General features: G+C 35.7%; 2 protein-coding genes and 1 pseudogene across 4 annotated transcripts; 2 read left to right on the top strand and 1 right to left on the bottom strand.

Moving 5' to 3' along the window:
- The first annotated feature begins 39,461 nt into the window (after positions 1 to 39,461).
- Positions 39,462 to 98,093, top strand: LOC131148018 (uncharacterized). 3 transcript variants are annotated; one of them, XM_058097757.1, is made up of 13 exons: positions 39,462 to 39,675; positions 42,077 to 42,227; positions 42,317 to 42,394; positions 43,120 to 43,235; positions 45,011 to 45,064; positions 48,420 to 48,507; positions 48,635 to 48,727; positions 69,379 to 69,419; positions 70,008 to 70,061; positions 70,201 to 70,364; positions 89,663 to 89,732; positions 92,034 to 92,202; positions 97,828 to 98,093. In XM_058097757.1, exons 1-12 carry the CDS (start codon positions 39,580 to 39,582, stop codon positions 92,196 to 92,198), a joined length of 1,170 nt encoding a protein of 389 aa, XP_057953740.1. In that variant the 5' UTR covers positions 39,462 to 39,579; the 3' UTR covers positions 92,199 to 92,202; positions 97,828 to 98,093. The 3 variants fall into 3 exon arrangements, with proteins under 3 accessions (XP_057953740.1, XP_057953739.1, XP_057953738.1); XM_058097756.1 differs by lacking the exon at positions 97,828 to 98,093 and adding an exon at positions 92,291 to 92,524; XM_058097755.1 differs by lacking the exon at positions 97,828 to 98,093 and having other exon boundaries at positions 92,034 to 92,524.
- On the bottom strand, positions 93,382 to 97,699 carry LOC131148019 ((+)-neomenthol dehydrogenase-like). The gene is made up of 5 exons (XM_058097758.1): positions 97,370 to 97,699; positions 96,937 to 97,183; positions 94,668 to 94,745; positions 94,288 to 94,473; positions 93,382 to 94,002 (listed from the first exon to the last, which is right to left on the bottom strand). Exons 1-5 carry the CDS (start codon positions 97,444 to 97,446, stop codon positions 93,625 to 93,627), a joined length of 966 nt encoding a protein of 321 aa, XP_057953741.1. The 5' UTR covers positions 97,447 to 97,699; the 3' UTR covers positions 93,382 to 93,624.
- A 24,806-nt stretch (positions 98,094 to 122,899) lies between the features above and the next one.
- Positions 122,900 to 144,179, top strand: part of LOC131148355 (subtilisin-like protease SBT3.9) — a 23,135-nt pseudogene continuing 1,855 nt past the window's right edge.

Genomic DNA, 144,179 nt, shown 5'->3' with positions numbered 1-144,179 from the left:
AGCTCGACAAGTCATTCGAGCCCCATCATTTGCTCTGATCAGTCGACCTCCCTTGGATCGGCTCGAAAAAGCCATACCACACCCCCCCCAGCTCCCTAAGCCGTTTGAGCCTCACCATCGACTCGAATCAGCTGAACCAGGTTGAGGTCAGCCAGCCGAGTAGCAGATATTCCTTAAAAATAATAATAATAATAGTAATAAATAATAAGGGGAGGAGAACATATATATATATATATGAGAAGAAGACACAACAACTTTCAAAATTCCTTCTAGAAATTTGAAAGTAAGGGGGGGACAACTGATATGCCCCAAATATACTAGCCCTAAAACAATTCATCTACCATAATAAAGTATTAAGGAGCAGCCATGATCAAGGCCATTATTGCCCAAAGGCAGCTGTTCTTGAGGAGTCAACTCCATGCACACTAGAGTGATCCATGCCTGTGCCATTAACAGCTATCATCAGCTCCTTAAAGGCCAGAGCGATTCACGCCCATGCCATAATTAGCTAATAAATGGCCATACCTCCTCAGGTCAACTTTAACTACTATAAGAAGGGACACGGGGAAGAGGCCAAGGTAAGTCATTCAACACTCATTCTTACTGTTGCATTTAACTTCTCTGAAGCATTTCCCTTACTTAGGCATCAGAGTGATCCCCCAGAGTAGACCCCGGGTCCTCCAAGCCTTTTTCCTTTTTCCCTTTTCAGGTCAACAGAAGTCGGAGAGCGGTCCCACTGGTCACCACCGATTTTATCCTGAAACAAATTCCATTTTTCACCTTATCGATTTAGTCATTGATTTCATAAAGTTTAATCTTCTTGTCATTGTTATGAATTTTATTATTATCATGATTATTAACTTTTTTGAATTAAAATACCAAAAAAATTAAAAATTTAATAAGATAACAAACAAAAAACTATTTTGCTTTAGTTTTCAATATTAGTGTTGAATCATCATTGTTAGCATTATTATATTATTGTTATTGTTACGATTTTATCATCGTTGTCGTATATTTAATCCTTTAAAAATAAAAAAATGAAAATAAAAATTTTTGTTTTATTTTAGGTTGTTATTATTGGTATTTTTTTTATTTAATTTTAATAGCCATTCATGATTTAAAAAAAATTAGAAGATTCGAAAAAACATTTAAAATACAGGAAGTCTCCTATAGTTGATTTCCAAGTTCTAGAGTCACTCTCTATTATTATTTCTTATTTTGTTTAAAAATAAAAGAAAACAAGAAAATCACAAAAATCAAAAAGAGAAAGAGCTCCTATGTACATAAAGTTGTGGTTTTTGTTTTGCACTTTTATTTTATTTTTTATTTTTAAAGAATTTGAAATTTCGAATTGGCGACTTTCTTTTTTAGCATTTGAGTTTGTTTATTTTATGTAAGTATTGCATTATCGTTCTTGGCCATGATTTCTTTAGATTATATATATATATATATATATATATATATTATGGATTAGGTTATTCCCCTATAATTGTGCTCACATCTTGTTTGGTCCTGAGATTGATTTATTGGACTTATATTTGAGCATGTGTTAAAAAGTAAACCCTGAAAGTAATGGTGTAATCGCAGGAGGGGGTGAATAAGGTATTTAAAAATTATAACGCGTTGAAGTTTGATTAATTTTAAAACTTATTTACCAAGTACTCTAAATATTTCAATCATCACGAAAATCTAATTAGCGAACAACTATACCAATGAACAATCTTAAATATAAAATCAAACCACAAGGCTTATTATATTCCCAATAGATTAATATAGATAACAAGATATTTAGCCATACGAATATTTATCTTGTATAGGAATAATTATATATATAAAAAAGATTTAACAATATTAATAAAGCAAGTATCCTTCTTATGCTTGAACAATCTATCAACTAAAATAATATAATCTTAGCCAATTAAATTTAATTCATAATTTTAGCAATCGTCTGATTTTCAACCGGAAAATTAAATCATCCAAAGCATTCACAAATCTATTTAATCATTCAAAGTAATCCCAATCCAATCTCAACATTCAACAGATTATTCCAATTAATTTAAATAATACACAACAGTTATTAAGCAAGTTATAAGCGCATAAAATTAAAGAGATTTAGGGAAAGAAGAAGAACACACGAATTTTTTACAAGGTTCGGCATCCAACCTACATCCTTGCCCCAAGCAATTTGCTGTGTGGATTTTCCTTGCTATCTCTATTCAATAGGTGGAGTTCCTTCTCTCCGTTGGTAGGTGGAGACCCCTCTCTAGCAAGAACAACTCTCTCACTAGGAAATGATTCTATGCTTGAGTCATTAGTTCACAAATAGCAATACAAACTTTGCGTACAAGGAGAATACTCTCACAGTAGGGTGAATTTGGACAACAATAAAATTCCTATGAACTCTTAACATCAAACTTGTAACAAAGCTCAATAATTAATCAAGGGTTTTCTGATTTGAAGAATGAGAAAATCAAAAGTATGAATCAGAAATCAGTTTAGGGTGAAGGATTGCGCACAAAAGCTTTTCAAAGAATGAATCAAAGTATAATCAATGAATTTCAATGCCCTAATGCACATATAATAAACCTTATATAGCTTAAGAAAAAAATCTTACCATTTTCCTCAAGTTTGGAAACCATTTCTTGTAAAATAGGAAAGAAATGGCATAGTTCGCAAGTTTAAAATATGAGCTTCAGTCGCTTGAACCATGAGTTCAGTCACCTTAACCAATTAAAATATGCACTTCAGAACTAGCAGTAGCGATTCTGTCGCCTGAACTTATATGTTCAGTCTCTTGACCCTGTTCCGGTGACTGGAATTTCATTTAGTCGCCTGTACTACCACCGTTCTAATTTCTTTACACTGGAAGTAGCAATTTAGTTAACTGAGCATTTTCCCCACGCACCTAAACACTCTGTAATTCAGTGTTTTCTATATTTTTTATTCCAAAACTTATTTGTGTTACTTTGAAAAGAATTTGGGACTTTGTAAATATATTTTCCAAGTTTTTAAACAAGTCTCTAAGTCCAATATTTATTCCTAAAAGTTTCATAAACAAATTTAAAGTTGAAGAACACTTACATGAGACTCTTAATACATTTAAACATAAATAGATCCTGTTGCGGAATAAAAATATCAAGGACCTCCGATAAGCCTTCTGATCTCTGATCAACTAAAAAGGATGAAAACAAAGGTGGCTTGGAGGACCCGAGGTGTACTCCAAGGGATCTCTCCAATGCCTAAGTAAGGGAATGCTATAGAGAGGTTGTATGCAATAGTGAAATGGGGTTAGAATGAGATACCTTTGTCTCTCCACTTGATTCCCTATTTATAGCAAAGGAGTTTGAACCTAAGAGGTAATCTTATTTATTGACAAGTTATGGCACAGGAATGGAACACTCTGGCCTTTATGAGGTTGACACCAGTTGTTTATGGCGCGGGCATGAGTTACTTTGGCCTTTATGGCATTTGACCCATTCTAAGTAGCTGCCTTCGAGTGTTGGTGACCTTGATTATTGCTGCATCCTAATTGTCCCCTATGGCTGATTGACCATTTGATCTTGGTATATTTAGGGTGTATAAGTTGCCCCCCCCCCCCCTCAGTTTTGAATTAGTGGAGCTTGCTTCTAAAATTCAAATTTTTTTTACTTTGCTCTTCGTGGGCAATTCTTTGCCGAGCTACTCCTGCTGAGCCATTTTTACTGAAGTGTTATTGCCGAGTTGTTCTCGCTGAGCTGTTCTTGTTGAGGTGTTTTTACTGAGTAGCTTTTCATGGGCGTTTTCTTCCGAGCTGCTCTTTAAGACAATTCATGCCTAGCTGTTTTATCCAGCTGCTCTTCGTGGGCATTTTCTTCCAAGTTGCTCGTCAAGGTAACTTTTGCCAAGCTGCTCTTGCCAAGTTGTTCTTGTCGTGCTGCTCTTGTCGAGCTGCTCTTGTCTTGCTGCTCTTGCTAAGCTATTCTCGTCGAACTGTTTTCACCTAGCTGTATTTGCCAAGTAGCTCTTCGTAGGCTTTTTCTGCCAAGCTACTCTTCAAGATAATTCTTACCGAGCTGTTTTGCCGAGCAGCTCTTCGTGGGCATTTTTTGTCGAACTGCTCGTCAAGGTAACTTCTGCTAAGCTATTTTTGCTGAGCTACTCTTGCCGAATAGCTCTTCGTGGGAGTTTTCTACCAAGCTGCTCTTCAAGACAATTCTTGTTTAGATGTTTTGCCGAGCAGCTCTTTGTGGGCATTTTCTGCTGAGCTGCACGTCAAGGTAATTTATGCCGAATTTTTTTTTCCGAGCTACTCTTCATGGACATTTTTTGCCGAGCTGCCCGTCAAGGCAATTCTTGCCAAGCGGTTTTGCCAAGCTACTCTTCATGGGCATTTTCTGCCTCGCTGCTATTCATGGCAATTCTTGTCGAACTGTTTTTCCCGAGTTGTAAAGACATGAAAAATTAAAATGATTAAAATAATTAGAAAAAAAATAAATAAAATAACAGATAAATAAAGAAAAGGAATGACGTGGGAAAAAGAAAAGAAAAAATTAAAATTAAAGAAATTAAATTAAATTAAGATGAATTAAATAATTAGTTATTAAATTAAACATTTTTACATTGGATTTAAAAAAAAACTAATTAGATTGATATATATAAGTAAGTTATTATAATATATAAATAAATATATATATATATATATATATATATATATATATAAAGTAAAACAAGAAAGAAGAAAGAAGAAGTCAGAGGAAGCACGCAACCCCCCCCTCTGAAGTTTTATTTTTCCTGCGTCCAGCCACCTCCGTCTCCGTCTCTGTCTCTCTCCTTCTCTCAATTTCTCGACAGGTTTGCGTCGGATCGGGAAACGGAAGGTGCCGTTGGATTCCTGATTCCACTGCCGACATTTCTATTGGAGCAGATTTTTCATGGGAACGGCATAGGCACTGCTCATAGGGAAAGGTAATTTTTTCCCATTTTCTCAATTTCGTTTTAAATATGCGGTTAAATCGACGATCAGGTACTACCACGTGGTCTTAATCACGGTTGTCGTTATTTTGGTGTAGGTAAACTTCCAATTGGGGTTTTCTAGGCCCTACTCCAAAGCAAGAGTGGGATTTGTGAAATTTGGCTAAATTTAAGGGGATAATTATTTATTGGGTATTTAAGGGCCTAAGAAGTATTAAATAAATATTTTATTTAAGATTAATTTAATGGAATTATGATTTCGGATTCAGGGTCCGGGTGAGCGCCGCAAGTATTTTTCGGAGTTCCTGTTGGCGTAGTTCAAGAAACCAGGTAAGGGAAAAAATATATATTAAATCAGAATTTTTATGAATTTAATGGAAAAATAAATTGTGTTATATGTACATGTATATGTTTCAATATGGGTAAAATGTCAACTGTTTAAATTATATTTTTTCGAGCTTAGGGCTGTTTATTAGATATGTATATGTGAAAATGAACTGATGAAAGTGAAAAAATATTTTAAGAGTATTTATGTAAGAAATGAAAGGTATTTTTAGTATATAAATATTAAATATTGGTTGACTTATTTTATAGGTAGTGTATGAATTTTATTGCTAAATTGTGTGGCATGAGTAAATGTAAATTTTGTGCAAATATATGTTAAATGTATGAGATGTAGGTTAAGTAAATAATGCATTGTGAATAAAACATGACATGGACTATGTTGCTTGCGTGTGTTAATGCAACCATGTAAACAGCTGAAATATGTTGGGTAAAGAGTTGAAATATGCTGGGTAGAACAGCTAAAAGTAGCTGGGTGAATGCATAACAGCTGAAAGTGACTGGGTAAATGTGTAACAACTGAAATATGCTGGGTAAAACAGCTGAAAGTGGCTGGGTAAATGTATGACAGCTGTAAAATGTTGGGTAAAATAGTTGAAAGATGCTGGGTATGAAATGAAATGAAATGAAAAGGGAAATGAATGAAACGGAAATGAAATGTGAAATGTGAACAGTGTAAAATGGGAAAGAGTCACTTAAAGTGAAATGCAATGCAATGTTAAGTCATGAATATGAACAAATGTGTATTATTGAATAATGATAGAAAGAATGACGTATTATGATATTAGAAGTATGTATGTACGTAGAACATGTTACGATTGGGCGAGGCGTACCTTTCGCCTAAGGGCTTGCTGAGTAAGGCGAGTGCACTAGTAGCTACAGATGTGGCAGTAGCCGCATAACATACTAGGGCATAGGGAACCTACTTGAATGAGCGGGTAGATTTCCCTATCCTTAGGGTCTGCGGCGATAAACTTTTGTATGAACTATGTGAGTACAAGATCAATTTATCACTTGAGGACTTACTGAGTAAGGTGAGTGTCCTGGTATGCTTTAGCTGTGACCTTTGGGTTGCCTAAATATTAGAGCAGAGGGGTGCTACTTGTATGGGCGGGTAATCACCTCTATCCTCGGGTAATCTCGTGGGTTAAACATTTGCATGTGTTTGAATAGGATCGGAGAATGATTTGAAAAATTGTGTTAACGAATTTTAAATGTTAAATATTATGTTGATTATAAACCCATGTTGGACACACACTGTTTTAATATATTGTTTCTTCCCTTACTGAGATGTGTATCACCCGAATATGAATTTATCTTTTTTCAGGATTTCCTTGAAATCGAGCTTTGAGAGCTCGAGGTTTTTATAGCGTTATTAGGAAATAGAAAAAGAAAATGGTATATTTCTATATTAATTTTGGGGAATGTAAATATTTATGTTTTGTGCCTTTATGTTTTAAGGCTATTAAGTAAGGAATGATTGTGAAAATACTGAATTGTTTTGGGAGTTATGTAAATTTATGGAAATGCAGGTGATAGATGATTTAATATGAATTATAGTTAAAATTAGTAAAATCTGGTATTATGTTATATGGAGATTATGTTTATGTTTTCCGCTGCATATATATTGGTTTATGGATTATTAGAGATTTTGTCAGATATAACGCACCGGACTCGGGATTAAGGGTTCAGGGCGTTACAGATGGTATCAGAGCAATGTCCAGCTGGAAGTGTGATTAATTTCACATCGCTTGGATATGGAAATGTTAGAGTATTAGGTTAGAGATGATTTATACTAAAGTATAGGAAACAGTTAGGATAAGGATGCTAAATGGATGTGTTAGGTTAGGTATTGAGAAGTAGGTATGGTGTAGGGAAGTATAGGATTTTGTCTTATAGCTTGGAGGCGAAAATCCCTTGGCGGACATCTGTGATTTTCTGATTCATTCGAAAGTTTCTGAAAACCACGGTAAATCCATCGACGGTGATGTTTCTTAGCCGAAAGTTTCTAATTGCTTGGTTTTTTGTTTCTTGAAGTATTATTAGCCCATTTAGTTATATATCCCATTTGAATAAAAAGTAGTAGTTAATTTTAGAAATTATAAGTCGTCATTTGCTCCATCATGCAAAAGTTGAGAAGGTATTTTGTCATCATAATCAGTATTTAGTAAGTTGGTCAAGTTTGGAGGCTGAAAAGGGCACTTTGGTAATTTGGTTAGAATAAAAATTGAAAAGGATATTTTGATCTTTTCCTTAAAAACCAAAACAATGTTTTTGCCTTGGTAAAGATGAAAAAAATCGAAAGTGTATTTTTGTTTATTTAGTTAAAATTAACCATTAACAATGACATAAATAATTTATATTGAGTATTATCAAACTATCAATGTATTTGATAATAATTTTAAAAAAAAATCTTAATAAGCTATAAAATATTGAAGTTAAACAAAATAAAAAAGTTTCTATTTTATTTATTTATACTTTATATTAAAAGAGATCATCGTGAACTCAGAAGCCTCTAAACTCTCATTCATAAATTTTTAAAATTTTTAATTTTAAAATTTTAAATTATTTTGTCATTGGTTGACAAATTTTTATCTTGAATGCTATTAGTTTGGTTTACTATTATTTACATTTTTTTCCCCAAATAGCATATTATTTTGACAAATTTTCAAATAGTCTACAAGCTCTCTTAATTACCATTAAGTCTCTCTCTCTCTCTCTCTCTCTCTCTCTCTCTCTCTCTCTCTCTCTCTCTCTCTCACACACACACACACACACACACACACAAACAATTTAAAATCGACTTGGCCAATCTCCTCTAGCTCACTACAACTCCTTGTAGATGTGGATCTCCTACTCTCATAGGCGCCACACTAGTAAACTCAATCAAGTTTGTTGACACCTCTTAGAGGGACCTTGACATGGAGGAATGACAATCTCAAAAAATGAAAAATAACTATATCAATCAATGTATGGATGCATAATGTGAGGGGACGATAATGACTATGAGAAATGAAGTCAATAAAGTCCAAGGAATTGTCACTAACCAATTATAATTTATGTACCCATGTGTAGTTAGATCAACTAATTGTTGTTTATTAATTGGTCCTAAAGCAAAGGAAACTAGTAGTCAAGGTCTACATCACGAGAGTTGAATTCTAAATTCATTTATGCAAGGAGAATGCACTACTACCCCCTCCACACCTGTTCAAAGAACAATACCTAATTAGCCAAAGATTTCCTTCACACTCAATTGCTAAAGATTTAGATTCTTCAACTTTATTCAATTAGCAAGTACTTAAATATTGGATAGCCTTTCAAAATATGTAAACTATCTTCACTTTAGGATCCTAAAGGCGTGGACACAACCCCCAACGATCCTTTAAAAGGATTATTGCTTATTGTGTTTTTTTTTTTTCATTTTAAATGTCTTATTTACCTAATCATTAAATATTGGAAGGCCTTGTTAGGAAATTTTAATTTTCTATTGTGGGCTCACATATTTAAGAACAATTATTTTACTAAGCTATTTTAACATCAATTGGGTATGGCTTTTGTAATGCGTAGAAGCCCAATACTAAGTTACTTTAGGACTGATAGGCTTCTAAAGTTAACCTAGTATATAAAGAAAAGATAATAGGATTATGGTCCCCAAGTCAAATTAGAACTAGTTTTCATGTTCTTTCTTTTCCCCATTTAAAGAGAAGAACACAAGTGAGGCACTTAGGGATTTGACTGAGGAAGATCAAAACTCTTCGCTAAAGGCTGTTGGACAATCAAATCAGACACATCTATGGATCTAGGTATTTATTCTGCGTTTAGTATGGATCCAGGTATTTAATCCGTGTTTAGTTTTCTTGATTGAATAATAAGATGATCTTGGGTTATCAGATTTATGGATTAAAGATATTTCCAACACGTGGTATCAGAGCCTAGCCATAGTGTTAATTAAGAAACTTTGCATGATCTTATCTATGAATGATAAAATTTAAAGAAAATCTAGATTTGATGTATTGTTGCATGATTTTAGGAATCAACATGTTTTTGGGTTAAATAAATTTTATTCACCATGCTTAAATTTTTTTTTTCCAGCCCTAATTTGGGATTTTTTAAGGTTTGGGATCGATTTGGGGTAATTCCAATCGAAATAAAAAAAAAATCTCTTTCTACGGTAATTTGTGTATGCGTACTATTTCAGTATAAGTATATTGAAATAATAAGTTGTCAAAGTATCGTCTATTATGTAGATGCATTTATATCGAAACATTAGGGACGTATGTATGTCATTTATGCAAGTAAGGATCAGCCCAAAGGAAGGTCATTACTAGGCCAAATAACTTGCATACTTCTGGTGATAGATATATTACAATTATTAGGTTATCCATGTGAATAATAAGTCGGTCCAAAGAAAGGTTTGTTGTTTGATAGGACTTATTGTAAGTATTTGGTCACTGCATGAAGGATACTGCTAATAAGTTAATATTTCTGTCCAAAGATAGAATATTAATGTTGTACTAAGTATCTTCAGATGGGGCCCACTTTTATTTATTAATATGCTTGTCATGTATATATGAAACTGATTTAAGAATTTAATATGATTTGTATATTATGACTGAGCATGTTGTTTGATTTTTTGTTCTACATTCAGTTACTACATCTGCTAGTACAATTTCTGCCAACATAAACTTCATTCTGGTGCTTTACGACTCAAACTTTAAGAATTGGAAGGAGAACATCATGATTGTTTTAGGTTGTATGGATCTGGATCTTGTGCTATGGACAAAACGATCTCCCGCCTTTACGGATACAAGTACCTCTGAAATGAAGAGGGACTTGGAGAGGTGGGAGCGTTTTAATCGCATGAACCAAATGATCATGAAACGCTCTGTTCCAGAAGCATTCAGGGGTGCAATGTCTGATGAAGATAATGCTAAGGTATTGCTTGAGGAATTATAGAAATGTTTTACAAAAAATGAAAAGGCTAAAACAAGCAACCTTTTGGCTAGTCTTATTTCAATGAGGTATAAAGGAAAATGTAATTTTAGGGAATACATTATGGAAATGTCTAGCATCGCTTCAAAGTTAAAGACGCTTAAGTTAGAGCTGTCTAATGACTTGCTCGTGCACTTAGTTTTGATTTCCCTTCTTACACAATATAGTCAGTTCATTGTGAGTTACAAAACTTAAAAGGATAAGTGGACTTTGAAGGAGCTCATTACTCATTGTGTGCAAAAAGAGGAAAGGATTAAGCGAGAGAAGATAGAAAGTGCTCACTTAACAACTTCCTCTAAGGAGAACAAAAGGAAGAAGGATAAGGATGCTGCAGTTGGGACATCCCAAGGAAAAATGGAAAAGAAATTAGACCAAGAATTTGGTTACTTCTTCTGCAGGAAGGGAGGACACCTCAAGAGGGACTGTCCCAATTACACCACTTGATGGGAAAAGAAAGGTACACTTATAACTTTAGTTTGTTCTAAAGTTAATTTGTCTATAGTTCATACATGGTGGGTAGACTAGGTAGACTCAGGTGCAACTACTCACATAAGTGTGTCAATGCGGAGCTGCCTAAGAAGCTGAAAGCCGATTGATGCTGAAATATTCATCTACGTAGGCGACGAAAATAAAGTTGAGGTTGAGGCAATTGGAACATTAAGATTGTTATTTAAATTCGGTTATATTTTGAATTTGGAAGAGACATATGTGCTATCATATTTTATACGAAATTTGGTTTCAATTTCTAGATTAGAAAATTTTGGTTATTCTTGTTCTTTTGGAAATAATAAATTTTGTCTTTTTCAATATTCAAATATGGTTGCAACAAGATCTTTGGTTGACAATTTATATATGTTGGATACTATTGCCTCTAATAATGAGTCCTCGCATGTTAGTTCATAAGGTACTAAATGACAATTAACTGATGAGGATTCCGCCGCCCCTTATGGCACAAGTGATTAGGACATATCTCTAAACAAAGAATGGAAATGCTTGGGTCAGACGAAATCTTGGGACCCCTTAACTTAACGAACTTTAAAGTTTATGTGGAATGTATTAAGAAGAAACTAACAATCAAAAGAAATTTAGGTGCTAATAGAGCCTCAAGTGTCTTAGAACTAATACATACTGATATATGTGGTCCATTCCCTATGGCTTCTTGGAATTGACAACAGTATTTTATCACGTTCATAGACGATTACTCGCATTATGGGTACCTTTATTTGATACATGAGAAGTCACAATCTTTGGATGTGTTCAAGGCTTTCAAAGCCGAAGTTGAGAATCAACTAGGCAAGAAAATTAAGGCCGTCAAATCTAACCGTGGTGGTGAATACTATGGTAGATACGATGGATCAGGAGAACAACGTCCACAGCTGAGGTAGAGTACGTAGCGGTAGGAAGTTGTTGTGTTTAAACACTACACATGAAGCAACAACTGAGAGATTTTGGATTAAGCTATGACACAATTCCTATAAGATGCGACAATACGAGTGCAACAAACATCTCAAAAAATCTCATATTACAATCACGAACTAAACATATAGAAATAAGACATCACTTTCTTCATGATCATGTGCAAAAAAGGAGATGTGATACTTGAGTTTGTATGCACGGATGAACAATGGGCAGACATATTCACGAAACCACATGCGGAGGATAGAGTTATCCAAATTAGGCGAGAATTAGGTCTGATGCATAGTCGAGAGGTTGCCTAGAATTATATTAAATGACACAATTGGTTAAAATTTTCATATTTGGCTCATTTGTTCCCATTTGGTATCACATGTGTTCACGTTTGGTACTAAACTCATATCATGATAAGAGCATAATATCTTACATATGTTAATCCTCACATAATCATTGAACTTTAGTAACTGTGTTTGCTTATTCATGTCTATGAAATTTGACACACTATGTATGTTCACATTGCAATTTAGATTCAATAACACAGCCTTCTACATTAGCAAGAGGGAGAAGTAAATTGAATTAACACAAAGAGACACATTTCACAGTACAATTTTTAACATCTGATTGTTAAATGCGTTTACAACTTTAAGACTGGAAGGGGGAGAAGAATATAAGGTTCTATTCACTCATGTATTATTATACACCTTTTTGTTGATGTCAAAAGGGGGAGAAGAATCAGGTCATAGCAAAAATGGGCAAAATGGTTGGCAAAACTAATTGGGTATGAGCATGAGCATATTTCATTTGGCATGAGCATATTTCACTTGCTGAATATTTGATGCATTACTTAAGGGGGAGCCTTGTTAGGTGCAACCCATTTTATATTTTTGCTCGTGTATTTGTCATCATCAAAAAGGGGGAGATTGTTGACTCTATGAGTCCAATCCGATTTTAATAATGACAAATCACTTGGTATTTGATCTGTGCATTGAGATTGTGAACAGGAACAATATTTAGCATGCACGGAAGGCTAGCAAGTCATGGAAGCCATCCAGATTAAAGAATATACATCTTGGCACAATCCATGGAACTAAAAGAGTTGAAGAATGAAGATGCAAGCGGCAAGTTCAAGATTGTCATGGGAATAGGTATTTAGAACTGAATGTATTTACATATTTCATATGATTTAATTTGAAACTCAAAACATATCCTAGACTGACCTTAGGACTCATGCATCTTATGAACATCTTTAGGGGATATTTATGGACTTAGAGATTGTTTTTGAAACCCTGAAAAATATTTTATAAAAAAGCAAAGAAAGAGAGCAAAACATATTTTAGAAACTAAAAAGAAAAATTCAGAAAATACACTGTTCAGAAGACCGAACTCCTTGTTCAGTCATCTGAAGTGTCAACTTCAGAAGACCAAAGTTAAGCTTAGAAGTCTGAAGAATTTCTTCAGAAGACTGAAGATTAAGTTCAATTGTTTGAAGAATTACTGAAGAAACACAAAAACAGGCAGAAGCACATCAGAAGACTGAACCCTGACTTCAGTCGTCTCAACCCGCAACTTCAGAAGTCTGAACCCCAACTTTAGTCATCTGACCCCGTGTCCAAGTTAATTTGTTCAAAGCTCTAAGGAACTTCAATCGTTTGAGCTCTAACCCTTAGTCGTCTGAACTTATGGGAAGATTAAAATTTTGATTTTTTAATGAGAGAACATGCGAGTTATTTCTTCATCAAGCTGATCCAATGGTTACAAATCATTATGAGGGCAAGGTTACCTATATAATCAACATCTAAACCCTTGTGCCCCTGAGAAGTAAAAAGAGAACCAACCTTTGGCATACGATTGAGCATATTGTATGTTTAGCACAACTTGGGAGAATTTTGAACACATTGGTGAAGTTTTTGCTTGGGATTTCAAAGTTTATATGTCAAATCTGAGCTAAGGCTAGCTTGATCTTCAAAAGGCAATCTAGTAATCGTTATGTTTTCATTTTGGTATTGAAGTTTGGTAAATCGATTTGCTTGTTATAATTTATTCTCATAGAGCTTTTCATCTCAAGCGAGTTGGTTGTTAATATTTATTCTCACTGAGTTTTTCATCTCAAAATCCATTATTGAATATTAGTTGAGAGATTGATCTTGAGTGTGCTTATATTAAATTGTTTTGACATGATCACTATTTGAGAAAAGTTTTCGGCATTGGTTAAAAGGTTTTGATTCAAGTGTGTATTTAGTTAAAGACTCGACATTTTTTATATTATAAAACCACTTGATTAAATATCCTTAGTGTTCATAACTATATATATTATTGAGAGATATTTTCTGAAAAATATTATATTAGGTTTTTGATCTTTGTAAATCATATCATATATATATATTTGCATATTACAAAGATCATATTGTGGTTGAATATTTGGAAGAAAACTTATCGATTTTGATCGTTATAATATTCAAGACAAATTTTTTGATAAGATCATATTTGATATTCGTGCATCAAATAAGTTGAACTAGAATCCTAATTTCTCCAAAGCACTTACTTATATCATTATTTTGGGAGATTTGATAAAAAGGAAATTGTGTGAAGCATATCATTCATATAAGGATCATATCGTTATATACATACTGAGCTTCAAGTTTTATCATATGGATATGTGTTAGGATTTTAATTGTACTCGCTAGCTTTGTTAGAAGCAAATCTTAAGTTGTTTTGCAGATTTAAAATTCTATATTGTAATCACGATTTGGCTTGTGAACCGGGTGAGGAGGAAGTTGTGCCTCTTGTAAGCAGTGGATGTAAGAGAAGCTTCGTCCTAGTTAAAGGAGCAGGGATTTAGTGGAATCCTTGAGTGGGTTGCTCAAGGCGAGGACATAGACCGGGTTGGCTAAAGCTCATAAAAATTATGTTTCCCTTCTCTCTTCCTTTACTCCTTTTATTTTCCGCAATTCATTTCAATATCTATCTTGCATGTGTATGTTGAATGACCCCACACGCACTTAACAATTAATTGGGAGAAAAAGAATACATTGATATAATAATTTAAATTAGTTTTAAATCCCTGCAATTGATTTGTTAAATATAGAAATTGGGATTAAGTAGTAAGTAATATTAAAGGTTTTTAAAAATACACAATCCACCCCCCTCTTGGGATTACACCTGAATTAACAAACAAGATTGAGTTAAGGAGATGTTATAAGGATAATAGCGATGTTGTGCATACTCAAGGTTTGGGTGATATGATTGTTTTCTATATTTATGTGTCGCCCAAGTGGGAGATTGTTAGGAAATTTTAATTTCCTATTGTGGGCTCACATGTTTAAGAACAATTATTTTACTGTGCTATTTTAACATCTATTAGATATATGCTTTGCAATGCGTAGAAGCTCAATACTAAGTTAATTTATGACTAATGGGCTTCTAAAGTTAACTTAGTATATAAAGAAAAGATAATAGGGTTATGATCCCCAAGTCAAATAAGAAATAGTTTTCACGTTCTTTCTTTTCCCCATTTAAAGAGAATAACACAAGTGAAGCACTTAGGGATTTGATTGTGGAAGATCAAAATTCTCCGCTAAAGGTTGTTGGACAATCAAATCAGACACATCTATGGATTCAAGTATTTATTCCGCGTTAAGTATGAATCCAGATATTTAATTTGCGTTTAGTTTTATTGATTGAATAACATGATGATCTTGGGTTATTAGATTTATGGATTAAAGATATTCCCAATAGGTCTTGCATAAGACAAAACCCCCTTGCCTCTAGTTTTTTAAATGCATGTGAAGACATAACCCCAGTACTAGAGGAGAGTTCATTACAGATGGTTTATTCATATTAAAATAATAACTAACACATGCAAAGACAAAAGAGACATGTAAGCAAATGTGTTAAACTAATATAGATACGAACATAACTAAAGTAAACATGCAACACACACACATAAAAACATGCATACCATTACATATGTGCAAGGCACATACAGATGGTGCACATATAAATTAGAGAGTCTAATAGAATCATATTCGAGCAAACTTTAAGTGATTCTGTTAGACCCTCCGCCCCCTAGGAGATAATTGAGAACTACATAACTCCATTTCGTTATGTTCCTCCTCATAGGGATATGCACATACACACACAAGCACAAAAACATGCAATCATGTATTTAGACATCGAGAAACACACTAAAACATGCAAGAAAAAACCATCAAAGGTCAAAATACACCAAAAAAAAAAAAAAAAAGGTATCAAAAACATGTAAGGTCATAGAAATTTTCTTGAATTTTCCTATTATATTTTTAGTATTTTTCTATAATTTTGAATGATTTAAAAAGGATTTTTTCACATTTTTCAAAAAAAAATTATGATTTTTAATTTTAAGTTTTTTTTCTTTATTTCAAAAATTGCAATTATTTTTATTATTTTTTGCAATTTTAGTTAATTTTTATGATTTGTTTTGAAACTTTCAATTCCTATCTATTTTTACAAAAGTTTTGTAATTATTTTTAAATTTTTTTATTTATTTTAATTTTTTTAAATCTTAAAAATCCCTAAAATTTTTCTCTAGATTTTTTTATTACTTTTTAAATGACTTTATAATTAATTTTATACCTTTTTCCTAATTAATTTTTTTTTATAAAAAAAACATAGGTCGAATCGATTCAAGTCTGATCATAGACCAGAGGTGAGTCAAATCAAGTCAAGCAAAGTTAGTAAGATTGAATTCGAACGAGAAAGTAAAAAATGGGGAACAAATTGAATAGAAACATGTTTTCCTCCTCTTCTTCTCACGCATGCACAAAGTGGGGGTGCCTAAGCCACCCTAAGTGACCATCGCCCTGCGACAGAGCTTGCGTCACCACCACCCACCTCCACAACTGTCACCAACAGGCTCGCCAACCACTGTCTAACTTGCCGAAGCTCTTCACTAACCACTATGTTCCCTTCTATATCCTCTCTCACTCATTGCAACTTTCTTTCTCTCTTCACTTTCTTTCCTCTCCTCTACCCACTCTATCATGTCGTGAGTGTGTGTGTGTGTGTGTGTGTGTGTCTCTCTCTCTCTCTCTCCCCTCCCCTATGGCCATTCTATCACTTTATTATGCTCTCTGTTTACCTTATTGGTCATATCACGTTTTTATTATGACAATACATTAGTATTTAATGTTTGCCAAGATTGTGTGCAGGATCAATTAGCAAAATCATATAATGGCACATGATGACTCAAAGGAAAAATGAAGACCCAAAATATTTTAATTGTTATGATTTATATTCAATTCATTGGGTCTGTAATAATTATTTCAAGGTCTGTAATAATTGATGCATATCATGTATGTAGGGACTATAAGTTCAAGACCATAGATGGACCTTAGGGATCGACCGACACCGGATTTTTAGGGTTAGCTAAAAAAGTCCTTAGAAAAACCTTAGGACCTTGCACAAGCACTTAGGATAATCCCCACTATCACATATGTAATCAGGGGTAAACATAAGACTTAGGTCCTTAATTTATAAAGGATTCGGGTGACCAAACCTTGGCATTAAAAATGCCTCGGTCGACTGAACCGTTGAAAAGTCAAAATATTGACCTAACTTTGGGAGACCGAACCCAAATGAACTAAGTGTTCGTGGTTGACCAAACTTGTACCATGACTTTTTCCAACAACTTGGGTGCCCAACGTTTATGTTTAAAATACCCTCGGGCGACTGCACATGCAAGTTCGACAGACCAAACTTACAAACGGGCGACCAAACCGCGGACAGTTTGGAAAATCACCTTGTTCAACCACCAGAACCATTTTTTAGGCACCCAAAACTCTCAGGTTGGCCCAATTTTTACAGCGATTAATTGAGTTTAATAGGGTTAATTTTTTGAAACTCAATTAAAATTATTTTAATAATTCCTTTATTGTCCCCAATTGTCATAATTTTTGGTATGCCTATAAATATGGGTTGATTTGCACAATTAAGATGAGGTTAGTGATTGGATTAGCCAAAAATCTTCTGAATATTTGAGAGCTTATTTTTCCAATACACATCCTATACACTCACACATTGTCATTCCCTTGCTATTTAAAACTTGGTGAGAGTGTCCTTGAGTGATTCCACATTGTTCTTACTTGCACAAACTCTCATTATTTTAATTGCTTGTTGATTTTTGATTGAGAGATTTTAGCCCAAGTTTTCCTCCCCTGTTTAACTAATATACTCATTGAGTGGGGTAAACTTTTAGCTAGTAGGTCTTTACACTATTGTTGCAAGACTCATTAAACTTGTGTTGTATTTTGTTCTTACAAAAACTTTTAACAAGCTTATACTACAAATATCTCTTGTGCTAGATTGTTGAGAAAATTATTTTATGAGATATTTTTTATTACACTTGTTGGGGACCTTTGAAACCATGCTTGTGACTGATATACTTTGGTTTATTTTTTCAAAGATTATTTGAAAATACACTCTTGCACTCGATTGTCTATTGACGTTAGATTGAGTGTGATTACACTTCATTGGCATTGAACTTATAGTTCATATATGTGTGTTGTGCATTGATTGATATCGATACATATCTGCTTATTGGAGAAGCATTTAAATTGTACACAAATTTGAATTTCATTGTTGTATTCTAGGTGTGGCCTGAGGGGGGTTTGATCTAGCCTATAAGGATCAGTTGTTAGGGCCTTCTCAACCCCGTAAGGAAAGTGTGTAAAGGTTGAGGTCAGCTTAGGGAATTTGACTTGTTTGTAAATGGTGCCGCTCCACCTGTTAAGTGAGCAATAGTGGTAATCCTCGAGCTTGTGAGCTGAGGTGGGGACGTAGGCAGTATTGGACGAACCCCGATAATATATTTGGTGTTAGTTTTATTTTCTTCAATTTACTTTCTACACCTTTATGTTAATATTTATCGCTTTGAATGTTTTATATACGACGATTGCTTTTATTGATTACATATTTGCTCAGTAGTTTATCTATTTTACTATTGTGAATGATTGAGAAATACTTAGACAAACCCTAGGTTGTGTATTACTGCTGCTAGTTAAATTAACCTAGGAGATAAATTTTAAAATACCCAATTCACCCCTATTGGGAATACACCAATTCCAACACACACACACACACACACACACACTCTCTCTCTCTCTCTCTCTCTCTCTCTCTCTCTATAGTGACCCAAAAAATAATAAGAATAAGGAAACAAAGAAAATGAGGGAAATGGTTTGGTGAGGGTCAAACCATCAATAGTTTTGGGAGAGCCCAAGAAAACCGTCGATGGTTATATTTTTATCGCAACCAGGTTAAGGGTAAACAGTGAAAATTGGTTTGGTTAAAGACCAAATCGTCGACGGTTTTCTGTGAACCTAAGAAATTCGCCGACAGTTTTTCTCTGGGACAGAACAATATATAAGGTCTCCATGTAAATTTTCTTTGTAAATTTCTAAAGCTCTCTCTCTCCTCTCCCAGCTATGAATTCTCTCTCTCTCTCTCTCTCTGTAATGCCCCAGAAAATGATATACTTGGGAGTGTAAATATATATATATTTTAATTAATTAAATAAACAAATAAAATGAATAGAATTATTATATTAATAAAAAAACTTATCGGAGTATATATATAATGTTATTATAATATAAGTTATAAATATATATAATCTTCCAAAACAAGGAAGATTCAATTGGTAAATTGAATCTGAGATGAGAACACACCTCAATGGCGACTTTCTCTCTCTCCTCTCTCTCCTCCGTCTTTTTTCTCTCTCTCCTTGATTTCGTTGGTCAAACGGACGGCGATCGAAAAACAGAAGATACCACTGGGTTCCATTCTCCATCACCGACATTCCTACCGGAGTGGTTTTGTCGTAGGAGTGACGTAGGCACCACTCTTGGGGTAAGGTTAACCCTTTTCCTTTCCTCAATTTTCCTCAAAATCTTTAGCCAAATCGACGATCAGACACTACCACGGGGTCCGAGCCTCGATCGTCATCATTTTAATCGAAGTGGATTTTCAATTTGGGTTTCCTAGGCACCACTCCAAAGTTAGGGTAAGGTTTAGGGAATTTAGAAAATTTTCTATTTTTGGTAATTTAATTATTTATTTGGATTTTATAGGCTTAGGAAATGTTAAATAATTATTGGGAATTTTGTAAGCCTAGGAATATTAAGGAAATTATAATTTTGGGGTTGAGTTGATTTTATTGGGGATAATGTGATTTCAGGGTTTGGAGTTTTGAACGCTCCGAGTGTGGGTTGGAATTTTTACCAGACTTTTTAGGATTCAAGTAAGAGGATTAAGTTAAGTCAGAATTTTTATTAAATTTGAAATGATTAAACTGGTATATATATTTATTTATTTATGAGTTCAATGGCTATTTTGAAAACCAACCATTCAACAGGGATTTTACAAACCTAGGATATATGGTATAGTATTTTTGAATATTACGAACGGTGGAAAATCTGAGTTATTTTACAAACTAAAAATACTGTGTATCTTTGGTTGTCTCCTAAACTGTTTCAAATATTGAAATTGTGTGGCAGGTGAATGATTTTATGGTTTATCGTGAAACCAAATTTGAGAATGGTTGTGAAACATACTGGAACTGTTTATGAATAATGCAGGGATGTGATATGATGGCCGGGGGTCGGGTTTTATATGATGGCTGGGGGCTAGGTTTTATGGCAATTGAAATGAAATGATTTATACTACTATTTTATTTACTTAAATTGCATGATATGCTTTATGAACCCTAGGGACCAGTGTATTGTGGGCACGATACCATTGCTAGTGATTGATTACTAGACCATGTGCACCCACACTGTTCTGGATAGAAGTGTAAAGGGGCCTCAACAAACTACCTGCATGAGGTTGATGTAAGGGCATCAGACCTGTAACTTGGTTGTGGATGCCTGCAGACGTACATGCAAAGGATGATATTTTGACTTTGTTTTGGGCTGATCACCCAGGTTTAGTCCAGCCTTCGGGATGCACAACCCGTGCCATGGGGGAAGTAAATGACGTTAGTCACGGGGAGTTATCTTTTATGCATATTTGTGGATTTATGTAAACGATGTTAATTTTTCACTGAACTAGTTTATAGTGTGGGAAGGAAAAAGGGCATTTTCAACTATGTAGAATGAACATCTATTAAAATGTTATTTTTCTTTAAATGAAGAATTGGTTATTTTCTGTATACACTAAAATTCATGATTGCTACACACTGATTTTAACTTAGTCTTCCTTACTAAGAAGTGTCTCACCACAATATACAAATTATCTTTTTAGGAAACACTAGGGATTGTGTTTAGCAGACTAAAGGGGTCGAGCTAGCCGTTTAGTTTATGTATGTAGTGGGTATAGACTGAGTTTTCTTTTTGTACAATGTTATAGGTTGTAATATGGATTTTCTTGGAGACCCTTGTGTATAAAAGTAGTTTAGCACTCTGATAATGTATGTTGGAGAATTTTTCATTATTTCCGCTGCATTTATGTATTGACTATGGTATCAGGTACACAAACATCATTAAAGTAGCATCCGGGCCCACATGGCAGGTCGGGGCGTTACAGTTGGTATCAGAGCCTAGGTTGCTAGGTTCTGTAGACTTTAGTAAACAACGGAATACAATACCAGAGTGTAGGAATGAATTTTAATGAGAGTAGAAGATAGGTAGACTGAAATTGAGTTAGTTATTGTGGAGGATAAGATTGAAATTTAGGGTTTTGTCTTGTGGCTTGGAGGTAAGAGTTATATGGTTGTTTCTGTGATTTTAGTGGGGTGACGACTTCAGGATAACCATTGCAAACTATCGCCGATTCTTGTTTCTAAGTGGTAGGACTGAATCTTAAATTGGGAATAAGGATGTTAAGTCGATTGGTCGTAAAAGGATATTTTACAATTCTTAGTTGGATAAATGTACTAGTTATGTTATGAAGTTAGGTCTTTAGACTATTTTGTTCTTTTTCCAGGGAAATTTCGAAAAACCCCTTGATAGTTTTTGTTTCTAAGGAGAGGTACTGGAACTTGAGATATTAGTTGGTTGGGTAGGTCATAATTTCTATGGATTTAGGGTTTGGTACTTAAAATGGCTTAGGGCATATAAGAAGGAGCATAGATAAGGTTTTGAGACTAAGTGGTGCGTTAAGGCATACCTTGGAAATGTGTATGTTTAACCGTTTTCTTAGTAAGAAAATTGTATTAGTTACGTTAAGGTATCGAAATTTTAGGATTGTTTTGATTCTATTTTCAGGATGGACCACGGGTATAACAACACAAATACTGGAAGTAGTTGTAATGTAGGGGCTTCCAACATAGGTGGCAATGACTTTGAATAGGTGCTGCGTAGTGCAGGCCAACAGGTCATGGCAGGGATTGTGTGGAACTATGGGGGACAGAACTGCCCACCAGCTGACCCGGCTTGCACTGTCAAGCAATTTATCTACATGAATCCCCCGACTTTTACTGGGGGAGCTGATCAAATCATTGCGAAGGAATGGATCCAAGAGATGGGAGATATATTGGAAAGTCTCCGCTATGCAGACGAGCAGAAAGTTCTTTATGCTATTTTGAAAATGACTAGGGAGACTAAACGTTGGTGGATGTCGGTAAAGCTACTCGAAGAACAAAAGCTAGAACCAACAACCCTGACATGGAACTGTTTTAAGGAAATTTTCTATGATCAATACATTCACTCCTCTACCAAAGATGCCCAGGTGGAGGAGTTTATGAACCTGAACCAGAGGAAGAGATCTATGCCTCCTGAATTTCAGGCAGGTACCAATTAGGGGCCTTGGAGAAGATAGGGTGGCAGTGTAGGCCAGAGACAGGAAATGGGAGATCAGAATAAACAGGGTAATCTATCATGCCCTCCTTTTCCTAGGTGTTACAAGAGACATTTAGGGGAATGCCAGTTGAGGAGGGTGACTTGTTATCAGTGTGGTAGATTTGGACACGTGACACATAACTATCGTGCTCCACCAGTAATGTGTATGCATCTAGTCAATTTCAGGGAAACAACCAATCACCCTAAGGTTGCTAGTAGAGGAACACCGCCCAGGCGCAGGTGTATACACTTACACTAGAAGAGGCAGAGACTATAGGTGACATGGTGACAAGTATTATAGTTATAATTTTAGTTAAAGTTATTCTTTTGTGTGATTTGGAAGCAATATGTTCGTTTGTTTCTTGGAAATATATCAAACTGTGTAAGATGGAAACTTAATTGTTAGATACCAAATTAATTGTAGCCACACCAATAGGAACAATGGTAAAATGTAGAAAGGTGATTAAGGATTGTCTAGTGGATATTCAGGGAAGGATATTGCTGCTGATCTTGTAGTGCTTCATAGGCACTGGTTTGTTATGATCTTGGCAATGGACTGGCTAGCTGTCAATTATGCCAATATTGACTGTTATCAAGAAGAGTTAGTATTCAGATCTCCAGGAGAGCAGGAATACAGATTGGTGGGGACATGTGTGTGCACCCCACCACATATATTATCAGTCATTCAGGCAAGGAGGTTGCTATTGGAGGGATGCTAGGGATACTTGACCTGTGTAAAGAAAGTTCTAGAAAGGGAATTAAAGTTCGAGGATATTCCGATAATAAGGGATTTTCTTATGTATTCCCTGAGGATTTTCTAGGACTACCTTTTGATCGTGAGGTAGAATTTGTTATTGATCTAGTTTCGGGGATAGCACCAATTTCGAAAGCGCCGTATAGAATGACACCGACAGAACTAAAGGAGTTGAAGGAACAGTTGCAAGAACTGTTGGATAAGGGGTTTATTCGGCCTAGCTTGTCGCCCTAAGGAGCACCGATATGGTTTGTGAGAAAGGAAGATGGGTCGATGAGAATGTGCATCGACTACAAAGAAAAAAATAAAGTGACTATCAAGAATAAATATCTGTTTCCCTGCATTGATGATTTGCTTGATCAATTACAGGGGACACAGACTTTCTCGAAAATAGATTTATAGTTTGGGTACCATCAAGTGAAGGTTAGGACAGAAGATTTTTCGAAGATAGCATTCAGTACCACGTATGGGCACAATGGGTTTCTAGTTATGCAATTTGGTTTGACGAACGCTCCTACTGTGTTTATGGACCTAATGAACATGATCTTTCATCAGTACCTAGATCGGTTTGTAGTAGTTTTTATGGATGGCATCTTAGTATATTCAAAGAGCCCTGAGGAGCATGAGAAACATATGAGGATAGTGCTTCAGGTGCCGAGAGAAAGAAAATTTGTATGCGAAATTTAAGAAGTGCGAGTTCTGGCTAAAGCAGGTCACCTTCCTTGGACACGTGGTATCCAGGGATGGTATTTCGGTAAATTCGAGCAAGATTGAGGTGGTGACAGACTGGGTACAACCGAAGAATGTGCAGGAAATCATAAACTTCTTGTGAATGTGCAAGAAATCAGAAACTTCCTAGGATTGGTTGGGTACTACCGCAGATTTGTTGAAGGCTTCTCCAAATTGTTGGGTCCTTTAACTAGATTAATCAGGAAATGTGTGAAGTTTGAGTGGTCTGATGACTGTGAATGGAGTTTTCAAGAGTTAAAGCAGCGGCTCATCATTGCACTAGTGCTGACGATTCCTTCAAGAGAAGAAGGTTTCGTGATTTACGGTGATGCGTCACATAAAGGGCTCGTATGTGTTTTGATGTAGCAAGGGAGAGTTATAGTATATGTCTCACGAAAATTGAAAGAATATGAGAAGAATTACCCTACCCATGTTCTAGAGTTAGCAACGATGGTCTACGCGCTGAAAATTTGGAGACACTATCTTTATGGGGGTAGGTGTGAGATTTTCACTGACCATAAGAGTTTGAAATATTTCTTCACACAGAAAGAATTAAATATGAGGCAAAGGAAGTGACTAGATCTGATTAAAGATTACGACTGCACCATCAGTTACCACCCAGGAAAGGCTAATGTGGTAGCTGATGCTTTGCGCTGAAAATTAGTGGGAGTGGTACTGTCAGTAGGGATGATTCAGCATTCGATCCAAATGGATTTAGAAAGGCTCAGTGTTAAATTAGTGGAAGGTGATCACCAAGCATTTATTACCAATCTGGTACTACAACCGAACTTATAGGAAAGAATTAAAATTGCTCAGAGGAATGATGCAGAGTTAGTGGAGCTTATAGATCAAGTACAAAATGGTCAAGAGGCAGAATTTAGTATCTCGGATGACGGGGCTTTGAGATTTTGTACCAGGCTGTGTGTACCTGCCGACCCTGAGATAAAGAAGATTATTTTGGAGGAAACGCACCAGTCCCTTTATATAGTGCACCTAGGAAGCACTAAAATGTATAGGGATCTTCGGGAGTCATTTTGGTGGAGCAACATGAAGAAAGAGATAGTTGAGTATATAGAGCAGTGTCTGACATGCCAGCAAGTGAAAGCTGAGCATCAGAGATTGGCGGGATCATTGTAGTCACTCCACATCCCCGAGTGGAAGTGGGAGCATATATCAATGGATTTTGTCACAGGATTACCGCCGGCATTGCATGTATAAGATGTCGTCTGAGTAGTCATAGACCGTTTGACAAAAACTGCCTATTTTCTTCCAATCAGGGCTAACTACTCCATGAGTCTCCATGAGTAAATTGACAGAAATATATATCCAAAAGATGGTTATACTTTATGGGGTACCAGTGTCCATCATTTTAGACCAAGACCCACGATTCACATCTCAGTTCTAGAAGAGCTTACAGAGAGCTTTGGGGTCCTAGTTAACTTTTAGCACGACTTTTCACCCCCCAAACCGATGGACAAACAAAGAGGACTATCCAAATATTAGAAGATATGCTTCGGGCTTGTGTGTTAGATTTTGGAGGCAGCTGGCTTTAGTACTTGCCACTAGTGAAGTTTATTTATAATAATAGCTACCAGACCAGTATTAGGATGACATTGGATGAAGCATTTTATGTTGGAGGTACCCATAGTCATTTAACGAGGGCCAATGCTAGTCAGGTAACTGTGGCGGTTTAGTCGGTTGCTTGGTTAGTGTGTGTGTAGACTTGCTTAGTGTTGGTTAGTAAATTTCGAGGATGAAATTTTTATAGGGAGGGGAGAACGTAACGCCCCAGAAAATGATATGCTTGGGAGTGTAAAAAAAATATTTATTATTAATTAATTAATTAATTAAATAAACAAATAAAATGATTAGAATTATTATATTAATAAAAAAACTTATTTGTTTATATATATATATATATATATATATATATATATAATCTTATTATAATATAAGTTATAGATATATATAATCTTCCACAACAAGGAAGATTCAATTGGTAAATTGAATATAAGATGAGAACACACCCCAGTCTCTCTCCTCCATCTTCTCTCTCTCCTCGAATTCGTCTGTCAAACGGACGCCGATTGAAAAATGGAAAATACCATTGGGTTCCATTCTCCATCACCAACATTCCTACCAGAGTGGATTTGTCATAGGAGCGACGTAGGCACCACTCCTAAGGTACGGTAAACCCTTTTCCTTTCCTCAGTTTTTCCTTAAATCTTTAGGCAAATCGACGATCGGACACTACAACGGGGTCCTACCCTCGATCATCGTCATTTTAATCGGAGTGGATTTTCAATTTGGGTTTCCTCGGCACCACTCCAAAGCTAGGGTAAGGTTTAGGGAATTTAGAAAATTTGCTATTTTTAGGAATTTAATTATTTATTTGGAGTTTATAGACTTAGGAAGTGTTAAATAGTCATTAGGAATTTTGTGAGCCTAGGAATATTAAGGAAATTATAATTTTGGGGTTGAGTTGATTTTATTGGGGATAATGTGATTTCAGGGTTTGAAGTTTTGAACGCTTCGGGCGTGGGTTGAAATTTTTACCAAACTTTTTAGGATTCAGGTAAGGGGATTAAGTTAAGTCAGGATTTTTATTAAATTTGAACCGATTAAACTGGTATGTATATATTTAGTTATATATGAGTTCAAAGGCTATTTTGAAAACCAACCGTTCAATGAGGATTTTACAAATCTAGGATATATGGTATAACATTTTTGAATATTACGAATGGTGGAGAATATGAGTTATTTTTCGAAGTAAAAATACTATGTTTCTTTGGTTGTCTCCTGGACATTTTCAAATATTGAAATTGTGTGGCAAGTGAATGATTTTATGGTTTATCGTGAAACCAAATTTAAGAATGGTTGTGAAACATACTGGAACTGTTTGTGAAATATACTGGAACTGCTTATGAATAATGCAGGGATGTGATATGACGGCTAGGGGCCAGGTTTTATTTTACGGCTGTGAGTTGGGTGTAACTGACGACCGGGTGTTTATTAAATAACAGTTGAATTGAAATGATTTATACTATTGCTTTATTTACTTAAATTGCACGATATGCTTTAGGAACCCTGGGGACCAGTGTATTGTGAGCACGGTACCATTGCTAGTGATTGATTATTAGACCATGTGCACCCACACTATTCTGGATAGAAGTGTAAGGAGTCTTAGTCGACTGCTTGCGTGAGGTTAAAGTAAGGGCATCTGTAATGACCCAAAGAATAATGACATTTAAATAATAAAAAGAGAGGAAAATGGAAACAGAAACAGAAGGAGGCAGCAGACTTCGTCGACGAACACTTCGCATTCGTCGACAACGTTACACTTTGGATGTAATAACCCGAAAAATTTACATAGGATCTCATCGACGAATACAGGGAGTTCGTCGACAAGCACATAAGGAGGCTTCGTCGATGAAGTCTCGTCTTGTCAACGAGAAGATACCGAGAAGGGTTTTAAGCAGTCTGAAATTCGTCGACGAGGAAGGAGGGTTCGTCGACAAAATTCCTTAAGGACTCGTCAACGAGATAACGTGTCTCGTCGACGAATCCAAGCCTATAAATACTTCTAAAAACTAGATTTTTACAGAATTTACAGCACAGGAATCTTCTTTTTTTCTCTCTACGCCCCTCTCCCGTTCTCTTTTCAATTTCGGCCCCGTTTCTCGAAGGATCGAAAATCGGAGGCCACCACGACGCTCTTGGTGAAGTTCTCTGCAAGACTACTGGAGCTGATCGTTGGTGGAATTGGTTTGGAATTCATCCCAAATTCAAGGTAAGGTGTTTTATTCAGAATCTGCTTTCCCTACAATTATAAGAAATGTTGTATGTAGTAAAATATTGATGTTTTGTTCTGGGGGATTTCGTTTTCAGGGTGTTGAGTGGAGAACCCTATGGGTGTAGGGCCAGAGTTCAGTGAGGACTTTTCAAAAACTAGGTAAAGGAAATATGCTATGCTAGGCAATTTTAGTAAGTTTTCAGCATAAATTATACGCTTTTATCAGATTATTATTTACAGCAAAAATTATATATATATATATATATATATATGCATGTATACCAGTTATTATACAGAATATGAGTTTCTAAAGTATGTGTGGCCTGAGTAGATATTATCTGATATGGAGTTTTTATACAGTTTTTTAGTATATCAGGTTATGTAGATATAGTTAGATATTTACAGATTTTATGCAGACAAAATATGTATACATATACAGTTTTATTCAAATGATTACGCAGACAGATATATATATAGAAGCATACAAATATTTATTTAGATAAGTATATACAAAGTATATAGAAAGCTATGTTTTCTTAAATGTCATAACACTTAGAGTATATAGACAGATTATGCAGATAGAAAGTACAGACAAATTATACAGTTATAGCATCAAGATGCTACAGATATTACAGTACTTACAGTATAGATTAATAGTGTTATGGTTATTTTGAAAACATAATGAAAATAGTAAAAGAGTATAGTATATATATATATATATATATATATATGTATGTATGTATATCGTATCAGATCCCTGTGGAAAGATTACAAACAGATACAGTTTAAAGAGCACGGTACCGTTACTATATACAGATTAGAGTGCAACCCCATATTTCAGATAATGTATGGTTATCGTCAAACTGTGCTTGGAGAGGATGCAGCTCCCCAGTTCACTAGGTTGAGGGGGTCAGTTTGACGAGGTAGCAGCCAATCCCAAGCTTAGGAGTGGATGCAGTTTGGTCGGGCTGAGGTAGTGTAGAGTATGATGACTTACCTGGAGGGCCGATTAGAGTTAAGTCCCACCTACGGGCCACACAATCCTGTCATAAGGGGTCAAATCATGACATACAGAGTACCAGGGAAAGAGCACAATTATTTATATATATATATATATATATGTATGTATACAGTTTTATAACTTTTGTCGTATATAGTATGATATAGCAGTATGAATGATAGAAAGTTCAAATGATACAAATGTTTTAAGCTACTATACATGTGTTTTACAGATTTGCCAGATCATGCAGTTTTAAATATTATTATTATAATTTTATGACTTAGTCGCCACACACTAGTAATAGCATATTTTCACTTACTGAGCGTCGTTTCACCCCATTACTTTACCACTTTTTAAGTAAGCCAGTTAGGCGAGCAGATCAGGCTCGTGGATAGAGAGTTGACCTCGTTACCCTGGTTGTAGGATAAGTTTGTGACAGGGTTTTTATATTTTTTGGGGTAGATGATATTGGAGGGAGTTATTGTATATAGTTATAGTCTAAATGTACTAAATTCTGATATTGTTTGGTATATATGGTTTAATGACTTATGTATTCGCTGCGTAGGAATGGTTATATATATATATAAATGTTAAAAAAAATGGAGAAATTTTAAGAATGCTACAACGTCGAACCTGCAGCTTGGCTGTGGATGCCTGCAAACGTACTTGCAGAGGATGATATTTTGACTTTGTTTTGGGTTGATCACCCAGGCTTAGTCTAGCCTTTGGACCGCACAACTCGTGCCATAGGGGAAGTAAATGACGTTAGTCACAAGGAGTTGTATTATGCATATCTGTGGATTTATGTAAATGGTGTTAATTTTTCACTGAACAAATTTATAGTGTGGGAAGGAAAAAGGGCATTTTCAACTGTGTAGAATGAACATCTATTAAAATGTTATTTTTCGTTAAATGAAGAACTGGTTATTTTCTGTATATACTAAAATTCATGCTGACCACGCACTGATTTTAACTTAGTCCTCCTTACTAAGAAGTGTCTCACTCCAATGTACAAATTATCTTTTTAGGAAACACCAGGGATCGTGTTTAGCATACTAGAGGGGCTAAGTTAGCCGTTTAGTTTATGTATATAGTGAGTATAGACTGAGTTTTTTTTTTTTGTACAGTGTTATGGGTTGTAATATGGATTTTCTTGGAGATCCTAGTGTATAAAAGTAGTTTAGCACTCTAGTAATGTATGTTGGAGAATTTTTCATTATTTCCACTGCATTTATGTATTAACAATGGTATTATGTATATAGACGTCATTAAGTAGCATCCGGGCCCCATGTGGCAGGTCGTGGCTTTGCACTCTCTCCTCATTTTCTCACTCTAAACTCGCCCCATCGACGATCAAACTCCGTATCTAAGGCCTAGCGTTGATCCTCGTTAATTTGACCGGAGCAGAATTGTGTTTTGAGGATCCCGTGCACCACCCCAAAACTGAGGTAAGGAAGTGATTAAGGTGTTGATTAGTGGTTGAATTGATTTAATGAGTGTATAGGTTTAGGAATGTGAATATGAACATTATTTGGGGTTGAACTGATAAAATTAGAAACTATGGAATACAAGGTTTTGTGCGAGTGTCGCAGGCACTAGGTTAGGATCCCTGTGGGCTTATTTTCAAGAATTAGGTAAAGGAAATATGTTATGCCAGTTATTTTAGAAATTTTTACAAGTAAAATATTATATATATATATATATATATATATATATATATATAGATAGTTATGTGCTTTTAGAATATGATTTTTGGGATAATTTAGAAGTATGACATTGTGGATATGAAATTATGTATTTTTAGAAAAATTCAGAAATCTGGATTTCAGGAAAAATTCTACAGATTATATATATTTCTTATATAGCGAAAAAATACAGATTACAGTATAAGAGTTTATTTAATTGTGTGGCATGAGAATTATCAGTTTAGTACAGAGTTTTACACAACTTTTACAGTACCATGATTATACAGTTTTTACAGATTCATGACTATACAATTTTACAAAACCATGATTATTTAGATATTATAGAACCATGAAATACATATATTATAGAATCATGGTATTACAGATATTATTGAATCATGGTTATTTCAATCATACATAATCATGGTAAAATAGTAATATACAGACATAATATTATATAGTATCAAATCCCTGATGGACCATAACAGATTATAGAGCACGGTACCGTAACTAATACAATATAGATAGGGCAACCACACATTTCAGATAGAGTGACAGTCGATTGTGCCCAGAAGAGAGACGAAGAGCTCTTAGGCAGTCGGGATTAGGTTGAGGGGGTCAATCGTACTATAGAGGTTTATAGTTTGACTTAGCCTAGCAGACTAGTTAGAGTTAAGTCCAGCCCACAGGCCACACAACCCGAGCATGCAGGGTCAATTCATGCATACAGTTATCCATTTAAGGAAGTTTTCATAGTTATATATGTATGTAGATTTACAGAAATCAAGATTTATCTATTATATCTAAAAGTATGATTAAATAGAAAATTCAAAAACACTTGTATTTTAAGTGACATAGGTGTGAGTTATGATATGTCTTACCCTAAAATGTTATCTCAGTTACAGCTCGATTACTAAATGTATTATTCATGTAAACTCATTTGCCACACACTGGTAATAACATATTTCGTCTTACTGAAAGGTGTCTCACCCCAGAAATTCAACCATTTCAGAAAATCCAAACCGACGTGTCGAGCGAGCTTCGAGATAAAGGGGACTTTAGTATTGCCCTAACTGCAGGGTAAGTTTTTTAGTTAGGAGTTGTATTTTTGGTTATGCCCCTAGGACATTGTGTTTCTTTTGGGGATGTATATGTGTAACGATCTGCATATCTTAATATAAAATGAAACATGTTAAATAAAATAGTCAACCCGAACCCGTGGGTAGTGGGGACACCTGTCATACGCAGCGGAACCTAGGCAGCAATAAATGTAAATTACATTCATCAGCCATAAATTACATAATACCAGAGTATATTATATTCCCAAAGATACTGTGTTTATACATACAATTTCCAAAATATCAAAATAAACCTAGGATCTTACAACAAAAATCTCCTAATCCTAGATCAGAACTTACTCTTCTAGTAAGGAAGCTCAACTCACTCAGCGGCGGCCCTAACTCGCCGATCTCTCCGGGTTTCCTGAAATAATTTAAACTTGGGGTGAGACACCTCTCAGTAAGGGTAGAATAATTAAAATTAGCTGAGTGGCAACATGAATATTTATGTTGTAATACATATACCGTACATTTCACATAACATAAAACATAAAACATAAAACATAAATCATAATATGGTTAGATAAACATATAATTTCATATTTCCAAGAAATCATACTAATCATGTATTATCTGATATAATCTATAATATTGAAAACTACCCAGGATAAATAGCTAACTGATGTCATGTATTACCCCCCATGACGGGTTGTGTAGCCCGAAGGCGGGACTTAACAATGGCTGGCCGACCACGGCAGAGTCAAAAATGTCTATAAGTACGATGGGCCCGCCACACCTTGGTCCGGACTGCGAGGTGGACGTCTACAACTCTACATTGAAAGCCACATCAACTATCCATCTCCCACCCCCCCGTGGTGTGGTTAGCACCAATTTGATCGTAGATATCATATCTATAAGCTATGGTACCGTGCTCCTAAAACTGTACCAAACTAACATCCGGGTTCTCATATCATATAGTACATAATCATATATTGTTTATCATAAATCCAATAATAGCATTTTCTGAATCTTACTTTAACATAATAATTACGGCCTCGTGCCAAAAATATGAATAAACACGGCCTTGCGCCGATCATCAATTACAGCCTTGCGCCGAACATATGATATAGTCTGAAATCATAATTTACTGTGTTTATCGTGTTATTCCTGAAAATATTTGTCAACATGCTTATTTTATAAATTTAACTTAACATGGTATTATATATATATATATATAAAATAATATTCACGCCACATGAATTGAATGAAACCATATATTCCGTTCTGAAATCACATTTCCTGTACAATTGCAGTATTTTCCCAAACTTACCTTTTCTCAATTATACTCATATATAATCACATGCTTTCTGAAAATTATTCTACTATTAAATAATAGTAATTTCAATGGAAAATAACTGTTTTGATTTATCCCCTTACCTGGCAACTGAAAAGTCCCTCTATAATATTGGTCTTACACCTGTAGGAAACCCTGAGCAATACCCTCAAAATGATAATTCTCAAAACTAAACTTCAGTATTGATTCGAGTACATCATTTCCTTCAACTGTGGAAAGACCAAATTTGGCATAAAAAGTTTTACCTTAACTCAGGGATGAATTTCAACGGAGTTTCACCGACGATCCACTTCGGCAGGTATGCAGAGAACTTCTCCAGGAGCGTCGTGGTGACTTCAGATCCTCGAACCGGCGGAAATCCGGCCTGAAATCGAAGAGAGAAGGGAGAGAAACCGAAGGGGGGGGGGGAGAGAGTTTTGCGCCAAAAATTAAGCTTAAAAATGAAGTTTGAGCTATTTATACACTGGCCTTTGTCGACGAGCCACGTCACCTCGTCGACGAGGTCAAGAAGGCTCCTCGTCAATGAACTCTCCCCTTCGTTGACGAAATTCAGAGTTGCCCAAAAACCTTTCTCGGTATCTTCTCGTCGACGAATCACGTCACCTCATCGACAAGGTTAATAGAAAATTCATCGACGAACTTCCCCTTTGTCGATGAAGTTTGGAGTTGCCCAAGTTGCCACGTCGTCGACGAACGCAAAGCATTCATCGACGAAGGCTGCTATCTCCTTTTGTTCGAATTCCATTTTACTCTTTTCTTTATTATTTAAATACCATTATTCCTCAGGTCATTACAATATGTGTATTTATGTACATAGTAGAACTCTGGTATTGTAAATAAGGTTTAAGTATTTTATGTTGTCCACTGCATAGATTGTATGATTTATGAATAGGTATCTTCGGTACCACTTTGGGTCTGGGACGTTATAGTGAAAATCATTATGGGTATCAGAGTAATAAATGTTGTTGCAAAAAGAATATAAAAAAATGATATTAATTTGGGGGTCGTTACTCTCTCTCTCTCTCTCTCTCTCTCTCTCTCTATCTCTCTCTCTCTCTCTCTCTCTCTCAATTTCTTCTATGCTCTCTTTGTTTCTTTTGCAAGTCTCACTCTCTCACAAGATCCTACTTAATAATTTTTTCACTCTATTTTCAGTTTTTTGTTTAATTTTTGCTTCTCTTTCGCTTATCTATTCTGATTTCTCTCTCTCTCTCTCTCTCTCTCTCTCTCTCTCTCTCTCTCTCTCTCTCTTTTTCTTTCTCAATGGGTTCTACTCTCTAAAATTCAATTTTGTTTGTATTTTTTTTATTCTAACCTTTATTCTTGTTGTATTTTCTCTCTCTAAGTTCACCTCTCAAATTTCACAAAATTTTCTTTAATACATGATAAGTAATATGATGGGGATCAACATGCACCTCGAGTATCTTTCGCGGATATTGTGACACATGGACAACCACTGGAAGTCCACCATTGGATGTGAACTTTATTTGCAGGTACTTTGAAATTCAACCCCAAATGATCACTTAATGGACTTTTACATTGGATGGGCTTGAAGAATGAAACTAAGGATTTAAGCTTTGGAGCATAAAATTGAAGACCACTTGAAGATCCATGAAATAACAGACCAAAATCATCCCCCTTGAATGCGGCCACTACATGGGGAGACTCACAATTAAAGCTTCTCTTGGAAGCTAGTTTGGAAAGAGGATGACAACTTGCAAGTCAAAGAGTTTTGGTCTTTCAAAAAGAATTTATTTCATTTTAAGTTCTTTAACTCCACTATCATAATTATTCTAGTTCCTAAACACTTATTTCATATGACAAACTATTTCCTAGGAACTTCATTATCTATGTTTTAAATGTTTTATTCTATTTTTGTGTTTTCTTTAATCTCTTAAGAAGTCATGTGTATACTTATGTAAGACTATAAATATGCCATCACTTGTATTGTAAAAAAAGTATTTGCATTATTAATCAAAAGAAGCCTTTGCTTGAGCTTGTGAAACTTGTTCCTCTCCTCGTGATTAAGTAGTGCGAGGCTATGTTTCGTCTCCCCAGAGATTGGGTGGCGAGAGACCACAACAACATCATGTCATCATCAACACTCCATGCCCCACTCCTCTTTCATAGCTCATGACCACAACCTTCCTCAAGCTTCATTCTTGTCTCAAGATTCCTAAGGATCAACAAGCTTGTTCGTGGTGTGATCGAGTACACGTGCGCCTTGATGTTTATCATTCTGAACCTCTTGGTAAGCTCGTTTCAATTCCTTGTTTGTGACCATCTAAAACAACCCCTAAAAGTCCCGTAAGCCTTGAAACCCTACTTCAATCCTAGATTGAAAACCTTGTTCATTCTCTTTGAATCTTCCCAGATTTTCAACATGAACATGCTTGCTAGTACCATGCTTAGGGATATTTGATTTGTATGCTAGAACTTGTGATCTAAGACTTCTAATATAACATCTTTTAAAGTGAACTTGATTACTTGAATGAAAAGATCGACTAAGGGCTTTTAAACCAAATCATATGCATTTTCAAAATCTCAACAACTTGTGATCACTAGAATATGTTTGTGATGTTAATGCTTGGTTAATTCAATTCTCCCCTTTGGTTGTGATATTGTGTGCGTGCTACAAAGAGGGTCAATCGTGGGACTAGAGCTACTTAGAACTGTCTTATAGCATAATACATGCACATTCAAATTGATTTATAAGCAACACAATCTCTCATAGACTTAGCTTCCTTCTCTGCGAATTATTGCATTCAAAAACACAATGATGAATAAATTCATACATGAGCTATACTCTATTTTTTTTAATAAAAAAAGAAAATTTCAACTTGCTAATTTTTGGAAATCAAATATTCAATATAATCAACATGTTATGTGTTAGCATTGGTGGCTACACCATCATTGTTTAAAGTGTTTTGATGATATTAACCTATATATTGTTCCTAGTATTTTCCTATCTTTGCAGATCACGTTTAGTACAGGTACTCGTACATAAAGTACTGGATTGAAGGCAAAGATCGGACCGAGTAGACGTCAAGAATGAAAGATCAAATGGACACTTACTCAGAAGGATCCAAGCATGACCAAAGGAAGCTTAATATAGTCTTATATGTATTTAGGGAGTATTTGAGGTAGTCTATGTTGTAACTTTTGCGGGCGTATTTCTTGCATGATTTCTGAGTAAGAGTTGAGCATTGCATATGCATACTAGGACACTTGAGTTTATAGGATTGCATTAAAGTCACAAACTCACATTCATGGTTTTCAAAGTTAAATTCAAAGAGTTTGTCAAAAACAATCTTAAACTCAAAATATGTTTTCAAAGGGACAAGTTTTTAACATCTTAGTTTTAAGAACATTCTTATACCTGGTCTCAGTTTTGTCAAAGCATGGTTAATGTTCTAAAGCTTCAAAGAAGTCAAATATTTTTTTATAAAGGACATTCTAAGCATATACGATATCAAATGATCTTTTAAAAATGTTTTCATAAATCAAGATATCTTATATTTAAGTGAAAACCCACTTGGACAAGTTTTAATCTTCATTAGACTACATATATTTTATATACTTTTGTCTAAGAATGTTTTAAGTAATTAAAAGGTTTTTTGGTTGGGTTTAAAATCTCAGTTACGCACTTATCAAATTTCTTGAATACCTTTTGGTATTTGGGGCATAACTTTTTCTAAAAAAGTCTAAAAAAGACAATCTTGGTGTCCCTAGAAAGCTAAAAAAAAATCCCATAACTTTTATGTTGATGACTTTTTCTAATTCAGGGTAGTCATTGACGAGAATAAGAGATTTGTCGATGAGTGACTAGTTGACACTAGTCGACGAGTGCAGGGGACTAGTCGACGAGTCCAACGGGCAGAATGACGCTAAAGTGCAAAAACAACTAGTTTTGTTTGAGAATTGCTCCCAACGGTCCAATAATGGCTAGTTGGGTATTTTGACTATAAATACAAGCTATTAGGCTTGTTTAGACATGATTTTGATCATTAGTACAAGCATTTTAGTGAAAAACATCTTTGAATCCAAAACCTAGCATTTTGCACTTGCATTTTAGTTACACATTCACAAAGTGCTCAATCTCTCATACTCATTCATCTTGTTTGAATCATTTCTTGAGAGAGTAGTGTGAGATTGTATTGTAATTATTATCAGCTCATTGTGAGGGGCATTTCTTTGTAATCATCTAGTTGTTGTAAGGTTCTTTGTGAACCATTCGGTGAAGGTTCTTTGTGTACGAACTAGTAAGACATCTTGGTGATCCTTGTGGTTCTTGTTGAGTGCGATAGGGATTTGTTCTCGAGTTGTAAGGTTTCTCCGCCTATGAAGGAGTTTTATAGTGGAATGTGAAATCCTTGGCATGGGGCTAAGGCATGGATGTAGGCTTGGTGCCGAACCACGTTAAAACTCCAGTGTTAAGCTTTCTCTCCCTATACTCTTTAATTTATGTCTTGTGCTTGATTTATATTGTATATATTATGATATAATTGCTTGCCATCTTGCCAAGCTTTTGTTTTGTAGATAGAAAATCTTGAATATGCGAAAAGAGCCATTCAGCCCCCTCTAACTCTATATTGTATATCCGCTGCGGGGCACACGTATATACTCCCGAGCTACGACGTCTAACATTATGGTTTCAAGCACACTATGCACCATTGACCACATTTTGATTTGAGGCCACACATCTAAATAGCATCCCAAACTACATCACTTTTATAAAACACAATTTATAAAGAGGCTATACTCAAATTTCGTGCATCTATTACAAACTTATATCTGAAAAAAAAATATAATTTATTGAACCAAGTAAAATTAAGAATCCACAAAAGAATTTAACTTTCCAAGGAAAATGGAGAACCTCATCCTCTTATGCTTTGTTACTTTAATTATGCCTTCTCTATGGAACCTCCAATGACTCTTCTTTTTCATTAATGACTTTTAAGCTTCTTTTTAATGGAGATAGAGGATTTGGAAGCGAGAGAGGGAGGTGAAGGGTATCAATTGTTGGCATTGTAGGTGGAGGGCTTTTCATAGTGCATGTGCATGTGGATGTGCATTTGTAATGTGATCCAGTTTATTTGTAAGTTGAGTGATGTAAGCATGAATAAGTAAAAGTATGTGACAATTGTCCAATTATGTGAAATTTGGATGATGAGTGAATGTGTGATGGAATAAGTGATGTGTGAGCAAGATGTGCACGTGAGTGAGTGAGTGAGTGAAATGGGATAATGTTTATGAAATTATGCGGGTGAATGAAATTAATGAAATTAAGGGCCAATGGTGAAATAAGATGAGGTTTTAGTGTGATATGATTTGCATGTGTCAAAATGTGTGAAATTCAGTGAAATTAAGTTAGAGTTGGCTACAAAATGGGTGGGGCTTGAAGGGAATTTAGTGACATTGGATGAGATTGAGTGGAATGTGCCTGATTTGGGTTTCATTTTTTTTTTTCATTTGTGAGAGGTTTAGTTCCAAAATTGTATGTGAAGTTTAAATTTGTGCTAATTTTTATGGTTTTTGTGAAAGTAAGTCGAATTAGTGGCGCCATTAGTTTGATGGATTTTGGCTTTCGAAGGAATTAAGGCTCAATTGAGCTCTATTTAAGGTATTGACATTCAATCGGGTCTTAATTTCGAAGTTGAAGTCTTTGACCTTAATTTTGAAATAAAAGGTCATATAGACTTAAATTTTGAAAATTGAGGTTCATTTAGATTTCAATTCGAAGGAGCTCAATTGGGCTTTAATTAAGGAAGTTCAATTGCTTGTAGATTTGTTTATGTGCTCAAGTTTGAACGTCTAATTGTTTTTGAGGTTGAATATTTGTGTGAATTCATTGTGTTTTTGTATTTTGTGTGAGCTTTTGTGGTTGAAATTGGATTATTTTGTGCATGTTTTGCAGATGAAAGTGCCACCAAGATGGAGCTAGTTGATTTTGTATGTTTAGAGTATGGATGTTTTGAGTTGTGAAAATTGCTTTTGAGAAGGACTTCATATAACACATGCACATAGTGAAGGGCAAGACCTTTGTAGTTTTTGATTTTTGGCGAAATGAGAAGATGGTCGAAGAGAGTAAGACTTCGAGCGAGATTGAATATGCAAATGCCCTAAATAAGCTGAGAAACCATTAAAACAGAGGAAAAAAAGGGAAGCTAGGGGGGAAGAAGAAATTTTTCTGGTATTTTGGTGTACTATGAAATAATTTTTGTTTTTTATTTTTCTAATCTTTTAAGAATCAAATGAAAACAAATAAGGTAATTTTGAAAGTTTTTATTCAATAAAAATTTGCCCAAATAAAAATTAATAATATATATTTATATATATTATCAACATTATAATTCATAATAATTAAAGAAATCTTATTCTACTGTTTTGGGAGTAGTTTTAAAATAACTAAAAATTTGAAAACATCATGTTTAAATTTTAAAATAATTTAGATTTAAAAATAAATCTATTTTTTTCAAAAACATATCAAAAATTTTAATTCATTTTGAAATAGAAGCTTTCATCAGGTAATTAGCTTACAGGTCAGACTGACAAAAAAAAAAAAAAAAAAAAAAAAAAATAAATCACACGTGAGGGACGGCGGCAGTAGAAAACGCACCTCGCCCTTCACTGAGCTGCAAATCAGTACTACTAGAGAAGAAAATTCACAGAAAACTCAAAACCCAAAACCCCCACAAACAATGAAGAGCATTCCCTTGCTTCTGATGGGCTGCGGAGGCGTAGGCCGTCAGCTCCTTCAACACATTGTTTCCTGCAGATCTCTTCACGCCAAACAGGTCATAATCTATCGTTTTCTCCCATTTTTCGAATCTCGATGAACAGGCAGAAAATGTTTATAGATATGCAAAATGAAAAAAATTCTGTGCTTTTTTGCCAATAATTTGAACTTTTTGGATGATGAACGTATCTATAAACGAGATGATCTGTTGAGGGAAATCAAGTTGGTCTATTCACATTAGTTGGACTTCCAAGCGCTTGGGTTGCACTTGGTTCACGGAATGTGATCATTGCACAATGATTTAATAGCTCATTAAAAAGTAGGCATCTTCTATGCAAAAAATTGTGTTATTTCGTGTAGGAATAAATCTTTATGTGGTAGAATTTGAGAATAATCATTTTTGTTTATTCTATGCATAGCCTTAAATATAAAAAAATTACCTGCGATTTTGGATTTCAAGAGGGTTTAGAAGGAAATCAAGATTCAAATTCTTTTTTGCAAAATTTTTTTTGGCGAAGAAGAAAAATATTATTAATAAAGAAAGTACAGGGCTCAGAGCTGGACAATAAGAAATCCTCCTCTATAGAACAAAATAGCAAAAATAGAAGAAAAAATAATTAATAAGAGACCCAAACACACAGAACATTAGTAGAAAACTGCAACCCAATCACACTGAACATCCTCAAAAGACAAGCCCTTGAAACTACCAGCAGCAACAGCCCATACTGAAGCCAGATATTAAATCTTATGTACTAAAGACCATGAAGCTTCCTTTCACTTGAATATAGAGTATTCCAAACCAAACACCCCATAACACAGCATGTACCCCAGGCCCAAATCTCTCAAGTGCTGAACTAACTTTGCTCAATGCTCATTCCTAACCCTGAAAAAGAAATACCCAACATATCCTCTACCGACACAGACAAACCTAACTTTCCCAACAGAACCAAAGAGTCATTCCAAATACTCACAATTGAAAAATAATTGAGATGCAGATTCAGAAATTTAAAAACAAGGAACACACACATTTGGGGAAAGAGCCGAAGGCCTTCCTAATCAGTGACAAAGTGTCAGTGCTAACTGATAATTTTATTAAGACCAACCAATCAAATGAAAGCCTTAATATTAGAGGAAACTCTGGCCTTCCAAATACCATCATAAATTGATAAAAAAAAAAAAGACAAGTTCTCTTGGGTTAACAAATCAAAGAAAGATTTGCAAGAGAAATCCCTTCAAGACTCTTGCAACCACTTCCTTACATCCTCCCTGTTGCAAGGATAAAAACCCTCCAACAACCTCAATGAAGACGCAAGTTCCACTACCTCTCTATCATTCCAAGCTCTACGGCAATAAAAGTCTCAAGAAAAATTCTCCCCATGAGAAATTAAAAAGTAAGAAACAGCCCCGTTATGTAATGAAGAAAGTCAAACAAACGATGAAATGACACAAAGAACTGAATCTCCCACCTGTGGGTCTTCATAGAAATGTGTGTGAACCACATCACTTGCCCCATATTTAGTGTTAGTTAGAAAAAAATAAATTGTGGATAAAGCCGAGATATGCATCTCCAAGGGCTCTCTAGAAGATTTAAGGCCCATATTTAGGAAACCACCCGTTTTCTTTGAAGACAAATTTACTTTTAATTACTTTATGCTGAAGAAAGTTCTCCTCTAAATGAAACTACCATAATCATTTACTCATCAAGGCAATGTTTTTAGACTCCAAATTCCCAATACCCAATCCCCTTTCCTTTATCGACCTACAGGTCCTACACACCGCCGCCCACCTAACCAAATGATCTTTCTTCTCCCCGACCTCATTCTAGGGAAAGCATCGCATGATTTTCAAAATTTTGGCCAAAATCTCAGAAATTTCAGTAAATTTTTAGGTTTTCAAAGCTTGTTTCCAAATTGTCCGCCATCATCTATTCTAATATTTCCCAAAGTTTCATTCATAATTTCCACAACTTATTTTTAGTTCTCTGTGTTTCTTTAAATGAATATAAAAATTTCTATCAAAATTGAATGTTGAAATTTTCATAAATTGAGACCCTTGAAATTTCCATTGAAATCGAAATTTTAGTAATTAATATCATGTTATAGATCAATGAATTTTTTACATTATTATTTGGTTTATGATGACACCATGACCAATTTTTTCTAAGCTATCAAATCTTTATACCATGACCATTCTATTTCTAGGAATTGATATTCCATGAATCAAATGTAACCATAGTGTTTATGCTTGGCCCTCTTTCTAATAACTAAATTATATATGAATCTTTGAATTGAATGTGTTAAGCAACATCCAGGAGGGAAACCAATACTGGATTTGTTTTCTGATGTTTGAAAAGTTAAAAGCACGTGTGGCACATGTGTGCGCTCACACATGTGTACTTGATGAATGTGTTTTGTGGGCAATAATGATGCTTGGGATTGCTGTGCTTAAATGGGCTGCAGGGAGTCCGCTTGCGAGTTGTGGGAGTATGCGACAGTAAATCGCTATTTGTTGTATCAGATTTGTTCACCATGGAGTTAGATGATGTCGTTTTAAATGAACTCTGCCGGGTCAAGTTGGAGGGTTCTTCCTTCTTAGCACTCACTGACTATGGTAATCGACTAATCAAAGTTGCTCAACAATATTATGCTTGTTTTTTCCTTTCATTCATTTGTTTGTTGTTTGTTCATTCTTTCCTCCAGGTACATGCCAAGTATATGGACATTCAGAACTGGCAAAAAAGGTTATAGATGTTGCTGCTCGTCTGGGTAGATCAACAGGTGTGGAGCATCTGGACTCTAATATTAGCCTAAAATTCTAGGTATATTTAGCATTTATCTGCCATGGTATTGCTGTGTATTTCTTGAATTTTCATGCTTCATGCCCACCAACACTAGCCTTTCCAAGGGGTGGAGCCCATCGAGGGGAAGGGCCCATTACATCACTCATTAAGTTTTTACCTGCTGTGCAAAGGTTTTCAGGGCTGTTGGGGTGGAGGCCTTGTGGCACAGACCCAAGCTGGCAATCTGTCTTGTATTAGCTGGTCATATATATATTGTTCATAACTTTTAGGCGATTTTCTTTTGCGAGCTTGCTTGTATACTGGGTTAGGGTTTGAATTTTTGAGCATTATGTGATTCTAATCTTCACTGTACCTTTATTTGATTCATAGTGAAAAATTCTCTCCTCTCTTGCCTGTATATGTAGGCTTCAAGCTGAACTATGTTAATTTTGATGTTTGTTTAATGTTGTTTTTCATTTGGCTTGTTTATCTCATTTACAGTTGTGCTTTTTTGGAGTTCGATTGTATTGCACATAAACAATGTGTTATATTCTTCAGGTTTAAAGATATTAGTGGATGTGTTGGCCAGTGAATAATACTTTTTATTTCCCTGTTGTATGTAATTGTATCAATTCCATGTGGCTCAAGCTATTGAGCTAAAGTTTGGTATATAATCATGTTTTTATTGTCAGGTCATAAATTCATGATCCTGTTTGTTAGCAGGTTTGGCATTTGTGGATTGCTCAGCAAGTTCGGAAACTATTGGAGTACTAACCCAGGTCGTTGATTTAGGTTGCTGCATTGTTTTGGCCAATAAAAGGCCCCTTACTTCTACTATGGTAATCAAATCCCCCAGATTTTCTTTATTTATCGCATGAATAGTTGGAAACAAATAATGTTTGTGTACATATATATATATATATATTATATTATATGATAACATGATAGTGTGTTGCACTGCACTCTTTCCAGTAGGGGTGTTCATGGGTTGGTTTGGATTGTTTATGTGCATTTTTTTCAACTGACCCTACCACTATCAGTTAATTGATTTTGATCCTACCTGCCAACCAGGACAAAAAACAAAAAAGAAGCTAAGGAATCAAACAGATTCAAGTTCCAAAGTATCATTCACACCAGAAAAAAAAAAGATTCAAACTGTCAACTGGTTGAAGAGTAGAATAGTAAAACTATAAACAGAAAAGGGGAGCAAAATAGCTAAACAAAGAGCAAAATAGCAAGAGAAAGCAGAAAACGATGTGAGTTTGAGACTTTAATGGCAACTCATCTATGATGGCTCCACAGAAATTGGGACTTCAATCTGAAAATTTTCTCTTTGGTTGTTGGGCAGTCCATCTACATTTATCAAGCTATCATCATTGTTGTTAAACTCCTTTCTCCAATTTTTTTCCTTGGAGCCACATCATTTGGAAGGTTAAGGAACCTTTTAGCATTTGCATCTGGACTGTGACTCTCAATAGGATTAAGATCTGTTACAGCTTAGAAGACCCCATGACTCTCTCAGTCCTGATACCTGCCTTATGTGCCTTTAGTTCAATGAAATGAATGCTCACCTTTTCGTTCACTGTTGGAGGACAAACCATATTTGGAGTGCTCTTTTCTCTTGTTTTGGTGTAGCTCGGGTGGCACCTTGCGTAATGGGGGATTTCTTGCTAGTGAGGTTTTGGTATTTATGAAACATCAGGAAAGGAACAGCTTTGTGGCATAGCCTGATTTTTTCTGTTCTATGGACCCTTTGGATCGAAAGGAATGCGAGAGCTTTCAAGGATTGTTCAACATCTCTTAGCTTGTTATGCGATAGAATAATGTTCTTGGCTTCTTTATGGGCCCTCCTTTTTTTTTTTTTTTGTGGGGATTGTCACTGTCAGACCTCCAAAGGGATTGGAGGGCAGCTTTAGTGTAGTTTTAATGTATCTTTTCTATTGCTTTAGGAGGACATACTGTTCTCCTCTGTGTAAATTGTTTTGTTTTATTGTTAATATATATTTTTCCCTATCCAAGAAAATCATTGTTCTCAATAACCATTTCTACACATACTGTCATCTTCATCATCATAATTGTAGAGCATTAGATGAGAGAGTTATAGAGATTAAATTAGAGGGAAAAAAGAAAAAGTTACAAAGAGACAGATCCAGTGGAAGAAGGTGGGAGCTGGATTGCTGTAGGTGCAACTGGTCGGGGTCTGGCACTTTTTTTTTTTGGGGTTGGGGGGGATATTGTGTTTGGTGGTCAGTCGGTTCAGTTATTTGCTGGTTGGGAAATTCTGAGTTCACCGACCTTGCTGAAATGTTCACTATTCTTAAAACACAATCAATTCTACTCCAAATCTGACAGTTAACTGGTTGGGTTGACTTAGGATGGGATTGGTTAGGTGGATTGGGTGGGTCGGACTGGGTAATGAACTAGCCTACTTTCCATCATCAGTAGTCATGAAAAATGTTTTAGTAACTAAAATTCTGTGTTTGAAAGTTACTTTGTTGCAATTCCCTAGGCATCTTCATTCATTATTTGCATGTAATGAATTTCTCCCTAAAATTTAGAAGCTTTTATAATATGTGAAATGCCTAAAAAGAACCTTTTGATCTCTGACCTGCAGGAGGTTTACAACAAACTGGTCTCACATCCACGTCGCATTCGGCACGAATCAACTGTAAGTGAGTTTGTTTCTTGATGTAGCTAGGAGTGATTTTTACTTTAATTGATGGAATATGATGTTTAATGGTGAAAAAATATTTTGCTGTGACCAGTGGAAAAATTGCTTTTTTGTCATTGATTGTTGTTGAAATTCGTGTTTATCTCATCTTTGTAAGCTAGTTTACATTTCTTTAGAAGTTAATGTTATTGCTTTTGAAATGTGATTTTGCATTTCCTAAAGAGGAGCTTGCAGGACTCATTATTTTCTTGTCTTATCACAACAGTTCTCTTGTGATTGATCCTCTAAGATTACCATAAATCTAAGTAGACTCAAGAAATCTAAATTAATTTATCATTTAAATAGTAAAGAAAAACACCATAAAGTGTTTGCTAAATAATGCATTAACTAATTTATCCCAAATTTTTAAAAATCTAGGATATAGTTATACTCTAGTTATTCTTCGTTCAAAAATCACTATTTCTTTATGTTGACTATTTACAATTCTAGATGTTCCTTATAGAGTTTCCATTAATAAATTTTATTTAGAATAGACTTGGCTTGAAACAGGTTTTATTTTTTTCAAACTACTTGGGTTGGTTCAAACAGGGAAATTTTCATTGTTTTTTTTTTTCCTTCTTACAAGTGTAAGATGCTTAACAGAAGTCAAGCCAATGTATTGGTTTTGGCTTAATTTTGTGATGCATTATAATCCATACCAAAACTGAAACTCCTCAGTGTGCTTTCTTTCACCTGCACCTGAAACCGCTTCTGTGCCTATTCATGCATTGTGCTTCTAAGGTTTGTAATCCAAAATGAAATGTTCAATTTCTGATCACTCAACAAAATTGCACTAATTTCTACAAATCTATCCTGCACTGTTTGGTTTGTGGGATAAAAGATGTTCCCCCAGAAGGTCATTCTCAGGCAGTGTGGGGGTATTTTTGAATGGGATGCCCGTCTCATGGAGGTATTTTTTGTTTGGTTTGTGTTTTGAAATCTTTCTTTCTTACTATATGTTCTTTTCTTATAAAAAAATTCCTAGGAATGTACAACAAGATGCCCATGTCATTGTTTGGCTCTATGTGGGAATCTTGACCAGACATTTCAAAAAGTTTGTCTTATACCCTTGGCCTGTCTATAGAGCAATATATGAAGAATAATCATAATTTCAGTCCTAAAAATTTCAACCATGATAAATGACATAAAAATCCAACACAAAATAATAATATTACTTTCATTTTTTATCGCTTTCTATTTTTAATTTTTTAATAATTTCTTTTGAAGAAGGTAAGATAAATATATTAGCTCGTGAGGAAATGCAAGAAGAATGCAAGAAAGCCTTAGTAAACAGGGTTCCAAGTGAAGAAACCTGTCAAGTCTCCTATTGCCTATAAATTTTCCTTTTACATCAACCAAGATGTTCTTGACCACTTATTCTGCAACAAAGGGGAGTTCTGAAAAATATAGCAATTCCTAGCTTTCCAAATTTGATATATACTTGCTCCCATGTCAGCTGCTCACTCTTTTTTGAAGTCTCACTATCCCTCTTAACCCATTGTTTGTTTGCTTTACAATTCTTTGAATTGTGGCACAAAGATGAAGAACTTAGCTTCGATGTGAATTAAATTTCAATCAATAAAATTCATCATCAGGATTCAAAACTTCATACTATCCTCAACACAGATTCTGGCACAACTCAGATATTTCATCTAGTTTGTATATGAATCTAAATGCATAGGAGTTCCCACTGAGTTAGCTGTATAGCTGAGTGCTGAAGCAGTCCAGTATATTGAGGGTATGTTGTAAAATTTAACCCAAATGGGCAGTCTCTCCAATCCAACTGCTTGTCTTTCAATCATAGAATTCCATTTTAAGAGAAATAGGGGCGAAATACTAATGAACCATGGACCATTTTAAAGGATCCAGTTTGTCTGCAAGATTCTCAAACTTGAAAATGAGAGAAAACATATCATCCAAGGGCCATTATTTTTTTTCCAGAATTTATGAATAATATTCCTCACACATAAATATGAAGGATGTCTATTAAAAAATTGTGCAGTCAATGGGCCTTTTCACTTCTCAGATTCCAGTTTGAGGATTTCAAATGGATGAAAGACCTGTATGCTACCATCATTCTTTATTGGCTAGAGAAATTTCTATTCTGCACTACAGTCGGTCTGGAAAGAGACCTCCAGTTTTCATCTTATTCCTTTGATGTGCATTTGTAGGAAATTTTGCAGGACCAGAGGGTTCAACAGGGAAATGCAAATCACTTAGGCTGCAGCTAATCAATTTTTGTGTTCATGAGAGAATTCTTGAATATAGCCTCATTTAAGACCAGGAATAACAATAATTGAAGAACTCCTTGAAGGAAGATCATAAAGCCGAAATAAAAAACATCAGACTGTTGATTGAGAGTCCTAATCCTTGCTGAGAGAAAATAACTGTTTTTCCCTCCAAAATTCAGGATGTACCTTAGATACTTGAATTTGGTGTAATTATATATAATTTATTAATATAATAATAGTGTATAATAGTACTATATTATTCTATCTAAAAAAAATGTTATTCATTATTGTCCAACCAGCCAAAATAGTGGGGACAATTTAGTTGCAAAAGTGGGATACCCTTGGGGATGGGAATGGGACTCCCATGAAAGATACTCATGGGGGTGCATGGAATAGGATGGGAATCCTTCATTCCTGGGAATCTGAGATAACTGCCATGTCACTTCTGCCCCAGAACACTGAGAACAGGATGCCATGGGCATTGGGAATGTTGAAAGATTGGAACCAAATGGCCCCTCAGAGTTAACTTTAACTTGAACATGTCATTATGAGCTCTTTATTTTTGAAATTTGGAATTTCTAATGACGAGCTAAGGTACATCTTCTTTTTATGTGTTTTTTCCTAGACAGTGACTTGAAGATGGGCTAACTAGCATATTCTTGCAAATAAAGATGGAAAATTTTAAACAAGGCTGATGAAAAATTTCATGGAATTCATTTGCTGTTATAGTGTTCATAAATGCTCTTTGCCAATGCTTTTGATGGCATTTGAATAAAAAAAAACAACCGTGATTCTACCATTCTAGTTATTTTTGTCCTTACCTTTTTAAATTCCTTTTTCTCTGAAGATCTATAGGTTGTCTAAAAGCATCTTTTGTTCCTTGCCTTAACCGTTTGCTGACTAGATAATGGAACTGGATGCTGGAAATATAATTAATTTTGTTGTTTATGCTTGATTTTCTTCTTATGTGCTTCACATTCATAATTGTGTGATATATAAACTTAGACAGCATAGTCTAATGTTTAAATTGGTAAGTGAATATATATGGCGCTGCTCCACTCACGTTATCTTATTTATGGTAGGTTGGTGCTGGCCTTCCTGTCATAGCATCCTTAAATCGCATTTTGTCATCTGGGGACCCGATTCATCGTATTATTGGGAGTTTGAGTGGTATTTTTGGCACTACTTCTTAAGCTGTACCAGCAGATTATGTGTTCCTAACTTCTTCTTGCCTTGGATAGACTTCACTTATGTGCACAGATATTTTTTTGATATCCAATTTATGTATTTGAACTAGGTACGCTGGGGTATGTAATGAGTGAGGTTGAAGATGGAAAGTCATTCAGCCAAGTTGTTAGAACTGCTAAAACCCTTGGTTATACTGAACCAGGTTTGTTAGTTTGTAGCTTTGAAATATTTGACATTCTTTACCAGCTAAGCAGCTGTCCAAGTCTACATGTTTGTAATATATTAATTTGCAGACATTGTTTCACTCTTAATACAAGATTGTAGACAACTAATTATGGGTTCAACTGTCATTTATTTTATTTTGGTCACTCTAAGAGTCTAAGGTGGATGAGTGGTATAACAATAAAGGATAAATTAAGGAACAAATTTATTCGGAATAAGTTACGCATGGCACTTGTAGAAGATAAGATAAGAGAGGGGCGGCTTAGATGGTTTGGGCATTTGAAACGCTGCCAAGTTGTGTGCTAGTTAGGAGGGGTGAGTTAGTTATTGTTAATGGTAGTAGAAGGGGTAGAGGTAGACCTAAAATAACTTGGAATGAGATTGTGAGAAAGGATTTAATAGCTCTTAACTCAGGAAAATGCCCTTGATTGTGTGAATTGGCGGAAAAAGATTCATATAGCCGACTCCACCTGGTGGGACTTAAGGCTCATTGTTGTTGTTGTACTCATGCATGGGTTTATATACAATTTTTTTTCTTTTACCATTTTCATTGCTTTGTTTCTTTTCTATTGTCTTGTTACACTTACCATTTTATTTGTTTTTTTTCTATGCATCTCATTGTCCCTACCGTTCTATCTTTCAAAAAGGGGAGAAAAAGGAGAAATGAAAAAATAAATGGCTACATGATTCGAAATTTGTATAATAATTTGATGTTGCAATTTGTTTGGCGAAATTGATGGTTTACATTTGTTTGTATCTTACAAAGTTTTAATAAATTTCTTGTCTTAATTATGATCGTGCATTAAACTTTCTTATATCAGTAAATTACTTTTTTTAATTACAACAAAGCAACAACGACAACAACCCTTTAGTCCCACTAGATCGGGTCAGCTACATAAATCCTTTTCTGCCAATTCACTCGATCAAAAGCATTTTCCTCCTCTAACTTAAGGACTATTAAATCCTTCCCTAGTACCTCATGCCAGGTTATTTTAGGTCTACTCCTCCCCCATTTAATACCAGAAACAATAACTAACTCACTCCTCGTAGGTGCGCTACTAAGCCTGCTTTTCAATTGCCTAAACCATCTAAACTGCTCTTCCCTGATCTTGTCTTTGACCGGTTCTATGTCTAGTTTGTTGCGTATGTGTTTGTTCCTTAATTTATTTTTTAATGTTATACCATTCATCCAACTTAACATTCGCATTTCGACAACTTTTACTTTTTGTATATGTTGTTTCTTAGTTGCGCAATATTCTGATCCATTAAGCATGACTGACTTTATAGCTGTCTTATAGAACTTTCCTTTTATTTCTAAGGATATTTTACGATCACACAATACGCCTGACACACCCCTCCATTTTACCCGACTTGCTTTAACTCTATGTATTACTTCCTCTTCAATTTCCCCTTGCACTTGCATAGTAGATCCAATCATCCAAGATATCGAAATCTACTAGTGCTATTAATTTCTTGATTATCACGTTTAATCTTCTCGCTAATACTCTCGCTTATGTTACTGAATATACGTTTCATTTATTTTGTCTTATTCCTACTTTTTCGTAAATATGATTCTAAATTACATTAGCTTTTATGAATAGATATCTTTTCTTTTCCTTTGTAGATTTGAATTTGTATCATGAGTTGCATGGATACTCCAAAAGGAGATTCATGTCTATGTTAGAGCTGTCCTTCTTGGGCATGCCTTGGAATGTGTCAGAGTTGCCTTGTTGTATCCAAAATTTCGAAACAATGATTTTGATGTTCTAGAAAATCCCTAATCATGAGAAGATGATATAGAAACAAAGTAGACAAGCGAAAAAGTGAATAGTTAAAAGAGACGAGAGATAGTTTCACTTTTCACTGTCCCATTTGCTCTCCTCTTGTTGGAGACATAAGAATATGGGAAAAAAAGGACTCTTTAATTGAGAGACAAGTCAGGGCAGATGGGAAGATATTAAGTTTTTGTAAAGACGTAGTGATGGAAGTTTTTATATTGATGAGCTTTTGAATGGGCCGAAAATAGATTTATAGATGAAGATTAGTGAGGAAAATCCTACCGAGAAGAAGGGGTGAAGAGGAGGCTGAACTGGGTAGTGATTTTGATTAATGACGGAGGGGACTGCTTATAGGTTATAATGGGGAAGCTCCTTGGAAGTGTAGCAAGTATGCATTTTTATGGGGCCTTTGGTTGGAACGTAATGTGTGGATTTTTTCTGGGAGAAGTTGAATCTGTATTTGGTGTGGGAAAAGATTCAGTTCTTGACCCCACTGTGGTGTGTCGGCTATGGATTTTTTTAAAGAGGCAGGCTTCTAGGAGCAAAGAGATTGGAGGAACACACTGACTTGATAATCTCTCTTTTCTTGGGTATTTTATTTGTTTAGTTTTGGAGTGTCTCAGTTTGGCTCAGGAGATATCTCATTCTCCCTCTTGTAAATTCTTTACCTATTAATGATATCTTCTTTTGTTATAAAAAAAAAAAAAAAAAAAGAAGATTCAGTTCTTGACTTCTTTATGGTGTATTGGGTTTGGAAATTTCAGAGAAGCTGGCTTTCAGGATTTAAATAGGGATTGGAAGAATTGGTTGGATTGATTTCTGTTTTTTTGATGTTTTAGTTTCTGGTTTGTTCAAGATTTTTTGGGAGGTGCCTTTTCTCCCGCTTGTAAATCTTCTTCCTATTAATGAATTTATTTTTCTGTCAAAAAAAAAAAAAAAGAAAGAAAAGAAGATGTGATTCATTAACAGCTTGGGTTTGGATCAGATTCCTTTAATTTGTTGTGTGGTTTGTGCTTTCAATCTCCACCTCCAATGGATGATTTAGAGGGAGTTTCAGGTTCGGAGAGTGTTGGACTAGGTGAGGAAAGAAACAAGGTTGATCAGAATGCCCTGTATTTCACTCTCAACATCTGCTGGATAAAAAGGGTTTGCCATTAGCTGATCAAGATGGAAAGGAAGTCTGCTTGGTTGGTGGTAAAATAAGGCTAAGAGGAAAAACAGGTTGCCTATTTTGCAGTGCTCTATTAACTATGACCGAAAGGGATTGAGAAAGGTTTTGCTTAGATAGAGTTCTATTAGGCTTTTGGCTTGGTTGGTAGTTTTGTTCTAGGCTGCTTCTTAGTCTCTGTTTTTGTTTTCTTTATTGAGCATTTCTTGCCCTCCCTAGTTTGTAGCCTCTTTCTCTCTTTATATATATTTTTCTGTTTCATTTAAGAAAGGCATCTAATATGTCACCCATATGACGACATGCTAGTCATTGGGACATGTTTACTTAGCTTTTTATTTTAATTCATTGCTATAATTTTAAAGGAAAGACATGCGAGAGGGGATGATAAATAGAAGTACAAAGAAGAGGTGGAGTATATTTTTAATTGGATATATAAGTGAACCTTGTCTTATTTAGGAGTTCCTTTTGGGGGTAATCCTAGGTCTGTTGGGTTTTGGGATCTAGTAGTGGGGAAGGTGTCTAAGTGTTTGGATGGGTGGAAAGATGCTTTATTTTCTCTAAGTGATTGTATTGCCCTTGTCTAGGCTTGTCTCTCTGGTATCCCTCTTTCTTGTTTGCCCATTTTTGGACTCCAGTTGGGGTAGCTAGGAAAATTGAGAAAGTAATCAGAGATTTCCTTTGGTCAGGGGTAAGGGAGAACCCGGAGAAGACATTTGGTTAGTTTGGGGATTGTGTGTGGATCGAAGTTGGAGGGTGGGTTGAGTCTTGGAAATTTGGCAGAAACACTTCCTTTTTTGGGTAAATGGCTGTGACGTTTTCCATTTGAGGAATCCCACCTACAGAAAGTCAAAAAGTAAATCTGGTTTACATTCCAATAGGTGGGAAACTGATTGGGATTTGAGATGTTCTATGGAGAGTCCAATATTGCTCATATTCCATCCTTTGATTACTCCTTGCATAAAATATGTTGTAGGCAAGGAGTCTTGGATCCTTTTCTGAAAGATGCTTGGGTGGGGAATTATGTGCTTTTTGTTCATTTACTCCTTTATACCATCTCTCTTTAGTGCATGATAATGTCATTACTTAATTTTAATGGGCCTATTTGGGATTTCTACTTTTGTGGGCCTGTAAATGATAGGAGACTTGAGGAACTCTTTGTTGGTTTTGTTGGAGGGCTGTCATCTCTCATGTGAGAGGGATGGTCAGAAATGGGTTTTGGATTCCTCATTTATCTATTCGTCAAAATTTTTCTTTAAGAATTTGACCAGATCCTTTAATTCCTTCCCCTTTCATCATTTTATATGGAAAGCTAAAGTCCCCTCCAAGATAAGGCGTTTACTTGGTTGGTTGTTCTTAAAAGAGTTAACACCAACAATGTATTGCAGAGTAGGAGGCCTTTGGAGGTGTTATCTTCGGATGCTTGTTTCTTGTGTTTTGATAGTTCAGAATCTGCTTCACATATAATTTTGCATTGCTTTTTCTTTTGAGGGACATGGAAAAAGTTATTTGCTGTTTTGGGGAGAATTGGGGTTACGTCGGATTAGGGCTGCAAACGAACCAAGCCACTGATGAGTGGTTTGGAAGCTCGTTCAGGCTTGTTTATTATTTAAATGAGCTGAATTTGAACATTAATGGACTCAGCTTGTTTCGGCTTATGAGTGGCTCTATTATAGCCCTAATAGGCTTGGATTAGGCTCATCTATCGGCTTGTTCAATAAGGTCGAATTTGGCTCAATAGACTGAAGAGGCTCACAACTAGGGACTGTCTAGGAGTGGGCTTGTTCAAATCAAACTTTATAGCCTAAATTTATTAACCTGAGGCCAATAGGCTGGCTTGGTGGAGGCAAAAAATGCTTAGGCAATATTGGGGCATTTGTTTGCACTTAATAGCCTCTAAATAGAGGTTAGGTGCTGAATGGTCTAATAGTCAGTGAACCAGTATTGTTTGTTTATGTGCTGCATGGGCACTAATGAGCCACCATCTTCCCCCTCACTGATTTAGTCAGCAGGAAATTCCGTAAATATTTTGATGCATTTGCCCCTTAAAAAACCCCCAAATTACACACAAAAATCCCCAAATCCTCACCCAGCTGCACAGCCTCCCTGCTTTTCTGTCTTCTTCTTCTTCTTTGTAGTTGGATTGCATAGCCTCAATGCACAGCTGCTGCTGCTTCTTTTTCTCCTGTTTTCTCCCCATTTTATTCTGCCCAAGCTCCATGCACAGCCTTGTAGTAATTAAATTAATAGAAGATTTCACAAAATTCCATATTTTGGTGCCGTCCGCAGGAATATCCTCTCCCCATCTTCACCACATCCCCTTCTTCATGAGCAACCAGTTTCACAAAACCACTTGCTTTCTGAAATCCCTTTGTGCAAATCAAAACCCACCTCCTTCTCTCCCGCCCCCCTCTCTCTCTCTTCTATATATATATAAAGAGTGGGGAGCCTTGTGGCCTGGGGATGCTCTATATATATATATATATATACATATATAAAGTCCATCTTGGGTTCTCAATAGTATTATAAGTTCAGTTAGATTTTTGAGCAATTATGGTTGGTGATGGCTGCAAAGATGTGTTTGATGGTGGAGAGGTGGATGGGGGAGGTGGCGAAGCTGAGGAACTAGGTCTGGTTCCCGCCTCGGAAGCCAAACCCATATTTTGGATATGAGCTATGGCATAACCATGCATTTGATGGTGGCTCTTGTTTTTCTATGTCTATTTATTTATTATTAACAAATATATTTTTTTAATAACATATGTACTGAGAGAAAATATTTTTTACTGATATTTTTATGTTGTATATTGAAGAGACATTATTTTTGCTGTAATTAAAAAAAATGTTTTGATTTCTAAAAATGCCTTTTATTTTTAACAAACAGTTTACAATTTTGAAGGTTAAAACAGGAAAAAAACATATATTCAGAGTTAGTTACCAAACAATTCAAATAGTTCAGCATTTGGATCCAAATATTGTTCTAATTATATTCAGTTCTCAGTTCACAAATTCATAACTTTTGGCATTTAGCGCTAAATGCTTAATTTTCTCAAATATCCCCTAGCAAAAGCTCCTTTTCACCTTTTATCTAGCAAAACCTTAAGAACCTCACTTCTCTTCTAGTGTGTGGTTCCAAAAGAGTCAAACTGTTGGTGAGCATGTCAATGGTTAGGCTTGGCAAGGGCTCATCAGCTTGTTCATTTGCATTATGAACAAGCTTGAGCATGTATATTCAAGCTCGGCTCGAGCTCAAGATAGGTTGAAAATTTAATAAATAAATTGAGCATGGTAAATCTTGGCTCGGCTTGGCTCGTTTGCTGGATTAGGTGGAGAAATTATTTCATATCTCTTTTATGGGTTTTGGGAAGAGGGGTGATTTAGTCTTGTGAGTTATTGCATCTTCTGCAGCTTTATGGGGAATTGGATGGAAAGGAATGATCGTATCTTTTTGGGGAAGAGGAATTTTAGCACTTTGCTTTGAGATAGGATTCAGCACATGGCTTCTATCTAGTCTTTTCCACCCGACTGTTTTAAAGGGGCAGTTTTCTTGGATCTTTAGAGAGATTGGAAGGCAATTATGTTTTGAGTGTATCTAGAATTATTTAGGTTTTTTATAAGAGGATCTTATTCTCCTCTTTGTACATTGATTCCTCTACAATGAAAATATTTTATTTTTCTATTAGAAAAAGATTTTTGCCCCAGTCTAGCAAGCAAAATTTTGACAGGACTTTTTTGGATGCATCATGCATTTGAGTCTTCAGCGTTTTTGCTTCAAGTGGTTGGCCTTGAGAATGAAACATGCACATTTGTGCTTGAGAATACCATTGCACTAGACACAAACACCCTAATAATATCACATATTATTTAAATTTGTCTATTGGGCTGCTCTCATTGTATTTAGCTTCTTCTTAGTTTTTCTTTGTAGTTATTGCAACATAAAGGTGTTAGTCCATGAACTGATACCTTGAGGCTGCCAATGGTGTCATCATAATCGAGATCTATGTATGATCTACTAAATTGCCGCACCCCCCACCTCCTAGTTTTTGCTTCAAATGGTTGCCCTTGAGAATGAAACGTGCACATTTGCGCTTGAGAATGCCATTGCACTAGACACAAACACCCTAATAATATCACATATTATATAAATTTGTCTATTGGGCTGCCCTCATTGTGTTTGGCTTCTTCGTAGTTTTTTCCTTTTAAGTTATTGCAACGTAAAGGTGTTAGTCCATGAACTGGTACCTTGAGGCTGCCGATGGTGTCATCATATTCAAGATCTATGTATGACTAGTGCTGCACGACCCTCCACAAGGCATGAAGTATTCAGTTCGTGACACTTGGTATCAAAGCTTGGTTAATTGTGTTGTAATTCAATTGCCTTTGGATTATGGGATTGTGTGAAGCATTGGTAAGGGAACCATGCTATGCACTAATAATGAGAGAATTGATGTGCTCAAGGTGCAGGTTGAGATAACCAATAATGTGGCCATGGAGATGGTCTGACTTGTGGAACATATTGATGTATTGGAATGATCCTATAAATAGCATAGTTCCATTGAGGAATTGTCGTAAGAATTCCGTACTATAGTAAAATCGCTACAAAACCAGAATGGTGATCATATTGCCAAGATGAACTTGTTGGTGCTATTAGGAATTCCAATTCTATAAAAGTAGAATGTGGGAAAGCAAAGGTGCTAGAAGCTAGAGCATATGGGGGTGCCTATGATGTTAAGGAGTTGGGGAACTTCATGGAGCAGTACTTTTGTGTGGTTATGATTAATTTAGAGGAGGTGAAAGTATCCATGATGATAATGTGCTAAAGTGGAGATGTTAAGTTGTAGTGGCGTACCAAGTACGATGAGATTTAGAATAGTTAGCTAGACTTAAAAAGAGAGCTTAAGGTCTCTTTCTGGACAATGTTAAGAACACTACTCAACACAAACTGCGTGATCTTAAGCACACCGGTACATAAACGGAGTATGTGAAACAATTCTCTGCTTTGATGTTGGATATCCAGGACATGTTAGAGAAAGGCAAGCCCTTCTATTTCCTTTAAGGATTAAAAGCATGGGCAACGCCTAAACTTCATAGACAAAGAGTTCAAGACTTGCCTACTGCACAGGCCGGGGGGGGGGGGGGGGGATGTGAAGGCATTAACTTCAAAGGAAGTTTCACTGTCTCGGTCTTTCAACCCATCCAGTGGTAAAGGTAAGGCGGCGTGCTTCTTATGTTGAGGCCTTTATAGGGTAATTGATTACCCTCACAAGTCAATGCTCAACGGCTTCCAAGTTTTCATTGTTGTGGGGAAACAAGGACTAGTAGATAAGGATGAGGAGGAAACCTAGACGATAGGTGCAATGCGGTTATTCAACTCTTTGGAGAGGCAGATGAAAGAATTAAGAGTTATCCAGGCTAAAGGGTTAATGTTTGTGGATCTGTTGATGAATGGGAAAAGCACCTTTACTATGGTGGATACTAAAGCTACTCATAATTGTCTCGCAGGGGGAAGTCTAAAGACTCAACTTAAAATTGGAGAAGGACTCAAGATGCATGAAAGTGGTTAACTTTGTAGTCAACCCACTCTGGAAGTAGCCAAGTAAGTGGCTATGAAGCTTGGATAGTGGACATGACATGTGAATTTCATAGCTATTTTGATGGATGATTTTCAAGTGATACTTGAAATGGAATTTGTACGGGAGAGTTAAGGTGGTGTTGTAGAGAATGAGAATGAATCAATTGTATATTCAATTGTGTATTCTTTACGTACTCGGGTCCCTATTTAACATGTACACAAAGAATAAATTGAAATGTGTATTGTTTAGCTTTGGTGGGGGGTCTCAATTTATAGCCTCTGGCTTGTGGCAAGATCTCATGGTAGGTGGTGGTGGCTCACCCACCATGGTAGGTGGCCATCATTCACCAACCGTGGCCGTCGTTCACATTGCTGGCCATCATTCCACACTCCTCCTCAAGTTGGATCATAGATATTGACCATATCCAACTTGTATGTGAAATCATCAAAACTTTGTCGAGCTAGTCCTTTGGCAAAGATGTCGGCCGTTTGTTCTTTGGTAGGAACATAAGTCATGCAAATGGTTCTTTCTTCAACCTTGATAAAGTGTCTGTCCACTTCTACATGTTTGGTCCTGTCATGCTGGATTGGATTGAGAGAGATGTTAATGGCTGCTTTGTTATCGTAGTAGAGTTTGATAGGGAACTTTACTGTTACATGCAACTCCTCCAAGAGTTTCCGTAACCAGAGTCCTTCACATATCCCTTGCGCCACTGCTCTAGACTCTACTTCAGCACTACTTCTGGCCACAACGTTTTGTTTTTTGCTTCTCCAAGTCACCAAGTTTCCCCATACAAAGGTGCAGTACCCAGAAGTGGACCTTCTATCTTCTGTTGATCCTGCCCAATCAACATCATGTGAAGACTTCTACTTCTTTGCTTTCACATTTTTCGAAGAATAGTCCTTTGCCCGGAGATCCCTTGAGATATCTAAGAATCCTATACACTGCTTCTAGGTGACTTTCCCTTGGTGAATGCATGTATTGACTCACCACGCTTACTGCAAATGCGATGTCGGGTGTAGTGTGTGATAAGTAAATTAGTTTGCCAACTAATCTCTGATACCTTTCTCGTTCAATAGGTTTTCCGATGTCTTCTCTTTTTTTTCCTGCTTCAATGGGGGTTATCGCTTGGTTTGCACCCAAGCATGCCGGTTTTAGTTAGGTCTAGGACATACTTCCTCTGAGAAACACTGATTCCCTTCTTTGATCTAGCATCTTCCATCCCCAAAAATTACCGCATTTGTCCCAAATCTTTTACCTCAAACTCAGTGGCCAAGACTTTCTTCATCCTGTCCATCTTTGCTATGTGGTCTCCAGTTAGGATGATGTCATCGACATATACAATCAGAATTGTATTCTTCCCATCTTTAGACTGCCGGAAGAACATAGTATGGTCTGATTGTCCTTGCCGATATCCTTGGCTCTTAATCAGCTTTGTAAATCTATTGAACTAGGCTCTTGGAGACTATTTGTGTGACGCCCTGATTTTTCATACCATTTTTTTTTCCAATATAAATACAACATATTAGTCTCATATCGGCCATGTCAACACCTCTGATACCATTCAGACATAATCCGACCCGAAGTGGGTACCGGCATAGTCTTAAATTTTCACGAAATTGTCGAAATTTCCGATTTCCGTCTTCCTCGAAATCGAAATGGCATTTGATTTCCGTCTTGCATAATTTCTGTCGAAATCTCAATGAATCATCCGAAATTTATCGAAATCTTGAAATTTTAGCGAAACTTGCCGAAATTTTAACTATACAATGAAATTCAAATGAGAAATTTAGGAGTGAAGTGAAATTCTATTGTTATTTATTTTATTTATTTTTTCGGAACAAAAGATTATTACAAGTGCTTTTGAAATTATATGAAAAAATAAACTTACAGTAACATTTTATTTAACCATTCATGTCTAAATTATCATTATTTGTATAATAAATAATATTTAAATGATTTATGAATTTCATTTGTATTAACTGAATATGTTTAATGTATATTATCTTAAATATATTTGATACACATACTATTTTACAACTTTTACACCTCATACAAAACATAGATGTATTTAATTTGTAATATATTAGTCCTAAAACTTATATTATTATGTTTGTTAACCATTTCTAAAGTTTCACAAAGAATTTCATGCTTTATTACGGAATTCCATTACTTTTTCAAATCGAAATCGAAATTTGAGTCGAAATCGAAATTTAAGACCTTGGGTACCGGGTACACAATCATTCTCATAAACACAAACCTAACAGCGGAAGTCATTATATATATATATATCACAACGAATACACATACCAGAGTATTAATTCATCCATAAATACATGTCTAATACATTCTCGAAAAGAAACACAAAATGCTCTAGGGGAATCCTCCATCTCTAGCTTAGAATACTCACCCTGTCTACGCAGGGTATCAGCTCCCCTCTATCTTGGAGCTCTATCACCTGGTCTATCTCCGTTTCCTGAAATATTTAAATGATTAGGTGAAACAAATCTTAGTAAGACGGAATAAATTATCTACAGTGTGTGGCAGTATGAGTTTCATTATATCATAACAAATATTCATTTCAGTGATAATATCTTTTGAGAAAATATACCATTTATACTCATAAACATATAAATATAAAACACAAGCTTTTACAAGCTTTAATTCCATTTCCCAAATTCATTTCCACGCCACCCATGTTTACTAGCGAAGTTCCCGAGAATAAGGGAGATTACATGCCCATACATGTTGCTCCCCTATGCTCTGATATCATTTGTATCCTTGCCCGATTAACTCGGGTTCGGCTACAACTGATACTTATTAGGGCACTCACCTTACTCAGTAAGTCCTCAGGCGGAGTGTTTTACTTCGCTTTCATTATTTATATTATTAACTCACGCTATTTCATTTCTCATTTCTATTCTCATTTCCATTTTCATTTCCATTTCCATTTCCATTTTCATTTCATTTCCATTTTATTTTCATTTCACATCTAGCTCATGAGTGTCCTCGGTAACCGATACATCCGCGTTTGTAACTTATGGCTGCCTTGAGGATATTTTCCATGCCATGCTTCACCCCATGGTCAAGGTCACTCCCTACATTCTACGCCATGCTTCCCCCCATGGTCAGGGTTGTGCGGCCCGAAGGCTATACCTAACCGCGGTTGGCCTACCCGATTGGATCAAAATAATTATACCATATACTCGTCTGTAGTACAAATGACCTGCTATATACCTTGGTCCGAACCTAGGGGGCAAAACAACCCTTCACACTGGCTCATTTGAACTGTCATGCCACACGCTCCATGAGTCCGTGTGGTTGCACTTAATCACCACTAGCAACGGTACCGTGCTCATTTCAACAATACATCCATCCATCAGGGTTTCATTTCCACATTTCAATAATTCACAATTGCACTATTTCACAATGCAATTTTTCACATTTCCAGTATTCTCATTTCACATTCATATTGCAGTATTCACGTTGCAATATTCACATTCTCATATTCACATATCAATATTCACATTTCATCATTCTCATTGCAGCATTAACATCGCAATGTTCACATTTTCAGTAGTCACATCTGAAGATTTACATTGTAGATTTCACATTGTAGTATTTTAATTTCAAGATTTACATTGCAGCATTCACAACTCATTTCATCATTTCAATAATATTTCATCAATTCAATGCTCATTTCATCTCATAATAAAGTGTACATATCTCATATCACGTTATTCAACATTTCTCAATAAAACATTTCCCATATTTCATGTTTTATCATTTCTCAGAAGCTACTTTTCAGTACATCACTTTTCATCATTTTCCACATTTCAAATCTCATATTTCAATACACATTTCATAACCTCATTATTCTTAATGTAAACCATTTAACTCAATTTCAAATACATTTCAGTATAAATCATATGCCACACAATTTTCATTTGATACTCATATCATAATAAATTCAGGTAAAATATCATATTTTCATTTCTCATATTTCTCAACCAATAATTTTCAAAAAAGACTGCTATAATTTATTCCCCTTACCTGGCTTACTGAGAGGTCCATTAACACCCTAAATCATACGCTCCTCGGCGTTCGTAGCTCAAAAGCCTGAAATTCATTTTTCCCCAAATTATTCAACGCAACCTCTACAATATTAACATTTAATATTCCCTAAGCTCTATATACTCCAAATTAACTTTAAAACTCTAAAATACCCCACTTACCCTGGTTTTAGGATGATACCCTCGAACCCCAAATTGAAAATCTGCTCCACCTAAGTTGCAGAGAATCTTCCCAAGAACCTCGTGGTGGTTTCTGATCGTCAATCTGGGCTTTAACGAAGCTGGAATCGAAGAGAGAAGGAGAGGGGTTTGTGGGTTTATGAGAGAGAGAGAGAGGATTTGTTTTGATTTCAGAAAAAAAATGACTCGTGGGTTCCCTTATAACACCCTCTGCAGAGAAAATAGGATTTGTGCACTGTTCACAAAACAGTCGACGGTTTGGGCTTTAACCAGTCCCTTTATATTGTTTTACCAGTTACCAACCCGTGGTAAAAAGAAAACCGTTGACGGTTTTTTGCGGCCCTCACGAAACCATCGACAGTTTAGCTTGCCAAACTGAATTTCCTCATTTCTTCAAATTTCTTTTATTATTTTATTTTTCAGGTCTCTACATTCTCTCCTCCTTATAAAATTTCGTCCTTGAAATTTGACATCTATCACATTTTCATTCTTAAGAAGAAACACTACCATTTTATTAATTACCCTCATTTATGGCGGAGGAATACTGTGGTTGCATTACGATCCTGGGAGATTACAATAACCCAAACAAAATTCTCCCAAAACCGTTCTTATCAAAATCAAAACTCTACCTATCCTATACTATGCGAATCAAAATATATACCTTAACCCTGGTTCCCACTGAACAGATGTGGGTATCTCTGGCGCATCTGCTCCTCCAGTTCTCAAGAAGTTTCCTCAACTGCATGGTTGCGCCACAAAACTTTCACCAGTGGTATGCTTTTCGTACCCAGCTCCTGCTCTTTCTGATCCAAAATCTGCATTGACACTTCCTCATAAGACAAGACATCACTAAGCTCTAGTGCCTCATATCTGATCATATAGGAGGGATCTGGGGCGTATTTCCTTAACATGGAAACGTGAAATACGTCGTGAGTTTTAGATAAAACCGGTGGTAACGCCAACCTGTAGGCAACTTGACACACTCTTTCAAGAATCTCGAATGGTCTGATATACCTAAGACTCAACTTACCCTTCCTCCCAAACCTCATAACTCCTTTCAACGGTGCCACCCTCAGAAACACGTGATCCTCAGTGTCAAACTCTAATTCTCATCGGCGAGTATTTGCATAACTCTTCTGCCTACTCTGTGCTGTTCTGATCCTGTCTCGGATGAGTCTAACTTTATCCTGAGTCAACTGTATTAGTTTTGGCCCCAATATCTAATTTTCCCCAATTTCGTCCCAATACAATGGGGATCGACATCTCCTACCATATAATGCCTCAAATGGCGCCATCCCAATACTGGCTTGATAGCTGTTATTATATGCAAACTCAACTAGTGGCATATATCGTATCCAACTGCCTCCAAAATCCAGCACACAAGCATGTAGCATATCCTCTAATATTTGTATCATCCTCTCCGTCTGTCCATTTGTCTAAAGATGAAATGCTGTACTAAACGACAACTGAGAACCAATGGCTCCTTGCAAACTTCTCCAGAAACGGGATGTGAACCGTGGGTCTCAGTCTGAAACTATTGACACTGGCACGCCATGCATTCTAACTATCTCCTGTATATACAACTTTGCCAGTCTATTTAAGGAGTAATTAACTCTGATAGGTAGGAAATGGACAGTCTTCGTAAGTCAATCTACAACTACTCAAATGGCGTCCTGTCCATGTAGTGCCAACGGTAATCCTGTGACAAAATTCATCGCTATATGTTCCCACTTCCACTCAGGGATGTACAGCGGCTGCAATGACCCCGCCGGTCACTGATGCTTAGCTTTTACCTGCTGGCATGTTAAACACTAATTCACAAATTTGGCGATCTCTCGTTTCATATCGCTCCACCAAAAAGACTCCAAAAGATCCCTATACATTTTAGTGCTACCAGGATGTACCGTAGAAGAATCGGGTGTGGCTATTTGATGTGACTCAATTTTGTTTCAACACTCAAAAGAGCTCAACAACCATCAAGAGTCCTTTTGATCTTGTGAAAGTTCAGCACTTGTTGCTACCTCACAAAGTTATAAAGGAAAGAGTCCAAGACTGTTTATCTTTACCAAAGAATGGAGACTGAATGCCGAGATCGTCTCAGCTTACTTGGAGAAGGCTTCGAAGTAGATGAAGATTTTAGAGGGAGAAGACCATTGCACTTTAATGTGGGTGACTTTGGTGCTTGTTAAGTTCCATCCAGGGTTGGGATAGGAGACTACTTCGCAATATGAAGGACTAGTCCCCATCTTGGCCAAAGTTGGGAAGGTCTCTTACAGGGTTGATTCTTTAGCTTGGTTGCATGTGCATCTTGTGCTTCACATCCATTGCCCCAAGCCCATCATTGTCGGCACAGGATATCCAACCCGAAATCAATCAACTAGAGAACCATTGAAAACATCTTATCCCGATAGACAAGGAGAAGTTATCCTTGCGGATTGAGAGTTCACATCATCAAGAATGAATTAACATGATCTTTTAGTGACGTGGAAGGGCCGTAGAGATAAGGAAATCAGTTGGATATTAGCTGACAACATGGAACTGCTCATGGACAAAGTTGAAGAGTACTAAATCAAAGTCTATGAGGACATTGATTACATAAGTGGGGAAAATGTCACGAGCCTAGCTTGTTTAGGACATTATGCTCGCCTGTGACTCTGTGAGGGCTTGTCTTGTGTGCATGAGATGGGTAACTGTCATATAAATAGTAGCATTGGTTTTATTCTTAGAATATAATACCTTAGTGAAAATATTTAGTATGACTCCTTGGTTCCTTTGATGTTTCCTAGTGATAGAGTGAGAATAACATAGAAAATTCTTTAGGGAGGGTGAGTGCTTCTCAATCATTGTAAATCTCACTAAATTTTGTAGATTTGTTTAGCCTACTTGGCTCTTTCGCTAAACAACACATTGCTTGTGGAGGTGTGAATAATGAATTGTGCTGCTTTATGGTTTACTGTGTGATTCTCATTTGTTTTCATTATTGTTTACTGCTTCAGTTTACTTTGCATTGGATAGTTGTGATTTTGTTTATGTGGTGAAACCGTGGTACACTTTCGGTTGACTAATTAAGCTAATATGCTATAACTAGTGCCACACAGCCATTCACAAGGTGTGAAGTTTTGTGTTGGTGTATCTAGGCCATCTTGGTTACCAAAAAAATTTAAAGATGGGAATTCCCTTCTGTTTTCCTTCTCTTCCTTGCACACCCAAGAGTTCTCTTCCTTAACCATTCGCTACCTCAAGCACAAGGATGATCTAACCACTACACTTTCATGCTCTGATTGTCTTCTTCGGTGTGGTTTCTTGTATCCCTTGCCTCCCCCCCCCCCTCTCTCTCTCCCTCTCTCTCTTTCTGTTTTTGTGTTGATATTCTTCTCTAGTTTTCCATCCTTATCTGGCCATGATTTGTGCTCAAGTTTTGGCCATGATCTTAGGTCTGGTTGTGATTTCAAATTCATGGTTCCTTGTTGATCATCCATGGTATGTATATGGGATTAATTTGATGTGAACACAATTATATGTTTTTGAATAAAAATTAATGTTAATGATTTTGATAAAAAGTAGTCACTTTGAAGGCCGAGATGTGCAATTGTTGATGGAAACAAGTATTTATGGTAATGTTTTAGTTAAAAAGAAGTTATTTTAAGAGTCCCCTTAAAACTTTCTATTGAGGGAACATTTGGTTTGCAACATCTTTTAACATTCATGGGAATGTGATGACGATGACATTATATTCCCACATTTGTTTGGGCCTAAATTGGTATGTGGTGGGAATATCACATTTCCTAGAAACAAAGGATTCCCACAAAACATGGGAATTTCATTCCCACGGGAATGTTATTTTTGGTACTGAATTGCTCCTCTATTTTGGCTAGTTGGACATTAATGCCCCTATAATACAGTGTTATTACACATTATAATAAATATAATTTATATTTATTATAGAGAATTATTATGGTAACAAAATTATAAATCAAGAAAAATGAAAGTAATAATATTATTATGTTGTACTAATATAACATAAATAATTGAATTTTGAAATCATATTGTGCTCCATTATTTTGGTTAATTGGATGATTATATCTTGAATTTTTTATTTATGATGGTTGATATATTTAGGACATAAATTTTCTTTGGCAGATATATTCTTAATAAATTTTTTTTTTTTGTGCTGAAAATATGAATATTCTTGATACAGGTTCAGGGTATAATGGAAATCTTTTTTGAAATGCTTATCATGATTCCTATGTTTAACCAGACACTAACATGGGCATCATGTGTATATTAATCTTATAACGCGATCTGAATTTTGTGAACCAAACTCCCTAACCTTATGTTTGGGAGAGGTGTTGGATTTGGATTTTGTGTGGATTTAGACAATGTAATACAAAATTGTATTAAGTTTTGTCCAAATCCCAGCCCGAAATCAATGCTCCCAAATGCAGCATAACGATATTTTGGTGTTTTGAAAGGTTAGTCCATCCAATGTGCATTGTGAAGCATTGTCTAGTGCACAACTGTAGTGATCTTGTCCTTTATGTTGTGAAACATGGGAAAGGATCTTAGCTACCTGGGTTCCTACCCCTTGGAATCGCGATTCAGATTGCTTGTACCAATTGAGGGTTGATAGCGTAACTAGCGTCCCAGGGTTGGGATCCAAATCACCGAAAGTGGTGACCTTGAATTTTTAACCATTTTCAAATAAAAGTCATACAGAAAATCATAAGAAAATTGAAAACGCTTCTATGAATTTCTATAATTAAATTTGATCATAATTTTGCTTTGGCAAGGAATTTTTTGAAGTTTTGGTTTGAACTGAGCTTACAAAGAAATGGTAGACGTGAAATTGCTGTCGCAAATTTGCAGTGGCCTCTTGGAAATTTGAATTGTTTGAAGGTGGGCAATGATTCCTAAGGAAGGAGAGAGAGAAGAGGGTGATAGTGAGAGAGGGCTTCCTGCTACAGCCTACAATGGTGTACAACCTCGGGGAGAGAGAGAGAGAGAGAGTTTAGTGACTTGGGACTTTAAGCCACCACCCGGCCCGTCTTCTCACCAAAAGAGATGAAAAAACAGTGGTGAAAAGAGGGGATGCCAACGGGGGGACTTCCATTGACTTTCACCCCTAATTGTCTTTGAAAATTATCATAGTCCATTTGTAATTTATCTAATTTAATTGTGTAAGAATAATAGTAAATTTCGATTTCAACATCAATTTCAATTTTGATTTGATTTGAAAAAAATAATGGAAATTAGTAGTAAAGCATGAGATTCTTTTATGAAACTTTAGAAATGGTTGATAGAATAATATAAGTTTTAGGACTAACACATTACAAGTTAAATACATCTTTGTTGGGTATGAGGTGGAAAAGTTGTAATATAATATGATGATCAAACATATTTGTAAGATAACGTGTGTTAAGCATATTTAGTTAATACAAATGAAATTCATAAATCATTTAAATATTATTTATTATAAAAATAATGATAATTTAGGCATGAATGGTTAGATAAAATGTTGTTGTAAGTTTATTTTTTCATATAATTTCAAAATCCCTCATAATAATATTTTTATTTCAATAAAAAACAGAATAAATTAAGAGAAAAATTTCGCTTTGCTCCTAAATCTCTCATTTGGATTCTGAGGAAATTTCATTCTATAGTTAAAATTTCAACAAGTTTCGCCAAAATTCCAAGATTTTGATAAATTTTGGATGCTTTGTTGAAATTTCGATGGAATTTATGTAAGATGGAAATTGAATGCTATTTGAATTGTGAGGATGGTGGGAACCGGAAATTTCAATGGAAAATTTCTACAATTTCATGGACATTTAAGACCATGGTTATATTTCTCTCCTTGAATTTTTATAAAAAAAAATGAAATTTGTAAAAATATTTTATTGTGACTTTTAGTTTCATATATATAGTGCTTAGATATGAAAATTATCGATAATCTTTTTTTATATTTTACTATCTTGATATTAAATTTTGGTTGTACATTATACTGCTGAAAAAAGGGCAGCTTGGTTGACAAAGCTCCCGCATATGTGGGTTCCAGTGAAGGGGATAATAAAGTGATTTTTTAATAAAAACATGAAGGGAGGTTCTATTAGGTTACTAACCAGTCAACTCAAATTAGTTCAAGCATACAATAACTTAAAATGGCATTCAATGAAGCCTACTCTCAAGAATCGCACACCTCTTATGTAGCATATCCCGCTCTTGTCTCTGTACCCCGACCTGAAATGCACCACATTCCCAGAAACTATGGAAAGGATAACTATCATTGTCAGTCCAATTTAGTCCCCTTCAGTCTTGTCGTGTAAGCCTTAACCACCAAAACAAATGCACCCTCAAGCGATATAAGGTTTGACAAATGGAGGGAGTTTTATGAGGTGTTACTTGATGAAGGTCTGCTTGATCCTAGAGTTCTAGAATTACATCAATGATAAGTCTGGGTACAGAGCTTCTACAGAATGACTTGCACAGTTCACAGGTTCTTTATTCACTTGAGGCAATTCTTCAAAGTAAATTAACCACAAATGGTCCTAAGTTGTTTTTCCTTCTCACTAATTTGAAAGGATTTTTTTTTCATTATTTTTTCTTCTTGTTTGTTTTTTATCCTACTAAATTTGTTCTTATACATGTCTGCCTCCAAGTGTTATTAATCAAAAACTTGAAACTTCCAAGGTTGTGCCCCGCATAGGGGATAAATATAGAAAGCAAGCTTATTTTTAAGTTACCTGTCATTTTTGAACTTTAAAAAGGTTACTCATGGTTCCCACCAGAGTAAGCTGGTAGGAAAACCTTTGGTTATCTTTTGACTCATTGATGTATTTTCCATGCAAAATATTTACAGCCAAAATTTGGTATTAACTTCAATTATACACTTATTTTGCCTCTAAAAATGTTAAACCATCTGGATGGCACTATGGGATTTTTCATTCATACAAGGTAGGATTCATATCTAATAATTCTAAGGATTATACTTTGGGACTATTTTTTGCATCCAAATTTTAGTATTTACATGAAAACATGCTGCATCCTTCTAGAAACATAATTTAATTAAAGTTGATTTTTATTGTTTAAAATGAATCTTGAGCATATCGTTGTTATAGTTAAAAAAAAAGGTGAACTCATCTCCTTTTCTCTTTCACCCAACTGCCATTACATGCACACTTGTTAGAAATAGGAAGAGTGGAAGAATTCAGTTTTCTACAAGTGATTTTTTTCCTTTTTTATTATTATTTATTTATTTGCTTATTTATTTTGGGGAGAAGGGGCAGGGATGGTGTGGTAAAATAAATACATTCCCTGGAATTAATGAAAAAAGTTTCTTGTAGAAGAGTGGGATAATATGGATCATACTGTTTAGACTAACAATTTGAGTTGGTGCTATACTGGAAAGGATGTGAAAAACATGAATTGAAGGCTTTGAATAAGATGGCCAAACTTCAAGATATATCTGTGACCCATGGAAATTTAATATTTAATTTGTTAATATTGTATTTTAATGTTGTTTCCCAATGCAGCAAGAAACTTTTGAGTTCAGTTTTTTTATTGCTTCTTCAGCTTAGTCTGCTTTGTGTATTTCTTTAATAGTGTTTCTTTCGATACTGAATTCTTTTCTAATAAAGTGTTAAAACTATAGATGCACTAATTCTTCCTCTCCTGTATATATGTTCCATATAGATTTGTAACCACATATTTTGGGATTTAAAAATTGTTGGATTATATGTGATCATATTTTATGGAGGTTTATTCAGCATGTTTCCCTCAATTTATTACATAGTACAAGGATCTTTCAAGGCATTTTAGAGAATATTAATCAGTGTAATTAATTTGATTCAATGCTAACGACACAGATCCACGTGATGACCTCAGCGGGATGGATGTTGCAAGAAAGGTAGATTTCTCTTAAATGTGCTGAATTTTGTGGCATTGTTTTATTTTGAATTCTCCAGGATTTTGGTTGTGATGTTTTTGAAGTTGAAAAGTATGCAATCTATCACATCAACCCTCAATATAGCCACCAATGCACGATGCTGCACCAATGCATGATGCGCCTGAGCTAGTTTTAGCATCCATGTTTTTAATTTTTTATCTGTTGACTTGTAGTGTTCCACCTTTTTGATTTCGTTTGTTGCAACTTCTGCAGAATCAGATGTTTAGTTCAGTTTCAGTGGGTTTTATTGTTATGATCAGGAATAGTTGGTTAAATTTTCAATTAAAACATGCAGGAATCAGTTTGGCGCTTCTGTCATATGGAATTTCCTTGATCGATCTTGGGGGTTATTTAGCACATATCTTCTTAAGTGTACAACTGTATGTCTTTGTTGTCCTTGATTTTGTAGCCCTACTCCCAGAAATATTGTCATTTGGCGCTCAAAACATCCTGCTACTTAATGATTTAGAGATAAAATGGTTGTGCTGTAGTCTTTAAGGCATATTCTTGTAACATACTGATGACTTATGGTTTCTGGAAATGATACAGGCTTTGATCCTTGCTCGACTTCTTGGGCAGCAGATTAGTCTGGATAGGATTAAAGTCAGTGCTATATGCTCCTTCCCCTATTTCTGGTCCTTTTCAGAACCTTTATATGGTTTTTGCTCTTTCAAATCTCTGCTTTTCAATTCTAATCTTCAATTCAAATACACTGTTTATAATAGCTATTCTTGCATTGTAGATTGAAAACTTGTATCCTGAAGAAATGGGACCCGATTTAATGTCTGTGAAAGATTTCCTTCACAGTGGCCTTTTATTGCTTGACAAAGATATTCAAGAGAGAATTAAAAAGGCTTCATCCAATGGGAATGTGCTCCGCTATGTCTGTGTGATTGAGGGCTCAAGGTATTCTTTCTGTAAGGCAAAATATCTTAATATCTCAAATGTATAAACAATATTTAATATCATACATTTCATCTGTATACTGCCCACAAATTTCTACTGCGAACTTGAACAGTTTAATTAAAATCATGATGTGTATTGGGCATATGCACAAGCAAAAATTGCATCTTAATTTGCATTGGAATTGTTTCTAAGAAAACAATGCACTCATACTTACATTGAGAATTACTCCAAAAATGCAATATCCAACTAAATTTAGTCTTATATCTGCATATAGTTCTAGATTCCACTGGGAATACTAATCTTTGTGGATTTTTGATCAGTTGCAGCAAAGTTGGAATTGTTCAGTTTTAAGAACTGGGAATGCAAACCATCTCTTATTGAGAAAACATGTAGTGATACAAAAAAATGCATCTGCTAGGTTACCAAATCTTCAAATACTGCATACTCTGACATTGCTTAAATTCTTTTTCAACAGATGTATTGGGGTTTGGTTGAAGTTCATATGAGTCTTCTAGGATTACTCTGCTGGGAATACTGAAGGCAATTGGGGAATTTTTAGTAGTTGCAAAGTTGGAATTGTTCAGTTTTAAGAACTGGGAATGCAAACCATCTCTTATTGAGAAAACATGTAGTGATACAAAAAAATGCATCTGCTAGGTTACCAAATCTGCAAACACTGCATACTCTGACATTGCTTACATCTCACCATGTTGGATATTGTGCAGAGATTTCCTCAAAATTGTATCCAGTTGCCGATGTTTAGAAAGAGTGGGTGTTTACAAATTATGTTTGAGACAAGTTTCTTTCCCTTTGAACATCTATACTGTAATGCGGTTTTACCCCTTTTGGTAAGTGACAGAAATTTTTGTTTAAGATTAATAGAGATAGAAAATCTGAAGAGAAAGGAGATCTGCTCTGTACATACTCACACCCATGCTGCATCAGGTGTTTAGTGATGGCTTTACATATGCAGCCTTACCTCTACTTTGGAGAGGCCTTTCGTGAATTGAAACTGTAACCTCCTAAAAAAGGATATTGAAAAGCTGAGAAAAGGAGGGCAGCATGGCAGTCATAGAACATGAAAGGAGGGGATTGCTTTCAATCTTTTCAGAATGAAGGGAAGACCTTCAATCTGAGACTAGATAAAGTTGCAATAAGTGCAATATTCTTGCAATCCTCTTGATGTCTCCCATCTTCTTGAGACAACGACTTTCCTCCTAAACCTTATCACCTGAAACTTCATTCTGTTGCTACCGTAACCCAGGAACTGTACCTAAGTCTCCATGAATCCACAGAAACTGAATCCTATTTCTATCCTATCCACCAGAACTCTTCCCTGGTCAGCATTGCTTGTTTGACCTCCACCAACAGCGTACTAAGCATAGAACAACCATCTTGGCCAATCGTTTTTTGGAAGTTTCTATACTTACCTAAGGGCCCTGTGAATACTTTGGTAACCCTTTCTAGGTCTTCAGAGTTTGTTCGAACATCACCAAAGTTCTGAGTATTAGAAGCAGGGAATCTGCACCAGTGAGAAAATTCTCTGCTTTTACCAATCTCCTTGCACTGGTTCTCGATCGCCATCAGTGTTCTTTTGAGGCTGTGATCGTGCTATCTGCATTGGTTAGCTTTGCATTTGTCTTGGTGATTGATTTTTGCTGCTAGTTGATTACTGGCTATTGTTCGAAAGTTACTGTTCGTTTGCTGTTTGGCTACTTGTTGTCTAGTAATGTCCTTCTGTCAATTGAGTGGGTATAGGGGAAGTGAAGTAGGCAGGATTTAAATAGATTTGAGGAGAAATGGGAAGGGCAGGTTTAGTTATATGAGAAACTTCTCCTGAAGGTCAAAGGCAAGCCCTTTGTGTCCTAGAAGGGAATCGGATTGAAGGATGGCTTAAGTTTTGGGAGACTTGATGAAGCTGTCTATTGATATTGAAGGATATGGTAGCATGAATTGTGGAGATTGTGGCTCCACAAACATTGTTCGTTGCAATTAGAAGGTGGAGAAGCCAAATGTTTTTTAGAGGCTCATGGATAACCACTCATTCTCTAAAGTTTTTAGAGATTTTCCAATTAAGGAAAGAAGAACTTCTATGTGATTTGGAAGTAACGTCTTTCCCATTGTTAGTAATGGGGATCGAAGACTTGGTTCTACTTATAATGGGCTGAGAAGGTTTGTTAGCAAATGGGTTGAAAAGGGTAAAAATATTGTGACTTCAGATTTTGTCCAATAGGTGGATCCGAGACCTTATGCACTAAGGAAAGGGGATTAATTGATTCGGATTCCTTTTCTAGTGGCCAGATGGGTAAGTTCAGTGGATTGGAACTGGGTGGAAATTTAGCATAGGAGGCCGAGAGAAGCTCTCAAGTAAAATTGCAGTAGAACCAGAGTCAATCCACCATGTGTTAGAAGGAACTAGTGTCATGTTTGATTCGAAACGTACATAAGCTAATAGCTTACCTTTCTTTTCGAACCAAGCTTTACGCTTCAGGCAGTTTTTCTTTAAATCCCAATAGTCACGACAGAAATAACACTTTGGTCCATTATGTTCCTTTTTGTGAGCCTTATTGCCATAAGAAGTACCCGATACCTTCAATGGATCTTTCTTTAAACCTTTCTTTGGCTTCTTTCCTTTACTTCCAACTGCATGACTTATGACATTGGGAGATGATTAAGAGGCACAATGTTTGGGAGAATTGAAGTTGATGGAGGAAAATTTGAGGAATGTTTCTAATCCATGGCCATCTCTCAACTTAGTTGCTCGCTGGGGGCGGGGGGGTGTGGGTGGCTAGGTGGGTGGTGGAATTAGGAAGGGAGTAGGAGATACTTGATAGTAGAGGGGAGTAAGTTTTTACATCGAACTTAGGAGAAGAGAAAGGTGAAACAATCAAAGGGGATGATAGGCAGAGAGCTGAAGATAATTTGATAGCGGTGGTGAAGAGGTGTTAGATATGGAAGATGATTCGAGCTGCTTTTGTGATCTTGAGAAGGAATTGTTGGTGGATCAGTTAAGAGTTGATTTAGACTTGTATAAAGAGGACACCTTGGCACAACTTACTGAGGGACTTTCTGAAGGTGGTAAAGTGGAAGCTTTGAGTAGTGCGATGACCACACACAAAGTTTGCAGATGTATAGGGAAGAGTGTGCTCAATTGTTTCTTGAAACTATGCGAGGGGTATAGATGGTATTAAACACAACTTAAACTAGACGAAAGAATTGATTGATAATGGATCTTTGCTCCTTAACCCTGTGCCTAATTTTGATATGGTGGACTTTGTTGAGATTCCTTCTTTAAGTTTTTTTTTTTTTTTGGGTGGGGGAGGGGGTGGGGGTGTTGATGAAGAGGCAACTATTCCTATGGTCAGTCTAATTTGTCCAAATCTGGAAAAGGTATTCTTCCCCTTCCTATTCCTATGGTCAGTTCTACTAGGGGTAGCACTTTTGGTGTTGGCTTTAGGGGTAGTGAGATAGATATTCTAGATCCAAATAAACTCCTTGAGGGCTTGGGTCTAAAACTGAGGCTGAGGTGAAATTGCCATTGATTAAAAAAGAGTTTAAGAACCCGGTGTCTTCTATGAATTATAGGGGAGGGAAGGGAGGGAAAAGATTGAAATTATGAAAATTGTTAGTTGCAATGTTAGAGCTCTAGGGAATGTTAGAAAGAGGGGGTTAATCAAAGAGGTTTTACTTAGATACTCTCCTGATATTGTTTTGATTCAGGAAATTAAGCTTGAGAATGTTGATTGGGAGGGGGGGTTATTAGAGGGATTTGGGAAGGATGTATTAAGGATTGGGCTTTTCAGCCTTCTTGGGGGTTAGCTGGTGGTATTTTGGTGATGTGGGACACTTGCTTTATTGTTAATGTGGATAGCCTAGTAGGTTTTTTCTCTCTCTTTGTCTTGGCAAAAGTGAAAGGTCAGGGCCAATGGTGGATTTCACTAGTGTATAGCCCTTCTAAACCAACCCTGAGGAGCTCTTTTTGGGATGAGCTTTATTATGTGTTTGACGTTTGTGCTCCTAATTGGATAGTGGGTGGTGATTTTTATGTTGTGAGGCTTCCTCGAGAGAGAAAGGGGGTGATAGGGTTATTGCTACTAGATAGAGTTTTGATTCACTTATTAGGGATTGTGGTTTGAGAGATTTCCCTTTGGATAATGCTAACTTTACATGGTCAGTGGGAGGTGCTATAGTAGTGGCAAGCAGGCTCGACATATTCTTGTTTTGCAGTGAATGGGAGAATGAGTTCCTAATATCTCTCAATTTATATTATCTAGGTCTTCTTCTGACCACTTTCTTGTCATGTTGGAATCAAGGAAGGTTTCTTGGGGTCCTTCGCCTTTCAGGTTTGAAAAAATGTGGTTGGATTATGATTCCTTCCAGTCCTTAGTTAGGAATTCTTGGAATGAGGATTTGGAGAGGGGGTGCAAAGGCTTTAGATTCATGTAAAAATTGAAGAGGTTAAAAGAGAAGTTGAAAGAATGGAATAGGGAGGTGTTCAAAGATTTAAGGTTTGGAAAGGCTAGTATTCTAGGAGAGTTGGTTGAGTTAGATAGGAAGTGTGAAGATAGTATTCTCTTGGGGAGGAAGAGAGGTAAAGAATATCTTTCAAAGAGTGAATTGGAGGAGGCAATTTTCAAGGAAATGAGAAGTTGGGGGTAGAAGACGAAGTTTGAATGGATCAAAGATGGTGATTGCAATTATAGATTTTTTCAAAGATAGATAATAAGAAAATGAGAAAGAATTTGATTAGAGTGTTGGATATGGGCCGGCTGGGGGCGGGGGAGGGATACTATTTCTGATTAGAGTCAAATTTCTTCTGAAATCACTGAGTTTTATTCTAATTTGTATTTTGAGGAGGACAATAGTAAAACCAATGGTTGAAGGTTTAGATTGTGACACTTTGTCTTGCAGTAAGGTAGCATGGTTGGAGAGACCTTTTGAGGAGGAGGAAGTAAGGGACATCTTTTGGGATGGAAAGGGATAAAGCTCTAGGGCTTGATGGATTTAATATGGCTTTCTTTCAAGATTGTTTCGAGGTGGTTAAGGGTGACTTGCTTAAGGTTTTCAATGCATTTTATGAGGATTTTGAGCGAGAGTATCAATTCCATTTTCATATCTTTGGTGCCGAAGAAGAATAAGTCCGTCAAAATGTCGGATTGTAGACCTATTAGCTTAGTTTGTAAAAAAAAAAATTGGGCAGCCTAGTGTACAAAGCTCCTGCATATGCAGGGTCTAGGGAAGGGGCGGACCACGATGGGTCTATAGTACGCAGCCTTACCTTGCATTTATAAAATCATTATTAAAGTTTTAGCTAACAGGTAGAATTCAGTGCTAGATAGGACTATCACCAAGGCTTATAGTGCGGTTATGGGGGTAGGCGAATTGTGGATGCCATTTTGGTTGCCAATGAGGTTGTTTAGGATATTTGGAGAAGGAAGGAGTGACTCATTTCTAAGTTGGACTTTGAGAAAGCTTATGATAGAGTAGATTGGAATTTCTTGGATAATATTTTTTTGAGAAAGGGATTTGGTGAGAGACGACGGCGTTGGATTACAAGCTGTTTGCATAATGTAAGCTACTTTGTTTTAGTGAATGGCGAATCTAAGTCTTGGTTTAAGGCTACGAGAGGGATTAGGCAAGGTGACCCTCTATACCTGTTTTTGTTTGTTTTAGTGGTTGATATTTTGAGTAGGATGGTGGATAGGGCTGTGGAATGTGGATAGAGGTTTATTGAAAGGGTTGGAGGTGGGGAGAGAGGTTTTCGAGTTTCACACCTTCAGTTTGCTGTGGATACTATTGTATTTTTAGAGGATCATAAACCCTATTTTTTTTTTTGAATATTTTGGGTCTACGTTTTCGAGAACGTTTTTTTGCTTAAGATTAATATGGAGAAGAGCCATATTGCAGTTATCAATATGCCTGATAAGAGTGCCAGAGAGTTGTCTATTGGGGTGGGTTGTAGTGTTTTTGGTTAGCCAGGGGTTCCTTTGGGTGGTAATATACAAGGTCTTAAATTTTGATTTCGACTCAAATTTCGAAGTTCCAAAAGTACGGAAATTTCAATTTCGATGTCAATTTCGATTTTGATTTAAAAAAATAACGGAAATTAGTAAGCAAAGCATGAAATTCTTTGTGAAACTTTATAAACGGTCAACAAACATAATAATGCAAGTTTTAAAACTAATATATTACAAGTTAAATACATCTATGTTGTGTATGAGGTGGAAAAGTTGTAAATAGTATGTGTAACAAACATATTTGTAAAATAATGTACATTAAACGTATTCAGTTAATATAAATAGAATTCATAAATCATTTAAATATTATTTATTATTCAAATAATTATAATTTAGACATGAATGGTTAAATAAAATGTTGCTGTAAGTTTGTTTTTTCATATAATTTCAAAAACGCTTGTAAATAAAATAAATTAAGAGAGAAATTTCACTCACTCCTAAATCTCTCATTTGGATTCCGAGGAAATTTCATTGTATAGTTAAAATTTTGACAAGTTTCACTAAAATATCGAGATTTCGATAAATTTCAGATGATTTGTTGAGGTTTCGATGGAAATTATGCAAGACAGAAATCGACTGCCATTTCGATTTCGAGGGTGGCGAAAACCGGAAATTTCAACTGAAATTTTGACAATTTCGTGGAAATTTAAGACCATGGTAATCCATATGTCGATTTCTAGGATCTGGTGTTGGAAAGGCTTTCTAAGAGATAAGATGGATGGAAAGGTGCTCTTTTTTCTCTCGGTGGTAGAATTACGCTCATCCAGGCTTGAATTTATAGTACCCCTTTATACTTTCTTTCTATTTTTAAGATTACGGTAAAGGTAGCTAGCAAGATTGAGAAGATAATGAGGGACTTCTTGTGGTCGGGGTAGGGGGCTTGAGGGATCATTTGGTAAGTTGGGAAGTGGTGGGTAGGTCTAAGCAGGAGGGTGGTTTGAGTATTGGAAACTTGGTGTCTAGAAACACAACTATTTTGGCTAAATGGCTTTGGCTCTTTCCACTAGAGAGTTCTTCCTTGTGGAATGAAGTTATTAAAAGCAAGTATGGATTAAATGAGAATGGGTGGGATACAAATTTGAGTTTTAGATGTTTTTCAGAGAGTTTGTGGAAAGCTCTCTTGGAGTTATCCTCTCTTTATTCCCCATATTAAAATCCTGGTGAGAAAGGGTTGTGATATCCGCTTTTGGAAAGATCCTTGGTTGGGGAATGTAGTTTTGTCCACTTCTTCTCCTTGTCTTTTCGCTTGAGATCAGGGCAGGTGGTCCTTTGCCTTATTGGGATTTTCATTGTCGTATGTTTTTGAATGATAAGGAGATGGTGGGCTATCCTCAGTGCTAGTCTTGCTAAATAACTGTCGATTTCTTTGGAGAAGGATAGTCAATCTTAGTCTTAAAAATCCTTAGGGGGTTTATACTTGCATTTTTTATTTTTTTGTGATTTTCTGACTAGGTATAATTCATCTTTTCCTCTCTATAGATCCATTTAGAAGGCCAAAGTGCTCCTTAAAATTAAGGCTTTTATCTAGTTGGTTGTGCTTGATAGAATTTCTACCAATAACTTGTTATAGCTTAGGAGACCTTTGAAGGCTTTATCTCTTGACGTGCGTGTTCTTTTCTTTAAGATTCTGAATCGCATCTTTTTATACATTTTGATTATGCTTGGAGTATATCGAACAAGTTATTTGGTTTTCTAGGCTAATGTTGGGTGAGCTTAGAAGCCGTGGATGACTTTTTGGCAGTTTCTTTTGTTGGTTTTGGCATGAAAAAGGAAAGAGCAGTGCACTGGAAATGTGCCTTCTTTGCACTATTTTGGGGGTTGTGGATGGAGCATAATATGCAGAATTTTTTAGGGATGAAGTCGCCACATCTGCTGGTTTGGGTAAAGAAACATTATTTGGCTTCTCTTTGGTGTGTGGGACAGGGCAATTTTAAGGGGGTGAGCTTTTCTAATATTTGGCGTGATTGGTGCTATGAGCCGGATTGTTAGTTTGCTTTGGTTTTACTTGCTTCTTTTAGTTTTCTGGTTTTTCTCTATGTTTTTTTATCTGGATTTTTCCGTACTTTACTAAGGAGATGTCTTATTCTCCTGGCTGTATATTCTTTTAATCTATTGAAATTCTTCTTTTACTATAAGAAAAGGAAAAGAAAAAGCCCAAAAAAAGGATGACTAGAAAGTAGTAAAGCAAGAGGAATCATGAATACCAATGAGAAACAAAAGTGAAAGCAAAGTTATGCTAGGATATGGTCTCCTAGCAAGAGGTGCTCCCTAGGGCTGTAAGTGTTGACTTTTTGAGTCCGATCGCTGTTTTGATGCTAACAAAGTACAAGTATCTTATGTGTGTATTTATGTGCGTGCACACACATAAGGGAAAGAAAATGGAAGCCATTAAGGACTTCAAGCTTATACACTTGGCGTAATCCATGGAAAAATGAAGAGCAAAAGAAGATGAAACATAATAAATTATTTGTAATGCATTTAATTTTAGATTGGTCTGTAACTACATGTCTTGCATGATATTGTGCATAAGCTCAGATGACCATAGACTGACCCTAGGGAACCCAACCTTTCATGAAAAACTTTTTTTTTTTTTTCCAAAAATGGTAAAATTATACAGAGGTTTTAAAAATAACTTTGAAATAAAAATCAGGGCAAAAATTTGAGTTTTCAAATGACCTCGGTCGACTGACCCATGCCTTAGGCCAAAAGTCAAAGTTTTACAAAGCTCAGTCGACCGACCATTTTTTGAATTAAGTTTCCTTAGTTGACTGAACCTTTTGAAATTTGAATTACGCTTGAAGGCCAGTCGACCGGTGCATTCACTAGTTGACCGGATCTCATTTTTGGCCATATTTAAAAGCTTAGTCGACCGGCCATGGAAGAACAAAACATGCTCAGTCGACCGGCCTTCAAGGTCTAGCTGACCGAACCTATGAAGGTTTGGAAAATCGTCGGAGTTTAGCTGATTGACGAAGTCGTCAGTTGACTGACCCTCTAGGGTTTGGTTATTTTTCAGCACTAAAATGTGTTTAATTTTTAATTAAACAAATTTAAAATACCCTCCATGTTCCCAAACGGTCATATTTTTTTTAGAAAATCTATAAATACCCCTTTCATAACTCATTTTTAACTAATGCTTAGATAGAAAATCCTCCAAAAAATTTTGTGCTTGATTTTACTCTCTCTCTCTCTCTCTCTCTTATTCCTTTGAAAAATCTTTTTGAAAGAGAGCATTTATTTTGTTTGGGCATTTTGTTTATCATCAAAAGCACTTAACTCTCTCTTAAGCTTTTAGTTTGAAAATCATTTTTGAGAGTAAGTTTAAAGTTTCTCCCATATATTTTCTTGATAAATATTTTTGGGAAAACTTGTTATAGCTTGTGAATCTTTGCACATCATTGCAAGATTCAAAAGCTCATTGTGCTTTTATTACAAAAAATCCTTCTGAGCAAAAACCCTAACTTTCTTGAACAACATTTTTGAATATTATTTTTGAAGAAAGCATTTGGGATTTTAACATCTTTGAAAGCTTTTATTGTGCACTTAACTTTTTATCAAAAATCATATACATCTCTTTGGGTAAAAATTATTTGAAAGCAAAGACCTAGGTTCTCCTACATCTTTATTGAAAAAGTTTTTGGAGAAAATCTTATTAGGGTTAAATCTTTGTAGTGCTTATCATATATATTTTACTCAAAGATTGCAAAAATTATTTTGAGAAAAACATCCATACTTTATTGAGCATAATTCATATCATTTGAGAGTGCATTTTAGAGCTTTAAATTTGTACACATCTGCTTATTTGAGAAGCATTTCTTTGTACGCAAAAATTATTGTCTTTGTATTCTAGGCGTGGCTTGAAGAGGAATACACCGTCCTGTAAGGTGTACCGGTTTGGCTCTAGCCCATTTAGGTGAGCTGAGGGGACTCCGCCGCGTAAGGAGAATTAGTTTGATTTTGCTCGGTAAGTGAATTGAGGAGACTTCGCCTCGTAAGGAGAACCAGTTTGGCTCAGTCTGGTGAATTGAGCTGAGGAGACCCTACCTCGTAAGGAGAAACTGTTTGGCTTCGCCCGTAAGTGAGCCGAGGAGACTCCGCCTCGTAAGGGAGTATTGTAAACGGCGTTGCTTCGCCCGGTTAAGTGACAATTAGTGGAATCCTTGAGCTGAGGCTTGAGGCGGGGACGTGGGCAGGATTGGCCAAACCTCGATAACAAATATTGTGTCTCTCTGCCCTACGCTATTTAATTTCCGCACATGTATGTTTAATTATTTATTGCCTTGATTGCTTTTCATACATGCTTTAAATATTTGTGGGTATTGGTGTTTGCATAGAAAGATCTTTGGTTGTGCAATATTGGTTGTGGGTTAAAACTGAACACACTTAACCTAGGGAGGAAATTTTTTAAATACCCAATTCACCCCCCCTCTTCGGAAATCGCCATTCACATCAGTAAGGGCCCTTCTCTTTTCCAAGTTATCCATCTCTTTGTTTGCATATCCAGGAATCTACCCAAAAGAATAACACAACTCTTTGCTAGGCTGTGGATCTCTGCAAGGAAGTGGAAAATCTTCTAGGGCTTTTAGTTAGCCTTGTTAATGCCCCAACCCTCCGCTAGATGTTTGAAACAAGTTTCTTTCTCTTTATAGTTTAAACATATATGCCTTAATGTGCTTCTTTTACCCCTTATGGTATTTGGCATAAACATTTAGTAGATATCAATAGAGCTAGAAAATCTAAAGAAAATGAAGATGTCCTCCAAATACATACCACCCTCTCCTTCCATACTAGGGGCTTATTGAGGGCTTTCTCTATGAAGTGATTAAGGGTGAATAAATGACTACAGTTTGATTTAGGAATGGGCTCAAATGAAATTTAAGAGATGGTTTAGGCACAATTAATATCTTGCAAGATTCCATTGAAGTGGTTGTCACATGGGAAAATTTCTCATGGTTCATAAATCATGAGATGTGACAAAGAAGTCAAGAAAACAACTGTGTAGGCACTGATAGCCAGTTCAGCTGCGTAAAGAATCTAAAAAGGCAAGCCAAAAAGTTGAAAAGCCTATAGTAGGTACTACTTTGCAAATGCTGCAAGTTGGGAAGCTAAAACAGATAGAACATCATGTATGAAAGACTTGGCAGCAAGTACTTGTAAAATGCTTGCTGAATCAGCTGTACAACGCACCGAGGGTTCCAAACAGCTTGCTGGAAATTCAGAAGTTGTTTTTTCTCCAACAAAGATATTGAAGTGCTCTATACAGGCTCATGTAGAAACTGAACCTGAGGTCGCTGTTGAGGAAAAAGTAATAAGGGTTTGGCAGTCAACTGGCCTGTTACTGCACTGTTTATTCTCAGCTAGTGACATTTATTGTCCTTGAAGAAGCAAAAGTGATAGCAATGGAATATACTTTGTTCACTGAAAAAATTTCAAGAACCCAAGGGGTTTGTGTTGATTGCTAGTGTTCATGATTCAAAGCATATGGCCAATCTGCTTTCAAAAAGCCACATTGCGACTACTGGTTTTCCAATCCCAGACAAGCACAATAGCATCATTATAAAGCACTTCTTTGTCATATCATTCCTACATCTTCTTAGGAATGTGAAGTTAAATTCTACCTCGAGGATTGTTTGGAACGAGTGATGGAAAAGTGCCTTTCTGAAAAAAGTACAGAATTTGGTGACTGCTGCTAACAAGTGCTGAAAGTCAAAGTTCTTGTTGGCTGCATTTGAAAAATAACTGGTTAATATAAGTAGTTACAAAATAAGTGACATTTGGCTACTTGCTTTTATAAATAAGTGCTACTCACTTTTTTAAAGAAATTTGTACATTCTATCTTTTAAATTATATTTTTCTTACACATGCCAAATGATGCGGAACCCCAACTTCTCTACTAATGTGGTACTAACTACGTTAGTGCAGCTCCCTCCATTGATGATCATGCTATACACCTTATCGTGGATGTAACATCGAGTATGAAATATATTCTCACGTTGCTCCTCATTTTCATCTTTCACCATGCATGTTTAAAGCTCTCCTAGTTACTAATGCCTCGCCATGGACAGCATACTCAACATCACTAGACTCTTCTAGTGAAGGCATGGACTCATGATCACTCTCTTCATCATCGGTCTCAATAGTACCATCATCTCTTATAATCATTGCTCTTTTATTTGGGCATTGTGATGCAATATGGTCGGTCCCCAAACACCTAAAACACTTGGTATTTTTGTACCTACTAGGTTGAGAAGAAGTTGTACCTTTTTCATGGCTACCTACTTTGTCTTTGCCTTTCTCCTTCTCTTCCTTGGATTTGGAAACAACCATTTCTTCTTTTGATTTCCCCCAATTCGGTTTCCATGTGGAATGGGAAGCCGAAGTTGTTGTAGCATGCTTGTTTCCATCCTTGTGTTTGAGTTGCCTCTCCACTTTCATTGCCATATGCACCATGTCCTCTAACTCCACATAGTGCTGCAGCTCTACTATGTTAGCAATTTTCCGGTTCAACCCACATAAGAATTGTGCCATTTTAGCTTCTCTATCTTCCTCAATATTTGCCCAAGTCATAGCCATCTCCATCCCCTTGTGGTAGTCCTCCACACTTTTGGTACCTTGGGGTAAGGCTTTGAAGACGTTGGTGTAAGTCGCGGTAGTAGTGGTTTGGTACAAATCGCTTCCTTATCACTGCCTTCATTTTAGTCCACGTCTCAATAGGCCTTTCCATGTTTCTACGCCTTCTAAGAAGAATTTGATCCCACCGTACCAGTGCATAGTCAGTGAACTCCACTGGGAGTAGTTATGACACTCAAAAATGAGCTCAACCTTCCTCTCCCATGCAAGGTATACATCCGGGTTATTTTTACCTTGAAAAGGAAAGATCTTCATTTTGATGCTTCTGATATTTCTATCGATGTTATCTCGACCCCCTGGCTCCCATCAAGGTTGCCGCTCTTGCCAAGCACCTTGATAAGCAAATCTGCCCATGCCGTCATGTTCATCATCACTTGCTTCATTGCTACCTATATCATGTTCAAATTCAGCAATTGGAGGAGTATGTGGCCTTTGCCACCTTTCATTGGATTGCCCTCTTCTCAGTCCATCAATTGCAGCGTCTTGTCTATCCAATCTATTTTTAAACTCCCCAAAAACCATATTGAGTCTTTCAAATTGTTGTTGAATGGCTTGCAAGGTGAAAAATAAGTCTTGTGGAGTCTTCTCATTCCCACTACCCTTACTGGAAGTTTCAGCGCCAACTGTCTTTCTACTCATGATTTCAAACCTGTAAAAAGGATATTAGAGAGAAAAAAATTCCTTACTCATTCCCTTACGTGTTTACCCTCAAACAATGACACTCAACGCTTGTGTTTTGACACAAATTTTTTTTTTTTTGGCTTTTTCCCTCTAATACGCTCACACACTCGTGCCTCTTACCACTCAGGATTTCTCTTTTAGTTCTTTAATGAACTAATCCCAAACAATCCAATAGTTCAACCAAACGCAGCAATTGAATCAGTGAATTAAAAACAAGATATCAATGAAAATAACAATAGAACAACTAAATCAGGACACAAAACAACGAAGGAAAGACAAAAAGAACTCAAGAAAACAATAATGACGCAAACAAAATAAGAAGAAATTCAATGGAACAAAATAACCAACTCGACCAAGGATATATTCAAACACAAATCAGAATAATAAATCAAATAGATTTTAGAATGGACTAAGATAAAGCTAAAGGAGAATCCAAGTTAAGTGCAGCCACAAATTGCACAAACCTTCAAACTGCTGCCTCCTCATTTTTTTTTTTTTTTTCAGAGGGTGCTCTAATCGGCTTAGCTGTGTTTATTGCAATTTCCAGCCACAAAAGATTCAATCTTGATGATGGATGATATTAAAGAAGAGATGGAAATTTTCGGAAACAAGAAAATAAGATAGGTAGATCGGATGATAGAAGAATATGAAATAAGGATAAATGATTCTAAGATAAAAGAATTTTTGAAAGAAAACAAGAAAAATAAGATAGATAGAACCTGATTTGAATCAAGGCTCTGATACCAAATGATGCGGAACCCCAAGAATGAATGTCCGGAGACCTCAAATCAGATTTATCAAAACTCAAAACCCAAAATAAGATTCGACATGGTAGTGGATCCTTGACCTATTGCTTGATGTGAAGCACAAACCAAGAATATCAAATTAATGGATGAATGCCACAAAGGTACCTTTGATAAGTTTGGTGAAAGTTCAATGAAGAACTTAAAGAGAAATAAATCTCACTTGGAATTGTATTTAGTAAAAAATATTCCTTTTTCAATACAACAGAGAGTTGGCTACTTATATAAAATAAAAGAAACCTATGACATTAGCTCGGCCAATAAAAATAGGCTATGACATCAATCTGACCAGTAAAATAGCCCCACATAACCTTAAGCATGCCATGTCATTTAATGAAACATGTGCAAGTCACATGCCATGCTTAATTGACACAATTGGTCCACTATTTAGCCCATACTTTAATTAAAACAATAAAAATTCCCCAAACAGCCCCTATTGGCTTAAGGTTCCAGCTTTACACGTATTTAGACAATTTACCATCTTAGGCTCTTCAAGAAAGTCCTTTTCTTTAGTGTCCATGGCCGTCATTGACTCTTGCTCAAGCAACTTCTCAATTAGTCCTTGCGTAGCAGCCTTGTGCATTGGGTACAGCCTTTTTTTTTTTGCGTATGCAACTCAATTCACATATAAAGAAATTACAGCTGAGTACAATAGTTCATATTAGAAAATTTCTTTTGCCAGAGTTGTGCAAAGGTTGAGACTACACATGATTATGTTTGGCATAAACTTGATTAGAAATCTCCTCTCTCAGGTTATTCATTAGTTGTGCTCACACAAATCAAACATGCCATGATGTTGGATGCCTGAATTTGTTGTAATGTCACCTTCCAATGAGACATTTTCATCACACAAGTTTCAAACAATTCATCATGGTGTGTTTTGAGCCAAATCATGTCCCTTTATGCTTCTTATTGTTTGTCTTCGGGGCAATCAATCTTGTTGGGACCTGTTTTCACAGAACTCTTAATGATATGGAGGTGGAGGAGCTTTCTTCTTTCTTAGTGTTGGAGATTTGTCTTCCTTCCTTTAGGAGGGATAGTTGTTCTGGGTCCTTAGATTCTTTGGGGAGTTTATTCTTTCATTTTTTTATTGATCATTTGACTAGCATATCTCCTTTTTTCTCCATAAAAATATTTCGAAGGTCAAGGCTTAGGGGACCTTCAAAGGCACCAGATTTTAATTTATTTCTGCATTTTTCTTGGAATATTTGTATAAATTTTTGGTTTCTTGTGAGAGCAGTGGGTAGGATTTTGTTGCTCACTTCATTTTTAAGGTTTGGTTGAAGCAAGGATGCAATTGCTTTTTGGAGATGTGAGGTTTCCGCAGTGCTGTGGGGGTTATGTTTGGAACAAAATGTAAGGATATTTATGTGGAAAAAGTAGAATTCCTCTTTGTTATGGGATAGGATCCTTTATTCAGCCTCGCTTTGGTGTGGTGGCTGCTTTAAAGGAGTGAAGTTCTATGATATCTCATGGTTAGCTTTGCTAGTTTGATTGTTATTTTTTCCTTTTTGTTTTTGTTTTTTTGTTTTTTTATTATTATTTTTATAGCAGGATTCATATTCTTCTTTCTGTGCAGTTTTTCTTTTCTAATGAAACCATCTTCTTTTGTTTTCAAAAAACAAAAAAAAAAAGGGAAAAAAAAAGGAAAAAAGGAAAAATAGACATTTGTTGTCATATTGTGAAAGGAAACATATTAGTTAATATCTCAAATGTCTTCTCAAAACCCCAAAGCATCATTTGGTCACATTTCTTCACAACGAATGGTAATAATTTAAAACTTCCTTCTTCCATTTGGTCTACTGCCCTTCGTAAAACTAGGTAAATGATATCGATTTTCTTTGTGCAGTGCCATATAAGTGATATAACCATATGTGTTGGGATAACCAACATTAACCACATAATAATAATATTTTCCCAACAAATGAAAAGTAAAATGTGTTATACAACACTCTATTTTGTACCATCTACTCACATGTTATTCTAATTGAAAGTGATTTGTGGTGGTGGATGAGTAAAATTAAGTTCTATTGTTCAAAGGTAGTGACTAAATACTGTCATGTCTTAACACTTTTCCCATCCATCATTTATGAAGGTGAATAAGACATTGAATGAACATGCAGCCATAATATTCTATACACAAATTAATTTATACCAGTTACACAAATGCGCTTGTGCATTTCCATCAAATGTAGTCCTACAACAAACTCAATAGAAATTTTGGTCACCTATGTGGCCATTTGTGAGAATAAATTCAAGGAATAGGAGGTTTAGGTTACAATAAGCTAGTATAACTGCAATAAAGGTGAATACTTCTCACTATTTCTTATTTTATGTCAATCTTCTATGTGGCATAATAATATCATAAGCAAAGTGTAATAATGTTGTTAAGACCGCATTGAAGTTTAGTCATTTCAGTTGAATGTTTATTATGCCCAATTGCTAAACAATGGTGACATCTTCTCCTCTATGCAAGAGATTCCTTTCCTTTAATTGGTTTGCTAGGTCCAAGAGCATGTGTCTTTCCATGCAGAAAAGTTCTTTACAAGCACATTCATGGCCATTTAAGGTTCCAAGCATGAATTCATGGCCCTGATACTGTGGATGTCCTCATAGGTATTCTTTTAGGATGCAAAGTAGCTTGTTAATTTAGTTTTGGAATTTTGTGACGAGACAAATTGATTTCTTTTTCATGTTCTTCTTCATTCAACACACATAACATATAAACTAATTGAGTGTTATTGCATCATTAAAATACAGTTTTTAAATATAAAATTAATAAATTTGGTAAGACAACAATTAATTCCATAGGTTAACATAAAAAAACTTCCATAGTATGACCAACCCATTGCATTCTCTTACGTAATGTAATCCAAAATAGAAGTTCCATAGAATGAGAAGTACAAACATAATGCTGTCCGATACGTTTAAAAAGTACAACACAAAAATTATAAAATAAAAGTTCCTTTAGATATAACATAATGTGCCTAACTTTAGTTAATTTGTTTAATCAACCATTGGTGACAAACCTCATCACTCTTTAAGAATAAAAACAAAAAAAAAGGGTTTGTGTTATTCTCAAACAATTCAAGGCAATCCAAGTATAAATAAGAGAGATCTAGTAAAAAGGGGAAAATCATGGAGGGATTCAATGAATGATATAAATGAGAGGTTGATTCACATGATATGTAAATCAATTAGCAGTAAAGATGTAGAATCTGGCCTCTACCTCCCTTAACTACTAGACTTGCACTGCAGAAATGTGTTGATATGTTAGATAATCGGTTGATGCATGCTCCGAAACATTCATATTTATACATGGATGCCCTCTAACTCTTTGACAATGAAACCAACCTTTCCTTATCCCCAAAACATGATGGGGTTTATCACCGAATGTTGATTAGATAGACTAATAGAAGTTTGGTGCATTATGTAAGTGTAACGAAGCTTCTATTTTGAAATTTTATGTTGTATTTTTTAACATGTGTTTCTATTCTTTAACCTATGGAACTTTTTTTTGGATTACATTATGTTAGAGAATGTGATGGTTTGACCATACTATGAAAATTTTATACGTTAACCTATGGAGAAGTAATTTGTGTTACTATGTTAACTATTTTTACGTATCCAATTCTTATTTAGTTATGCAATAGTACTTGTGTGCTTGATGTAATGTGTGTGAAGAAGAACATAAAAAGGAAAGTACTTTGTCTTGATAGGAAAACTAAATAAACAAGCTAGTCCATGTTGTGCACGAATGCCTATGAGGATATTTGAACTATTAGGACTTTAAATTCATGCTTGAAACCTTAAATGGTCATGAATGGTAAAGATTTTGTATTTATAGGCATGTGCTTTTGGACCTAGCAAACTTGTTAAGAAGGGATGTGACTATTGTCGAGCAATTAGGCATATTTTCTTGTATATTTTTTGAGATGCATCTGATTACCATTCACCCATTGATAGATTTCAATATTTGATGGAAAAAGTTAGTTGTTACTTCAGTGCAATCTCAAAGGCATTATCATACTGCTTATGATATTATCAAGCCACATACCCTCCCTTTGAAATAAGGAATAATGAGAAGTATTGGTCTTCCTTTAAGATATGCTATCTTATTATATTCCCCTCATCCCTTAGAACTTGTTTTAACCAACGACCACATGGTTGACAAACATTTCTTTTGAATATGTTTTAGGACTATATATGTGTGATTGATGGGACACACATGAGTGCATTTGTGGGAGTTGCGGGTGTAAATTAATTTGTGCATAGATGTTATGGCCGCATGTTCAACGCGATGTGTTATACCCCTTTGTAAATGATGGATGTGAAGGGAGTGACAATGACATGAGAATATTTAGTATTTAATCACTTCCTTTGATCGGATCAACTTGATTTTCCTCATCCTCCACCACATTTTACTTTTAATTAGATTAGCACGTGAATGGATGGTATAAGTTCGACTACTGCACAATACATTTTACTTTTTTGTTATGTTGTTGATGTTGGTTATCCCAATACATATGGTTATATGGCATCATACTAGGAGAATAGCTTAAGTGCGAGATTTAGATAGTTCTTCCCTCTATAGTCTAATATGTCTAGAGAAACCTCTCCCCCGTTTCTCTCTACACTAATTAGACCTTTTGCCTTCAATTATTTGGGTTGTTTGGTTGGAGAGGAATGATTGGATTTTTTCGTGATTGTGCTTCATCTTTAGATCTTATTTGGGAAAAGAATTGTGCTTTTGGCTTCATTGTGGGTGTTTGCTTCTGGTTGGTTTGGTAATAGGGCTTTTCTAATATTCAGCTGGATTTGCTGGCTCTTTTAGCCAAGTTCTATGGTTTCATTGTTTTGTTGTAGCTTAGTGTTTCTTTTCATTTTGTATAGCGAGAATTTCTTATCTTTTTATCTCTTAATCCCTTTTAATAAATTTTTTATTTTGCTTTAAAAAAAATATCATAGAAATGGAATATGCTTGGTATTTTAAATATTTCAACGAAGAAAAAATGTTGACTAAGAGCAACTTACTACTCATGGTATAAATCTGTGCATGTGCTTTTCTGCAAGAGACCATTTCATTCTTAGTGAACATCCAGTGTTTTTCATTAAAAATTTTTGTTACAACTCCTTTGATCTGAAGTAACTTGTTACCATTTTGCAGGTGTGAAGTTGGCATTCAGGAGCTTCCAAAAAATTCCCCTCTAGGAAGATTGAGAGGAAGTGACAACGTAGTAAGTTCTCTCTGCCCCCTCCCACCTTCATTTTCTCTCTGTACTCTGCAGTTGAACCATGCTGCCCCGTTTGGGCCAAGTCATGTTGTATTTTGTTAACACAAGAAAGCAAACCAGCATATGTTGTGCGCCTATCTCATCCAGAGCTCACAGCTTAAAATTCTTTTACCATCTCCCAACATCTTTCTTTATTTCTTTGTTTCTGGAAAATAATATTAGACAACGAATTACGTTGAGAGTGTCCTCATGCACTTTTCCTTTGAATGTGAGAACAGATTGGCTCATTAAAGTTCAAGAACATGATGAAAGTTGGAGAATTTCTAAAGATAGTGAGTTTGTTGTAATATTTTTATTACAGATACTACTATATAATGGAAATCGAGGTTCTTACTTTTATTGACATCCATAGGGAGATTTTTACACATTTTTCTAAAAGCCTACAAAATTGTATTATAACAGGTGAATGTAATGGGTCAATAAAGTAGGACTTTAGGGATAAACCCACTTTCCTAAAAATTCTCATAGTTGAAAAGAGAGAATTTTTAAATCCTGTCTCTTCTTCTTCTTCTCGGACGTCATACTTTTTTCTTTTAGTGGATGCATAGGTTGGGCATCTGATACGCAAACCCATTAGTGCATCAGTGAGGAATGAATTAGTCAATGTTATTGGTAGTAGAAGGGATAGAGGTATACCTAAAATAACAAGTAATGAGATAGTGAGGAAGGATTTAACATAAAGCTGTATGAGGAAAATGCCCTTGATTGTGTGAATTGGAGGAAAAGGATTCATGTAGCTGCCCTACCTAGTGAGACTTGAGGCTTGGTTTATTGTTGTTTTGTTATTGTTGCATGGCTTGTGATTAGAAGTAAAAATTTTCAAGTGAAAGAGGGCCTGGGCCTTTCCATTTCCCATGATTTTAAATTTTAGTTAACATAAAAGAATGCCAACTTTTACTGTTTTATCACACATGAATGGGATGACTCACATGCACTGATTATGCTACTTGTACTGAAGAAGTATACAATTAAGGAGTTATGTTCTCTAGTGACTTGGGAGGATCAATATCAATATTTTAAAAGGTTCAATTGAGGCTCTCAAGATGAGGCATGCCTAAAATGCCTTGAGGCTTAGCCTAAAATACCATATCCAAATATGCCAACGCATCACATACCGAGGCTTAGCATTTGTACAAAAGGCATGTCTTTTGTACCTTTTTAGTTGAGACTTACACATTTTGGGTAGATGAATCTTAAGTTAGATTTGGCTAGAAAATTTAGCTTCATGTTTATATGAAATGAATGTCATAAAATGAGTTGATTTCTAAAACCCGACAACATTTTAAAATAATTGAGAGTTGCATCTTTGATCTTGAAAATAATTTGAACTTTTTTTTTTTTAATTTATTTTATCTTATAGCCATCTCTAGGATAATTTACTTGATGAATTCAAGTTAGAATATTTTGAATGACCAACAATTATTTCACAAATTGTAGTTGATTTTTTTTTTGCAATTTATTTTTAATTTCCTTAATTTTTATTTATTTTTTTAAAAAATATATTTAATGTATTTACATATTTTTATCTAATAATAAAATTCTCAAAGTCTTACGCCTCAACACCTTAATGCTTATGTCTTGCCTCGTAAATATTAAAATGCCTCGCCTTATGCTTTCGTCTTTTAAAACATTGGTATGAAAAAAAAGGTTATTGATAGATGGTAGTAGAGATTCTAGAGAAAGAAAGGAAAGCAGTTTGTTCTTCTTGTTTGCAATATAGATGGAGCAGGAGATTTTTATCTGGATACGTTTGAATAAATTTATTGTAGAAGTTATGATTCTGTTTCTTTTCATAAAAAAGCAGTTAGTGTTGGTTGCCTTGATATAGTCTTCCCCCAGTTTTATCTGCAGCTGCAACTATAATTTTGAATCCACAATAGCGCATGTTAGAAAGCATTAAGGTTACATTGACTGCCGATGAAGCCACTAAACAGTGCAGGATTCATTGAATAAATTTCTTGTATAAGTTATGATTCTGTTTCTTTTCATAAAAAACAGTTAGTGTTGGTTGGCACGATATAGTCTTCCCACGGTCTTATCTGCAGCTGCAACTATAATTTTGAATCCAAAATAGCGCATGTTAGAAAGCATTAAGGTTACATTGACTGCCAATGAAGCCACTAAACAGTGCTGGATTCATTGAGATGACTAAGACAACTTGTCTACAATCTTATCCTGCATTGTTAAGCTGTCCTTGGTTGTGCATTTTGTGTTAATGATCATTTTTATTTAATGTAACTGCAGTTGGAGATATACAGCCGCTGTTATAATGAACAACCATTGGTCATCCAAGGTGCTGGGGCAGGCAATGATACCACAGCAGCTGGTGTTCTTGCAGATATACTTGATATTCAGGATCTATTTTCTGGAGAAAATGTACAATGTCTTGAAGAAACCGGACGCAAGTAGCAAGGTATGTGACCAAGCAAGAAAGAGATACCGCTGTTAAATAAGTATTGGATTCATATATTAATGCTCCCAAGTTACCACTTGACATGCAGTTATGCATGCATGAAGAAATGTGGTAAAAATTGAAATGTTGCGATAATACCTTGACAGATGGTGCTGTTCGCCCGACTGTTTTCTTAAAACGAGATGCTTATAGAAATGTGGCAGAAAAAAGTTTAAAAATTGCTATTTGAATACATAGGCATCTGTTAGTAGGGATGAGCTGCCACTGTTGTGATCTGACTAAGCGACAGATGAATACAAAAGTGATGCTTACAGATGAAAAATGTAGTTGCTGTAGGGTACGTAAAAAAATTTATGGAATGTAAATTCTAGAGACACCTCGAGTTTTTTTGAATATGACACTACACCTTCTGGATTTTTGATAGCTATAAACTGCATGACATTCAAAGTTATTTTTTAATTATAAGCTTTTTCAGTGGGTGGTGGTTGGTTAATTGTTAGAAACTTTGGGGATGTGGCATATTCAGAAAACTCTGGTGTGTCTTTGGATTTGGTCTTATATAAATGTTGAAAATATTTGTCCATTGGTTGGCTGGGTAAAATACTACCAAGTTGCAGAATTGTCCTGCAAGTTTCCATATGTGGGAATTTTTGGCAATGAGTCTTGTTCTGTTGCAACTCATGGAGTCATTGACTATGTATTAATTTTAAACTCATGGAGTCATTAACTATATATTAATTGGAAAGTGTAGAGTAAGATTATTTTGTTCTCATACAAAAAAGGTAATACGCAATTAAAAATTTTAAATTATGGATATTCTGTTAATATGTTAAAATTTGCAAGTATGATGGAAACAATGATCTTTCAGCTGTTTGGTTCATTCCTTGGAGTTAGGATGCCAATTCTGATAGAATTTTTTGAATGCTACTTACAACGTAGGATGAACCAGACGTGTATTCCTAGCTCACATTCCCAACATTCTCAAAGACCTCAAAAACTAAAATAATTTGAGTATTGTTTGGATTAAAGAAGCAATTTTAACTTTAGCACTCTTGATTTAAGAATAAACTCATTAATAATTTATGGAAATTTGAGACTCAAGCATCCTTTTTTAGACAAACACCAAGCAAATTCCTGTATCTTAAATTCAATCGGCAAATTACTGTATACTGAATCATGTTTTCTAGTAGAGGAATTCTTTTCGTTTTTATTTTCCCTTTTTTGCAACACAATTCATCTTGATCTTATGACGAAGTGGAATGATAGATGAACTCATGAATCCGTGGAATATTAAATATGGAATCATAGTCCAACCAAAAAGAGAAGAAAAATAAAAAGTTCTTATCAACTGCATGAGCATAGTTTGACAGTGACAAAGGACGGGAATTGGATCTCAACTGGCTACATCCTGAGGATGGCGAATCAAAAGGGCGCGACCTCAGTACAATCAAAATAGCAGCCTGTAGGACCTCCATGGGGCAGAAGAGCCAGCATGACCGGGCCTCGGGCTCCCTCTTCTGTGGTCATGGTTCCTGTGTGCCAATTCAGATCAGTGTTGACATAGCCAGGATGGACACAGTTTATGCACATCGCCGGGTACTTCTTGGCAAGGACTCTAGTGTAGGCATTGAGTGCGGCCTTTGAGATGCTATATGCAGGCAACATCATCGTCCATCCATTGGCTTCCAGTGCATTGTCTTTCAGATCATGCAGGAATCTTTGTATTACTGCTTCCACTTTCTCTTCAGTTAGATTCTCTACGTCCCCTAGTTCGTTTCTGGCTTGTTTATTGGGAATTCTCTGTGTCAAAATATCTCGTCAATTCATATCACAATTTCATATAAAATTGTTGCATTAGTTTAGTTGTTTGATAGGAGAGAATAAGGAATCAAAACGAGCGTGGATGGAGAATGCGAGCCGAAATTCCTTTTTCTCTTGTTTGGTGGGATGGAAAATGGAGGGGGGGAAAAAGAAAAAAGCAGGTAAGAAAATAGATGGGAGTGAGCCTTTTTGGTCGAGGCATATAGATAGATTAGGAATTTAGGAGATGAGGCTTGGCGATGGTGGCAGTGTCAAGGTGCTTACCCAAAGCTCGCCGCTCAGTGAGGTTAAATTTACGATCCTTCCTCCCAAAGGGGAAAGCTGTAGTAGGGAAAGAAGAGCCTCAGTAACTCCCTTGCAGCCATAGTAATTAGTGTTCATGCATTCTTCTGCCGTCTCATATGTAGTTTTAATCACTCCTTGAATCAGATTCGTTGCCTTGCCTGAGAGCTGCATCAATGAGATGTGCTTAAGGATTGTCTATTCTGAATTGAATTTTGTTCTGAAAGTGGCGCATCATTTGTAAAATGAAGATATTTTTTTGGTTTGTATTTTAACTTTTGAAATTAAAAATTCACCTTATCTTTGCTTTCGAAAATAAGAAAGCACTTTTAAGAAGCCAAACCTTGTGATTGCTGACTTACCCAAGTTTCAGGATCTATATTCAAGGCCCTTAAGCCCTCCTCATCAACTACAGATCCACAAGCACCAGCATTATTTACCTGCAGAAGCCAAAATGATCAAATGAGCTATAAATATTTATGTTTCAGTCAGATAAATTTTCATTTATAATATTATTCAAACAGCAAAAAAAAAAAATTAAATTAAACGGATCATTTTTCCTTTCACATGTTCATTCCTAAAATGAAGTGATGAATGTCAATAGCTGCACATTACAAATGCAAAGTATTTAATTTGAGTCTTGACCATTAAATTCAAAAATCATATTTTTCATATACAAGTATGATTTGACCTAGGTTAGTGCTTGAATAATTCAACTGCTCTTTTTTAAAACCTATATTACAAATGTTCCGCCTAAATTACATTCCGTAATTTGTATCTAAAAATTATACCATTTATTCACTTTAACATTTTTATTCCTTTTATTTTTACCCTTTCGAATATGACCTTGGTCTTTGTTAGATTATCTTTTTTCAAAGTTTCATTGTTTCACTTAAAAGTTTAATTTTGTTATAATTTTTTTTGAATATGATCTTTATTTTTACATATAAGTATTTAAGTGCTTTTCCTATATTAGTTTGAAATTTTCTTACCTCATACTCTCATATACTATCTTAGTTTATGACTTTGTTAAACAAACTAGTTAACATATTTTATTGTTTCCTCCTCAGCAATTCTAAACATTGATTTTTGAGATTTCAGCTAGTCCTACAATGTTATTTTTTAAAAAACTTTTATAATGAATATTTAGCTTTATTGGCACTAATTTTACAGAAAAATATCAAAATTTTAGTATCTTTTTCTCATTGTCTAATTTTAAGTTTAAGCCTTAGTTTTCATTTAATAGCTTACTAAAATAAGTCCACCATCTTTCTTCCATATATTTTTCTTTAACTAAACTACTATCATCCTCATTTTTATACATTTAAAATTACATAGGTCACTTTTCTTTCTTTATCTAGATTCTAGTCTATCATCTTAGATTTATGGACATTTTTTTGGGGTATATTTTCTTGCCTTTTTATACCTTTTAAGAATTTCCACTCCTTTTGTGTTTCTAGCTTTTTGGAAGTCTTTTGATTCCATCCTCTTTTTTAATAATTAATGAGCTTTCTCTAAATTCATCTGAAGTCTCATTTGCTATCTATTTAACTAGTAAGGATCTTCCTCTAAATTCACACACCCGCTCGCTGCGCTCTAGGAAAATTAAGAACTATAAAAAATATACAAAGCATAGCTTTTGGAAGCTAATTTTTCTAAAGTTTGAACTTAAGACCTCTAATATATATGGAAGTCTTATATATGTTAAACCATTGAGTATCCTTCAAGGAATAATTTGAATGATTTATGTTAGTAGTCAATTAACAAATAATCAGATGTTAGATTAATATTGTTGGTTTAATCTTATTATCTCATAATTTTATTAAGGCATAATCATATTTTCAACTTAGATATTTTTATAATTTAATATAAATGTATTGTTGTGTTAAATTTCAGTGTTGATGTATGCCCCTACTTGCGTTTGGCCTTGCCTATAAATATTTTCTCATTTCTAAAGATTCCTTGTACAATATTGTTCACAAATATCTTTTAAACTCTTAGGTTATTTTAGGTCTATCCCTATCCCTTTTACTGCCCCTCACAGTAACTAACTCACTTTTATTCACTGGCGCGCTATGTGACTTAAGTTGCAAGTATTCATACCATCTGAGTCGTCTCTCCTCTTATCTTCTATAGGAGCTACACTTAACTTATCGTGAATATCTTTCAATGTAATACCACTCATCCATCTAAGTGTTCTCACCTCGGCAACTTTTACTTTTTGGATATTATATTTTTTAATATAATCTTGTTCTATGACTATATTAAATATTATTATCATTTTTTATTATCCTACTTTATTAACTATGTTTTTTTTAGTATACCAAAGTATAGAAATAATTTTTTAATTTTTCTAACAATTCTCCTACCCACTATTGTTCTAATTATTGTGTTACTCTTACCCTAATCTCTTCTAATAATTTTTTTCACTTAACACCCTATCCACTTGTAAGGATAACAACCTAACTGTACACAAATGGTTAATGTAATGCATACTTTAATTCAATTCTCGAACTTAGAACTCTCTTATTAAGTGTTAAGAAAATTAAAAACAGTATAACTATTCATATTTTGAATCTCACACACACACACACACACACACTTTCAGGTGATAAAAAAAATGAGACGTACCAAGATGTCCAGCCGCCCAAATCGGGTTTGGATGAACTTGACCAAAGATGCAATGCTGAGGGGATCAAGAACGTCAAGCTGGTGGAAAAGTACATTGGAGAAGCCCGAACCCACCAGCGCCGCCGCCGCCGCCCTCCCCCTCCTCTCATCTCTGGCCGTCAGCACCACCGCCGCCACCCCTGCGGCCGCCAGTTGCCTCACCGTCTCCAGTCCTATGCCTTTGTTCGCGCCCGTAACCACTGCATACCTGCACCCCCCCATTTCTCAACTAATCAAAACTAAAAAGAAAGAAAGAAGGCCCCAGTCGGAATGGAAATGGAATTCCCAGAATCAAAATGCAAAGGACGCAGGGAATTGAAATGTAATTCCAATTCCAGAGTAGATTCTAAATATCCGAACACCGACACTGAAGAAAAAAGGGTGCTTGTATTACCAGTCTTGCGCAGGGTTTCCCATTTGCGCCATTTCTGCTGTTGAGTGAAAGTTTTGGCGAGTCTCTGGCTCTGTCATGGTTTATATTTATATTTATGGTACCCTGGGAGCTGAACCTTGTAGGTCAGCCCAGGCCGCCAAGAAACGCATCTTTTACTAATTTAATAATTGAGTAAATCATATCAATACTCCCCCATCTGTGACCCGTGTTTCATAGTTCATACTCATAGCTTGATAATTTTAGACCCACTGGTGCAATTTAGTCGGCCAGCATGCGATCCTATAATCAATTTGTCGACGTGGGACTCGAAACTACCACTCAAATAACTGACTTGTGGCTTGAGCCGTCTGCTAAAATATTTTATTTGTTTATTTATTTATTCATATCAACTTTTCTTATTATTCTTTGTTTCGTCTTGCTTGCATACGTTGTCACCTGCTTTTTCCACGAAAATGCAGAAGCAGATCTAGGCGTGCGATGCAGGGTACCTGCACTTGAGGAAAGAAAACAAACACAGGCGTCAATATTCAAAATCATAGAAGAAGACTACAAAGATTCCAGGCTCGCGCTGAAATAGAAAATCAAATCAATGGCACAATATTGTTGCACTGTCAAATTAGACCATTGACTTTGTCAACTGCATGGATTGAATATTTTGATCATCTTGTCGAACAAAGATTAAACTCAAGTTAAAACATTAATAAAGAGACCCATTTTCAAGCCATTTCATGGATGATTTCTTTGAAAAATGATTATTTTTTCTTTATTTAAACATGAAAAAGCATGAATTTTTAGTAGAAAAACCACAAACCTGCCTTGAAATATGTGTTTAATGACTTAGAGAACATCCAAAAGCCATATCATAGATGTATGATTCGAAAAAAGGTTGAAAATGTTTTGCAGAAGACCTGAAAACTTTATGAAATTAAACTTTGTGCGAATTCATTTTGAGATGAGAAACATAAAAACCTCCATCAAAAGAACACTCTGACTTGACCAACTACACTCTAATGAGTGTAGAGACTCAAAAACAATAAAAATATTTGAGAAAATTATAAAAAAAAAGTATAAAAATATGCACTCTCGGGATTCAATGGTTAACCACTGGTAGGGTCGGGGTAGTTGATCGCAATTGCTTGGTAGACCAAGGACTACTTTTTCAAAAGGCAAGGGCGGTGACTGCCTGAATGGGCTGGTCGACTGCCTACAAGATAAATTCATGCCAATATGCATTAAAAAAAAAAAAATTTAAACATGCTTTTTATTATGAAATTGAAGGAAAAAATTCCTAACACCACTAGTATACAAAGATTCACATAAAATGATGACAAAAATATAACACACCTATGGTCATTTTTTTTATCAAAAAAATTTCTTGCTTTCTCATTTTTTCTCTTTGTTTTTTAAATTCTTTATAAAGTTTTCCCTCTTCCACAATCTTTCTTATTTTTTGAATTCTATTTTCCAACATTTAAGAAAGAAAAGGAGGCTATTTATAGGACTTTTTTAAAGAGATAATTGGAGCAAATTTTGGTATAAGATGACAAAAGTTAAGGCCAAAATGACGTAGTCCTGGGGGTCAAGTCGGCCGAACGTCCAATTGATGCACGGAAGTTGTGTCTGCATCCGGGTTTTACCCTGATCAATGAGACCTGGAGGCGGAGGATGCTGATCCGTAAGTTTGGTACCGCACTAGGGGGTTCGAAGAGGTCGTTGATGGCTGAAGTTCCTGTGTAATAAAAAAAATGACGTAGTTAATACAAATGGATAAAAATCAAACAAACAAGTACAGTACAAGCGTCAACGGGTGTGTAGTAAGTATAATAATAATGATAATAGTATATTAATTTTGATTATAATATGTGTTAGTTTTGGTGCAATTGCAAGAGGGGGGTGAATTGGAGATTTAAAAATTATGCCTTGGTTCAACTAATTCAGCAGGCAGTATTTCACAAACCTAGGGTCTTTCTATGTATTCACAATCTTAATCAAATATTTAAATGATAAATATAAACATATAGGTGTAGAAAGTAAATTATGGAAAATGAAATCAACACCAGATATGTTATCGGGGTTCGGCCAACTGTGCCTACATCCCTGCCTTGGCTCACCAGCACAAGGATTCCACTACGACTCGACACCGGTTACAACCAAACCATTTAGCGGGGCTGATCTCAACCTACACCTTATTAGGATGGTGCACCTAACTTTCCTAACCGGGTCTAAGCCAATTTGAGACTATTTCACAGGACTAGTCTCCCTCTTCAGGCCCATGCCTAGAATACAACAAATGTATATGAAATTTTTTGTACACAGAAATATGCTTCTTCACAAGCAGATATGTACCACAATATAGCTCAAATAATAATGCAAGCACGAATGATAGAAAATATGCTTAGCGCTTAACGATGTGTGCTAAACACTCAATCGACACTACAAAAAATCAGGGCATTAGTGAAGGATCAAATCCATCACTAATACATATAAATTCGTCACTAAAATAGAATTTTGGAATTTTGAGAGAATTTGACCTAAATGATTTTTGCTAATCCTTACTAATTTTTGCAAATGAGCTAGTATATATAGGCAAGGGGCAAATTATGACCGTTGAGGACATATAGGGTATTATTAATTTTTTTTGAAAACCAATTAAGAAAATTAACCCTGTTTTCCACTCTTTAATCTCGGTAAAAATAAAAACATCCCGAGAGTTTCGGGTGCCCAGTCCAAGGTTCGGGTGCCCGAACAGACACAGTGCAAAAAGGTTCTTTTATGGTTCGAGCACCTAAATAATAGTTCGGTTTGCTAAACCAAAGTGATTTTCCAAAAGACAACGTTTCGAGTGCCCAGTATGAAGTTCGGTATGCCTAACTTATGAGTTCGGTCACCCGAGAGTGAAATGAACATAATGTTCGGGCGCCCAGGTTGGTGAAAAGAGACTTGACACAGGTTCGGTTGATCGTGGAAGATGTATTCATTTTGATTTGGTTTGCTGAACACATGTCAACTTGTTGACCGGTCCACGATTTGGTCGACTGAGGCATTTTGAACTGCTAGGTTCGGTCGCCCGACCACTCACAAAATTTGACCTTTTCAGTCTAATTATACTTCAGTTAATTCCCCTGATAAATTATGTGATATTGGGGACTTAGTGCACTATGTGTTGGAACCTAAAGTCTAACTAAGGTCGTTTTGAGTATACCTACCTATCATGCATGAAACAACTTATTACAAGCCGTAATGAGGTATAGTCCATAATTAAATTACATCCCAAAATGAAGAAAATGAAAATAACTACAATAACAACACAATTTTCTTCAATCTTTTGCTTGATCACCGTACGCCATCATGATATGACTTTTTGTTCGAATACACGCGTAAGGTGAACCTGCATGCAAACCTCAGTACAAACATTAATACCAAATGTATTTATCATTATCAAAACCAGGATATGACCAACTAGGTCAACAATCTCCCGCTTTTTGATGATAACAAATACTTTATACAAAAATGGGTACAGCCAAGAAGGGCTCCCCCTGACTATATGCATAAAGAGAATTAAAGCTCAATTTAAATTGAATTGAAATTTATCAATGTACCAAATTTTGCCTCTTCTCCCCCTTTTGGAAATAGCAAAAAGGGCTAAGAAATATAGCATAAAGGTAAAAATAATCATTTAAATACAAAAGATATATTGGGAAGATTTTTTGAAAAATTTGGCAACATGCCGTTTGAAAATAAAACATTCCCAAAATAACTTTGTACCTAAGTGACTTGTTTTGAGTTTCAACAAACAATATATAACAAATTTCATTCAATCAACTCAAACAGTACATAAGTCAAAGAGCTAATATTATCATGTAGCACAAAAGACTTAGGACATCAACTGTTACCAATTATGAGTTGCTACCACTTTGTTTAATTGCCTTTTCTCCCCCAATCGATGATTATATAAGGATGAAAATTAATTTTCATTTAGCTTTCACTCATCTTTTCAAAAAAATTTTAATATTTAATCTATTATAATCATCTTTGATTTCCGCTTGTCAACAAAAATATGTATGCCCATAAGATATAAAGCAAGAAGAGAGATATGGGACTGATTTATACCACTTGTTATAACCACTTATTGGAAAAATATGATACCAATTGTTAAAGTTTACAAATGTACGCATTGATACTAATTGTTCATATATTTCCACAAGATATAGAATTATAGTACTGAATTCATTTCATTTTCTCACAGCCGTATGTTTTAAAGTAAAGTGGCTCACCCTAAGATTGTCATTTTCTTTAAACTTATACCTTAAACAAAATACAAGTATGTTATTCTAGAAGCACAACTTAAGTTTTAAAATATTCAACATTTATAAAAGATATAAGATATGTGCAGTCATTTTGAAAAATTTCGGCAACATTTTGTCTAAAAATGTGATTTATCCCATAAAAACCTACAAATTTCAAAACATTTAAATATGTATGCACAAGCAGCTCCATATGATTCAAATTAAAATGAGCTAAGTGCAAGCATTTTAAAATCCAAAAATAGATTTTTCATGCACATCCATTTTCATTTTAGAAAACATTTCAATATTTTTGGAAAAATGTCTACCAAAAATTCGGCAGTATGTTGTCTGTAAATAGGACATTTCCCATATTAAACCTGCACAAAAATATTCTCAACCAGACAGTATATCACAAGTTTTAAGCATGTGAGAACCTAATATGTCTACTAGCAGGCAATTTACATCAATTGCATCTGCCATGCAGGAGGCTGTCAATCAGATAAGCATGTATATATATCAAAGCATGCAAGCTAATAAACTATCAGATATATATATATAAGAAAAATGACAATCACCGTAAGATAATATCTGGATGTATCTATCTGTGTGCGTGGTGAGTGTGAACGGAGGAGAAACAAAATAAAAAGCTGTTTTAAGTATTACAAACCCCAAATATAAATGTATGTAAATAAAGCATGAGATAGATCAAATGTAAAGCAGTTGGACTCCAAGGACTCCTCTAAGTCTCGCCATCATCGTGATCGTTGTCCTTAGCACCACTCACCTCCATCTGATCCTCGCTGATGTCCTCATCATTCATCTCTCTCAAGCGCTCACTGAGGATATGGAAGTTCACCCACACATCGGATTGGAACTCTGAGAACTCGCCATAGAGAGCATTAAGCCTAGCTAAGGGGGAGGATGCCTGCTCTATCATGGAGGTCCTAAACTCCTGAAATGATGCTATGAGACCGATGATGGCCGCCATGATCTCAGCGTTTGACAACACATGGGGCTGCTTCTGTGGAAACTCCTAAGCCCCTGGACCTCTCTCAGGAATAGTTGGTAACCACATGTTACCTGTGAGCTTATACCCCATCAATTTCAAAGTGGTGGAGGAGAAGACGTTGGTGCTCTTTATCTTCTTTAATACTGTATATAGAGTCCTCATGATTCTCGCTCTAACAAACATCCTAGATAGGATGCCTCTATATGGCAGTATAATCCTCTTTCCTACAGTCTTCACAAACATCCACCTGAGGATCTGTCTAGTAAGATCCAGCTTCTTCCTCATGAATAAACACCACATAACAAAGTAGTCCAGGTACGAGACATGATCCCTGGACCCCAACTTCGGCAAGATATTATATGAAATCAAGTGGTGTACTCCCTTTGCCTTCAGAATCAATGATCTATAACTAGGGGTGTGTGAAAGATCTACCACAGGATGAGTCATCACAAGATTCACGAAAGTGCTCACGGTGAAGTCCTGCTCATTTATCCATGTCGAGGTGGAGTTAGGACTGTCGAAGTTGCCTCGCTGGATATCAAACACCTCAGCTAGGTATTTATCATTAAACCGGATGTCTGTCTCAAACACCCTCGAGTAGCAATCCTGGTCATCCTACCCAATGTTGGCATAGAACAACCTGTTGATTAAGGTGTAATCCCAAGAGGGGGGAGGGTGAATTGGGTGTGAATTGGGTATTTTAAAAATTCTTTAAAACCTATTTACCTCTTAGTCCCTCTTTCTAAATTTAACAAAATACTTATCAAGTTCGTGTGAGGTTATTCAACATACATACATGCAATATAAGTAATGAAATGCATTGCGGAAATTAAAAAGATAAGAGAAGAGAAAAGGCAAACATGATTTTACGAGGTTCAGCCAACCCGACCTATGTCCTCGCCTTGAGCAACCCACTCAAGGATTCTACTATAATCCCTGCTTCTTAAATTGGGACGGAGCTTCCCTTACATCTGTTGCTTACAAAAGGTACAACTTCCTCCTATTCCGCTACTTACAAGAGATATAACTCTCTTCTCAAACCCGGTTCACAACCCGAACCGGGATTACAATATAATATCAAATATGAAAAACACTCAATGTTACTTCTAACAAAGCTAGTGAGTACAACTGAAATTCCTAACACATAATCATATGATGAAACTTGAAGCTCAGAATGTAGGTAACGATATAATCGTTATATGCAAGAGTATGATTCACTAACTTTCCCTTTTATCAAATCTCCCAAAAATATTTATATAAATCAATGCTTTGGAGAACTTAGGTTAAATCTTTGAATACATAAAAAGCTTTGAAGATTGCAAAAATTTGAAACACACTTTGTCACAACAATATTTCTCAAGTGTATATAGATAACTTTTAGACTTTTCAATCTAGTAGATTTTGAAATATTAAAAATATCAAGTCTTTGAATGAAAACTCACTTGAATAAAAAATATCTAATCAATAACAAAAGCTTTTCTCAAGTGGTAATCTTATCAAAATGATTTAATATATGCACACTCAAGATCAACCTCTTAAAAAATAATCAAAAATGGATTTTGCAATGACAAACTCTTTGAAAAATAGATATCAATCAGCAAATCAATTTAGATGAAGAAACTCTATGAGAATAACTCTTAACAAGTAGTGTGATTTACCAAACCTCAATATCGAAAAACTTGTACAATAATCACAAAAAAACCTTTTGAGGATCAAAGTAGCTTTAGCTCAGATGTGTAGTGTAAGATTTAAAATCCCAATCACAACCTCAGTAGTGTGATCTCCCAAGCTGTGCTAATATGCTCAATCGAATTACCAAACTTTAATTTTCTTCTTCTTGTAGTTGAGTCTTATCATTTTTCTTGTTCTTGTTGATCTTTTTTTTAGCACTAGGGTTTAGATGTTCAATATATAGGTGCCTTACCCTTAGAATCAATCCTAATCGTTGGATCAAAAAATAGCTCGCATGTTCTTTCATTAAAAATTAAAATTTTAAACTTTCCCGCAAATTCAGACAACTAAGGTTAAAGGCGCAGATGACTAAAGTTTCTTAGAGCTTCAAAAATCAACCTGGACATAGGGTCAGACGACTGAAGTTGGGGTTCAGTCTTCTGAAGTGTCAGGTTCAGACGACTGAAGTCTGAGTTTAGTCTTCTGAGGCGCTTCTACTAGGTTCTGTGTTTCACCATAAATTTTTCAGGCTACTGAACTTAATCTTTGGTCTTCTGAAGAAATTTTTCAGACGACTGAGCTTAACTTTGGTCTTCTGAAGTTGCAACTTCAGGCAACTAACCGTTGAGTTCGGTCTACTGAAGTTACCATTTTCTGAATTTTTTCTTTCTAGTTTAAAATTCTGCTTTGCTCTTATTTTCCTGCGTTTTGAAAATATATCTAAGTCAATAGATATCCCCTAATGATGTTCATGAAATGCACGAGTCCTAAGGTCATCTAGGGTATTTGTTGAGTCTCAAATTAAATCATATGAAAATGTAAATACATTAGGTTCTATATACCCATTCCCATGACGTTCTTGAACTTGTCGCTTGCTTCTTCATTCTCCAACTCTTTTAGATCCATGGATTGTGCCAAGATATGTATGCTTTAATCTTCATGACTTCCATGACTTGTTATCCTTCCGTGCATGCTAGACATTGTTCCTGTTCACGATCTCAATGCACAGATCAAATACCAAATGATTTATTATTATCAAAACCGGATTGGACTCATAGAGTCAACACAACCTGATGAGTATGGGGTAGATCCCCCTGGGCTGGAAACTTACAAATTCATACCATCCTTAGTATCTGAACATGTCTAATACATTATTAAAATACGTTTGCATTGAATGTCTAGTACCTTATCGAGGATGGGATCCTTGAGGCAGAAAACTTTATTATACTTGATCCGTTTCTCAAGCGTGTGGAACCATTGGTCAAGCGCAATGCCTGCCTTAGCCCGTATTTGGTCTCTAGACATGGTGGGAAGAAGTTTTTGTAAAAGGCGTTAGGCTGGGAATGAAAATGAAGTGGCTAGAAGTGAGGAAAACTGGAGGAGCTCTTAAGAGTGGAGTGAAAATGAAGCTTCTTTCACGGGTGAAAATATTTATACAGTGCGGTTCGGGCACCTGAATAGGAATTCGGTTGCCTGAACTGCAATGATTATCCTAGGCGCTGAGTCTATTCGGCTAACTGAACAAAGATTCAATCAGCTGAATTTCAAGCGTCTTTTCAATTTTCCAATGCTCGGTAGCCCGAACTCATTTTGTAATGACCTGCTATTTATACAACATTTTTTTTTTCTTGAATATAGTAAATGTCATCTATTTGAAATACTGAAAATAACATCCTAGGCTCAAGAGCACTGAGGAAACTCTGTCTATCACACATATCTAAACAGCGGTACACAAAACTGGGAACTGCTATATACAATACAATACCAAACAACTATAGAATTTTGAAATATATTTACAATACAAAATACCCAGTGACGTCACTATAATCTGAAAACTATCCCAAAACACTGATATCTCAAAAATACGTACCCTTCCCACAAGGCTAGCTCAAGTCAATCTCTACCCGCGAGCCTAATCTACTCGCCTAGCTGGATCTCGTGCAAAATGATAAGTCACTGGGATGAGACAACGCTCAGTAAGTGGAAATATGCTATTACTAGTGTGTGGTGGCTGAGTTACATATTTAAAATACTGAAATCTGAGAAAACTGATAAACTGTACAGAATAAATCTATCTATCATGTAATCTTTAGAATATAATTGTGTATCTGAGTTTGCTATATGAAGGTACTGCTAGTATAATAATATAAATTGCAACTGTGTGATATATTTGTATATAGGAACTTCTGCTATACCCTGGGATCTGTATATCATGAAATAACCCCTCATGATAGGGTTGTGCGGCCCGTAGGCTGGACTTACTTTGGTTGGCCAACAAGGCAAGTCAATCTATATCTGTACATTCACCAATCTAGCCCACTGCAATCTCTCCGGGCAATCTCCAAACTCTAACATCGTCTAACCAGCCACTTCAACCTAGCTCGCTGGGGAGACTGCAATCTCTCCTGACTCGGCTAGATGGAATCCACATACTATCTGAGTTATGTGGTTGCACTCTATTCTGTACTAGCAACGGTACCGTGCTCTGCTATAAATATATCTGTCTGTAATTTCCACAGGAGTCTATAATTGTGTAATTCTGTATACATATGTAAATATATAATAGTCTTGCTGCTTTTAACATGATTTCAAAAACAACCATAACACTATATTTATGAGCTATATTATCTGAGATATCTGACTGAAATATATATATATATTATTTATTTGTATCATCTGTGCTTTCTGTCTGTATAAAAATATCTATATATAATATTTGTATGCTCTGTATATAATATCTGTATGCTTTATATATAATATCTGTGTGCTCTGTATATCTGTTGTAGCATCTTGATGCTATCACTGTATAATCTGTCTGAATAAACTGTCTGAGTGTTATGGTCTAGAAATCATGTTTTTCTCTGAAAATACTATAAATCTCATTCATTTCTAATATTCTGAAATATTTGTATATATGTATATTTGTAACACTGTAAAATCTATATATAAGGTACTATAATAAACTCATAACACATTTGAATAAACATAGTATCATGCTTAATTTCGGTAATTTTGCTATAAAAATAATATTCATAATTCTCTGAAAAATAATCTGATATACATGCTTGTAAATACTCATTCATAATATGTGACGCCTCGAAACCCGCCAAGTGGGGCCCGGGTGCCACATGTTTCAATCACCTGTATCTGATACCATAATTAACATACACGCAGAGGAATATAAATAAATAACCTCAAATAAATACCAAAGTTCTATATAGCAACCCAAAAATGAACACTACAACATCCAGATATCTATGTCCACAACTAGTATTTATATATAACCCAGTACAAATATATATATATATATATATGTATATATATATACCAGTATCTCACAATACTAAAAAAAAAACCACCAAATATAATCCCAACCTAGGCATTCAAACCCGATCTCCAGAAGAACCTGAAAAATTGTTAATCTACTAGGGTGAGATACTTCTCAGTAAGGGTGGAATAAATTATAACAGCACGTGACAACTGAGTTTTAATATTTACATATCAAAATAAATTGCTTCTCACATAATATCAATAACAACTAAGAAAATGTACCATTAATAACATTCTCGACATCTAATGTCATACACAGATCCAATATGCACAAGTACATAATTTTTATGTAGGTGAAAGTCCCCAAGGATAAGGAAGATTACCCGCCCATACAAGTAGCTTGTCTGTGCTCTGGTTCTAAAAACTACCTACCAGAGCACTCACCTTACTCAGTAAGCCCTCAGGTGAAGTATTACCTCGCCGCCAATACATACATCTTTATTATTTTAAAGGCAAAGGTTTCCGAGGATTGGGATGTCTACCCGCTCATACAAGTAACATCCCTTTGCACTGATACCAAGAAACTACCTAACAGAACACTCACCTTTCTCAGCAAGCCCCCGGTGGTATGTTTACCTCGTCGCATGCACATACATGCATTCACAATATGCTATACCATTATTTTTTTGCTATAATTAAATTCACATGCGCACAACACATCCACATAGGAATCATGCATCTCATACTTCATCTTCTAATGTCCTCAGTATGTGGCCCATACAGAGCAACTGTGTACATGTCAGTACGTGGCCCACATAAGCACCTGCGTACTTCTTATCTACATGTGGCCCACATAGGCACCACTACCCACACAGGTGCCATTATCCACATAAGATATAACGTCGCCCACACAGGCACCACTACCCACACAGGGTACATAACATGGCCCACACAGGCGCCATTATCCACACAGGATATAATGTGGCCCACAAAGGCACCACTCCAGCTTTCGTAACACGTGGCCCACACATGCACCACTATTCACCAGTATCCAATCCCTATGACCTACCCGTCATACATCAGTAGAACAAGCTCCTCGACCTGCCAATGTCCTACCCCATATAAATGGCAATATGACGAGCTCCTCGACCTGCCAACGTCATATCATGATTTATATTTAGGTAATATAACAACCTCCTCATGCCAACGTTATATTGAGATGCATACGAATAACCACACCAGTTAGTTCACACAGACGCATCAATGCATTTCCACACATGAATCCAACAGATCGATTCATTTCCCACACAGTAACCCAACAAATCAATACATTTCCACACAGGAGTCAAACATAACAATTTTTCATCATGTCATAATCATTCAAAACATCCCCACTTGCAAACCCAAATGCCATAGCAATTTATATTCAATTTATTAGGAAAAATTATTCCCATGTCACACGAATTTAATATCATATGCAATTAACCCAAATATAAATTTTAAACAAAAATCATCATTTTTCCAATAATCAGGCTATTCTGAAAATCATATAGATAAATAATAAATTTCATATGCTCGTAAATAACTGGTTCACCTTAATAAAATACTGATATAATTTTATTCCCCCTTACCTGATTCCCTGAATCATGCCTGCAATGCTCCCAAAAGTATACCCGCAGCGCTCACTCGAACCCTGATTCAATCAAATCAACCCTAATAAAATATTATTTTAACATTTCCTAATTTACAATAATTAAATAACAATTAATTTCTAAACAACCCATTTATCCTAGTTTTGGGGCTATTTCCATAATGACCCCACGAGAAATTCGCTCCGCTAGATTTGTAGAGAATCATCCCTAGACTCTCGTGGTGGTGTTCGATTGTCAATTTGGCTTAAAATTTAAGAAAAATTGAGACAAGGATGAGAATTTGCCTTACCCCAAAAGATATGCCAACGTTACTCCTACGACAAATACTTTAGTAGATATGTTGGTGGCGGAGAATGGAGTCTAGTGGTATTTTCGGATTTTCAATTGGACAAGAATTTGCCGCGAAATCGTAGAGAGAAGAGAAGTGGAGAACGTGAGCTCAGAGAGTTTTTTTTTTTTTCTCTTTCTTTCTTTCCCTTTTGTTCCTCCATTGTGAACTTTTTTTTTTTCCTAACTTCTTTTGCTTTCTCCCAGGAAACTTAGGCACTAAGATTCCTTTTTTTTTTTTCTTTCCTTTATCACTTACTTTAAACTTTATTATATAATAACTTTATATATACTTTCATATACATATATATACCCACAATACTCAAATTTCTTAATTTAATTAATTTTCTTAACAATAATTAATTAATTAATAATATTTGTTTTGGGTCATTACATAATATTCTGTATACATATTAAAAATTGCTAATATAGCATATTTCTCTTACCTTAACTCTGAAAAGCTCCTACTAAATTTTGGCCCTATACCCGCAGGGTTCCTAACTCAACCTCCTGAAAACAATATCCCCCAAAATAGAACATCAATATTTTCTTACCTACAACATTTCTTATAACTACAACGAAGACATAATCTAAATAAAATGTCTTACTTCGAATTTGGGATGAATTTCAAATCAACTTTCCCCACGATCTGCTCTTGCAGCCTTGCAGAGAACTTCGCCAGGAGCATCGTGGTAGCCTCAGATCTTTAATTCGGCGAGAAATGGGGCTAAGATCGAAGAGAAAAGGGGAGGGGGTCGTAGGAGAGAGAGAGAGAAGGGTTCCACGCTGAAGATTTTGGTTAAAAATATGAGTTTTAGCTATTTATAGGACTGGATTCGTCAACGAGACACGTCACCTCGTTGACGAGTTCTTAAATAATTTCGTCGACGAACCCTACCTCCTCATCGACAAAATTCAGACTGCCTAAAAACCCTCTTTCGGTATCTTCTCATCGACGAGGCATGACTTCGTCGATGAGGCCTACTTATGCACTCGTAGACGAACTCCCTGTGTTCGTCGATGAGGCCCTATGTAAAAATTTTCAAGTTATTATATTCAAAATGCAATGTCATCAACGAATGCTCCTTCTGTTTCTATTTCCATTTCCCTCTCCCTTTATTATTTAAATACCATTATTATTCGGGTTGTTACATTCTCCCCTCCTTATAAAATTTCGTCCTCGAAATTTACTATTTGTATTACTTCTATCATCCTATAAAAGCAAATGGTCTACTTATTTTATTATCTGCCCTCACTTATGGCGGAGGAATACCGTGGTTACATACTATGTTCTAGGAGATTACATATATAAAACTAATAACTACTTTTATCTATTCAATACATGTACCTGCAAAAAAAACACTATCTAGATATTATACTTTACCTGATTACCTCTATACCTCTTGGAATAACTGCGAGTATCTCTGTTTGATCTGCTCCTTGAGTTCCCAAGAAGCTTCCTTTATAGCGTGATTCTTCCACACAACTTTTACTAACCGAATTTCTTTTGTGCGTAATTCTTGTGTTTTTCTGTTTAATATTTGTACTGGTGCTTCTTCATAAGCTAATGAATCCTTGAGTTCTATCTCTGCATAGTTGATGATGTGGGATGGGTCTGGGATGTATTTCCTTAACATAGCAACATGAAACACGTCGTGTATTCTGAATAAAACTGGCGGCAAAGCTAGCCTATAGGCAATTGACCCTATTCTCTCTAGTATCTCAAAAGGGCCAATATACTTAGGGCTCAACTTGCCCTTCTTTCCAAACCTCATAACTCTTTTCAGATGAGCTATCTTCAAAAATACCCAATCTCCCACTTTAAATTCTAACTCTTGGAGGCGAGTGTCTGCATAACTTTTCTACCTACTCTGTGCGGTACTGATTCTTTCCTTAATTAGTCGGACCTTGTCACAAGCCCGTTGAACGATCTTTGGACCCAAAACTCACCTCTCGCCTACCTCATCCTAGAAGAGAGAAAACGACATCTTCTGCCATACAGTGCCTCGTATGGAGCCATGCCGATACTATACTGGTAGCTGTTATTATAGGCAAATTCAACTAGTGGTAGAAACTGAGTCTAGCTACCCCTAAAATCTAGCACACACGCACGAAGCATATTTTCTAAGATCTGAATTGTCCTCTCAATCTGACTATCTGTCTAGGGATGGAAAACAATGCTAAATGCTAACTGTGTACTCAAAGCCTCCTGAAAACTTTTCCAGAATCATGAAGTAAATCAAGGATCCCGGTTTGAAACTATAATACCCCAACCCCAGAGGGTCTGGGATATTTACTTTTTACTATTGATTTACAGCGGAAGTTATTAAACTCAATTATTATTAAATCAGAGCGCTAATTATTCATATTACAATCATTTATTTGAAAAGAAGAAAAATTACACAAGCATAAATATCTGGAATCGTACTAATATTTTTAATCAATCTTTATTTTTCTATCCCCACCCGCATGCTTACTAAGCCTGATTTCCCACATACCCTTCATAGTTATCTAAAATAAAAATATGATTGGAGTGAGATGACGCTCAGTAAGTAAATAAGATTATTATTAGTATGTGGCCAAAATGAGTTTTTTAAAAATTTCGTAAAATAATATTTAATACTATAACTTCAAAATTGTTTCTAAAATAAATGTAAATTTAAAAATTTCTACATAAAACTTTTACCATCAATTATAACAGTAAAATTTAATAACCATATACTGTGACCGTTAAATTAAACTTTTAACTTTAAAACTATAAAAATATTTAATTATATACATACATATACTTCTCCTTATACGTTTCCTTTAAATCGTCATTTAGGCACAAGAATGACCATTTTCATATAAACTTATACTTTTCCTTCAAATCATTAATAACTCCGTACATGTAATTAAATATGTATAAACATAAATTGTGAAAACCACCTTTAGGCCTGTTTGTCGTAAGTCATGTTTACCCCCATGATTGGATTGTGCGGTCCAAAGACTGAACTTAGCTGGCTGGCCAACCAAAATAAATCAACATACGTAAACATTAAGTGAGATTTTCCTTATTAAGTCCTGGTCCAGAACCAGGTGTGCACTCAGGAGAAATTCACTAACATAAATAACCACTCTATAAATAGTGTAGGTGCACTCTGATCCGTTTAAACTTTAAGCTGCGGTACCGAACATTTGTAATTTTGAACTTACTTTGTCATAAGGGGTTTTAAAATCATCTTATTATAATTTATGCAATTTAAAATAATCTAGTAAAAATCTCATCTTTACTCATATTTTCATGAATAATGCAACGTAGAAATAAAGTCATATCACACAATTTTTGTGTTAAAAATATATATAATTTTTTTTTTTAATAGAAAGAAATGCTGAAAATTTACCTGAGGGGATTAGAACATTTCTTACCCCAAAAATAAATGCAAGTACATTAAAGATAGAACTGGTATAATTAAATATATGTAAAAATAAACTCATGGAAATTTTATGGAACTAAGTAACATAATTGAAATTTACTTACAAAATAAACTCGGGTATGAATTTAAAATAAAAAGAAACTAACATAATCAAATTTACTTATTTTCTTCTTTTATCTTGTGCCATGAACACAATAATTATCTCTAAGAAATGAGATCGGAAAGAGTGGGTGAGTGAGAACTTACTCAAAAATTCTTTCCACCATAAATTCTTTCACTCATTAATCCTTCTCTTCCTTAGAAAAATTGTTGTGAAAAATGAAGGTTGAGAGTTTCCTATTTATAGGAAAATTTTGGAAAAGAAATGAAATTTATAAAAGTGTGGGGAGATGGGTGAAATTATAATTTTTTTAAAATTAAAGAATGGGTAAAAGATGGGTAAGGTATGAGTTGAGTAAGGGATGGAGATGGATGTCATGTGGGAGTGCTTGCCACCATTCCCATTAAATAAATTTTTAATTAATTATTTACTTAATTAATTAATCAATTAGTTAATTACTTATTTTATTATCTTATTATTTTTCTTAATCATTATTATTATCATTGTTATTACTTTTAAACTATTTTTAGTATTTATTTATTTTATTATTTATTTTCGAATAAGAATTAAATTTGAATTTTGAAAACTCATGTGGACCCCACACAACTTCGAGACCCAAATGAATCCTACGTAACTCCAATAATTCTCATACAATTTTATGAGTCCTACACAGTTTTGAGACTCGTGTAAACCTCCGCATGGCTTTAGGACTCATGTGGGCTCCACACAGTCTTGTGGGTCCCGCATAGGATACTTATATTATTATTATTTTATCATATATTTCTACAAATTATGTTAGTCAAAACATTATTTTATGTACTTATTTACGTATATAAATAGTGTATACCCTGTTTATCCTATGAAATTTCATTTTGACCAGGCCGACCTCCAGGGAGCGACTGAGCCGCAATGGTCTCTGAGCACTCGCTAAGACAAGGTCTTTCTTAGGCATCAAACATGGAATCAAGGATCCTATAGAAAAACACTTCTGTATTGATATTAACTTAATGATCATTTTTATTATTTTATTATTATTGTGATTTAATCGTATATATATTTTTGGGTTATCACAGAAACTATGGATACTGGTACACCATGGATGCGAACTATCTCCTGAACATATATCTCTGCCAGTCTGTCCATGGAATAGCCGACTTTAATAGGGATAAATGGGCAGTCTTCGTCAAACGATCAACAACTACCCAAATTGCATTCAATCCCTGCCGCACTGGTGGTAAACTCGTAACGAAATCCATAGAAACGTGGTCCCACTTCCACTCTAGAATAAACAATGGCTATAACTGTCCTGCTGGTCTCTGGTGCTCAGCCTTAACCTGCTAGCACGTCAAACATAGCTAAACAAACTCGGCAATTTCTCTTTTCGTCCCACTTCACCAAAAGTACTCTCGCAAATCCTTGTACATTTTAGTATTATCAAGATGGACTGTGTATAGTGATCTGTGAGCCTCCTCCAATATAATTCTTCTGATCTGGGTATCTGCAAGAACACAAAGCCTAGTACGGAACTGTAGGGCTCCATCATCTGATATGCTAAACTTTTCTCCTTGACCATCCCGCACTCTAGCTATCACCTCTGCCAACTCCATATCATCATCCTGAGCTGCTTTAATCCTCTCGTATAGCGTAGGTTGAACCACTAGACTGACAATAACTGTCTGAGGACTCTTCTCTGCCAATTCTATGTTAAGTTTCTCCAAATCTATCAGAATTGAGTGCTGAATCTCCATAACTGCCAGTATGGGTCCCCCTGATTTCCTGCTCAGAGCATCTGCCACTACATTCGCTTTTCCTGAGTGGTAATTAATAGTACAATCATAATCTTTAATAAGCTCTAGCCACCTTCTTTGTATCATATTCAATTCTCTCTGGGTGAAGAAATATTTCAGACTCTTGTGATCCGTGAAGATTTCGCATTTCCCACCATACATATAGTGCTTCCAAATTTTAAGAGCGTACACCACTGCAGCTAGCTCCAAATCATGCACAAGGTAATTCTTCTCACATTCTTTAAGCTGTCTGGAAGCATATGCAATGACCCTGCCATGCTGCATCAATACGCACCCAAGCCCTTTCAGGGACGCATCACTGTATATCACAAACTCATCATCTCTTGATGGAATAGCCAATATTGGGGCTGTAACCAACCTCTGCTTCAACTCCTGAAAGCTCCGCTCACAGTCATCAGTCCATTCAAATCTTACATTTTTCCTCGTAAGTCACGGCAATGGACTTGAAAAACTGAAGAAACCATCCACAAAGCGCCAATAATAACCTGCTAAACCTAGAAAACTCCGAACCTCTTGAACATTTCCAAGCCTCATCCAATTTATCACTGCCTCTATCTTACTCGGATCGAAAGATACACCTGCCTCAGAGATCACATGGTCGAGAAAAGAGACCTGCTTCAGCCAGAATTCGCATTTCTTGAACTTCGCATATAACTTTCTCTCTCTCAATGTCTGCAATACTAGCCTCAAATGATGCTCGTGCTCCTCAAAACTCCTCGAGTAGACTAGTATATCATTAATAAATACAACTACAAACTGGTTTAAGTACTGATGGATCACTCGGTTCATTAAATTCATAAATACCGCTGGTGCATTAGTCAACCCAAAAGGCATCACCAAGAATTCGTAATGCCCATATCTTGTACAAAACAATGTTTTCGAGACGTTCTCAGCCCTCACTTTCACCTGATGGTAACCCGACCGCAGGTAGATTTTAGAATAAACCTGGGTCCCTTGGAGCTGATCAAACAAATCGTCAATCCTAGGAAGAGGATATTTATTCTTAATAGTTAGTTTATTTATTTCTCTGTAATCTATAGACATCCTCATGGTCCCATTTTTTTTTTTTCACAAATAAGACTGGTGCTCCCCAGGGCGACACACTGGACCTGATGAATCCTTTATCTAGTAATTCTTGCAATTGATCCTTTAGTTCTTTTAACTCAGCTGGGGCCATATGATAAGGAGCTTTAGATACTAGCGCTGACCCCGATAGAAGATCCACAGTAAACTTAACTTCACGGTCCAATGGAAAACCAGGTAATTCTTCTGGAAATACATCTAAAAATTCTCTAACTATAGGGACTTCAGTTTGTTTCAATTCTTCTTTCGACGATTCCTTAATGTAAGCAACAAATCCCTGGTAGCCTTCTTGGATCAGTTTTCTCACCTGAACAGCTGACGCAAGTTGTGGTGAAGAACGTACCTGTGAACCAAAAAATCTGTATTCTGGCTCACCTAGAGGTATGAAAATCACTTCTTTCGAATGAAAATTAATACTAGCATAATTATCTGCTAACCAGTCCATACCTAGAATTATATCAAATCCTTGCATATCTAATATCACCAAATCAGCTGGCAATATTTTCCTTTGAATAGTCACTGGAAAACCCTTGAGTACCTTTCTACACCTCACCATTGACCCAGTCGATGTAGCTACTGCTAACCTAATATCCAATAACTATGCCTTATACCCCGTTAATTTAGCATATACCACAGAAACAAAAGAGTAGGTGGCACCTGTATCAAATAAAACAATAGTTATAAATGAGAAAGCAGTAAGGGTACCTGTGACTACATCTCTAGCTACATCGGTGTCACCCAGCGTCAATGCATACACTCTTGCCGGTGCCATATTCCTCTTCTGTCCTCCACAGGGTGCCTGATAACCACCCCGGTATGGTCTGGGAGCTGGTGCCTAAGCTGTCAATCCCTGAAACGACCAAGATCTATGCCCGAGTCTCCCATAATGGTAGGTGACGTCCTCACCCATCCTATATTCACTTAGATGTCTACGGCCACACCTAAGACAGGTAGGAGCAACCCGTCCACCCTGAAAACCACCACGACCCGTCATCCATCCCTAACCACCTCCATAGCGATCTCCTTTCCATGGCCCTCGGCTAGAGCTCGCCAGCAAGTCTTGGGGTGTAGACCTCCTCCTTTGACCCTGAGTTGCAGCACCTCTCTGCATACCATTCTCAATGATAGCAGCTCTATCCATCGCCTCAGCAAACGTCTAAGCTCGGAAGCCAATAACTTGCTTAAACAAATTCTGTCTCAATACTTCTTCAAACTTTCTGGCTTTCTTTTCTTCATCTGGTGCTAAATGTGGGGCGAAATGTGATAACTCAATAAATCTGATAGCATACTGGGATACTGTCATTTGCCCCTAAGCCAAATACAGGAACTCGGCTACCTTCGCGCTCCGAATGATAGTAGTGAAATATCGCTCGAAGAATAACTTCTTGAACCGACCCCAAGATACTGGCACTGGATCGAGCCTCTGCTCCTCAATTAATCGCGCTGACCTCCACCAGCACTTTGCCTCTCCTGTTAACTTAAATGACGCAAATGCCATTTTTTGCTCGTCTGAACAGGCCAGTACTGCTAGAATCTCCTCAACATCCTGAACCCAATTTTTAGCTTCAATCGGATCAAGTCCTCCAGCAAAAGAAGGAGGCTTCATCCGCGTAAATTGCTCGATCATGTAGCCACGCTCTCCTCCACTCCTGGCCATGTCAGCCATCACTTGTTGGGTGACGTTGCATAGTACAGCATCTGAATCTCCACCTCCCATACTGGAGGGTCCTGGTCTGTCACCTCCAGCATTTGTACCACTGCTACCCAGATCCATCTTGAAAATACACAAAATGCTATTTTAAAATCCTATACATATCTACTTTACTTCATCCAACTGAAACCTTAAATTCACTATCGACTATTTCCCTTGTTCCTACCCCAAAATCCAATCCCGTGACCCAAACACACGACTCGTCGATAGTTTACTATGATTTTCTTGAAATCGTCACCCTAGGAAAAACACAGAAACCACCATGATAATCATATATTCAGACCACAGAACAAATCCTCAAATTCTTTTCCTATTTTTTGGTATTGTACCCGCTGCATTCCAGAGTCTACGGAACCTAGCAACCTAGGCTCTAATACCAAACTGTAACGACCTGCTATTTATACAAAATTTTTCCCCTAAATATAATAAATGTCATCTGTCTGAAATACTGAAAATAACATCCCAGGCTCAAGAGCACTGAGGAAACTCTGTCTGTCACATATATCTAAATAGCGGTACAAAAAACTGGGAACTACTATATACAATACAATACCAGACAACTATAGAATTCTAAAATATATTTACAATACAAAATACCCAGTGACGTCACTATAATCTGAAAACTATCCCAAAACACTGATATCTCAAAAATACCTACCTTTCCCACAAAGGCAGCTCAAGTCAACCTATACTCGCGAGCCTGATCTGCTCACCTAGTTGGATCTCCTGAAAAATGATAAGTTACTGGGATGAGACAACGCTCAGTAAGTGGAAATATGCTATTACTAGTGTGTGGTGGCTAAGTTACATATTTAAAATACTGAAATATGAGAAAACTAATAAACTGTACAAAATATATCTATCTATCATGTAATCTTTAAAATATAACTGTGTATCTGAGTTTTCTATATGAAGGTACTGCTAGTATAATAATATAAATTGCTGCCGTGTGATATATCTGTACATAGGAACTTCTACTATACCCTGGGATCTGTATATCATGAAATAACCCCTCATGATAAGGTTGTGCGGCTCGTAGGCTGGACTAACTCTGATTGGTAGGCAAGTCAATTTATATCTGTACATCTGCTAATCTAGCCCACTGCAATCTCTCCGGGTAATCTCCAAACTCTAACATCATCTAACCAGCCATCTCAACCCAGCTCCCTGGGGAGACTGCAATCTCTCCTGGCTTGACTAGACAGAATTCACATACTATCTGAGTTATGTGGTTGCACTCTATTCTGGACTAGCAATGGTACTGTGCTCTGCTGTAAATATATCTATCTGTAATTTCCACAGGGGTCTGTAACTGTGTAATTCTGTATACATATGTAAATATATAACAATATTGCTGCTTTTAATATGATTTCAAAAACAAACATAACACTATATTTCTGAGCTATATTATCTGAGATATTTGACTGAAATATATATATATATATATTATTTATCTGTATCATCTGTGCTTTCTGTCTGTACTATCTATAATGTCTGTATAAAAATATCTATATATAATATAAGTATGCTTTGTATATAATATCTGTATGCTTTATATTTAATATCTATGTGCTTTGTATATCTGCTGTAGCATCTTGATGCTATCACTGTATAATCTATTTGAATAAACTGTCTAAGTGTTATGGTCTATAAATCATGTTTTTCTCTGAAAATACTGTAAGTCTCATTCATTTCTAATATTCTAAAATATCTGAATATCTGTATATCTGTAACACTGTAAATTCTATATATAGGGTAGTGTAATACACTCATGCCACACATTTGAATAAATGTAGTCTCATGCTTAATTTCAGTAATTCTGCTATAAAAATAATATTCATAATTCTCTAGAAAATAATCTGATATACATGCTTGTAAATACTCATTCATAATATTCTGTATACATATTAAAAACTGCTAGCATAGCATATTTCCCTTACCTTAACTCTGAAAAGCCCCTACTAAATTCTGGCCCTATACCCACAGGGTTCCTATCTCAACATCCTGAAGACAATATCCCCCATAACAAAACATCAATATTTTCTTACATATAACATTTCTTATAACTACAAGGAAGACATAATCTGAATAAAATGCCTTACCCTGAATTTGGGATGAATTTCAAATCAACTTTCCCCACAATTTACTTCAGCAGCCTTGTAGAGAATTTCGCCAGGAGTGTCGTGGTAGCCTTGGATCTTCAATCCAGCAAGAAGTGGGGTCAGGATTGAAGAGAGAAGGGGAGGGGGTTGTAGGAGAGAGAGAAAGAAGGGTTCCGCACTGAAGATTTTGGTTAAAAATATGAGTTTCATCTATTTATAGGACTGGATTCGTTGAAAAGACATGTCACTTCGTCAACGAGTTCTTAAATAATTTTGTCGACGAACCCTACCTCCTCGTCGACAAAATTCAGACTGCCTAAAAATCCTCTCTCGGTATCTTCTCGTCGATGAGGTGTGACTTCGTCGATGAGGCCTACTTATGCACTCGTCGACGAACTCCTTGTGTTCGTCGACAAGGCCCTATGTAAAAATTTTCGAGTTATTATTTCACGTTTGTCGACGAAGTCTGCTGCCTCTTTCTGTTTCTGTTTCTGTTTCCATTTCCCTCCCCCTTTATTATTTAAATACCATTATTATTCGGGTTGTTACACATTTGTTCATCAAAGTTTGGTTGGTTGAAATACTAATTCGGTTACCCGAATATGTGTTCGGTTACTAGAACCATGTTCGATTGCATGAATGATTTTGAACTGAAAAGTTCAGCAGCTCAAGTAAGGTCAACACGCTGGTCAACATTCTAAGTTCAGTCGTCCGATGATAATGAGCTGAAATGGTTCAGCCAACCGAACTGTGTTGATTTCTCTCCTTTTGACCTTTTCTTAATATATAAGACCCCTTATGATTTAGATATAGGACCTAAGGTTTATGGAGTCTTTCTATTCCATTCAATTGACACTTGGAACAACTTCGGGTCAAGAGGGGATGGAATCAAAATTTTCTTTTACTCTCTACACTTGTTTCATTTTAACCCCTTTCCTTTTGATCGCACAATCAAACTTGGTATGTCCTTTCTTTTTACACAACGCACAATAGATATGGATATAAGGACCGGAGGAGGTACTAGCATAACAATCAAATTCTCTCACAAAGTACCCTATATACAGATTTTTCTTCTTTCTATTTCTAATTTGTTGTATCCTATACCTTCCCTATCTAAGGTCATCTTTTGTGATCCTAGCAACTTATCAAAGTTGTCATTCCCTCTAGTGAATGTGTGGATGATCTTAGACTGGTATTCTATTTTATTTTCTAGCTCTTGCATTTTAAAATTTTTAAGACCCTTGCAAACATCTTGTAATTTAATGAACTCTTTAGTCGTATTGTTTGCTTTTTGTTCAAATTCTGCAATCATAAAATCTTTATTATTATCATTAGAGATTTTGGATTTCAAGATACACATTTATTTTTCTAATGATTCATTCTTGTTCACTAATATTTTGATTTTTAGGTCATTTTCTCTTTCAGTAAGAACTTTAGACTCACATTCTTTCATACATGCCTCACACTTGTTCTCTGAAACAGTATATTTCTTATTAAATTTAACAAGTAACTTATGAATTCTAACAAATTCAATTTGTAGTTCTTCATAAGTAGGCATGCTTTCACTATCACATGATTCAAAATCAGATACATCATTCAAATCATCACATGAATCATTTCCAAATTTGTCTAATAAAATGGAAGAAGTTGAGATTACCTCATCATTGGTCAAAGCAACAAAGCACGGATTACCTCCTTTAAGATCTGTAGGGCTTGAGTCACAAGGAGTGCTCACTTCATTTTGCATGGATGCTCCATATCTCCTTTCAAGTTCATCCCTGATCTCTTTAACACTACTACATGCCATAACCTCACATAAAATATCAAAATTTAAAGCATGTAGTAAGGTATTCATAGCATCAAAATTCACTTGCACTAAGTTCCTATCATTATCATCCAACTCATATTCAGATTTAGGAACATTAACACAATTAATGGTTTTTACAAGCATAATATCACGCTGATCAATGACTTTCCAAAACGTCCAATTTAAAGCTTTCACAAATACAGTCATTCTAAATTTCCATATAGCATAATTTTCACCACAAAATACTAGAGGGTGTGTAACTAATCTTCCCTCGCATGAAGGGGATGCACTAACATGAGTCATCTTGATCTTTTACTAAGTAACGTTTAAGTCTAAGTGATGAGGCTCTGATACCAAATGTTAGCTTTGGTGCAATCCCAAGAGGGGGGGAGGGTGAATTGGAGATTTAAAAATTATGCCTAGGTTCAACTAATTCAGCAAGCATTATTTCACAAACCTAGGGTGTAGAGATCCGAAGAAATTATAATAATTAAATAATAGGAGGAGGAGAGAAAAGAAATCGAATTTAGAATTAACACGCTTGAGGGGATCATCGACGGGGACACGTGTCTCGTCGACGAGAAGTTACCAAGAGGCTATTTTCAGCTCTAAATTTTGTCAACGAGGAATGAGCATTCTTCGACAAACTTCCTTCGTGGCCTCGTCGACGAAGTGACATGGCTCATCGACGAGTGCAGGTGTATAAATAGCCTAAACTCAATTTTTCTGCAGAAATTACGCGAAGAATCACTCTCTCTCTCTCTCTCTCTCTCTCTCTCATGTTCATCCCCTCTCCCTTCTCTCTAAGATTCTGGGTCCAATCTTCCCCGGATCGATGATCCGAGACCGCCACGACACTCCTGGGAAGTTTCTCTTCAGGTGGTAGTGCTGAAGATACAGGACTTTACTAGTCGACAGAACAGCCTTGGCCAAGGCTAGTGAGCACATGGATGCAGAGGAGCAGGGATAGAAGAAGAGATCTTCGCCTTCAAGCTTCCAGCATGGATTTAGGCAAGGTCAGTGGAGGAGAGGAAACTATGGCAGAGTACAGAGGCAGGAGACTGGAGGTCGTGAGGTTCAAGCGGTGTAGAATTTTCCTATCTGTCAGACTCGTGGGAAGAAACACTAGGGAGAGTGTCGAGTGGGAAGAGTTGTTTGCTATCACTGCGGTAGACAAGGCCATTTGGTGCAACACTGCCCTACACGACTAGATACCGCTCCCACTCCCAGACCATATCGGGGAGGCTATCAAGCGCCCCGTGGAGGCCAGCATAGGAATGTAGCTCTAATGAGGGTCTATGCTTTGACGCCTGGGGATGCTGAGATAGCTAGCGATGTGGTGACAGGTATGATTAAGATGTTTTCATTTAAAGTTATTGTGTTGTTTGATTCAAGAGCCATATATTCATTTGTGTCTATAGAGTGTATTAGATTATGTGGTTCGGAAACACAGTTGTTAAACACCGAACTTTTAGTCACTACACCGATAAGGTCTGTAGTAAGGTGTAGCAGAGTGCTCTGAGGCTGTCCAATTGATATTGAGGGGAAAGTCTTACCAGTTGATTTGATAGTATTTGATATGCACGGGTTCGATGTAATTTTTGGTATGGACTGGTTGGCAACCAATTACACGAGCATAGACTGTCGTTTGAAAGAAGTAATTTTCAAACCCTCGGGAAGATCAAAATTTAGGTTTATATGCAATCCCCACCTTAGTTAGTTTCAGCTATTCAGGCGAGGAGATTGCTTCTGAGTAGTTATCAAGGATTCGTGGCTTTTGTGAAGGAAATTTCAGGGAATGAATTGAAGCTCACTAGTACACTAGTAGTAAAGGAGTTTACAGATATTTTTCCAGATCAGTTACCAGGCTTGCTACCTGATCGGAAGGTAGATTTTCCTATTGATCTGCTTCCAAGTACAACGTCGATCTCTAAAGCACCTTACCGAATGATGCCAACAGAATTGGTAGAATTAAAGAATTAGTTGCAAGATTTGGTTGATAAAGGTTTTATACGGCCTAGTGTATCTCCGTGGGGAGCTCCAATATTATTTGTGAAGAATAAAGATGGGTCCATGAGGATGTGTATAGATTTTAGGGAAATTAATAAGGAGACAATCAAGAATAAGTATCTTCTACCCTGTATAGATGATTTATTTGACCAGCTCCAGGGTACATGGGTGTATTCTAATATTAACCTCAGATCAGGCTATCATCAAGTGAAAGTGAAAGCAGAAGACGTCTCGAAGACAACTTTCAGGACCATATATGGGCATTATAAATTCCTCGTTATGTCGTTTGGTCTGACCAATGCTCCTACAATATTCATGGATTTGATGAAAAGAATTTTCCACCAATATTTGGACCAGTTTGTTGTTATTTTTATTGATGATGTACTGGTCTATTTAAGGAGTTATGAGGAACATGAGACGCATTTAAGGCAGGTCTTACAGATGCTCAGAGAAAAGAAGTTGTATGCCAAGTTCAACAAATGTGAATTCTGGCTCGAGAAGGTTGTGTTTTTGGGGTATGTCATCTCAGGGGATGGAATTTCTTTGTATCCTAGTAAAATTGACGCGGTAGTAAATTAGGCTAAATCGAGAAACATCCAGGAAATCAGGAGTTTCTTGGGGCTAGTTGGGTATTATCGACGTTTTGTTAAGGGATTCTCAGCATTATCATGGCCTATGACGCGACTAACTAGGAAGAATGTTAGGTTTGAATAGGACGACAACTATGAGTAGAGTTTTCAGGAATTGAAGCAAAGGTTTGTCACATCACCAGTGTTGATCATCCCGTCAGGGGATGAGGGTTATGTTATCTACAGTGATGCGTCCTTGAAGGGACTTGGTTATGTATTGATGCAGCATGGTAAGGTGGTAGCGTATGCTTCTAGGCAGTTGAAAGAGTATGAAAAGAACTATCCTACCCATGATCTTGAATTGGCTGCAGTAGTATATGCATTAAAGATTTGGAGATATTACCTGTATGGCGAATGGTGCGAAATCTTCTCCGACCATAAAAGTTTAAAGTACTTTTTCACTTAGAAGGAATTGAACATGAGGTAGAGAAGGTGGTTGGATCTTATTAAAGATTTTGATTGTACTATTAGTTACCACCTAGGAAAAGCAAACGTGATAGCTGATGCACTGAGTCGGAAGTCTGTGAGACCAGTGCTGGCAGCTATGGAGATTCAGTATCCAATCATGATGGATCTTGAGAGACTCGACATAAAGCTGGTTGAGGGTGATCCTCAGGTATGTTTTTCCAGTTTAGTGGTGTAGCCTACTCTGTAGGAAAGGATTAAAGCTACTCAGAAGGAGGATCCGGAATTAGAAAAGGTAATGGTCAGAGTACAAAATAGTCAGGGAGAGGAATTTTGTATTGTAGATAATGGAGCTTTACAATTCCGCTCTAGATTATGTGTTCCTACTAATGCTGATATCAGGAAGATCATCTTAGAAGAGACTCACAAATCTTTATACACAGTTCATCCTGACAGCACGAAAATGTATAGGGATTTGCGAGAGTCTTATTGGTGGAGTGGTATGAAGAAGGAGATTGCCGAGCATGTAGCATAATGTTTAATGTGCCAGCAAGTAAAAGCTAAGCATCAGAGGTTGATAGGCCAATTTCAGCCACTTTTTATCCTAGAGTGGAAATGGGATCATATATCTATAGATTTTGTTCTAGGGTTGCCGTACGCATTGCATGGCTAGAATGCCATTTGGGTGATTGTAGATCATTTGACTAAGATGGCCCATTTCCTTCCTATCAATATCAGCTACTCCATTAGCAGACTGGCTGAGATTTATATTTAGGAGATAGTCCATTCTCCTGGTGTGCTAGTGTCTATAGTGTCAGATCGAGACATGCGTTTCACGTCACGATTTTGGAGAAGGTTGCAGGAGGCTTTAGGGTCTCAGTTATCTTTCAGCACTACGTTCCATCCTTATTCAGACGGGCATACTGAGAGGAAAATTTATATATTAGAAGATATGCTTCGAGCGTGCGTGTTGGACTTTGGGGGTAGTTGGACTCAGTTCATGCCACTGATGGAGTTTGCATATAATAACAGTTATCAAGCCAGCATTGGCATGACACTGTTTGAGGCACTTTATGAGGGGAGATGTCGTTCTCCTTTATATTGGGATGAGATGGGTGAGCGGCGTGTTGTGGGGCCAGAGCTAGTGCAACAGACCTATGATAAAGTTTGGCTCATCGGAGACAAAATCAGTGCAGCTCAAAGCCAACAGAAGAGTTATATTGATACCCGCCGCAGGAGATTGGAGTTTGATATTGACACTCATATGTTTTTGAAAATAGCTCCGTTAAAAGGGGTTATGAGATTTGGGAAAAATGGTAAACTTAGCCCTAGGTTCATTGGCCTGTTTGAGATTTTAGAGAAAGTGGGCCGGTTGCCTACGGGTTAGCTTTACCACCTTTGTTATCCAGGATACACGATGTATTCCATGTATCCATGTTGAGGAAATATGTCCCAGATCCTTCTCACGTAATCAATTATGGTGAATTAGAGTTCAGTGATTCACTAGTTTATGAGGAGATATCAGTACAGATTCTGGATAGGAAAGAGCAGGAATTACGTAATAAGAAGATTCATCTAGTGAAAGTCCTGTGGAGAAATCATGCAATAGAAGAAGCATCTTGGGAGCTCGAGGAACAGATAAGGCAGAAATATCCACATTTATTCAGTGAAGTTTAGTTGTAATCAGAAAAGTGTAAGTAATGATTAAATGTTTCTCTTGCAGGTTAGTTAGTATATGTAATAGTTTAGTTAGTGAATAGTATTTTAGTTTTGGGAGAATTTTATTTTATATGTATGTAATCTCCTAGAACTCGGAATGTAACCGCGGTACTCCTTCGCCATAAGTGAGGGTAAGTATTAAAATAAGTCGACTGTTTGTTTCTAGGGGATGATGAATCATATGGATAGTAAATTTCAAGGACCAAATTTTATAAGGAGGGGAGAATGTAGAGATCCGAAGAAATTATAATAATTAAATAATAGGAGGAGGAGAGAAAATAAACTTAATTTGGAATTCAAATAGGGTCTTGTCGATGAACACAACATGTTCGTCGACGAACACGCTTGAGGGGATTGTTGACAGGGACACGTGTCTCGTTGACGAGAAGTTACCGAGAGGCTATTTTCAGCTCTAAATTTCGTCAACGAGGAATGAGCATTCATCGACGAACTTCCTTCGTGGCCTTGTCGACGAAGGGACGTGGCTCTTCGACAAGTACAGGTGTATAAATAGCTTAAACTAGATTTTTCTGTAGAAATTATGCGAAGAATCACTCTCTCTTTCTCTTTCTCTCTCCTATTTGTCCCCTCTCCATTCTTTCTAAGATTCTAGGTCCATTCTTCGTCTAATCGACGATCTGGGGCTGCCACGACACTCCTGGGAAGTTTCTCTCCAGTCTACTGGAGTGGATTGTTGGTGGGACTGACTTGGACTCAATCCCAAATTCAAGGTAAGACTTTTTATTTAGTATTTGCCTTTCCTACAGTTGTAGAAAATATAGTAGTCGAAGAAATACCAAAATTTTGTTCAGGGAGATGTTGCTTTCAGGGTGTTGAATGGGGAACCCTGCGGGTGTAAGACTAGATATTGTAGGGGCTTTTCAGAAATCAGGTAAGGGGATAAACTAAGCTAGGATTTCATGAAAATGTATTTATTATTTTACAACATTTAATTTTAGATAAATATGTATACTGTAGAATTATGTTGAAAATAATGCTATTGATTAGAAATATGGATTTCATGTATAATATCAGAATTAAGATTATTATCTCTTTTGTGTGGCATGAGTAATATTTACCATGGAAATTATGATAAGGAAATATTATGTTTACAAAATAAGTATGCTATTACTACTTTTAGGAAAATGTTAAATGGTACCGGATTTTTTAGACTAAGGAATTTTATATAATATGTCAGCGTAAGGACCGAGGATTCTACATGATATGTCGGCGTAAGGGCCAAACTTTTATATGAAATACCAGCGCAAAGGGTAGAAGGTTTTTATGATATGCAAAACTGGCGTACGAGCCGTGTTTTACAAAATACAAAATGCCAGCGCAAGGGCCGTAAATTTTATATGACATATTATACAAAGATGTACGAAAATATTAACATGACAGATATGATTATGAAATAACCACGTATCATTATTTGGAAATATGTTTTATGTTATCAAAACCTGGTTAGCTTGGTTTAAGCTTGCACGAAGTATGGTACCGTAGCTATTTGATCACGATCATGTTTATGTTAGTGCTACCGCTTGTCGTACGGGGTAGTGGGAGATCGGCAGTCGATGTGGTTTATTGTAGCGCAGGCATCCCTCTGGTGTCTGGAAAAATAAGGGCAGACCCATCATACTTACAGACTTATGTTGATCCAGCATGGTTGGCCAACCATTGTTAACTCCCGCCTTCAGGCTGCACAACCTAGTCATGTGGGGGTAAGACACAACACCAGCCAACTATCCATCTAGGGTGTTTTCTATGTACAATTATATGAGATGATTTATACGTATAGAAATTTAGTATGTTATACCATGTTATGATTAAATATATTTTCCGAGATATGATACAAATAGTTTTATCAAGTGTGATTTTTGTACTGTTATATGTATGACACGAAAATAATCATATTGTCACACACTGGTATTAGTTTATTTCCCTTACTAAGAGGCGTCTCATCCCAGTTATATAAATATTTCAGGAGCCCCAAATAAGAGAGCAGATAAAGCTCCGCAGTGCTGGAGTTCGATTGTTCTACCCTATCTGAAGGGTAAGTCTTTTGCTAGGGTTAGAAGGATTTTTAAGTGGCGACCCTAGTACTCTTTTGGGTGTTTTGTGTTGTGTGTATTCATATGACGGTTGTAGTAACTTTGGTATTGTGTTAATTGGTAATTTGATATGTATATGATTTTACGTTTCCCCCTACTTAGGTATTAGTATTGTATACCAGGTATACTCCTAGCACCCTTGGGTCCAGGTGGATTATGATTTATCAGGTTGATTATGATTTGTCAGGATTATATATGGGATATTATTATGAAAAAAAAATATAAGATAAGCAGGTCGTTACATAGGGTCTTTCTATGTATTCACAATCCCAATCAAATATTTAAACGATAAACATAAACATACAGGTGTAAAAAGTAAATTGCGGAAAATAAAATCAACACTAGATATATTATCGGGGTTCGACCAACTGTGCCTATGTTCCCGCCTTGGCTCACCAGCATAAAAATTCCACTACGGCTCACTTAACGGGTGGATTAGGTCAATTAGCAGGGCTGACCTCAACCTACACATTACTAGGATGGTGCACTTAGCTTTCCTAACTGGATCTAAACCAATTTGAGACTATTCCATAGGGCTAGTCTCCCTCTTCAGGCCCACGCTTGGAATACAACAAATGTATATGAACTTTTGTATACACATAAATATGCTTATTCACAAGTATATATGTACCACAATATAGCTCAAATAATAACGCAAACACAAATGATAGAAAATATGCTCAGTGCTTAATAATGTGTGCTAAACACTCAATAAAATATAAATAAGCAATCAGGATCTAGAGTGTATATCTAAGCAAGTTTTGAAACACAGTATTGAATATCACAATATCAGTTTAGGGTTTCAAAAGATGCTAGCAAGATGATTCAAATAAGCTCAATAATATGTTCTTAATAATCTTAGCACAAGAGATGTTTGAATGCAAACTTGAAAACAATTTTTGCACACAAAAATACGGGCTAAGGTAACTTACAATAACAATGCAAGAACCATAAGCCTCTAAGCCTTCCCACACAAGATCTATTAAATAAAATCAGTGGGAGAATTTTAAGCTTTACTCTCAATAATAAAATCAATCATAAGCACAACAAATGAGAGTTTTAAGCTAACGAGAATAAAGCACAAAACTCTAAGCACACTCACAACTCTTGGATAGTAAAAAAAAAAAAATGAATCTTTTGAGTGTATGGGAGTAGTATAGGCTAAAATAGAATTTTGGAATTTTGAGAGAATTTAGCCTTAATGATTTTTGCTAATCCTTACTAATTTTTGCAAATGAGCTAGTATGTATAGGCAAGGGGCAAATTATGACTGTTGGGGACATATAGGGTATTATTAATTTTGTTTGAAAACCAATTAAGAAAATTAGCCCTGTTTACCCCTCTTTAATCTCGGTAAAAATAAAAACAATCCGAGAGTTTCGAGTGCCCGAACAGACACAGTGCAAAAATGTTCTTTTATGGTTAGGGCGTTTGAATAATAGTTCGGTTTGCTGAACCGAGACGATTTTCCAAAAGACTGCATTTTGGGTGCCCGAGGGTGAAATGAACGTAATGTTCGGGCGCCCGGGTTGGTGAAAAGAGACTTGACACAGGTTCGGTCGATCGTGGAAGATGTGTTCATTTTGATTCGATTTGCCGAACATAGGTCAACTTATTGACCGGTCTATGGTTCGGTCGACCAAGGCATTTAGAATTGCTAGGTTCGGTCGCCTGACCACTCACAAAATTTGGCCCTTTCAGTCTAATTATACTCTAGTTAATTCCCTTGATAAATTATGTGATATTGGTGACTTAGTGCACTATGTGCAGGAACCTAAAGTCCAACTAAGGTCGTTTTGAGCATACCTACCTATCATGCATAATGCAACTTATTACAAGCCATAATGAGGTACAGTCCATAATTAAATTACATCCCAAAATGAAGAAAATGAAAATAACTACAATTACAACACAATTTCTTCAATCATGATATGACTTTCTGTTCGAATACACGCATAAAGTGAACTTGCATGCAAGTCTCAATACAAACATTAGTACCAAATGTATTTGTCATTGTCAAAATCGGAATATGACCAACTAGGTCAACAATATGAAGTAAGACCTTGCATATAGTGAATAATGTAGTTACTTTTATACTTTTTCAATGTGAAAAATAAAAAAATAAAATAATTCTAATAAATTACCAACTATTTTGTTTTTGAATTTTATTTTCCACCATTTAGGAAAGAAAAGGAGGCTATTTATAGGATTTTTTTTTTTTTTTAAGGCAACTGAAGCAAATTAAGGCCAAAATTACATAGCCAATACAGAGAAAAATATTAGGACTTAGAAGGGAGAGGGAGGTCTGCCCCTACTAGTGCCTCCTGATGTGGATATTGCAAATGCTAACGTGTACAATGCAGGCGCCTTTATTTACGCACACATTATATAGCCATGTGTTGTGTAGGAGTATGAGCACTGATGCCACAGCGACTTACATGCGTGTGCCTACTGCCTAGGAGAGAATTTTCCTTGGGTAAAATGGGACATGGAAAATCAGTTTAACTTCTTTTAAGAATCGTGATTGATTGCCCTTTCTAAGGAGAAGTTTATGCAGACATCAGAACATGATTGGAATTGGTAAAAAGGGTTTTTAGATCTAGTTATGATGAAGAAACATATTTTAAGCTGGCGAATAAGCTGAAATGAAAAACTATAAAAAACTTCAGTCATGGGAAATTGTGCTCAAACGATGGGCATGCTGCTGTCTCCCCAACATGTCTATATATATATATGAGATTGCTTGAATTCTACAAGCATACATTAGAATATATGAAGCCAATGGCCTCGCTGGAAATAGTGTGCATTGTTTTTCTGCTTCTTGCCTGGGAACAATGCTCCTTTTCAGCTCAAGCAAGCTATGTGAGTTACGTACATGGGTTTATAATAGCTTTGCATTACGTGTGTGTGTGTGTGTGTGTGTGTGTGTTTTTTTTTTTTTTTCCTCAATTGTGGGCTTATATCGTGTATATGGGAGCCGCAATGGACAATACGCCCCAAATGACTGAAGATTCACACCATGAGATTCTGGTCAATGCACTTGGAAGGTTTCATCTTTTAACTCCCTCTGAACAAGTATCAAGAATTGCTTGCACTACTAGTATACCAAAACTGCAATACTATTTATTCCAATCTAACCGTTCCAGGTGTGTTCTCTCTGAACGGTCAAGATCGCACCACTTCAGCGATTCCTGTCTCAGCCACCGCCCCCCATTCAAATGTTGCCACGTGTGTGGTGACGTCAAGCTAGTGTCACTTGACATGTGTCCTTTGAAGTTTTAAAAAAATAGAAAATAAATTTGAGCCGCTCTTGTTTTGTTGTATGTTAGCACAGATGGCTGACACGTGGTGACGTCAAGCTAGTGTCATACGTAATAAATCGATTTATCACTATTACAATAATAAATGATAAATTACTTCCCGATTTATCATTTTTTAAAAAATTATATTAAAAGAATTTATTGCATAATAAATTAAAATTTTGAACTTTATTTAAAATAGGGAAAAAAGGCAAGCAAGAGGAGATAAAGATGTTATAAAAATCAAATGTTAATATAGATTGGTGAAATTTTTCTAAAATATTATGGCAAATCGATGTATATTTGCCGAATCTCACATGAAAATTTTGAAAATTTTATAATCTCAAGTGGTTTGTCCATGCCAAATCTCAAAAGGGCTAGTCTCTTTTGCTTTTAAAATTAATATTTATTGATGAAAGTATTATTTTGAGAAGAAATTACCTTTTTAGTATATGCATTTTAATGAGTCTGAAATTTTAAACTAATTTTTTGAATAAACTTTGAACTTGCATATTCTCTAAAAAAGAATAATGTGGATGTATGAATAAACTCATTAGCGCGCTTCATAAAAATTCTCATTTTATTTCAAAATTAAACAACTTTTCACATAATCTGAGGGATCGTTTCACTCTTAAAAGTTATGAAAAAAATAAATAAAAAATAAAAAATTCTAGGAAATTAAAAATTAAAAATTCAATTAATTCAATTAATATTTTTAAAACAAGACAAATTAAAAAGATAAATTGAATGCATGTTCTTTTTTGTATCCAATAAAAATTAAAATCGTAATTAAAAACAATTAAAAAAATAAAAATAAAATATCATAATAAAAATAAAACTTAATTTAAATAATTTAATTAATTATTATTTTTAAAAAACTTGATTTTTAGTGCTAGGGTAAAAATCCTATAATATATAACAATTAATGTACAATAAAAATAGTTGCTGAATAACCAGTTACTTTTTAAAAAATATATTAATAATAAGTATTTTTCTTAATTGATATTGATATTGATAAAAAATCTTATATTGAATAAATATTAAAGTAATTTTTTTTGTTGTGTCCATATATATATATATATATATATATATATTAATTTCAGGTACAATTAAAATTGGTAATTTAAATAAAGTTCAAATTTTCAATTTATTATGTAATAAATTTTTTTAATATACTTTAAAAAAAAATGATAAATCAGGAAGTAAATTTATCATAGATTTATTACATATAAGAATTTATTTCCTGATTTATTATTTTTTAAAAAAATATATTAAAATAATTTATTTCCCGATTTATTACGTATAATAATTTATTTCCCGATTTATCATTTTTTTAAAAAAATATATTAAATAATATTTTTTTGTGGGAATGACATGTAGCAAATCTCGCTACTCCAAGTAGCGAGATTACGTCAGAGTTATTCCGGGAAATATTTTTCCCAGAAAGGGTATTATTTAATATATTTAAAAAAAGGGATAAAAAGGGAAAAAAACTCCCTTTTCTCGCCTCTGCCTCCCCAAGTCGCCCCGGTTTGACTTTGGTCAACTCTAGTTGACGCATTGACCTCGTTCAAACCAATTTGACCCCTCTGAACCGCCAATTTTTTAATTTTATTATTTATTTTAATAAATTCATTTTTTAATTAAAAAAATGGAGAAATTTTGATTAAAAAATCAGAGAAAATTAAATGAAAGTTCCTTGAGCCATTTTTGACTTAGGAGACAAAATTTTTAAAATTAAAAAAATAAATAAAAATGAGGAAAATTCTTTAAAAATTGTAGAAAAATTTTTTAAAAATAGAAAAAAATATATAAAAAAAATTTGGGACCATTCTTATTCAATTTTGATCAATTTCAATGATTTTTCTTATGTGGTTTGTTTATGTGTGTCCCATTTGTCGCGTGAATGCATGTTTTGCCTTTTCTTTTATGTGCACACGTAGGCGCATGCATGTGTGCATGTGTGCACTTCCCCTATGAGGAAAATTAAAAATAAAGATTTTGATCTTAAATTGTCTCCTGAGGGGCGGAGATTCTAACCTTATCACTTTATCTTTAGTGATTCTTTGAGAATATTTGGATTATGGTGCACACCTTGCATATATATATTATGTTGTGATTTTAATTGCATGTTGTGAATATGTTTAGTGTTTTTCATTACCATTGCTTGTCTTGTTGTAATATTAATTGACCGAAAAACCTTAATGAATTTTCTATTAAAGCTCAAGGGCTATGTCTTTGCATGCCTTTGAGGTTTGAAGGTAGGAAATCTTTGTTTCATATAAGTCTTATTGAAAATGAGCACCTTTTAAAAGAAACAAAGGAAAATCTTGAATAAATAATCCTTAAAAGTAAAGCTGAAAGTTGTATCCTTAGCATGCTATTAAAGTCTTGAGGTGAAAATAGTTTCTTTCTTTTGCAGGACTATTCAATATTTAAAGGCCAAATAAATTTAATAAATAGAGGAATGGAAGTCTTGATAGGTCAATTTTGAATGTAATCTTAGGCTAATCAGGTACCATCTGTTGGACTAGTGTGAAGAGGTGCTAATACCTTCCCTTTGCATAACTGTACTTCCGAATCCAAACCTAGTGATGCAGACGGACTTAAGTGACTAATGAACTAGTAGTATATTAAATAGGTGTTCTAATTGCACCTAAAATAAATAGGTTAGTAACAACTTCATTACTTTAAAAGTAACTCATTATCAGTCTATATAGTACACTAGGTTTTATATCACGTAGTATCGAATTCGTGACTCGGTCAAAGCATTTCAGAATCTTGAACCCACTCGTTGCATGGGATCGACTCTCCAAGCAATAGCAACATTAGTTATTGAAGATCTTAATTACTAAATCCTAATTGAGCAGATGGATCCCTCTCTTGAATTTCGAGGAGATCAAATAAAAGCCCTAACAATTTGGTCTACAAAATTAAAAATAAATGAAGGAGCCAATAGATTTGCATAACATAAAGAGGCATAGCAGAAATAAATTGAGTCAACAACAATCTACCTATAAGATTCAACAACTTTGATTTCCAAGAGGCCAACTTAAATGGCAGATCACAAAACATCTTAATACAAATCTAGCTTAATCTTAAAATTTTGAAGGGGCTTAGTTACAAATAGATTTTGATACAAAGTTACCAATTGCTAGATCAAGTGTGCATCTTATTGTGATAATAATTCTAGATTCTATATATAAAGAATAAGTCATCACAGACAGCTAGATGATATTTTCATGTTTCTAGCTTTCGTGCATAAGCCATTTGGGATCAATCAAGCTTTGTTCAAGTCTATAAATTTTTGTAGTGATTGTAATTCTTGAAAGCAACAGCATAAATAATAAAAAAATTTATAAATTTTATCCAAACAAGTTATTGATGAAAAGAAAGTAATCCTTTGATTTTTTTATTTGATAGTGAAAGAAGTGCGAGAGAATCAATCCTGTACCATTACAAGTATGCATTTTTGGGGTTTGCTGCCATTTTAACAGAATCTCAAGCGAAGTACATTGCAGGTGCTCTAAATTTTGGTGCCACAACTATAAATAATTCTTTTTAAACCTATACATTTGTATGTTTTGGAAACCCGGTGCGTAATCCAAAAAAAAAAATAATGCAGGTTCTCCTGGAGTTGTTCGTGTATTTCCTAATAGAATTCATTCTTTGCACGTGACTAGAAGTTGGAACTTTTTACAAGTAAAGTCCCAAGTAGTTGATGGAATACTGCCACAATGGTTCAAGGATAATTATTGGCATCATGGATAGTGGTTAGTACTAAAAATGATGCATGTGCAATGTATGATGATGATGATTTGACAACTATGAATGGTAAATGTTATTTTGTAGGAATATGGCCCGAGTCCGAAAGCTTTAAAGATGAGAACATGGGATTTATCCCATCCCATTGGAAAGGGACATGCCAAGAAGGAGAGGGATTCAATGCCTCGAATTGTAATAAGTTAATTTATCACATTTTCTCCTTTACTCGCCTTCTTTCCTTTAGTCTTGACTATTTTAATTTGTAACCCCGTTACTTGAAAAATATCTTGCAAATTGTTGCTGAATGCACCAAGATTGCTCTTAAAGGCTTCTCATATGTATTCAACTGTCAAAAACTATGAGCTCCTCCTTATGTTCATCATTTTTCTTTCTTGCTATGGAATCCACTAATATCATGTTAAGGACCCCATCTGTAGAAAAATTATTGGTGCACGCTGGTATAGTAAAGGATATGAAGCTAAGAATGGAAAGTTAAACACAAGTGATGGAGGAGAATTTATATCTGCTCGAGATGCCGCAGGCCATGGCAGCCATCTAGCTTCAATTGCGGCTGGCGCTCCTGTGCATGACGCAAGTTTTATAGGGCTCGCTCAAGGAATAGCAAGAGGAGGTGCCCCATTAGCTTGTTTAGCTATCTACAAAGCTTGTTGGTATCCTGCCGGTATTTGCACCGCAACAGATGTCCTTTCTGCATTTGATGATGCTATTCATGATGGAGTGGAAGTGCTTTCAGTATCAATTGGTCCTTCACCCCCATATCTTGCATTATTTGAGGATCCTTGTTAAATTTGACAAGATGAAAACTGATGCCGGAGATATCAGTACAATGAAAGATGCTGGAAATATCAGTGCAGAGAAAGGCAAAAATGTGATACAAGAACAGAATATCAGTGATGAATTTTTGCTAATACGTGGCTTGAGGAGATGAGGCTGTGATATAATCCTTGTAACCATGGGTAGCTGTAAATTAATCTTGTAACTATTTTTCCCTCCAAAAGGAATGGGAATCTGTTTTGTTTTCTGTTTTATTTTTACCAGCTAGTGTATATAATATGCTGGTATGAATTTCAGAAAATACGATTGTAGTTTTTCTGGTTCACTTCTTGGTTTTCTTCTTGATTGTAATTTCTAGTTCTCTTCTTGATACATTCAATAAAATCAGAAAGAGTATTCAGTTTTTACATGGTATCAGAGAATCGATTCAGAGCTTGGGCTAGCTTAGAATCAATGATTTCCTAACTAATTTTCTTTTCATTTTTCTGCTTGTATTTTCAATCAAGTTCTGGAGCATCATTCATGGCATCCTCCGAATCAAATGATCCAACAAATTGTATTACTCCATCGACCACTGAGACCAGTTCTTCAAATCTGTATTTTCTCAATTCAAATGAAAATCCAGGTAATATCTTGGTTACACAACCACTGCTTGGAATGAAGAATTATCACTCTTGGTCAAGGGTTATGATATTAGCTCTCACTGCAAAAAGGAAGATAGGTTTCATTAATGGCAAAATTGCGGAGCCAAGTCCAGAATCTCCTTTTTATGAAGATTGGTTAAGCTGCAACACAATGGTGATTTCATGGATGATCAATTCCATGCATGTTGATGTCTCGAGTAGCATAATGTACTGCCAAACTGCCAGAGAAATCTGGCTTGAATTACAAAAACTTTTTTCACAGGGTAGTGGTCCCAAGATTTACAATCTTCAGAAGGAGATTTCTGCTATTTCTCAAAACCAGATGATAGTTACTGAGTATTATACAAGATTCAAGAAACTATGGGATCAGCTGCTAAATTTAGAGCCATTACCAGAGTGTACATGTGGAGCCATCAAAGCTTTAAATGTTTCTCACAACAAGACTTATGCTATGAGATTTTTGATGGGTTTGAATGAGAATTTTGAGAATAGAAGGACTCAAATTCTAATGCAAGAGCCTTTTCCTTCGATTAGCAAAATTTATGCTTTGGTTCTTCAAGAAGAGTCTCACAAGAATGTAGTACATGGAAGATTTTACACTGCAAAGCCTGATTCAGTGGCAATGTATGTAAATTTGAAGGGAAGTAACTATGGTAATTCTACTTGGAACAAAGGAAATAATAAAAGAGAGAGACTTTTATGCACTCACTGCAATATGCTTGGACATACAATTAATAAATGTTACAAGTTACATGGTTATCCTCCAGGATATAAACCGAAAGGAAGACCAAGTGCTAATCAGGTTATCTACAATTCTGGAACAGCACCTGAGAATGTTTCGATTCAATGTCCTATTTCTAAAACTCAGTGTGAGAAATTATTGACATTCCTCAATGCTGGATGTAATTCTGGTAAAAATCATCTTGCAGCCAATGTGAGTACTAGTAATGGATTGACTAGTTTGGTTTCTGGAGGTACTGATATGTGTTCTTCGGCTGGTGTTACTGCTACTGTTGATGTGTCAGCCATTACATCTTATCCTCAAACTCTTGACAATTATATTGAAACCATGTCTGGTATTGTTTCTAATTTTTCCTTCAGTCCAAATTTATCTCATTCCATTTTTTCAGCCAAACTGGTTAATAGAACCTGTTTTGAATCTGCTAAGTGGGTTCTAGACACAGGTGCTACTGATCATATGGTACATTTTGTGTCTTGTTTCAGCACTATAATTGCTACATTGAATTCTCATGTGAATTTGCCAAACGGTGAGGTAGCCTTAGTCACACATGTTGGGAATGTTAAAATTAATGAAAACCTCACCTTATATAATGTTCTTTGTGTTCCATCATTCAGTTTTAATCTCATATCAGTTAGTCAACTTGCTAAATCTATTCAGTGTTGCCTTATTTTCTTTGGTAACTTGTGTTTCATCCAAGACCTTGCTCATTGGAGCACACTTGGTCAGGGTAAAGAGAGTAATGGTCTATACCTACTGGAAGATAGCAAGTCAGTTTCTTCTTCTGTTTCAGCTGTTTCTTCTGCTACTAATAAAATTCAGCCACATATATGGCATTTGAGGTTGGGGCATCCATCAAATGCTAAGTTGAATTTACTCAAGTCAAATAATGTACAGATTGGTGATTCAAATGAAGATTTCTTTTGTGATGTTTGTCCTCTTGCCAAACAGAAAAGATTACCATTTAATGAAAGTTTACATATTTCCAAGAACTGTTTTGATTTAATTCATTGCGATTTGTGGGGTCCATTTTCTGTATCCACCATTGACTCTTGCAGATATTTTCTCACTATAGTGGATGATTGCTCTAGATGTACATGGGTTTATTTGTTGAAACACAAATCACAAACTCAGTCCATATTAGAACAATTCTGTACTATGGTTGAAACTCAATTTTCTAGGAAAGTAAAAATTATTAGAACTGATCATGGAACTGAATTTATCATGAGTGATTTTTTTTGCTAAAAAAGGAATTTTACATCATTTAAGCTGTGTTGAAACCCCTTAGCAAAATGCAATTGTAGAAAGGAAACATCAACATATTTTAAATGTAGCAAGGTCACTCATGTTTCATTCTCATTTACCTTTACATCTTTGGGGACATTGTGTGTTAACTGCTGTATATCTGATTAATAGAATTCCTAGTGCGCCTCTTTCTCACAAAACTCCTTATGAGATTCTTTATGGCAGCTTCCTTCCTATGATCATTTAAAAATTTTTGGTTGTCTTTGTTATGCATCTACTCTTGCACATAATAGATCCAAATTTGCAGTAAGAGCAAGGAGGTGTGTCTTTCTAGGTTATCCTTTTGGCATTAAAGGTTACAAGGTTTTAGACTTATGTACAAATGCAGTTTTCATATCTAGAAATGTGGTTTTTTATGAACACATATTTCCTTTTGTTGATGGCAAAGCCCAAATTTCAGATCCATTTACTTCAATTCCTGAAGTTGATGACCTTGCATCTTCCAGCTCAGGTAATAGATTTTTTGTCACTCCTCTTAATATACAAGATGAGTTTATTGCTTGTTCAGAGTTTGTTCATGATCCTATTTCAGTTCAGGTTTCTCCTCTCCATTAAAATTCATTTCCGACAATTTCTAATCCTACTATTCCTACAGTTCCTATTTCAGTCACATCAGAATCTACTTCTCCATCAGTTCATGAATTACCATCAGCACCTCTCAGAAGATCATCTCGACAATCCACTAAACCAGTTTACTTACAGGATTATGCTTGTGCTACTACTCATGCTATTTCTCATCCTTCTGGTGCACCTTATGATGTGGCTGATGGGCTCATTTATTCACATCTGGAGCCTTGTTATCAGTTATATTTGTTGACAGTTAGCACATCACCTCAAGAGCCACAAGCATTCTTTCAAGCTATTAAAGATCCTCTTTGGAGAGTTGCAATGGACAAAGAAATTCAAGCTCTTGAACATAATCATACTTGGGAGTTGACAACTTTACCTCCTGGTAAAACTCCTATTGGGTGTAAGTGGGTGTATAAAATTAAATTGAATGCTGATGGAACAGTGGACAGATATAAGGCAAGACTTGTGGCTAAGGGGTACACACAAAGGGAAGGCATTGATTTTCTTGAGACATTCTCCCCTGTTGCTAAAACAGTCACTGTTCGAGTTCTTCTTGCTTTGGCGGCTGCTAGATGTTGGCCTATTCACCAATTAGACATTAATAATGCATTTTTACATGGAGATTTAAATGAAGAAGTGTACATGTCATTGCCTCCTGGTTTTCATAGCAAGGGGGGGACTTCAGTTGTTTCTTCTTCCTCACATTCAGCTCCTCTTGTTGTTTGTAAGCTACTTAAATCTCTTTATGGTTTGAGACAAGCTTCAAGGCAATGGTATACGAAACTATCAAATATTATTCAGCAACTTGGTTTTGTGCAGTCTACTGCTGATAATTCTCTCTTTATTCATGCTAAAGGTTCTTTGTTCACAGCTTTATTGGTCTATATGGATGATATGGTAATCACAGGAAATGATCCCACTTGTGTAGCAACTTTGAAATCTGTTCTGGATGATAAATTTGGAATAAAGGATCTTGGTTCACTTAAGTTCTTCTTAGGACTTGAAATTGCTCGAAGCAAGAAGGGAGTAAGCTTAAACCAAAGAAAGTTTGCTTTAGAAATTTTAAAAGAAACAGGCATGATGGGTTGTAAGCCTGCCAAATCTCCAATGGAACAACAATTGAAGCTATCAAAGGACAGTGGTGAGCTTCTATCAGATTCAAGCAAGTATAGAAGGCTCATAGGTAAATTGATGTATTTGACACTCAGTAGACTTGATATCACATATGCCGTGAGCAGGTTAAGTCAGTTTTTAGCTATGCCAAGAGTTCCTCATATGCAAGCTGCAACAAGAGTCTTGCAATATATTAAAGGAACACCTGGACAAGGGATTTTTTTTCCTAGTGATTCAGATTTACAATTAAAAGCATATTGTGATGCTGATTGGGCAGGATGTCCAGATACAAGAAGATCTCTTACTGGATATTGTGTTTTTCTTGGAAATGCCTTGATATCATGGAGATCAAAGAAACAATCAATGGTGTCAAGATCTTCAGCTGAAGCTGAATATAGATCCATGGCAAGCACTACTTGTGAAGTAACCTGGATTTTATTTTTATTAAAAGATTTGCAAGTGAAGCATAAGAAATCAGTTTTACTTTACTATGATAACCAGGCAGCATTGCACATTGCTGCAAATCCAGTGTTTCATGAGAGATCAAAGCACATAGAAGCAGATTGTCACATTGTTAGAAACAGAGTTTTAGATGGTACAATCAAAACCTTTATGTTGCATCCAAGAATCAAATAGTAGATATTTTTACTAAAGCACTTGGTGTAGATAACTATGTTGGAATGGTTAAGAAGCTGGGATTAATTAATATTTTTACTCATCAAATTGAATATCCAGAATATATCATGGATGATCCAGCAAGAAGAGCCTTGCTCTTGAGGGGGGTTGTTAAATTTGACAAGATGAAAACTGATGCTGGAGATATCAGTACAATGAAAGATGCTGGAAATATCAGTGCAGAGAAAGGAAAAAATGTGATACAAGAACAGAATATTAGTGATGAATTTTTGCTAATACGTGGCTTGAGGAGATGAGGTTGTGATATAATCCTTGTAACCATGGGTAGCTGTAAATTAATCTTGTAACTATTTTTCCCTCCAAAAGGAATGGGAATCTGTTTTGTTTTCTGTTTTATTTTTACCAGCTAGTGTATATAATATGCTGGTATGAATTTCAGAAAATACGATTGTAGTTTTTCTGGTTCACTTCTTGGTTTTCTTCTTGATTGTAATTTCTAGTTCGCTTCTTGATACATTCAATAAAATCAAAAAGAGTATTCAGTTTTTACAATCCTATTTCCATAGGTTCCTTCCATGCCATGGCTAATGGAATTTCTGTAGTATGCTCTGGTGGGAACTTGGGTCCTGATCCTGAAACAGTACTAAATAATTTTCCATGGATCACAACGGTTGCTGCAAGCACCATCGACAGAGCTTTTCCTTCTCGAGATACCTTAGCAAACAACAAAACCATTGTGGTACTACTTTTCCTTTGAGCAATAAAAACTTGAGTTAGGTTTATATTGTCAAGAAAGTATAATATGTGACAAAACACTAGATTTAACTACTAATTGCAATAAAACAATAGGAGTATAGAACAAAGAACAAAAGCATGAGAAGAATTCATGTATATTTTACGTATTATATAATTGTTGGGAGAATTTGTTTGCATTAGTTTATTTATTAGAATAATATAAATATATAAATATATATATATATATATATATATATTTAAAAAGCTATACAATCTAAGAATATTTAAACATATAATTGAATAAAAAATATATGTAACATTTAGGATCCTTTAAGTCAAATTGAAACTATCGAATTTAAACTAAATCCATTGAGTTCTGCATCAATTTTTAGCCCTACAATTTTTTAACTTTTATTTTTAATTGAAAAAGAATCTCATCGTATCTCCACTATTGATTACAACAGATTAGAACAAGCTGCAAACAATAGGCTAATCGCTTAGCTCATTGACTAATTCATCGAACTTGGTTAAATTTATGCTATTTTAAGCATTTAAAAATGTTTTTGATCATTGAAATTTTTTAAAGAAAAAAATTACAAATTAAGTATTTAATCCTCGCGTCATTGTCCCTCCTTCTCAACTCTACCTCCAAAATGTTGCTCTCCTGAAAAAGAGAGAGCCAAGAGATTTTTATTTGTGTTCTCAAATCCAAGAGACCTTTTTACTTTCATTGGGAACATTATAGCTCAAGTAAACATCTAATGACTCTGCTTGTGATTGAAGTTCAATTCAATTTTAGAATTCATGCCGTTCTCAGTTTTCTAAGATGTCTATCGATTTTTGAGCTCATCAAGTTTAAGATTAGTGTCTAAATAATTTCATAACAAATTTTATTCTAAGGTTACATGCGACTGTAACATACTATCGACAAAATTTGGATAAACATACCATTTTTCGATTTTTTAATTCTTGGAATTAATCTTCTTGTTTTTTTTTTTTTATATATATATAGGGCCAAGCTTTATATCCATGGAATGATATGGAGGAATTCCATCCTATTGTATATGGAAGAGAAATCGCATCTGTTTTTGCAAATAGAAATGATGCACAGTAATACATCACTGCATTTTCTTATTTTCAACATGCAATGTTATATGAACCCTAATTCCATCATTTGAGAAATATGCATCCGAATTTCTATTATATATTTAACAGAAGTTGCCAATGGGGGACGCTAAATGCCACATTAGCAAGGGGAAAGGTGGTCCTCTGTATGCAACCAAATTCTCGAAATTTATTACCCTTCGCTGCATACAGATCAGTGCTTAGAGCTAATGCAGCTGGTCTCATACTTGTTCAAACTCCAAGAAAAGAAGTTTTTCCATTGATAGAAATCCCCGCTATTCGGGTGGACTTACAAGTAGGAACATCTCTGCTTCAATACATGGAGACAACTAGGTAATCTTATCAACACAACACCATCTCATTTAGCTTTTTTATTTGATTTCAATAGTATCTTTTACTAAGTTTGGTTGCATGAAATCATAGGGAAATTTTCGAATCTAGAATGTAATTGACTAATTTGCGACAATTAAAATTGGCGCTTCAATCTATTATACCCGTTATCTAAAATAAACAAACAAATAAATCTAAAAACGCCCAAGCAGTTGGCTGATTATTAATTTGCACAAAAAATGGGATTGGCTTGTGATTAGGGCTTTCCTAATTCAGCCTTTCAATTTAAAACACTAAAAACCTAAATTTATTTGAAATGGGGATGAGCTGCTACATTGTGTTTGTATCGGCTTAGTTAGGAGTTGCAAAGATCCCTAAAAAGATACTTCCCTTAGTCTCTATACCCTTGAGTTTCATTCTAGCCAAGGTAAATTGGGTTTAACTCTGCAAACATGCTAATATTTGGATGAGTGAATGCGGCAATATGTTTGATTACAAATTGATTGAATCAGTCTTAATGTTAAAGGGCCAAATGTATGATCAAATTGTACTAGTTTTATTTAGTTAAGTTCGTGATGGAACGCTGTAGGCATTTGAAATACATGGATTAAATGATTTCTAAATTCTACTGGTTGTGA

This window comes from Malania oleifera, chromosome 2 (assembly GCF_029873635.1).
Source record: "Malania oleifera isolate guangnan ecotype guangnan chromosome 2, ASM2987363v1, whole genome shotgun sequence".
Lineage (NCBI taxonomy): Eukaryota > Viridiplantae > Streptophyta > Magnoliopsida > Santalales > Ximeniaceae > Malania > Malania oleifera.
Note: the sequence above shows the minus strand (reverse complement) of the source record. Positions and strands in the feature narration are given on the sequence as shown.

What these genes read in the sequence shown, in the direction of transcription:
- LOC131148018 (XM_058097757.1), top strand. Translation starts at nt 39,580, where the DNA reads ATGAAGAGCATTCCCTTGCTTCTGATGGGCTGCGGAGGCGTAGGCCGT. An exon ending in GGATGGATGTTGCAAGAAAG is followed by an intron (nt 69,420 to 70,007) that starts GTAGATTTCTCT and finishes GAAATGATACAG; the next exon opens with GCTTTGATCCTTGCTCGACT. An exon ending in TGAGAGGAAGTGACAACGTA is followed by an intron (nt 89,733 to 92,033) that starts GTAAGTTCTCTC and finishes ATGTAACTGCAG; the next exon opens with TTGGAGATATACAGCCGCTG.
- LOC131148019 (XM_058097758.1), bottom strand. Translation starts at nt 97,446, where the DNA reads ATGACAGAGCCAGAGACTCGCCAAAACTTTCACTCAACAGCAGAAATG. An exon ending in GGAAACCCTGCGCAAGACTG is followed by an intron (nt 97,184 to 97,369) that starts GTAATACAAGCA and finishes GGGGGGGTGCAG; the next exon opens with GTATGCAGTGGTTACGGGCG. An exon ending in ATATAGATCCTGAAACTTGG is followed by an intron (nt 94,474 to 94,667) that starts GTAAGTCAGCAA and finishes TCATTGATGCAG; the next exon opens with CTCTCAGGCAAGGCAACGAA.